Source organism: Anguilla anguilla, chromosome 2 (genome assembly GCF_013347855.1).
Source record: "Anguilla anguilla isolate fAngAng1 chromosome 2, fAngAng1.pri, whole genome shotgun sequence".
In the NCBI taxonomy this organism is placed as follows: domain Eukaryota; kingdom Metazoa; phylum Chordata; class Actinopteri; order Anguilliformes; family Anguillidae; genus Anguilla; species Anguilla anguilla.
In genome coordinates this window covers 32594892-32706093 of record NC_049202.1, presented here as the reverse complement: position 1 = coordinate 32706093, position 111202 = coordinate 32594892, and the positions used below count along the sequence as shown (strand labels likewise).

At 40.9% G+C, this 111202-nt stretch overlaps 3 protein-coding genes across 10 annotated transcripts; 1 reads left to right on the top strand and 2 right to left on the bottom strand.

Annotated features, from left to right (window-relative positions):
* Positions 1-27365: 27365 nt before the first annotated feature.
* ccr10 (chemokine (C-C motif) receptor 10) lies at positions 27366-33321 on the bottom strand. The gene is made up of 2 exons (XM_035406511.1): positions 33258-33321; positions 27366-28839 (listed from the first exon to the last, which is right to left on the bottom strand). Exon 2 carries the CDS (start codon positions 28828-28830, stop codon positions 27664-27666), a length of 1167 nt encoding a protein of 388 aa, XP_035262402.1. The 5' UTR covers positions 28831-28839; positions 33258-33321; the 3' UTR covers positions 27366-27663.
* Positions 33322-39575: 6254 nt separating this feature from the next.
* On the top strand, positions 39576-66924 carry cntnap1 (contactin associated protein 1). The gene is made up of 24 exons (XM_035407166.1): positions 39576-39998; positions 48336-48437; positions 48756-48949; positions 49266-49419; positions 49736-49939; positions 50559-50743; positions 51165-51317; positions 51545-51806; positions 52025-52174; positions 52390-52561; positions 52972-53078; positions 53286-53408; positions 54231-54434; positions 54772-54928; positions 55096-55223; positions 55832-56005; positions 56381-56599; positions 57018-57257; positions 58435-58668; positions 58969-59096; positions 59513-59606; positions 60294-60524; positions 60790-60837; positions 62162-66924. Exons 1-24 carry the CDS (start codon positions 39935-39937, stop codon positions 62377-62379), a joined length of 3945 nt encoding a protein of 1314 aa, XP_035263057.1. The 5' UTR covers positions 39576-39934; the 3' UTR covers positions 62380-66924.
* Positions 66925-67101: 177 nt separating this feature from the next.
* On the bottom strand, positions 67102-93631 carry ezh1 (enhancer of zeste 1 polycomb repressive complex 2 subunit). 8 transcript variants are annotated; one of them, XM_035407168.1, is made up of 22 exons: positions 93509-93631; positions 92429-92520; positions 91694-91796; positions 90770-90907; positions 88542-88667; positions 86941-87063; positions 86233-86350; positions 84950-85147; positions 83441-83543; positions 83000-83163; positions 82471-82562; positions 80379-80541; positions 78468-78649; positions 76836-76927; positions 76570-76598; positions 76287-76412; positions 74145-74323; positions 73067-73162; positions 70877-70958; positions 70403-70483; positions 70215-70299; positions 67102-69745 (listed from the first exon to the last, which is right to left on the bottom strand). In XM_035407168.1, exons 3-22 carry the CDS (start codon positions 91793-91795, stop codon positions 69685-69687), a joined length of 2340 nt encoding a protein of 779 aa, XP_035263059.1. In that variant the 5' UTR covers position 91796; positions 92429-92520; positions 93509-93631; the 3' UTR covers positions 67102-69684. The 8 variants fall into 8 exon arrangements, with proteins under 8 accessions (XP_035263059.1, XP_035263061.1, XP_035263058.1 ...); XM_035407170.1 differs by lacking the exon at positions 91694-91796; XM_035407167.1 differs by lacking the exon at positions 93509-93631 and having other exon boundaries at positions 92429-92686.
* Between the last annotated feature and the right edge of the window lie 17571 nt (positions 93632-111202).

The window sequence follows — 111202 nt, the reverse complement described above, 5'->3', positions numbered from 1 at the left end:
CGCCTGTGTGTGAGGAGTGAGTGTATGGGGAAGGCTTGGTTGTTGTGTTTATGTGTATGTTTGTGGGTATATATTTGTATGTGGGAGAGGTAGACTGTGAGTATGCGTGTGAGTATGAGAGGGTTTGTGTAGAACAGGCTTTTGCCTTCTGTAATAAATTAAACTCCCCAATGGGAAGCAGATGGAGTCCTCTTCATCCCAGGACTACAGTATACAGCTAGAACATAGACTGTTGTTTTATCCACTGTTTTGCATTGTTGATAAGGTTGAGAAATATACAACATGGGAGAAAAAGTATCATTACTTGCTTATATTTTTCTTTTCATTTTTATTCCTAAACAAAAAAAAAGAACTGTGGGAATAAAAATGTTTATCTAAGATCCGTTTCTCATATGATGTTAAATATTTATGGCTAAACTTTTTGTTTCAAACTTCTGTGTGACATTCATCAGATATAAAACACCACACATCAACTCACCTTCATGTGATTTAGTATTATAAAATAAAGAAATTGATGCTGTTAGGTTATGAATGTGTGGACCGTGCATCTACTGTATGGACTACTGCTCTCCCTAATCACTCAAAATGTCCAGGCTTAGCCAGGCTTCCCACTGCAAGGAGATGCTCCAGTCGTGTTCTCTCACCCTCCCCCTCCTGGGCTTTTGTGCCCTCCCCTCCCCCTCTTCCACTTTAGTGAGTACTGTGTAAAGGTGCATTGAGAGGACCTAGGAGACTGGAACTAAGCCTGGCACGTGACACTTCCTGAATCTCAGGCCAGACGGATGCAGGCTCTCCTTTCTCATTTGTGCCTGTCCTACTTTCACATTTATCCAAGCCTCCATTCCCCCTGCTCCACTTCTGCTCCTCAATCTGATGAAGGTCTTGGTGGCCAAAATGTCATGTTTTAAGCAATAAAAAGATTTTTCTATACTTCCTAAAACCGAGCTATGTGCCTTTTCTGCCCCTCCACTTCTGCTTTGGTCATCTTTCAACTGTCATGAGTTCAATCACGTAATTTAGGTCTTAAAATATTAAAATGCAACACAGAGGTCATTCCTGTACACAGTTCCATTGGGTTCCTGTACCCAGTTCCATTACATTTTTGGGATCGAGGACCACTGAACATACTAGTTACACAGGACAGGCACTGAGCTGGAAAAGGTCTCATCTTTTACAGGACATTTGGACAAACTAAACCTGCTGAAAGAAAGTTGAGGGATTGGGGGAGAATGTGTGCGTGCATGTGTGCATGTGCACTGAGGGGAGTGATTCTGTTCACTGTGACTGTTATTTCTCTGCTTTGGAAATGAATAATTACTGTTAACCCAGCCTCTGTGCCTGGAACTCCACTTCCACTGGCCAGATCCTCCAAATATTTCAAAACAAAAAACCCTGGAGGCCCAACTCACAGGAGCTTGCAGGAACAGATGTTTTATTTTTAGAACACATGCACGCATGCAGTCACACACATACATACACACAATCACAAAGAGTATATGTTCATGGTGGTCGACGTTTGGCAGAAAGAGGTGAAAAAGATATCTACTCCACAGAATGTGGTTGCTAATGTCATAATAGATGTAACTTATCTGCAAACATGTGAGATGTGAGGTATAGTGGATGCTATGTCTTTACAATGGCTGCCCTATCACTGTGACAGAAACCTCTATGACTGGTCACACAAGACCCTCTGAAAAGTGTTCAGCAGCATAAAAGTTAGCAGAGATAGGAGCAGGTCCCTGGAGGAGTGTGCAGCATTGCAAAGGTAACCTTGCCGAATGAGGTCATCAGTTTGAGGAAAAAGACATTTACAAAGGGAGAGATTCCATTCTTCTCCTGGGTACTGCACCTGGGAGAAATTGCTTATTGTGAAATAGATCTGTCAGAAATTTTCTCAATAGCACTCATTCCATTTCAGTATACATTTTTTGTGTGGATAAAAAGCACTCTCAGTGCTGTAGGGTGAGATTTGCAGGCCACTGAACTGAACCTAGCACCAGGGTATGTACTTATACCACCCATGCTCCATTTATATTTGTTATGATGCAAGCCTCTTGAATAAGTGTAATTCTGAGTCACTCTCTGCTCCTGCCCAGTCAGACCTGGCGTCAATCATCTGGCTTCAGAGACCTTTACACTTGCAGTTTTATTTTAGTTTGGGGGAAGGTAACCTGATAGAGTGACACAACGTTCCTGTACAGAGGCTCCCTCCCCGCTGTTTATTTCTTAACAGTCTTTTTTATTTAACCAAGGGGCCACATCTGTTCACTCAGTATCCATGGCAGAATGATGGCTGGCTGGTGTCAAGGATAGTGCAAATAGAGGAGGGAACTTCCTCTGTAAACTCCTGACCCCTCCTCCATTACTGTATTTATAACCCCATCCACCCCCACATTTTGCCCTGTAACTACCCTCTGCTTGTGTACTGTGGAGGGGGTTGAAAGGAAAAACTCTTACAATGTGATTGTGTGTGTGTGTGTGTGTGTGTGTGTGTGTGTGTGTGTGTGTGTGCACGCGTGCATGCATGGGTGCGTGTATGTGTGTGCAAAAAGCTAATTTTAACAACAACTGTTTTTATAACCATGCAGTGTACATATCACTAATGGTAAATTGTCCATTGAAATAATGCGAGATAAGAGCAGAATTACTCAAAAAAGTATTAAACTGAATACTTTTTTGGGTGTTCCGTAATGCATCTACGTCAATGGTGCTATAACAAGCGAGGGTTTGAACCTATCTTCATCTGAGCATGTTTTAGTTTTTATTACCCAATAATAATTGGCTTCCCCATGGAATTCTATGGTTAAAACTGACTAGGTGTTTAGTAAATTTCACATTCCCACTTTCAGACATGCCCTAATGTAAACATTAACTTTTAGTCCCCTTTAAGAAAAGACACAAGTGTGAACCCATGAATATGTGCCAAGGGTTGTTCAGTTATCAGGTATAGAGTGAAGGGCCAAGTAGGGTGGCACTACATGAAAGAGTGCCCTGGAATGACACTGTGAAAGTTCCTCCTACACTCCCTGTCTCTATGGCCGAAGGTTCTGTCTTAAGAAAGCATGTGTGGCCTTCAACCAGAGATCACAGGGAGTGCCTGTTCCCCTTTCTGGGTTGGCAGGAGGCGTGCATGAAACCAAATCTGCCTTTGGCTGCCCCTGCTGTCCCTGCAGAGGCACCTCATAGTCTGTTGAAGCAGAGACAGTCTTTCTATAGCCTGCATAAGGAGTAGTGTTCCCGCCTTTACCCCGGTCACGGCTCCTCAAATCCACATCTTGCCAAACGTCATGCTGCTCTCAGTCTGATTTTAGTTCTCTGTTTATAAAAATGCCCCCTGTCACTGGGGGGTTTTCCGTCAAGGGCAGTCCTGCTGAGTTTCTGCAGGTTTCTCTCTCAGATGACACTACTTCAGTCACCAACACAGTTCCAAGATTATGGAAGGAAGGGTAAGAGCAGAGTGCATCGTATTGTACACCAATCATTTACCAGGCTATTGTGCTGTAAAAACAATGGCTGCCCTTGCTTATCATCCAAGCCTGACACACCTGGTGACAACTGTGCTCCAAACTGAGATACTGTATTCATGAATGCAGAGCAATAAAGATCAGTGGGAGATTCAACTGATCAATCACCCAGTTTGTGTAAAGCTTGTTAAATGAGAAGGCTGATAAGCAAGGCTGAGGAACAATCAAATATCCAGCATATTTATCAAGATATAAAAATGTACGTACTCCGAGAAAATACTGTATTTGATTGCCATCTGAACCTTTAACCAATTTGTGTTCGCATTCAATATTGAATATTAAGCCAGGTATGGAGTCTACAATACTACCAAGTCTTGAGCAATGAAAAAATGCACATAGGGGTTTTATTTATTATAATTCCTGAGGGCAGCATTTGACATGACTGGTTCAATCAGGCACCCAATCAGTAAAAGGAGGTGGTGCGGTCATAAGGAAGTGCTGGTCCCCCGTCAATACGTAAATACACTACATTTCCGACAGTATGTGGACATCAGAACATCACACCCATATGTACTTGTTGAACATCTCATTCCAAAACTGTGGGCATTGATATAAAGTTGGACCACCCCTTTGCTGCTGTAACAGCTTCCACTCTTCTGGGAAGGCTTTTCCTTCCATTCAGCCACAAGAGCATTGGTGAGGTTGGGCAATGATGTTGGGTGTAAGGCCTGGCTTGTAGTCGGAATTACAATTCATCCAAAAAGTATTTAATGGGGTATAGGTCAGGGCTCTGTGCAGGTCAGTCCTGTGCTTCCCCACCAGACTCAGAAAATCATTTCTTTATGGAACTTGCTTTGTGCACAGGGGCATCGTCATGCTGAAACAGGAAAGGGCCTTTCCCAATCTGTTGCCGCAATGTTGAAAGCAGACAATTCTCAAGAATGTCATTATATGCTGTAGCATTAAGATTCCCTTTACCGGGACAAAGGGGCCTACTGCACTCCACGAGACAGCACTGATTCTACCTAATGAACTTGTGTATTGCTCGTACAGTGTAAGGTAGTTAACGGGTTTAGCTAATCATCAGAATCTGGTCTTTTTATGCTTTTGACATTTAAAAAAAAATCAGATTACTGAAATATTGGCTGTATTGAAATATTAGCAATATTTATAAATATTAATTTTTAGACATTTGTTTGATATGCCCCATTGAAAAGAGACTCACTGACATGACTGTAACATAAATTACATTTACATGACATTTATTTAGCAGTGTATAAGTGCATACCGAAGGTCATTGGAACAACTACAAAACACAGGTCTGATAAGGTACGACACTCACTTTGTAACAGCAGGGTTTCCCCCAGAAAAGTTGTTGGGTATCTTTTGACGGGGGCTGGAGGCCTGGTGCGGGCAGGCGGCCAAGTTTTTTGATGGGGGCCCGGCGCGGGCCAGCGACAGACTGATGGCAGCATTAAGGGAGGGCCCTATAGTTTCTGTGATAACAGAATCACGGATGGAATCGCAGAATTGAGAATTTAAAAAAGCTATAACACAGATTTCATAGGGCCCTACATTAAGTCAATGCTAAAAGCTGACTGGAGATTTGAAAATATGACTACGTAATGTGAATGTTGTTATAAATAAGTCATTTATTCAACACACATTTTAAAAAATCAACAACTATTTACAGCATAGCAGAGTCTTACAAAGAATCTGACAACAATGTACAGTCTTGGAATGCTGTGTTTTCAATAACAAGAAAATAAATTAAATAAATAATATCAAAGTTTCTGCACTCTACAAAAAACTTGTATTCAAGTCCTGATTGGCTACTGAATCTTACAACAAGCCTTGGAATGCTGGGCACATTTAAAAATTTAGAAAACTGTCTAAGGTTTTTTGGCTCTTACCTTTCCTCCTTGACATTATCCCTAAATGTCACAAAGGAAGTATCTGGGTTACTGACTGTTTGGCTAGCTAGCTAAGTTAGCCAAATGACCACGTTGTCATAAAAATTTTTCCCGACCGTGAAAACTGTCTGACTTGTGTACATTTTGGACAGATGTGGCTACCAAGTAAATCTATCGTTGTTTCCGTCGCAGCACTTTCGACACAAGCAATATTGGAAGCGCTATACTAAAATTTCTTCTTACCGTGAAGAGTGCCTGACCCGAAACCGTAGTAATGTGTTGACACTAAATTTTACGACAACGCTAGCTAACCTTTTTAAAGTCACGTTAAACAAGTAGAAATTAACGCCATCAGCGGTGATTAACGAATCTACCAAGTAGGCTATTTTAATAATGGATTTGCCGGCGTGGATTTCTAATTATTTGTATTTTCTTGTAGACCATAGGGAGCAATAGAAGAGCCAACGTCCTAATTGTCAAACTGTCTGTAGCCTACCCACCGCTTACAGCAAAGTGCTAGTTATTTTTGGCTCGACCGCAATAGCGGGGCAGTCCTCAAAGCCACTAGGTTTTGACCTGGTCTTGTTTTTAAAGTGAAAGAAAACCACTGGGTGCCCTAGTGACGGGTGCTGAGCTGAAAAATGAGCATGCAGAACATCCCTTAAACTGATTAACGTTATTATTGGTGTAAACTTGTTTTTAATTATTGTACTTGATTAGAAATGACATATTACTAAATATGATAGAGACAGTTCTCCTCAATTAGTTTAGACGAGAAAAACATTCTATTTTCGTCGCAAAATTGTGGCTGACCCTCAACCGTAGCGTTTTTTCCCCAAAGATGGTATTTCTAGATATGGCCTAATTCTGCCGATGTGTTAACACATTTCTGCGTTTGCCGGTCAGGCACTCTTCACCGTAAGAAGAAATATTTAGGATTTTCCTTTTTTTTGTGTCGAAAGTGCTGCGACGGAAACAGCGATAGATTTACTCCGGAGCCACATCCGTCCAAAATGTAAACAAGTCCGGCAGTTTTCACGGTCGGGAAAAAAATATGACAACGTTGTCGTGCACATCAATGTCATCAAGCTAACGTTATTAATAAACGTGAAGTCGTTATTTCGATGGCGATTAATAAGTCATGTAATGTAACAATGTATCGAACGTTACATGCATGCTACTAGTGTAACGTTACCTACACACTGCTTAAATTAATATAAAAAAATGTATGTCTACTTACCAACGAGATTAAGTGATAACGCGGAAGTTTGTAACGAGGTTAGTTAGCCTACTAAATAAGAAATGGTGGCTTGCTAGGTAACGTTACCTTGTGATAGTTGGAAGCGTCAAGTGTTGAATGTCACTCTACGCACAATGAGAGTAAAGAACACTGATCTCAGACCTGCTGTTTTCCTATAGTGCGTTCACGCTTTAACCAACAGATGTCGCTGGTGATCTTTCCAACCGAGCCGCCCCACTGTAACTGTAGTTTAAAAAATAGCTTTAAAATACTTTTTTTTTGTGACACTAGAAATATGAATGAGATTACAAAGTGCATCATTAAGAAATATGATTACTATGTAGATACTATAAGAAATTAACGTTAGCCGGCTAGCTATGTATTTATGCAGCTGTGTTCTCAATTTGTCATAGCCCACACTGTAGTTAATTTAACAATAAACATACATTATTTTTCATTGACTGTGGTCTTAAACATATTGCCTTTTAGGAACGCAGTTGTGTCCCTTCTACTTCACAATATGACACCTGAGCCCGTACTAAAGTCAGGAACTGGATGGACGGCGTTCATGAACATGGATGACACACTTTTCTATCACCACACCCGCCTCACTCATGCTCAATTCGAATAACTGACCTACAGGCTAATGCAGCAGGGGTTCTCAGAGGGGAGGGTACCTGCTATTAAGAAGGTTCTGTTGTTTTTGTGGTACCTGGCCAATCAGAATTCATTCCAAGAGATATCAGTTAATTTGATCTCTCTTAAGGGGCAGCCCACAATACTGTAGTTGAAGTGGTAGGGTACCTGTGCTACATGGCGTCAGAATACATCTCTTGGACAGCCGATTGTGAGAAGAGGGCGAGTGCTTTCATGTTCCATCGAGTGTGTGCCCTTGACAACATAATTGGTGCTATTGATGGGTGCCACATCCAAATAAGAAGACCAGTGATTCACGGGGGGGGACTACATTAACTGCAAGGGGTTCTATTCAATCCTCCTACAGGGCATAGTCTCAGCAATTAAGATCTCCATCAAAATGCAAGAGTGAGCCGTAGGAGAGTAATTGTGGAACAAACTTTTGGGAGGGTGAAGTGTAAATGGCGGCGGCTAAGGGATCTCCAAAACACCCGTCTGGATATGGTTGTGCAACTGATTTTAGCGGCCTGTGTGTTGCACAACTTGACATTGGGTCCTGCAGATATCTGTGAGGAGCACCCACAGGGGTGCCCTAGACAGGATGACACCAATGACCACAGCTACTCAGAGTGAAATGCAAAACAGGACTGAAGAACAGGATATCGAGGGACTTAATTGTTACATGTTTATTAAATTTTACATTACATCTTCTCAAGCAAGCGTGTTATCATTCTCTCAAATTAATCTTGAGCAGGCTACATTTGTTTTAACAGATCATTGTGTCTTCTCTCACTAGAGGCCACAGACTCACGCAAGTATGTGAGTATGCTTTCCCCATTTACTCTTCTCCTTTTTTTAGGATTTGGCAAGCTAGCGGGTTGCATTGAAGTAGGCCTAGAGCTAGAGCTCGATTGCATTACCGTGGCAGAGTCATGTAGCTCAAGGGCCTCAGGTCTGTGGACCACTACCCCATTTGCATCCCCAGTAACAGGGAAGACTATATCATGGTGACCCCCCAACAATGGCTCCATTTAATTAAAGAATTTAAACCATGTGGTGCCTCTGCCAGTGGATTTATTATTGTCCTTGACCCTCTTGTATGCATCTTCAAGGGTGCCCCATTTCCATGCAACTTTATCTGGCTCAAACGCTATGTGAAATTCATCGCCCAGTTTTGCCATCATTTCCCACAAATTTTTTTTTTTTTTTTTTTGCCTTTCCCTGCCTTGATCCTAGCATTCAACTTGCTCAATGATTAGGTAGCCCGCTGCCTTCCTGCAGTATCTCCTGCCTCATCAAGTCAATGAGGGACAGGATCTGCTCTCTGGTAAAGCTGGAAGCTGGTATCGGTGTTGTTGGTGATGGTGATGCTAGCTCTCTCTCAACTTCACTGTCTGTCTCTCCCTCTACTCCGCCTGTTGTCTCTTCACCTCCTCCTGGCTGCATTTGCACAATTCTGGCCTCTCCTTTGTCTACTTTTTTCATGTCAAAAGACAAAACAGGCTGGACAAAGATTGGAATTAGGCTATCTTGGTATGACAACAGCTATAATAATGAAAATATTATGTCAAACCAACAATTACAATAACAATAATAATTAGGCCTCATGAAATAACAATAATAAAATAGAATGTTTCATAGAGAAAGTCACAACAGGACGGACCTTGTGGCATGCCCACCGAAAGGGTGTAACATCAGGTGAGGACACTTGAACTCTGATGGTGAGTGCCTCATCGAGGTAATGTGTTGTGGGATGCTGCGCTGTAGTAAAGAGTGAAGCACCAAAAGGCTGTGTCCTCTCCTCATCCACGAACAGCCTCCTGTCGTTATCTGCAAACTGAAATAAAGACAGTTTGATCAGTTACCTGATTGGGTTCTGTTTGTATGTCAGTAGCAGTAAAGTAACGTTAGCTAAGAAAGGTAGGAGCAACTAACAAAGAACTCCCTTACATTAGTTAAATGCTACCCACTACCCTTTCTAATCTTTACCGAAGAACTAATCTGCTAGCGTCAGCTGATTTCTGTCAGTTACGGTAAGATAATATTAGTTAATGCTAGCTACCCACATATCGTTCTAATCTCTAGTGAAGAGCTAACTGTCAATACCGTAAATGACAGAAATCAGCTGGCGTCAGCTGATTTCTGTCAGCTAAGGTATTGACAGTTAGGTAAGTAGCTAGCCAGAAGGCTAACATTACGTTAGCTACATGAAAACTAGCTACATGACGAAGACAAATTTATGAAAGTAAACTGCTAATTATTGTTTAACATCACAATCACCTGCACCAATGAGTACGACCTAAATTAACAATGAAGTGACTTATTTGTGCGCGGAGCAAGTACATTTCTTACCTTTCACCACAAACACTGCCATGTCGAGTGACGTCAAACCTACTTCTCGGAGCTCTCAAAAACCTCCCTCTTTCCTAGTGGGATGTTCCTAGTTCGACAGGCGTTCAGGTGTATTCTCCCACTCGGAGGTTGGAACTTTCCCACTTCCCTGTTGCTCATGAACACACCATAAGCAGCCTAGATACAGCGAAGCAAAAAGACAAGCCAACAGGGCTCGTTCAAAAACTAGAGTCAACCTTGGAAGTACTTTTCTTCAGTGGTGTCAGCTGAAGTTTGCCAAGGGGATAAAAAGTTACGTGGAGTTGGCCTGTTTTCTGTTGAACCTGTAAGTAGCTTTAAAGTCCCTGTGCAGTCTCCCTTTTCTTACATTTAAATTGTTCCTTTAGTTACTAAATTATATGTATTTTTTTCTACTTAGACTTTGAAAAGATAAAAAACCTGCTTTGATGTAAAACCTGAATTTCTTAATATAGCAGAATCAAGACTGGCTGGGCGTGTCAGTTCTGTCCTAATTATTTATGCATCCACTTTTGATTGACAGCCCGGCCCCTCACTCCCACTGACCTGGATCAGCGGTCACTCCACGTAACGTTAGTTGTTAGCTAACGTTAGCTAGTTATCATACGACCATAATAATGGATAACGAGTACAGCAATAACAGCATTAGGAATATTGAGCCGTATATGTATGAGCCCATCGCTTACAGCCTACAATATAGGACCCTAACGTTATAGGATAACCTACGTTAGCACATAACATTATCGATTGGTTTTTTTTGTGGCGGTAACGTTATAACAGTCTGGAGAATAAAGTAACGTTACACTCGCCAGCTAACGTTAGCTATATTTACACAAGATAAGTACAACTCATTGCTACATTAGCAAAATTATCAATAGCCAGACAGCAAGTAAATAGCCAGACCGCAAGTAAACTGGGGAGATGAGGTTAACAGTAACGTTACAGTTTGTAGGCTTGATTCGACTAATAGCAGAACGTCATCTAGACCAAACAGATGCTTACTGGAACCGGTCCGTTCAACCGGCTTTGAACTTGGGAGCGCACACTAGCCTATATGTCTATGGCACACACTACATACATATTCACACTGGGTGAGTGTTTTGGCCACCGCACATTGGTCAATGCAAATTAGAAACATTCGCAACGTCACAAATTTGGTCTCAAAACCACCAATACCAAATACTCCGCCAGGCGGCAATGTCGCGCATTGTATGGTTTTTAGGAAAAAAAATCTAATTCATTACATACATGTATGAAATACTTTTAAAATCAATGTGTAGGTAACCTTATAGTCTTTGGTTATAATATAAGTATTTTAAAATCATGATTTTGACTGCACAGGGTCTTTAAGCTAGTTACGTCACACCACTAGATGCCCATGGTTGGGTAGCTTTTGTATCAAATTATTTTCTTCCATCAAGGTATCTTCCTCCCCTTGGTAACTGCTGTTACTGTTATAGTTGCAACTTAGCTAGCATAAAAATTCACCTGCATTTATTTTAATCAGGGGAACTGAATTTTTCACAGCATGCATGCTATCTAGCAAACGTACAGCCAACTACACTAGCCAAGCTAAAAAGTTGTTAACTTTGAAAAGGCTATGGATAACTTAATGAAAACATTCACTTTATAAGTATTTTAGCTAGCTATGATGGACCTATGACCTGCAAATATTATTTATTCCACATGCGATTCTGTGTTTACATCCAAATTCTAACTAAATGTACAAGGGGGTATTTCAGGAAGCAGGATTACTGAGTTAGCTGGATAACTGCATGGAGTAAAACCAAGAACAACTCTTATCCCATTTAGGCCCGCGGGCAACTAAAGTCGTTAAAGTCTCTACCACTCTTTTTCCATCAGTGAATACTTCTCACAAGTGTTTTCTGTGCCCAACAGTATATGTCAAAGGTCGCCTGCGGCTATAGGACTAGCTGCCAAGGGCACATGTCGACCACCCATTGGAACTAGTACTAAGGTTTTTACTCCAATTTGCTGCAAGAGAATCCATTCGAAACCATAATATAAGCATGGATTCAACTATTTTAGCTTCCAAAAAACAGGTCAATGATCTACTCTCCAATTTATTTTGTAACACAACATCTTCACCTGAAGCTGACCGCACATATACATGACACGATTGTTACTTTTTGTCCACCTTAAATGGGTTGAACAATGAATAGGCATGTTAAAAAGACATTAAAATATAATTCAGTCATTGCATTCATTTAATTTCCATATTATAATGATAGCATGGTCATTATAATGGAACTTGTCTTTACTTGAGATAAGTGCCCTTGTGTAGCCTATATTTAAGGTTAATAAGAGAAAGGGTGGTCCCTCTCAGCATTTCTAGCAATCCTTAGGCTACATATTCACAGTTGTAATGCAAGTAAAACAAAATGTAGGCCAATATGTATGAAGTTGTATTTTTTTCATGTAGACAATTTGAGTATTTTTATGGGACTTATGTTTTAATAGGTGATGGCGTTCAGTCCTCTGGAATAAATATGAAATAGTCTATGTTAGTATTTGAGGTGGTTGATACATATCCCCCCTAGCCTGGTCTTTAGGTGCTCGTACTTTAGCTAGCACAAACCACAGGGATTCACAAATTGTTGATAACATTAGCTGAATGTTAAATTGTATGTTTTATACTGTTTCCTTAGATGCAGTTCACTAAGTACATTATGACTTTCCCATGTAGCTACCCTGTCATGTTACCTCAGGACTCGGCTTGGGCAACACTGATAAAAAAACAATTTTATGAGAAGCTTGTAAATTAGTCTGAAACATTGTAATTGCTTTTCAAAGAGTGATGTTATGCATTAAGAGCAAGATTAAAAATTGATATATTATTTGTAAATATATATGTTAAACATAAATATAAATGTTAAATGTATGTATCAAATATAAATGTCAATGTTAAATGTAGAAACCAAATGTTTGGAAAATATTATAAATATAATAGGCCCCTTAAGGTCAGTTTTTGTATGGAGGAGTACCTTCAAGAACTTTTCTGGAACCGTACGTCCAAATGACACCAGAGTCAGTACATGTTGTCAATGGATGTATCTTAACTTTGTGTGTGAAAAAGCAAGCAATTGGCTGAAAAATGAAAGTAATATTAATGCATTAATTAAATATAACATAGTCTAAAAGTTTAACAGCCACCCCTGTCACTCCATGTGGATCAACTGGGATAACACATTGATTGTTTCAATACCATTATGACAAAGAGTTGTCCACCATTTTGGCTGATTGTTACCATGTTTCAGCATTGTAGTGGAACCCAGCTCATTGCTGCATATGTTGCTATATATTTTTTGCTCCCATCCTATTAAACAAGTCAGCAAACCTTCTCTGTATGATGTCAAGCAATGCCAGTTTTAGACCAAGCTATGGCAAATCAGTGTGTATAGACAACTTACTACTGAATTGCATAACATCATTTTAAACAGAAGTTTTTTTTTTAATCAGAAAGATAAAAGTTTAATCCTGTTTACAGATTCAGGATGTTTTTCATAAAGAAGATGAAGGATGATAAGGGAAGACAAAAGAACAAAGGGTAGAATCAGCAAAAAATCTGAAGCAGTTATCTGCGTCTGAAAACAGCAAGGAAGAAACTCACTGGGATGGGAGATTACATGGAAGAAGCAAAAGGAAAAAAATGTGATCAAGACAAAACATTGAAAACCAAACAAACAGGGCGAGAAGATCGACCGAGCACCCCTATAATGTCTGTGGAAGGTATGTGCACTTTAAAGGGAAAGGCAAGAGATAAGTTCCTCTGGAATGTCTTTCCTGCAGTTCAGGACTGCTCTGTCCCCATGGTTATATTTAGAGCTAAAACAACATAAATCTCTAACCAGAATGAGTATGTATCTGGTTGCTTATTTATGAGATGTTCTGAAGGTGTGTGGGCCAACAATTGCTGGCTGTCCAAGTGTGTTTTTAATGAACTCCATGGGGGATGAGTTCTTGGAAAAAAACTGGCGATGACCTGACAGATATCCTTTGTCATTTGTCATCAGCTGAAGATCCTGGCAAGATGAGAGACCACTTGTGCCGTTTTTGAACAAGAGTAAAATGGTTAAACAGTGATGACTAAACAAATGATCTTATCTGTATGAGGATGCATTTAAAATCTATGAGCTGAATGAGGCTGTTCTTCCTCTGTAGACTAATAAAATAAAATGTCTTCTTTGAAACCATAGTCTCCTCCATGTAAAAGGATGAATTCAGGAAAATGGATAACTCAGTATGGGTGGAGATAAGAGGAGGTGCGGGGTTGAAAGCGGTGTCTGTTTATAATCCACATCCGGAGAGCAAATTCCTGTAAGTAATGTTGTGTTTGCAAAAGTTTCCAAACTGTTTATTTTATTTTTACTCTCCTTCAGAACAGAAGACATTGTTTGGTGTTAAGATGATTTGTACTCGCTGTCACTTTGCACTCGTGTGTAATTTCACTGCGTAGGAGCAGCCCATCCATGGCACAGTTTGAGCTGTTCTTGGTGCATATTGTTTCCCAGTTATGTTTGATGGAAAGATAGATATCTGTGTGGAACCTTCCTTCACTGACAGCTGACTAAGGGCAGAGGAGTGACAGGAAGCAAAGCAAAAGTGGATGGATGGGCTAGGATAGGAACTGATGGGCTATAGTGGGATAGAGATGGGATGGGCTGCAGGCTACAGTTTGTCCATCACTGAAAGGAAATGACACACCCCCTCACCCTGACCCACAGCACTCTGTTGATTTATCGTGGTTCAAGAATTTTGTTCTGGTGGTGCACTGCAAGAGTATGTATAACCACTGTGGTCTAAATTTAAGATCAAACCCACAACAAAATGTCATAACTTCCTGTAAGAGACAAACGTGAACACATAAATACATACGCGCATGATTTATTTTCCACCCTGAGTGGAGAGAATGTGTATTTCATTAATAATGAGTGATGGTTGGGGGATGAGGTCGACGGATGTTTTCAGTGCACTGAAAAACGTCATCAGAGAAACTTTATGAGCTTTTATTAGGCCACAGAAAGGGAGTTCTGGGTATCTTCAGCTGGGCTTGCTGCCGTTTCCTCTGTTTAGATAAAACCCATAAAATGGCCTTTCTTGGCAATAGCTGTGTAATTGCCAGGGAAGAGAAACAAATCATGCATACTTGCTGTAGACATGGAAAGTCTGTGGCTCCAGGAGAGAGGGAGAGATTCCTGAAGAACATCCATACTTTTGAATTATCAGTTATTGTCACATTTATTTTTTGAAGCACTGTAGGACTTTCAAGAGTTCCATTTTTTGAAATACAGAGAGACAGCCCTGGTGCACAGATATTCTCTTTCCTCTTCCAGGGCGAAGCACCTTGCTATGACTGTTAAGTGTGGTAACATTTGTATCTACAACCGTAAATTATTATCTTGCTTTTTATTGGTCTGTACTCTGAAATGCCTTCCATACTAATAGGAAACTTGTGTTGGTTAAAAGTAGCCTACTGTAAAATTGACCCAAACTTTTGTAGTTTGTGTGGTGATTCTGGGTCTGTCTGTGGAAGCCAACTGTAATGTCACAGTCTAAACTTTAATGTGTAATAATGGAGCTCAAATCTTGACTCCTTGCATCAAAGCTATGCTTGATCACTGCAAATGGCCTGTAAATTTGTCATTTTTCAGTAGTATCACCAAATTCAGAAAGCCAGCTATTCGAAGTGGCAGCACATGTTCAAATACTCAAGAATTTAAAGTCAGTAAGATATGACTTTTGTCATCTGTGACCTCAAAGAGTTCGCTGGGATAACATTTATTTGTGTGGTGAACACAATTGTCTGTTGAAGTTAAAGATGATGATGGGAAAATCATTCGAGCTGTTGGAATTTTGCTGTCAGGAGTGTTGAAGGAGCGGCTGTATTGATTAATTACAACTTGCCTACATTTCTGGGTGGATCCATACCATTGAATGGGTGGTGTGACATCCCTGCAAAAGGTAGAGCAGTTTCAGTCAGGGGTTGGCCCAGTCATCCTCCATGACAGGCACTTAAAATATTTACATAAGTCTGTGATGGACATTTACATGTCTGATTTTACTGTATGATGTATTTACTTTTTTTGAATAAAAGACCTCAGACATCAATGTTTATTTCAGTTTATTTCTGTGTATGGACACATTATTGACCCCTGGTTTCAGTTTCAGGCTATGTGTGGCCTTTGGGTATTTTCTGTTATTGAAAAAGAACATAATGAAGGGAATATACTTATTTTTCTAGTTCATGGTGTGAAAGGCAGAAGCTTTAAAAAGAAACCACTGGATCATAAGAACCCAGTTTTATCAATGATTTCTGATTGGATTTTGCCAATTGGGTTGAATTTAAACTGAACTGGATTTTGTACAGATCAAAAATGTGAAACAACCAGGCCAAATGAGGAGTCTGTTATGAACAGGGAGACCATGTGACATTCCTGCTTTTTCACAAACAGTTGATTTTTCTCACCCCAAAATCAGGAATGATAAGCCATGGAGATCAGCCGCAACTGACACGATCAGAAGTTACCTAGATTAATGTGACAGCACAGGATATAATGCACGTTCAGTGTATAGCACACATGGCCTCTTTGACAAAACTTGCTCAAGAACCCTCATCCTCTTTGGTTGCTGACAGATGGCAGGCCTTGAATTGTCAGGGCTGTTCTGATGGCACCTCAGGCGATGAGGACGACGATGAAGAAAGACAGAGAGCAAACAAAGTGTCAGACAGACTAAACAAGGCCGGTTTGTGTGGCGTGTGGGGGAACAAGGCAGCGCTGGCAGGTGGGAGAGAAGTGCAAACATCAGAGACAAAAGCGGCAGGCTCTGGATTTATGAGGCTGCCGCATAGCTGCTCCAACCCCCGCCTGATGCAGCTGTTAGAAGTTCTGCATTTTTAAGCTGTCATCAAGCCTCTGGGTTTATTCGTTCTCCCACACGTGTGCTGTATGTGTATGTACCTGTACTGTATGTGTGTCAAGGGGCAGGGTGGGTGAATATCTGTTATACTTTCAGCAAGGCTGTTGGTGGGCTTAAAGGAAAATAGCAGATCTTTAAATAAAGCAGATTGACCACAAGGTGGGAGATGATGACTGAACAAGGTGATGGAGAGACTGTGAAAGCTAAGGCAGAGGTTTCTGTATCACACAATACTCTGCAAATACACAATACATACTCTATTGAGAATAGAGGTAGTTCAGAACTCAAAAATGCTCCAAACTTTGAAAGTGCCTTCAAAATACACTCATTTCAAGACTTGAATCATTTATCAATTGCAATTTCTAATTTCTTTAAAACTGAATTTTTAAAAATATATATATATAAGAACCTTTTTAGAAATGAATCACTAATACGTACACCAGTGGTATTTTGAAATGACAAACCAGTGATATCTCTTTTTCTGTGACCTGTTATCTTTGGGTTCTTTTGGTTTATTTTGTTCTTGTCCTTCTTCATATCAACAGTCAATCAACCAATCAATCATCTTTATTGTCCCGTTATGGGAAATTCTGTTTGCAGCCAGGTACAAATACAACACCAATGACTCACACTCACAATAAACAAAAACAATACAGCAAATAAGACAATTAAATCAGTACAACAGGACAGGAGCAATTTACCTAAAAGATATAAAACAAGTCTCATAGACACAATAATAAAATCCTAGTTGGTGGCATTCACCTGAACAATAGCCATGGAAACAAAGGAGTCTCTTTGTCTTTATTACAGGCACCCTGAAACGGTGGCCAGGGGGCGGGAGCACAAACTCCTCCCGTAGTGGGTGGTCAGGACAGTCAATGATGGAATTGGTCTTCCTGTGGATCTGTCTGTGATACAGGTCTGAGCTGGGCCTGGCCAACATTTGTAATTGCATATGACTTCATACAGGTGGGACAAGCTTTTGTGTTATGTGACCTGTTTTTTAGTAGAACAGTAGCCGCGAACAATCACAGAAGCTGAAGAAAGAGCTTCAGAATTCTCAGGGGCCCTGAGTGTTTCACTTGGCAGAATGCACCAGAAAAAAAAATGTAATCAGCAAACTACTGATTCAATTCACCGGTCAATAAAAATGATTCCAACATTAAGAGTTCTTCTAATCATTTGACAAGATATGTTTGTTTGTTCTGCTAGTGCCCTTCTCTAAAGCTGGGTGTACACTTCATGCAAAGTTGAACTCTGAAATCGAACGTGTGTATACTCATTGCGGCGTCGATCTGTTTGTTAAGTGGGGAGTGCAGATTATTCTGCTGTTGTGATCTTGCAATAACCATGGGAAACATGGTAGTGGCAACGTTTTTTATATCATTTTATTTTTTATTTTTCAGTGTCATTTATAGGTACATAGTGTGCTTGGTTTGGCTTAATGTGTAAAAACATCCCATTGTTTTCAATGCCATATATGTTTGTATTTTGTATATGTTTGTGTATATTTTCCATTTCGTTAGCTATAATGAAATAAATAAGAAAATGTTTGCTGCACCAAGCATAGACAACAATGCACAGAAAACAATGGCTGCGTTAAAGCAGCAGATGAACATCGATTATTTATGTAGCTTTTGTTTATTTAGCGTATGCAAAAAAGAAAAGGGCAAAGAGACGTTCTGCATCCAAAATCACGTACTAGCATACTGTTCAATTTGCAAAAATAGTATGCAAACGTTTTTGGTCCAAAAACATAGTATTTATCAAATAATATATGAAAAATACCTGGTTGTAGTACTGCATCCGGTGAAATATCGTAGCATGTGAACATTGGACACTACACTGGCATGAATATCCCACAGTATTACGACAGTTAACCTCCCAAGTAACCAGACATCAACTAATAACGGCGAAGGCCTGTTCACCCCAAAGTGGTCATGTATAAATTTTAAATCTTTTACTATTTTCCTTACATGATTCCTCACTTCAACTAGTATTGTAACATACTACACAGCGGAATTGCAGTTATGTAACATACTTGCACCATTTTTTTGCCAAGTGGTGGGTGCCACTCGTCTTTGCAAAGATGCATCTTTGGTCTGTGGGCATCATCACGTTCTGAAAGGAAGTGGAGCATTACTATGATGATGTAGTATGTCCAAAAAGCCATTGTACTTTTTACTCACATACTAAATATGCTGAATAATAGTGTACATACACTCACCGGACACTTCATTAGCTACACCTGTTCAACTGCAAACTGCATCCGTTAATGCAAATATCTAATCAGCCAATCATGTGGCAGCAACTCAATGCATTTAGGCATGTAGACATGGTTAAGATGATCTGCTGAAGTTCAAACCATGCATCAGAATTGGGAAGAAAGGTGATTTACGTGACTTTGAACGTGGAATGGTTGTTGGTGCCAGACGGGCTGGTTTGAGTATTTCAGAAACTGCTGATCTACTGGGATTTTCATGCACAACCATCTCTAGGGTTTACAGAGAATGGTCCGAAAAAGAGAAAATATCCAGTGAGCGGCAGTTCTCTGGGCGAAAATGCCTTGTTGATGGCAGAGGTCAGAGGAGAATGGCCAGACTGGTTTGAGCTGATAGAAAGGCAACAGTAACTCAAATAACCACTCGTTACAACCGAGGTATGCAGAAGAGCATCTCTGAACGCACACCACATCAAACCTTGCAGCAGATTGGCTACAGCAGCAGAAGACCACACCGGGTGCCACTCCTGTCACCTAATGAAGTGGCTGGTGAGTGTATATAGTATGTAGTACGTAGTGTGCGATTTTGGACACAGCCAAGATGGTATGTTTGTGCAAGGAGATGAGCTGAGGAACCAGTGGTAACACCCATTTGATATTTTAGTCCAGGTGCAAGAAATCTCTGCATTGACGTTGGTGTGCGACCATCTTGGTTAGTTCACTGAGGAGGGATATGCACACTGCAGTGGTGTTTCTCCACAAACACATCATTTCATGTAATTTAGTTCGTGAAAACTAGCTGATGTTTGTTTCTGCAGCATTGCATATCCTGTTTAAGACTGGAGCGACTAGGGAGGCAATTTTGTTGTAGCAGCTGCTGATTAAATGCCACTTGAACAAATACTGGGTGCGAGAGTCAAGCTGCCCGAGTATACCCATCTCCTTTAGAGGCCATGTGTGCTCATTCAGCTGGGTCAACAACCCAGTTGGAGACTGCAGGTGTATTAAACATCCCTGTCAATGTGGGGTCTTTACAGTTTCAAGGGTTGACCAGAAATGTGCCTTAATCACACATCGTGTACTGACAAGTTTTACACAACAAAAATGACTATTTATATGGGGTGCCAAATAAAACTGTAAACTTAAATAAAACACATCATGTTTTTCCTGTGTTTTCTCAGATTTAGCCTAAATATGGCATTTCCCCAAAGATTTATGCTAAATATGAGACTTTTTTCTCAGATTTGACAGACACGGTAAAGAAACCTTTTAGTTCATATTTTCAGATTTAATTGACAAATCACAAAATATGCAGGCTAAATTTATAAAGGATATTTATATATATAGATAAATAAATTTGATTTAAATAAATAAATATTTAATTAAAAATAAATATTGAATTTATATCTTATGTTTTTGGTTTAAGATTTAAATTAAATATTTATATTTCACTAAATATTTGGTTCTGAAACAGATATATGAGATATAAGTTAGATATTTAATTTAAAAAAAAAGATTTAACATACAACTTTGGGGAAATGCCATAAAAATGCCAGATTTATTCAGGCTAAACCTGAGTAAAAAAAAACACAGGAAAAATGTGACATGTTTTACTTTACATTTGGTACCTCATACATTTCCAGCCCGACACAATTAGGCTCTGGCAGGTTATACCACTCTTGTCAAACAAGACCCTGATGAGGATGGTGTATGTTCAAGTGTGACATGCATTAGTCATGGTTTTATGAAGAGGGAATGGAGGGTGGAGGCACTATGTGGGCTGCCTGCACTGAGAATCAGGTGCCTGATACCAACAGAACTTCACAAGAAAGCAATAAATACCTGCATTCGTCACTTCTATCTAGGATCTTTTTATGTGCTTATGGGAAGGTACAGCCGATTTGTCTCATTTCCCCATCAACTGATTGCGCGGGACTGTTTGATGAGTCAGATAAAGAGCAGAACTTCTGTGGCTTTGTTTCTCAGTTCCTCTTTAACACTACCGGCATCAGACAAGGCTTCACGGGTACCTGGCAGTGCAATGTCATTTTTAAGGGCATAAATGCATGTGATTACATTTTTCACTAAAGGTTTTAGCTAATTTCTCTTGTTTCAAGTGTTACATGTTAATAGTAGTTCTTTTTCTTTTGCCGTTTGGATGTGTTATAGTAGCTTTTACAAAATGCTCATTTGTCCACCAAGCGGCTTTACTCCTAGCTACAAAAATACAAACAATCTGCAGGTTCCTATTCAGACACTCCTAAAACTAGAAAAACACTGTTCTATCATACACCTGCATAACCCCTTCCATGCTTCAGAAAGCTCTATGGGCACATATTGTTTTTCCCCGCTTGCATCCAAACATGGAACTCTTCTCGTTTTGATGCATAGGAGGTGTCAAATTATTGTTATTTTTTGCTTTGTCATTTAGCCATTGTTTCACTTTTCCCTCACTTTTACACACTGTCACTCAGTACTTTTATTTTGACAGGAAGTAACTTTCAAACTGAAGTGTGCACAATTATGTTAATTTCCTGAATTTAATTTCTGTTGGGAGAGTTAGTCTCTTCTGGTTCCTTGACCTCTCTCACTTGCCCCTATGGAAAATAGACAGAAGGTGGCTGGGGGGAAAAAGCCATCTGATCCTGGTCCATACAAAAAAAGATGACAACTGAAAACACCTTCACTAGGGAAAGACTGCCTCATATTTTTGTTTGCCACTGTGCCATCGACCTTGCCAAGAGTGAATATGCCCCCTTTGGTGTATTGATATGTATATACAAAACATAAAATGGACAACTTACTGGTGTGCACTCAGATGAAATTAATGTCCTCAAGAAATCTGTAGCTTAAGCAATTGAGGGACAAAGTTAAAAGGGACAAAGAAAGATCTCAAGTAACGACGAATAAAAATTCATGGTTTCGTTTGTATTCCATAGTTAGTTATCTTTTAGTGCACAAGAAAATTGTTTCAGTGACAATACAGACTTGAACTGACATGACCAACCTGCTAGGATATTGCATCATTATTTTCAGGGGACATACAGAATGCTTTGTGCCAGGTGGCAGTCCAAATTCAAGCATGACCTTTAAGCCAAACCCAGCATGTGAGAGGAGATGACAACAATGGGATCCTGATGTCTTTTTGCCCAATAATGATGGTGAAGCCCACATGTCTGTACACGTGCACAGCAATGGTAGGAGACTGTTAGGTGTTTGCTGTTCTTATTAGGTGTTCCTGTTCAGATGCATCCACTACCTGTGTGGCTCCAAATGGTCTAGCAGTCTTACTGTGGACTCAGCCTTCTAATTACATGAAATGAAATGGGGTGAGAAGGAAATTAAAGATGAATAGTAGAGCAGGAGAAGGTCTTCTGTTATGAAAATACACAATTTAAGGAGAAAGCATGATGAGGCCTGTGTGTGTGAGTGTGTGTGTATGGGGGGATACATCATATGTACAACAATACAGAGTGCACTGAGAATAGTTCCTGTGTTCTTTTAATCAGTCTTTTTAACATGGAGTAGAGGAAGTTTAAGGGGAAGTCAACTAATTCCTGTAATCGGTTGTAGCAGCCATCAGTGGTTGGCCCTTAGAGTTCGATTAGGTTAAGGCAATGCGTGTACTCCGCCATAGTATTTAACCTGTAATTTTTAGCCTCTATAATGGAAGGTATTCTCCAGGCAATCATGTGTGCAAATGTATATGATTTTAGAGAAAATGGAAGGAAGGTGAATTCTTATAATTACTTTAGGTCTAATGAATAACTTCGTGAAAATGACTAAAGAGGACAATAAATAAATTTCTGTCGAAACCAAAAAAAATATATATGTTGCGAACTGAGACAGAAGATTCATCAGGCCTGCTGTGCAGTGAAAAATGGGCTTTAGCACGCCTCTAAAAAAGTGAGTGCTGTTGATACACACCTGGAAGCTGTCCAAATGGTTGAGAAGACCGAAGGCCAAATGGAATGAGGCTACCAGTAATCTTTATTGTTGATTGCAGATTCAAGGAAGAAATTGAACAAATAATGGTGGACATAACTGCAAATGTTTCAGCCACCAAGTGCCATCATCAACACAACAACAAAAATATGTTTGATATGAAGTGTTATGCACACATTGTTTTCTCCTGTAGTGATGTAGAGCATCTTTTTTCTTCGATGTAATTTCACACCACTTGATTAACTGGATGAGAGCACTGCATGCCTGTTGATTGACTAGTAAGACCTATATGAGATTTAACTGATGAGAGACATTCATCCATCATCTACATAAATGGTACCATATCTTAGATGTACGATGTTACACTGATCATTGCTGACTTTACTATAGGTTTTAACTTTAGTTACACCCTGTGTTTTATATCCTGTAGTTTTCATTTGCCACACATCACATTTTTTTATACTGTGACACTTCTGGAAATTTCTAATGGCAACACTTTCATTTAACAGTATACTGCCAATGAATAGTTTAGGGCCTAGTGTGAAACTGCTATTGCATGGGTTATGTAACTACCTTGGTTATGAATAATGAACCATACCCTCTCCCTCATCCTGAACCTGACTCCAACTTCAGCTCTACTGTACTTCTCACACTTTGACCTCACCAGTTCAAAAACTCCATACCAAACCCTAAACAAAACACTAACAACAAGTTAACAATAACATCTTTCAGTGTGTTATGTCATTCATGACTTAAGGAACAATACAAAATTGGATTATGTCTATAGTATTTGTATCATGTAAATGATCATGTAAACTGAATGTAGATTTTGAATGCAGCCTTCTTTCAGAATATGAACTGCTGGTATTTTACATTGTAGCACATGTTTACACCACACATATAAAGGACCGACAGATGGAGGCAGTACAAAGCTACTAAATGGAACCTGAAAGGAAAGAGGAAAAAAGTTTTAGATCACTACAACAATATAATTTATGGTTCAGATGCATTCCTCAGTGCAAATACATCATTAGAGAAATGGGATGATCAAAAAACATACAGAGCTTAATGACAAACACAAATACTTAAGGGGGTTACAGCCATAAATTATTTAATTCAATATTTCTTTCATATTGCCCTGAGCCCTCTGAGGTCACCAAACCACAATAGTTTCAGCAAAAAAAAAAAAAAAAAAGAATAGACCTCTACTATAAAGTTTACTCTCTTTAATCTGCATCATCCATCTTTACTATTTATGTTTTAAATTGACCGTCAGTTATCAGGAATAGAGATTGTACACAGTGGATTTGAAGCAGGAAAGTGAGTTTCCCTTCCATTAGTTACTGCAGCAGCTACATTCTAAACATATGCTATGTCTCCACCTGCTGTAGAATTCTGGAACTATGCAAAGCAAAATGGAAATATGCAATGAACATCTTTGGTGTTTAATAATCTGAGTAACTTGAATTATAAGAAATAAATAGTATAACTGCACATATGCCAAATAATTGTGTTTTATTGGAGTTCCACTGAAACAAAAACTTTCCCAAATGCTTCATGCACTTTAAATAAAGGGTGAATAAAGAATGAATGCAATGAATTCAGTCAGGAAATCTATTTAATACAGCATTTTCCTTAGACTGATTGTCTTTGTCCTTGTAACATGTACCCATACATATTTTGTTGGAATATGCTCTACCTGAATGAACTGGACCTCTCAGAATGTTTGCTGATTAACTTCTATGAGCCTCCATGTTTACAATGTTCGTATTTTATTGCACCATGGGTCAATCATACCAGCTGGTTGGAAAAGTATCAAATAAGCCTAAAATGGGTAATCAGCCAAAATTGATTCACGTCCCAGAGGCCCCCAACTCTCTCTCTCACTAACCTTCTTGCACACCACTCCCCTTCCTCACTCCCCCATCACTGCTTTTTGCAGGGCTATCATGCTGATTTCATAATCATAGATCGAAGTTATGTCATTTCAGAGAATTGCATAAGCAAAAAGAACCAGAAACCATGACGACACACAGACAGAATACAAGTCTGTGGCCAAATCACTGATCACTCTGCGGGGAAGAGGGAAAATAATGTTAACGTACTTGTTACTACAGGCTAATCACAATGAAAATACAAATATGGTCAGTTTAGCTTAGGAATGAGTCCAGCTATTTCAATTCAAACTGGATGTGAGGTAAAAAGTAATTTCCAGGTTTCATTCAAAAAATCAAAATTGGCAATAATTCAGCCAATTTGATGTGCGCTGTAGTACATTTTAATTAAAAAATATTACTAAGGGAGTGGTTTATGAAAAAGGCCAATGTAAATGGAAGTATTATATATCAGCCTCTGTAAATAAGGTACACGAGAGTGAGACTAAGCGATACAAGCTATAAGAATGTTGTCATGGTTCCTTATTCCGTTTGCTGTGTGGCGTCGTGGGTTGTGATAATCGATGCCGTTTCATGCTAATCGGCTACTCAGTATCCCTCTTGAGGAAACTGAGTGCTGTTTCAAGTAACTGAGTGTGGTAATCTTCAGGACCGCCTGAGGGCGCTCTGTGATTGCTTTTGATTACAACCAATTGTTTGCACCTGATTGAGAGAGCTTATATACGCTCAGGTGAGATCTGTTCTTTGCTTTAGTGTCTACTGATGTACACGAAAGCTGGTGCAGGCAAAAGCTCTGTTAGAGAAACGGTGGTAAGAAAAAGGTATAGGATTTTTGAATGTAGCTTTGGTTTTGACTAGTAGTAAGACACCTGTCCTACTAGTCATCTAGCTCTAATTCTTTATTTTCCTTAAACGCCTTTTTGCCTTCCTCATTTACGAGGCACCCCTTTTCTTTTGCTTTTCTTCAGACTGCGCTGCAGTCTTCCTGAAGTTCACTCACTCCTTACGCCTTAGTTCGTTCTCCTGCCCAGACATTTACTTTGTGCTGGGATATTCTCCCTTAGGAGTTGAGTTTTCTTTTCGTTACCCCTTCCTCAAGTCTCTTACTGAGATCTAGTGGTTTCCACTTCGGTGGTAACTTAAAGAAACCCCCTTTTTGAATTCATTGTAGCTGCGTATGGTCTTTAACACTTCCCAACCCTCACAAATGTATGACATCATTGTGCTTTGTGACCGTATTTTGATGTGTGCAGGAACCCAGAGCTTTTGAGCACTGATGAGTCATGATGATAAAGCCATGTCTAATAAGCGTGCCATGTCTCCCGAATGAATAAATGAGGTTACTGATAACCTAAAGTGTCAGTTACCTAGTATTGGGCACATAGTCAGATTTATAGCCTAGTTTGGCGGGCAGTCCATCATGTTGATTGTGAAAGTGACACAGGAAGTTACTAAGAATAGGAACTGAAATACTGACATTACTGGAAATGAATAGTTTTCTGAAGACTATGTTCCTGTCTATTGCCTATTTTGCATGGTAGACCTGTACAGCTCACATTGCGCCAGTGTTGATGAATATACCATTGCATCATAAGCATGCTTGATTTAACTGGATTGTAGTCACTACTTTTGTCTCCATTCAATTCAATGAAATTTTGTAGAAATGCAATTATTTTTGGAAAAAAAAAAAAGACCTACTACATTCGTGTTCAATAATATGTAGGTATTTGAGTCATTACTTGTGCTTGGCTGTACTCCATTGGCTGTACTGAAGGCCAGGACTCATCAGAGAAGCTTGTAGATGGGCTCATCTTGTTTCAAAGAGTCTATACAAACTTCCTATGTACACTGTACTTCCGTTGTGTATGCAATGCCTAAATGGACAACAATGATAAATTCTCCAGAGAAACAATGTCTATCAATGTCTCTGAATTAGCACATTTTTTGGACTGAACATGACTATTTTTGCTGGATTCTTGCTGTGATGAAGACTTTACCATGATTCCTATCGTTTGTGTATTTCCTAAATGTATAGAAGGTGAGGGACCCCAAGCTTATTTTGCCATCATACTTGTTACAAAATAAGGAAACGTGGTGGCTAAGTAATTTGCATCATAAAATAGCTTCTGAAGATGGAACCATGAGTTAAATTTTCAAACAGTATCTTGTGTGACAAGACTGTTTTAAATGCAAATAAACCCACTCTGGCCCTAATGCAACTTAAGAGATGCATGCTAAAATAGCCTCTAAAATGGCTTGCAGTGGTTTGCAAGCAAGCAGCACCCTGAGGTTTGAGGACTGAAATGACTTGTTTAGATAAAACAAGTCATTTGATGTGTGCAGCCATCTAGTGGTTTATTCATATATTACAGCTGATGATCACTTCTGTGGCAGCGGTGGGCTTTTTGCATGACGGGCGCTCAGTGGAACAGGCAGGTCAGCTTTCACCTCTATACATCCTTGCTGTTACAGCAATGGGCCTTCAAGACAATGGACATAAACTTTGTGCTTTTCTAGCATAGAGCACCAGAGAGACAAAGCCATAACTCCATGACACATACACACATGCAGTTTTTCCTTAGCGTCTGTTCTCCCTGAAGGCAGGGTCGCCCCAGTCATGTTCCTTCAAATGATGGCTGCCAGTAAGATATTCGGTTGAAAGAATCATAACAGAAACATACACTTTATTTATTCATACTAAGAAAGAAATAAACCTCTTTTAAAAAAAATTAAAATGCTGATTTATTTCCTAAAAAAAATATGTACACATTTTGACAGAACCTCTGGGAGAATAACAAGGCCACAGCATCGGATTCTTACTTGTTCTTACATAATAAACAGAATAAATATGATACATAATGCTCTTTTCTGCTTTGGCAAACATCTGTTTGAGATGATGGACAGAGTTGAATTCAATTTTTTTTTGTATAGCGCTTTTTAGAGAACTGCCACAAAGGTGCTTTACAGAGTGATGGGGCTGCAGAATGGGGCAGCTTTGCTTAGCATGCCAGGAGGTTTAGTGGGAATCAGGGGCTCAGGACTATGGAGCGGGCGGCAGCAGAGGCTCGGGATAGTTAAATGCTGTCGAGGAGCTGAAGTAGCGGGGGCCTTTGGCGGCGGGCGACATGGAGGTAGGAGAGCAGGTGATGGAGGTGGGCGGTGGCGACCCAGGGCAGCCGGAGGAACTGCTGTCGGCGGTGGAGCCCAGTCGGGAGGCCCACAAGCAGCCCATGTGCCGGAGCAGCTTCTTGACGTCATTGCGGAACCGCACGCCCACCAGGGCGTACAGCAGCGGGTTGAGGCAGCAGCGGGTGTAGGCCAGGCTGCGCGTGGTGTACTCGGCCAGCAGGAGGTGCCCCCACTGGGCGCAGGTCTCGGGCGGGCCGGCCGCCTTCACCGAGAGCAGCGCGGTGTACGGGAGCTGGAAGAACAGGAACACCAGCACCAGCGCCGCCATCAGCCTCAGGGTGCGCTGCCGCTTCCAGCCCCGCCCCCGCATCAGGGTGCGGCCGATCGTGCCGTAGCAGAAGAGCATCACCAGGAAGGGCAGGCAGAAGCCCGCGATCTGAGCCCCCCGGGTGGCCGCCTTGACCCGCCAGCTCTCCTGTATCCACACGTTCATCTCGCACTGCGCCCCGCCCCCGTCGGGCCTGACGTCCACGCCGGCGAAGACGATCTCGGGCAGGCTGAGGAGCGCGGAGACGGCCCACACGCCCAGCGCAGCCAGCTTGCTGCAGAGCAGCATCCGCCTGCGCAGCCGGTGCGCCGCCTGCGCCCACACGATGACCACGTAGCGGTCGACGCTGATGCAGGCCAGCAGGAGCAGCCCGCTGTAGGTGTTGGCGGCGTGGAGGCCGCGGGTGGCCTTGCAGAGCTGCGTGCCGAACTCCCAGCTGCCCAGCAGCGTGTCGGCGGCCTGGAAGGGCATGGTGAGCACCAGCAGGAGGTCCGAGTTGGCCAGGTGGAGCAGGAAGACGTCGGTCATGCATCGCAGGCGGAAACGGCGGTACAGGGCGTAGGTGGCGATCACTAGGAAGTTACCCAGCAACCCTAGGAGGAAGACCACTATGAAGATGCACATCTGGAACACCTTGATTTGGAGCTCCTGGGCACTGCTGCTTTCACACATCTCTGGCATCTCGGGCATTTCAGAGCTGTCACTCTGAAAGTAGCCATAATCTTCAGTCACCGATAAAAGCTTGTCCATCCTCAGATGCTGGGGAGATCAGATTTATTTAGTTTTATTTATGCCGTCATTTTCTTTCATGTTCAAAATAGTATTTTTGGAAGGTTTTTAAATTGTACCATTTCTTTTCATTGAAATGAAAAGCAATTTTATTCATTAAAAATTTTGTAAGAAATGTTTCTGTTTTTCTTTACTTAGATACTGTTTCATTAAAACAGGACAAATCAATAATACAAGTGCTGGTGTTATACAAAGAACAACTGTTCCTGTGTTGGATTTTTCTAGTAGAACCTTTATGCATCTCTGACAATTTAATCCAAACTGGACAAATGAATAATTATAATAATTATATTAATTATGAGAACAACTACAGTTTCCTGTGCTGAATCTGTCAGGACAAACCTTTATGCACCTCTGATACTTTAATTAGAACAGTTCATGGTGCGTGCATGGTGTACCACACCTCAGCTAAAATGTTTTGAGTGTACTACAGCAGCTGGTCTTCACAGCCAGAAAAATGCCTTCGGTAAGAATTGGCTTACTTTCCACTACGGCATTTCACTGCTACTGTCCCTTAATCATTTTAACTGTCTAATGCAGGGGATCTCAATCTCGGCCCCCGGGACCCATGCATAGGCTGTTTTTTGTTACAGCAAAATTTCTTGCTCAGTTAAGGTTGTTGAACAAGTGTTTAAGTTCTTTAATGCATTTTTCCTTAAGCTTGTTAACACAAGGCAGGTTTGCCTTATTATCATTTACTTTGTCTTTGAATTCTTCATTATCTACCAAATGCTGTGAAGAAGTATTTGTGCCCTTCTTGATTTCCTCTATTATTGTGCATTTGTCACACTGAATGGTTTCGGATCTTTAGTCAAAATATAATATTATATTGGACAAAGGGAAACAGTCAATCACAATAACAAAGACTGGGCAAAAATGGGATTCATGGGAGAGTAGCAAGGTGGAAACCATTGCCAACCAAGAAAAACATCAATGCTTATCTCAAATTTACAAAAAAGACACATGATGATCCCAAAGCTTTTTGGAATAATGTTCAATGAACAGATGAGTCACAAGTGGAACTTTTTGGATGAAGATTTTGTCACATTATGTCTAGGGTAAAGAAAATACAGCGTTTCACAATAAGATTGTCATACCAACAGTCAAACATGGTGGTGGTAGTGTGGAGATGCTTTGCTGTCTCGGAACCTGTATGACTTTGCGATTATTGAAGGAACCATGAATTCTGCTCTGTATCAGAAATGTGTTAAGGAGAATGTCTGAATGTCCATGAGCTGAAGATGAAGCGTAATTGGATTATGCAGCAAGACAATAATCCAAAACACAGAAGCAAATCTACATCTGAATGTCAGAAAAGAAACTAAATGAAAGTCCTGACTTGAACCCAATAGAGATGCTGTGGTAGGACCTGAAACAACGAGCTCATGCTCCTACAAATTTGTCTGAATTAAAGCAGTGCTGCAAAGAGTGGGCTAAAATTCCTCCAAAGAGATGTGAAAGACTGATATCTAATTACAGGAAGCGTTCGGTTGCAGTTATTGCTGATAAAGGTGGTGAAACTAGTTATTTAGTTTAAGGGGGCAATTACTTTTTCACATAGGTGATACCGGTGTTAGATAATCTTTTCATTAAATAAATGAAATAAAATTTTTAATTTTAATTTTTGTGTTTACTCAGGTTCCCTTTAATATTTCATTTAGCGTAAAGATCTGAGACCATTCAGTGTGACAAACATGCAATAATAGAGGAAAATAAGGAGTAAAATATATTTCTTTGCCTGTCTTTATGAAATCGTTTGCAGTATATCATAACGCAACTATGGGACTATTCTTCATGGCAAGCATAGATATTTCTGACAAAATGTAGATTCAAAGGGTAAATAAACCCTCAAAACATGAACAGCATAACTAAGAAAAATGTACATCTTGTTAAAATTCTGGGATTGCAATTGTGCTCGGAATGAAAATGAGCACACACGGATTGAAAACAGCATACCACTGTTCTTATGGAACCTACTTTTTTCATGTTAGGGAGTCAGTGTTACTTTTTTGTAGAATCAGAAAAGAGGACACCTTTGACAGAGGTAACTATAGGGCATTTTCTATGGTAGCATAATACAGTCAGATTGGAAGGGTTTTGTGTAAGCTCAGTATCATACACTTTGGCCCATTGGCATTAGTGTAGTTCAAAAATTGGAACAAAAGAATGTTAAAAACTATTTTAAAATATTTTTCAAAAAATCACAAATGGAAGTGAAACCCACTTAATAGCAAAGTAAAACTGTTTTGTAAATTTCCTGACTGTCCCCTTTTAAAAATATTAGTTGTGTGATGCCTGTGAGTAAGCTTCTGATGAAGCCTAATCATAACCAAACTACAGTTGCGTGCCAGCGTCTGCCGTTCGTTAAACATCGGGAAGTTGTGGGCAGACTAAGCTCTATAAATCAATCATTGGCGTGCGCCGAGCAGTTTTTAGCTGAGCCCTTCCATAGCCTTGTTACATTTGATCTGAGGCAAAATAGCAGAAGATAACACGTTTTGTTGTCTGAAAGCAGTAGGTATTGGAGTAATGTCCTTTCTTAATTTGTATTAGCATTGAAGTTATGATTACAAAACTGTGGATGTCCAAAAAGGTAAGACTCTTACATCATAATTGATATTCATCTTATTAATAACAGGAAAAACAGTAATCAAAAATAGTCTAACTTGTTAAACATGTTGCAGTATTTACATTTTAATAGAAACAACATTGACTGGGAGAAACTATTTGAAATGATATAATAATTACTTGTGTATTCAAAGGTATTTTTTATACACTCTTGGATACTGTTTCTTACTGTTCTCCACACTATGCTGCATATTATTGAACATAGAAACATCAATATTGATTAATACTGTCACAAACGTGTAACAACATTTGAAGGCATGTTCCATTGTAGGCATTTTAAGTATACGCAGGCATCTTAAATTTTGCGTCCCCATTGACACCACAGTTCAAAATTTATAACTTGTAAAACTGCATAAATAATATTAAAATGGCATCAAAACACATTGTAAACAGAATTATTATACTTATATTATTACATTTCAGTGGATTTAAGTAACAGGATTACAGTATGTGAGCATCTGATGTTAGTAAGAACCACCGCACACTCAGCAACTATATTGTTAAAGATAGAACAGGAGTTGGTAACCAAAGACATTTCTTCTAACCACACATTATACACAAACAAACCCTAGGTTCACTGTGGCAATTTTAATATTGCTGGTGTGTTATGGCTTGTGTACAGGTTATAATCTAAATGTCATGTTTCCTAACAGACCTGGAAACTGTTAGAGTCAACACATATTAGGAGTGTATTCAGCAATTGCAGATAGAACACCAAAGCAAAAGCATAATCAGCTATGTAAAAGTATGAAAAACTATGGTCAAAACGTGCATTTACCATGATGTCCATGCGTTGGCTTGAGATTGGTTTGCGAGGCAAAACAGACTCTGTATCAGTTAACTTTAAGGGGTGAACAAGCAGTTCGCTGAGAACATTACAGAGAAATTATGCGGTGGTTGGTGTTTCCTTTATTTTTTGGGTTATCGGTGTGTGTGTACACGATATTAAAATAGTTTTAAAATTGCTATATGCATGGTGCTTACTGTAACAATAATAAGTCACTTTAATGAACATAGTGCAAAGGATATCATAATATTAATGACTACAATATATTTTATTTGTGTATTCACATTAATATACACTTTGACTGGAAATAATTGTGTGTTTTTGATGCATTACTGTGAGTCTATTCGTCTCACTGTAAGCCGCTAACACACAGAAAGACTGAAGTTCAAAATTTACGTAAAACATTAATTAAAGGAAGACCAAAGCATCATAATGAAACAATAAAACTATTTTGAGTTGTCTGAGTATTGGCCAGATTAACAAAAGCAAAATACTTTTCCTGTTTAGTGTACGTCTAGCACCTTTGCATTTAATATTGATATACATTTTTAAAAATAGCACATGCATTTTAAAAAGAGAAGATACTTGTTGTATAAAGTTGTACCACTTAAATGCAGAAATATACATTCATGAAGCGAGCCATTTTACATTTTTTCTCAATGCGTGTCGGACTTTGCACGTTTGCAAATAAGTATGTCCTTTCTGGTTTCCAGCAAGAGCTAAATACATATCCGTGTTAATTCCATACAAAATAAATATTGCATTTTCTTCCAGACAATCTTATTATTTTCTAAGGAATGATAATATTTCTTTGAACATTTTGAAAATATTAGACCAACATATGTTGCCAAATTATATTGTATAGGTGCTCTTTGTAAAATATGCATTTTAATGATCTCTTTTTTAATATATAGAAAAGCTTATAATCAAGAGGCAAGAAAGGAACAACCAAGATTAAATAAAGTCCACTAACCTGCTTTGCAAGTTGCCCGATGATTTGGTGTTGAAGTGAAGAGCTGGACTGTACTGTGGGTGTGTTTTTGTGTTCTTGCTGCCATTCTTGCCAAACAAACATAAAAAAAAAGCCCATCTGACCCAGCAGTAACCTATCAGTCAACATCAGTGATCTGACTGCTGAATCTCTGCTTTCTGCTTGGCAATTCAGAGATCAAAGAGAGTGCAGAATACAATTTGATCTGCTTAACATCTTTACAGTAAAATGAGCAGAAGCTCACAGAATAGGTAATGATAGGTAATGATTTGATGCGTAATGAAATATTTTATATTGACCATGTCATTACTGTAGCCTCTGAATGTTCCCATGTCACTTCTGATGACCTCATACACGTATATTCTATATCATCCTTGTGATGCACACATAATATTTAGCCAAATTAAGTAAATGATACTTATATTTTCATTTTAAAAATCCATTGAAATACATTAAAAACATATGTATAATACAATAATCCAAGGTATATTTAATAAATACAGGAATATTTCTTATCATAAACACCCACCTCACACCTTATCCCATTCATAACAGCACCTATAAACTAATAGCAGTGCCAGATCCTTCTGGTATGGCGGAAAAACCTGAGCAATATTCAATCAGTAGATTAATCAGGCCTAAGCAAGACCTTATTTTGCACATAAACCAGAATAGGGAGTGTGAATCTAAGGCCAGAGTACAGAATTTCCAATAATAATAATGGAATATCATGTGATTGTGCATGTGCCTTCGATAAGTTTTTTTTTTTTTGACAAGGTTTAACTATGAGACCATCTTGAATATTACAACACAATAAACACAAGGCAATCTTCATAATGTGACTACACATTGTAACCTTAAACAATTCATAATTTAAGATTACTGACATGATCCCTTCAATTGTTGGGCTATAAAGAGAATCGTGAATTGCCAAGGTTAAATGCTGTTTTTGTGTTGCAAAATTTACTCTTCTTATTTGAATGCACTGTATTAATGTAAGACAGTTTACTCTATGACAGCAACAGACTTCAGGAGTTCAACCAAAGGAGAGTATGATGGGAGGAAAGAGAACAACCATATTGGTCAATATCTTGGCATGATGGGTTTGGGCAGGGGTTTACTGAATATATTTCTGGGTGTTGTCTGAGAACAGAGCTCAGGCTATAACTAAGTCACAACTGTTTCCTGATATGTACTAATGATGTGATCTCATGCCCATGCTTTTGCCTATGCCATATTTGTCTAGATAATGTGATTACTGTTACACTTTTCCTATCTCCTATCTGCAAGGTGCACATCCATGAGATGTTTAAACTTTTTTTCTTATTTTCTCCATTTAAGAAGCTGATGAGCAAAACTGAAACGTGTTGAAAACACTGTGATTAATAGAGAGAAGCCACAGGCCCCAAAACCACAGGGTAATTGGATTACTCTGAAGAAAAGCAAGGCAAACCAGTTCTTTCTCAGCACTGTGTCTCTTTTCACAGTGTTTTTGTTTATGACTGTGGTCACCCAGCCAAACCAAATTTGAACACAGAACACAGTATCATCTACCTTTCACTCTAAAACAGTCAGGTTTGTTTCAGAAGCCATGTCTCATTGCGACAACAACATAATATTCACATTTCTATTATTTAATCACTTCATTACCATTTCTGCAGTATTCTTGGGGCTAAAGAGGGCTGATAGCCCTTACACTTTAGCAGGGCATAAGTATGTGAAAATTAAACACATACAAAAATTAAGCTAATATATAAATCTCCACAATCATTTCACCCCAGGAGCATGTCATGCAAAACAAATGATTAACCAGATAATCAGCCTACTGTATTTTTGCGCTGATTGTGTATCGTTGACTTTGGTTAATGGCACTGATGGAAAAAAAAAGAGTTTGTGAATAGCTAGTACTGATGCATTCTGCAACTACACATGTAAGCCTTTGGAGTTTTTTTCTCTAAAATTACTGAATTACTCTAAATATTACTGAAACAAAGTAACAGAAGTTCAAACACTGTGGAAATGCAAGTTTTTTTCTCAACTAAAAGATTTTTTTTTTTGAGTGGATACAAACGCTTTTTTCTGAGCTATGTCTGGGCAGGTTACCAAAAAGCCATTTGGAGACTGCAAAAGGACACTTGGTAACCTAATGATATTACAAGCTATTCGAGGAGCAAAATTCTATATACTTTATACTACATGCTCAAGGAAGAAGTAGTGGCTTGCTTTCCCCCTGCCTGGCAGACCCCCCCCCCCCCTTCCTCTCCCTCTCCTTATCCCACATAATTTAATTATCTAAAATGCTTCTCAGTTAACACTGCAATACCTTACCACTGGCACACAGTGTACTAGGCAGAAGTTATACTGTACTGTCCATGTTGAGTCATTGCGAGTCTGGGGACTGCTGGGTCAGAGAAGCTACTAGGTGGGCTCATTTTGTTCCAGAGGATCTATATTAACTGGAGATAACAACATTCGTTGCTGCACAATATTTTTGGCGTGTATGCAATGGCGAAATGGACAACAATGATAATTCCTCCAGATAATTTTTAAGTAAATAATGGACATTCTATGTAGGTTTCTCCAAGTTAGCACTTATCTGGTACTAAAAATAACCATGGATTCTTACCGTGACATACTGACTTTATTGTGATGTGTCATCTGTGGATTTCCAAAACACAAAGAAAGTGAGGACCACCAAGCTTGTTTTGCCACCCCTCCTGTTACAAAAGAAGGAACTGTTGTCTCTAAAACATTGGCATCATAAAATAGTTTATAGATATTGAACCGTGAGTTTTAACAATTTAAAACGGTGTATCATGTGACCGGATTGATTGAAAATGTAACAATAAAAAAACAGAATGAATGCAAATTAACCCACTCTGGCCTGAAAATGGACTTAAGGGGTAAATGCCTTGTCATCTAATAAGCACAGTTGAATTTTAATCCAAGACTCTGACAGTAAAAATTACACTACTGTAAATATTCCAGTACAGTAGGTGTTGGCATGCTCCATTTACGTTCATTTAAAATCTTCAACAAACAAAAATATAAAAAACGAATTTTAATCCAAGACTCTGACAGCAAATATTACACTACTGTACATATTCCAGGACAGTAGGTATTGGCATGCTCCATTTATGTTCATTTCAAATCTTCAACAAACAAAAAATATAAAAAATGTTGCTTTAATTTGCAGATCACAATTTTTCCCAAAATGATTTTTCCCAAATATTATCACTCACAATTAGCCAAAGTGCACGCACGCACTCACACACACACACACACACACACACACAGGTTAAAGGTTAAATTGGGATTTGGGAGGTGGGTGGACCCTGAGATCCGGTGGGAGGTGGGTGAAAAAAGTAAACCAATGAATGGCTCAGCTCAGAATAGTTGTATCTTTAATGTATTGTGCACATAATTGTAAATAAGGAAAACAATGTTTTAAAAAAAATGTATACTATTGATGCAAGCTTTTACATAATATATTTCAGGTTTATTAAGTGTCATTAATGCTGAGAATTTTTTTTACCCACAAAAATAATCGGTCATCCTCCTCTTGTCCTCACTTTGTTCCTCCTTTATCCATCTTTCTTAAACTGGTGAGGCACAAAACTTTCCTTTAAACTAATCATTGATCTCAAACTGTTTTAATTAATTTTCAGTGATTAACAAGCATGCAAACATCTGACTAATCAAGGGACACAGCTTCTTCGTATTGTGTTAGGGAGATTAAATGGTAAATGCGATTTAGAAAAATCCGTTTTAATCACTAAGCAGTGGTGGAATCTTCCCCTGATTTTCCTTGAGTATCAATACAATTAATCCACAAAATAGGCTACTCAATACTATCATATAAAGCCAGCTCTCCCCAAATAGGCAGTTTTAGCGAGGAGCCTAGGCCTTATAGCCTACATTTATTTTCATTTTCAGTACGAAATTGTGCACATTTTTAATCGACATTATTCGCGGATGCACTTCTTTCTCCGCACTCGTATTCATGGCAAATATCTGCAATGTGTAGATTGTAAACAAAATTGAAGTGCAGGTTTTGTTTTTGCTGGTTATTCTGAAAGCTAACACGGTAGATAGCAGACTGGTGTATCCTATTTGTTAAGTGTAGACTACTTGGTGATTAAAAAGGATTTTTAACGGATAAATTGAATTTATGATTTAATCCCCCTAACATGGTATGAATACGCTGTGTGTTAGGCTACTTGCCATTTAATTAATCCGATCGTTGGCACGCTTGATTATAAAGGAAAATTACTAATGAAAACAGGTTGAGACCAATGAATAGTTTAAAGGAAAGTTTTGCGCCCCACCGATTTTCAGCTCACCAGTCGCCACTGAATAAAACGTTATGCATGTGGGAAATAGCCTATTCAATCCTAGCTTAGCTGCTGACCAGCAACCTGCTGATTTTGCTCAATCAATCAAAGTTGCCGTTAATAATAGCTGGCGTTCGTGGGGGCTGTTTATTCATGTCTCTTTAAAATGTTCCATAGATTAAATTACATGTTAATGAAATTACTTACCGCGTCCGCTTCCAAACAATCAAGGCTCTTGATTTGATATTTCAGGCTCTTTTAGGTACTTCTTCACAAACCGTAACCTGGCCATCCTATTTTTGTGAATAACTAGTGGTTTTCATTTGTGGTGCAAGATAGCCAAAGTTTTTGTGCTTTTTAAAATAAAAAAAGTTTTGCTTCAGAGTCAACAGAGGAAGAAGGTCACTGCAGCGGTAGGTCACTATAGGCATGACGAAGGAGCATAGTTACATTTAAAGGTATACTACGCAGGATTTCTTAGCCTGTGTTGACAATCAAGGAAGTCTCCTCCTCCGTCTTCAAACCCACCCACTCACACCAAGTAAGTTACCCCACCTAATGTAGCTAGCTTGATAGCTAAAGGTAACATTAGTACTGTGAAATGAGCAAACATGAGCAACAGTAAGAATGCAGATTTGATTATAGCTTAATTCATTCTATTATTTTGTAATAAAAAGTAATTTTTATTATTGGAACTTTAAATGATTAAATTTCAGATCCTCGCGAAAGTCCTTATTGTCGCCAGCTTCACACTGCCGATAATGTTACTTAGGCTACAGGTCCAACATAATACAAGCCAACTCAGAGTCGCTTTTAATCCCCTTTGCTGAACGTCAGCTGACACCACCGAGGAAAAGCAATTCCAAGTATAACTCCAGTTCATGAACAAGCTCTGTCGGCTTGTCTTTTTTCTTTGCTGTATCTGTATCACTTGTTAGCTCTGCAGCCATACTCAGCACTCTTCACACAGAAAACAGCGCAACACCCAGAAACGTTCCAAACACATTTTAGAATAACAAATACAGGTAGTGGCTATAGTGCGTATAGAAAGAGATTGCCTTTGCATTATAGATATGGTTATAGCATGGTTATATCATAATATCTTCAAGGTAAAAATCCAGTATAGTATGCCTTTACATTTTTAAAAGTATTTATATATTTAAAACACTTTCTGTGACACAGTTTGTCTCGCAAAAATATTGGAAATGTCATTGCAAATAGCTTTAATTAATCAACGTAATATACTTTTCCAAAATATATGATATATGAAATTATTGAAAGTGGATTTATTTTTATTAAAATATTTGACATCATGGCTAAGACAAAATTAAAAATATATATAAATGTTAATGTTAAATGTTACTAACATCAAACTGAAATCAATTAAAATATTTTTTTTTAAATTAAGCAACTTTTTTTTTACCAGGGATAATCTTTATTGATGGTGTGTATCAGATCAAAAAATTGAATTGGTTTAGAAACACAGATTCCGAAAATTATGTCTCGGGACATATTTTGTAACAAACTAACTGAGATTTATTTAATAATTATTTATAAAATATTGGAAGAACCTACTGTACATTGGACATTGCTATTTTGATTTCTTTGTATTTATAGCCTGTGCAATTTGTAGTTATTTATTTTTATTACAAAAATGTCTTTGTAGAACTAATGAGAAAGACCCTAACACTAAGTTTCAATACTCCCTATATTTTCTAATGCTGTTTCAAGTAGAATTTGAAATTTTCTAAGCTTAAATTTGGTCCCACTTTACAGCTGAATTAATATTGTTAGAGTTGACACTGGACATGAGGCAGAAAAGGTGCAGTGTGTCCAAAGCAAAAGGGAGGCTACAAGCCAGGCACAAAATCTGCGCGCTAGCACGCGCTCAGCAGAACAGCAGAGCTCGGGCTGCCGGGCTTGAACTCCCCCCTCCTTTTCTCCCTGCTGGGACATTGCCAAATCCATACACCTCCATTGTGAGAGGGTTTAATTAATATTCAAGGAATTCTATAGCATATACACGAATTTTCCGAGATAGGGTCCTTAAATAAGAGAGCGGCATACCTCGAGTGCTAGCTATAGGATTTACTAACGGCGATTATGCGCGCTCCCCGCGTAGAGCCAGTGCAGCATTAGCAAATGCTCGCCCCCGCCCCGAAGGTGACAAGCTGTATTCCCGGGAACGAGTTGGAGCTGCGCGAGTTAAAGTTGGGCTCAGGGGGGGCAAAGCATGCTGTTCTGGCAAGCGAGAAGGAGAAAATATCATCCAAAATAATTGTTTACATCTTAAACGTACGAAGAAATACCATTCTTCACTAAAGGATGAATTATAAAACACTGAGCGCAAGCCTCTTAATTTTTATAGGTTTGCAGCATTGCTCATCACGTAAGTTATGTCATATTTTACTGTACTTATACATTCTATGCATTTGCTGTAATTATTGTTATAACCGATGATATAGACCTATGTAGTTCTATGGCGTGGAATAATAACAGGACAGATATGGTGGGGATGTTTATGAAATAGAAACACGCATTGCGGGCTGAGTGTAAATTATTTTTCTAATTTAACAACATAAATGACCTTCGAAGATGACACAGCCATGCTGTGTACTGTTAGTGCAGAAACGTAGGGCAGGCATCAAAAGTCGTATGAGCATCGTCCCATTGCTGATGCCCACGAAGTAGTCTGCCCGACAACTCTTCTGCATTGCAGTGCTTTGAGTTCATCCATGAGGTGTCTCGCTTAGCCTGTTATGTGGACACGCGAGCAAACGTAAAAAAGTACGCAGAATTAGCAATTCGTGTTCTGCTGTTAAGTGTGTTCTGATTTTATCATATGAGAGGACTGATGATTATGCGTTTCCAAAACCGGCAGTTTTCGCAGAACTGTCGCGTGCGGGACCACCCCACTGCAGTAATTTTCTTCCGAAAATGTTCTCTTCCCTTGTCTGGAGGTTTGCCTCTAATTAAGATTTTAAATACGGTTAAAATCAAGCTATTTGTCTATCTATATGAAAGCATATAATTTTTATATAACCAGTGTATATTCAGACATGTAGCATAATTTGCGACTGTGATGCGGTGGAGAGAAAATTAGCAGAAGCATTTCTAATCTGTTCACGCCTGGTAGTGCGCAGCACACCTCAGGGGCTACAATAATGAGCTTATTGTCGTCATTATTTTCACGATGACTTCATCGTATTTTATCGATGTTGCTTTTTGTAATGCGGCCAGAATTTCAAACCCGAATGATGTCATTGGGACTTCAGTCAGATATGGTTGTGGTTATATATATATATATATATATATATATATATATTGTTGTGAGAACCATAATGTTTGGGACAAAGACATATATTTTTCATTGATTTGGTTATGTACTCCATGATTTTAGATTTGTAATCCAACTATTCATTTTTATACATTTTGGTTTCATCGTGTAGGAATTACAGCACATTTTATAAATAGTACCCCATTTTAGGGGACATCATAACGTCTCGGAATAATAGCATCATAGGTGTTTCTGATTAGTCAGGCGTGTTCAATTACTTCCTTAGTGCATGTATAAGAGAGCTGCCAGCATTTTATCATGTGTCTAGGCTTTTGGTTACCTTTGGAGTCTGTTATTGGCATTTGTCAATGTGACGACTGGAGTTGTGCCGAGGAAAGTGAAGGAGGAGGAATAAGACACAGTCAGAGACATAGGCCAAACCTTAGGCTAGCCAAAATCAACAGTTTGAAACATTAAGATTAAGAGAGTGCTGGTGAGCTCAGAAATCACAAAGAGAATGGTAAGCCAAAAAAGACCTCTATGGTGAATACAATGAATTTAGAGGCATTTGGTCAAACGTCAGCAGATACGATGCTTCAGTACACTTCAGAATGTACGCAGTATGGCCTTGGGCATTCTGATTTCTCTGGCATGGAAACCACTGGCCATCTACAGCATTACCCTCTGCTTAACTTTGATCGTATTAATAGACCCGGCAGGCATCTGGCCCTGGGTGGCTCCCTACCACTTTTCATATCAAACGTTAATACTTTTGTGATTCACATTTCAATGTTATATTTTCACATGGTTGTCTAATGAATTCACTGTATGAATGGGATTGTTCCAGTTTTCCAATTTCACATTCTTCAAAATCACAAAGCCTGTTTATTTCTTCTGTATCAGTGGACAGTGCTGTGCTCTGGTATAGGATCCCCTCGTCTTTCAGAAGAGGACAATGAAGAGAATTCATCCACCAAATGTCATAACCTTGGTTCGTCTGGGCCATATAGATTTGGGAAAATAATTAGAAAGAAATGTGGTGCCCTTTTAGATGAACTCTTGAAGCAGAGGAGGCCAAAATGTGGAAACATTTTTCATGAACAACTTTAAATAGCAATGGTCAATACAGCCCTTTTGAAAATCCATTTGTAATGTATCCTGACTGAACTACATCAATGTTCTATGGACTCACTCCTCAAAAAGATTCCACAAAAGATTGGAGCAGAAAAATTCCAGTAGTTCCTTTCCAGAATGTTCTACTTTATGGGCTGTTGTGCTCACAGTGCAATTTTTTCTGCAGCACTATGGCCATGATCAAGCCTTTGCCCTTGTCAGCTTGCTGCAGTATCAAGCACAGATTTAAATATGAAATAGGAATATATTTGGATGCCATTACAGGCTTCAGAAAATTTAGGATTTGATTATATTAAATTGCAGCTTGCACAACCAGACCAGCACTACTGGCTACATCTGAGCTGCTTTGCAAAAGGAGTGAATTATCTGGAGCGAGCCTTGGTAAATATATTAGTAGCTGTGCTGCAGTGGCAGCATTTGTGAATGAGCTGTAATGTGTGTGTGTGGGTGTGTGCATGTGCATGTGTGTGTGTGTGTCTGTGTATGTGGCAGTGAGAGCAGAGAGAAAGCTTCTGAAATAAACAAGTCAGACAAGAGCATGGATGATAGGGATCGCCTCGTTTAACTTGCCATTGGCACCATGTTTGAATTTACATACAATTTTTGGCTGGACCGCAACAGTGGGGCCAGCCCTACAAATGTGAATGTCTGCGACTGAGTGTCTGAGTGATGAAGTTACACCATTGGTTGGCCAAGTTATGAAGTTACACCATTGGTCGGCATGATCACGTGTGTTAGGTCCAGTCATATACTAGGTTTTAACCTGGTCTTGTTTTACTGGGTGCACTTTGGATCCAGTGCTATGTTCAGAGTAGGTGTGACTGTGTTATTAACCCTGCAAAATATCACTCAAAAATGCTTAACATTTCATAGGCTGATTATTGGTTGAAAATACAACCCTGACAGGGTGGAATAGTGGAAAACATGGTGGAGTGAATTATAACCAGGTGAAATTACCACCAATAATAATCAAATAATGACAAATATATCATTACCTTAATCAAATTAAAACATAAAAAACATCTTTGATTGTGTTCATCTGAATATATTTGTATGTGTCTATTTCTTTTTTAATTTTCTACCGAGTTCCTCCCTGTTAGTTGTATGTTCCACATTGTTAGGTTGACAGAATGGAACGCCTGGACCTAGCCATAGCCATAGCCATGTACACAAGCAAGACTGTGGTAATATGATGTAGCATATATTAAGATGTTTTTAAGTGCTAGAAAAATGATTTGAAATGATACGATTTAATTCATTTTCTTTAAACAAGCCTAGTGGAGCAATACGATTGAGACAAACAGGTTATCATCAATTAACTTTGCAAAATGTGTTGAATTGAATGTTGAAACTTGAAATGTTGAAACTGGCAGTTGTATACTGTGTGTGTCCCCTCTTGTTTTCTGTAGATGGCATTCTGTAAACATAGCAGCAAAAAAGCATGTTGTTTGTTATAGAAACTCTGAGGTGGCATGACTGTTACAGCTGTTACATTTATATAGATGGGGACATTGTATATTATTTCATCACTTTTTTGTTGCACTAGAATACACTCTGAGAACCATATTAACTTTTTAAGATCGGATAACTTTTTTAAATGAAGTTTATATCCAAAAATGACTTCCGAAACAGATTTTTACTTAGCTCACTCAAACAGTTTTTTGGAAATATTTCCTGCAAAGGTTATCACATTGCTCTGTTACTTTGGGAGGTGATAGAGGACTTAAATGCACATGTACAAACTTGAAATGGCTACGGTAGCTGCATTGTACATTCAGTCATTGACCGTCTTACATTTGTCAAGCATTACTTTTATGGTGATTCTCCCCTACATGAAGCCGGAACTATGGCAGTCACCCACTGTTTGTGCAAAATACTGTGGTCAAATACTGTGGTCAAAAACCTAGAAAAAAGCTTGCTGCAACATAAAAGTTCATACATTGCATCATGCATCAAGACAACAATAAAATGAAATAAAATAATTTAAAGCTTAAATGTCCAGAAACGCAGTGGTTTCTATCTGAGCAAGACAGAGATGTGAAAGAGATGGGGAGATATATAATCGGTGAGCTATGTATCTATGATTTGTGAATCTGTGGTCTTGAGCCACAAGCTGAAAGAGCTCCACATCAGCAATTTTTAAATAAATGTAAAAATTTAAATGGCTAAAACTTTACATACACATTTTCACTATTTACAGGAAGAATTTTGCTAAATGAGGTGAATTACTTGATTAATCTACAAACTTTAAGGGCAAGAATGCCTCGTATTAAGCCAGTCATATTATAAATAGACAATTTGAAAAGTTAACTGATAGAGTTGTAAGTAATGGGTGCGAGATGGGGTCACCAAGACAAACAAACATGGCTTGTTTCTCAAAGCTGAACAAAAAAAAAAACCACAAAATGTTTCACCATCTTTAGGCAATACCCATGGGAAGACAGAATGCATACACTATAAAAAAAAAAAACTCTTCAGATGCTGGGGTGAGAAGTGTGATGTTGTTTTTGTCTTGTCTTATATTGTGGTTACAGTGGAGGGCATGTGTCAAGGCAGAGTGCATATCCTCTACTTCTAGTGTGTCAGTCACAGTGCAAGTCACACACAGGGTAGAGAGATGTAGCCTGCATTAGCTGCAGAAAGTTGCAGAAAGAGCTGCACCTGTTATCCTTACCAAGCAAAATGAGAGCCTTGTCATCGCCGTATAGGTCTATATGCCTACATTATCACTGCAGCCATTTTCTCAAGGATTTTAAACAAGAGTTTAATGTTGATTTGCTCTTTTAGACATCCATTTATATTAAAATTATGGATGCATAAATACAGATTAGTTGAAGGATGTTGTGTTTTGCCATTTAGAAGGTGGGACCATTTTCAATGTTCATATAAATGAGATAACTTCCTGTATGTTAGCCTGTACAGTAAAAACCACCTCAAAACAAGGTGAATTTTTTTGGGCTTTTTTGAAAATATATGTACCTTTAACTTAATGGGTCTGTATTGAGAGCAATATATCAGAGTCAAATGCATTGAGGATATAGAAAGACATGACATGATTGTTATTATTACAGCAATCCATTCATAATTTTAAACTCTGTGTTGAACTCTACCAGCAACGAAACACCTCCCAAAAACCTCAATGGCCCTTCTGTTTTCTGGGGTCTCGATATGTGGCAAAGTGTTCTTTCATAATGTGGGGAAAACGCCCATCTGAGAAGAAAAAGCGCCCATGAAAAATAAGACCAGGCAGTGTTTCCCTTTTTTGAACAGGCATTTTAATGTGAATGTCTGGTTTTTAGATTGCACACATTAGATACTTATCCACTGCACATTCTCAAATAAGGAAGTATCAGGTTTATAATAACACCCACAAGAGGAACAGGCAGGGTTCTTTTCAGGATGGGCCTTCACTGTCCACTGTGGACTTTAGCAGATCTAAATTTACCTCGTGTGCCTCCAAAAGTCTGAAGTTAATCTGCGTTTTCAGACTGTTCAAAGATGGTCATCTTCTGAGCTGCCTACATTAGGGCCCTCGAGAAGCACTCAGTTGTCAAGACATCAGGTTGTTTCAGCAATGCCCCGGTTAGCTTTGTCAGCTCAAACATTTAGTTGTTTGTCGGTCTGGCTGGATTGTGACACCACTTTTGAGTCTTTATGTAAATGCTGGTCAGAACTTCTTTCTTTAGGGTGGTGTACTATCAAGCAACACTGGGCTCCAAATCCTGATAATTTTGCTGGGCTCCAAATCCTGCTATGTTTCTTGTTGTCTTTTCAAAGGCTCTCAAGTAGGCCTCAATGTTACCGAGTTCCCCAAGTTTGTGAACGTAGAGGCCTATGTTGATTGATGGCCTAGTGTTGCCTGTCTGTGCATCTCTGATAAGTGTTTTTAGCTGCAATTCTACATGTAGCAGAGTAGTGTTCCTCCTCTGTACTCAAAGAAGTTTAGTGCATGATCTGTTGGTTGTGGCTAGCTGCACCACAGCCTCTTCCGTCCTTAGAGGTTAGGAGATGTGATATTACTACTCAACTGCCCTTTGCTCTCTGGGTTCAGAATGAGTATTTGCCCACAAAGCAGGTTGGCAGTTTGACACCCCATGGCAATAACATGTGGAGATATAAACAGGACCAGTCTTCACATTTTCCAGGGTCTTGTTTCCCTCAGTGCAGCTGAAAGACTGTTCAGACTACTTTTAGCTGTTGGGTACTGTCTCTTGCCTCTAGCTAGGCTTCTTTTAGCTTGCCATTAATGAGGGTTGATTGACCACAATTGTCTGAGAGGAGTGAGGCTGGTTAATGGAGGCCTGTCATGGCTGCAGCCACACCCTTGGCGGGTAACTGTTTTGTCCATGTCCTGGTCTATTTTGTCTAATCTACAGCCACAGATGCAGGCACACTTGCAGTACCCTAACAATTAAATTTAGACAATTTGTTGTACAGAAGGCAACATTGTTACACCATAAGGTATCCCTTATTAGCTTTGTTTTGTGACTGTGATAATTTCAGATCTCTCTGTTGCACGCAGGTGATGGAATGATGCAGATCACACCGTTACTCAAGCTTACTCCACAGGTGGCTTTATAGTTAGACCCTCAAATTATTTGGTTTCCCGGCTGCTGGATGGCCCCAGCACACAGCCTTGGAGAGAATCCATACTGTGCCAGTGTCGTCTGTGGCCGGTAGCAGTCAAAGCCATGTATGAAAGGTCTTCCTCCGACTCAGCTCTATGCAAGGTTAACTGCAGTCTACAGTGTGTAAAGAAGCAGCTGGCAGGAGAACTGTGGATTCTCCCGAATTTGCAATGCAGTTTGTGGCATGAATGTGGCCATGGTGACAGGCGATTGGACGTGATTCAATTGACTCCTAATTGGTGAAAGCGTGAACACCTGACCATTAAAACTAGCCATTTGGTAGATAATGAAGAATTCAAAGACAAGGGAAATGATACATTATGAAAGAACTGAATGTGTTCAACAGCCTTAACTGAACTGTGATTGGCTGTATAAAACCCAGCATACACAGATGCTCCCAGAACCACTGAGAAGTTTGAGAACCACTGCCCTAAATAAATTGCTATCCCAATTTAGTAGATACATTTATTTTTAAGCAAATCCAAGGCTCTCTTAGCAGTGGTCTCTTACCGCATGTGTCTTCTATAGTGCTGTGCAATTGTTTTAAGGTGGTAATCCTCTCCATTCTCCCTGTAATACCGTATTTGTGACGATTTCCAAAGAAACACAGCCATTTTAATTTGAATCCTTTATTGGAATTGTCCATCCATTCATTATCTATACCCACTTATCCTGGGCAGAGTCACGGGAGGTGCTGGAGCCTATCCCAGCATGAATTGGGCAAGAGGCAGGAATACACCCTGGACAGGCTGCCAATTCAACACAGGACACACACGCCATTCACTGCACCACCGTGCCGCCCTTATTGGAATAGTTATCTTCATTAGTCATGTCCTATTAAAATAATAATAATAATAATAATTCTGTCATTTAGTAGCTATAAAAATAATAGTTAATAGCCAGTAATCAAACATGAAATGTTTACAGTTACTTGCAGATTCAGATAATGGATGCATGTCTCCAAATTTACTGCGATGACCAAATATATAGGAGTGGGCGGTGTCAGTTTTGTGCCATAAGAATCAACTTTCAAAAAGTAAAAAAACAAACAAAGAAAAAATATAAATGAAGTTGTTTTACTTAGGCAAAAGTAACAAGTAGTTCAAACTGTTGCTAATAAAGTTTTATAGATTGCTTTTTCTTATCATTTGTTAAGTCTCTTCCCCCTTAGATCTCAGTTCGTGTTTTTCTTGTTTGAAGTTTTGGTACTGTTTTGAGGGGTGTCAGAGGAGCATAGATGAGGGAGTAGCAAAATGAGTCACTGTCACACTTGCCCTTTAATGATTTCCCCTGCTTTATCAGCCTGATATTAGCTATATTATTAACATTTAGCAAAGGATTATTTTGCCAGGACAGGGCCAAAAAAAGTTACCTACCTAGCTTGCTACCATCTATATTAGTTATGTCCATTACAAAAAAAAATAATGCCTGTAGTATACCAGTCAAAATCACAATTACCACTGGGCTCCCGGGTGCTTATTATAATCGTGTCGTGTTCATATTTGAGATGAATGCGCTTTTGTCATGAAATTGCTCATAAATTAAGTTTTTTGTTTCCCTGTTGAAACGTTTGATGATATTGATAAGGCTATAGTAGAATTAATTATTTTAATTATCAAGCATCATAGCTTGCTCCAAAAACCAACAAAAAATGTTTACATGGCTTTCTCTGTCTCTTCTGCTCCAGGACCATGTCTTGATCCTTTGACCCCTTACCTCTATGCATCTTCATTCTTGGCTTCCTCCAGATATAACATCTTGCACTCTGCCAACTTTGCTAGATTGTACGGTAAGTCCGACACATATTGACACATATACCCTACTATAATTTGATAAAACACTGGCATGGAAACGTTATATATTATATCTTCCATCATTATGTCTATATTATATCTTCTATTATGTGCAAATATATTTACTGTATATATATTTGCACACAATAGAGGAACAAACTACCTTTGCTAGACAATCTGTTTATTGTAGTGATACAATAGAGAAAAGACAGATAGATACATGGATTGATTGACTTAATTATGTGTGCAGCGCTTACAATGTGTGTTCATGAGAAGAGAGCTGAATATTATCGTATGTGCTGTACTCGGCACAGGGAGTAGTGGGTGGTCCCCAGCTCCTTCTGACAAGCAACCCTGGCTCCAGATTGACCTGCACAGGAAGTACCGTATTGTTGCCATCGCCACCCAGGGCACCTTCAACTCCTACGACTGGATCACTAAGTACACATTGCTCTATGGGGACCGACCTGACTCCTGGACCCCTTACATCCAAAGAGGGGGGAACTCGGTATGGGGGAGTGGGGGTTGAGGATCATATGCATACGTTTGGTATATGTCTTCCTAGATTTATTAAACTGGTACAATAATGGAGTCAACATACATTTTGACAAACTTTCGCACATTTTGGGAATTTTTTTTTGTCTCATGTATCAAACATTGGATTGAAAAATTGATATCTTAAGATTGATGCAGCATGTCAGTGACAATTAACTCAAATTATTAAGCCGCAATTATTATTAACACAAACTGCACTCTTAATGATATGTTTCATAATTATTCAGTTTAGTTTTGTGCTTATGAATGTGTTGTTCTCTGTTACTTAGACACTGTCAGGGAACTGGAATTACTACCAAGTGAAGAGGCACAATTTCCACTATGCCTTCACTGCCAAACACCTGCGTATCCTGCCCTTGGGCTGGAACACCCAGTGGGGCGGTAAAATTGGGGTCCGACTGGAGATCTTCGGCTGCCCCTATGGTGAGGGTTGAACTCCACCACTTACATACAGTGAAGAGCAAAAATGTTCATAATCGTGCAACAAAAGAAATCAAATGTGGGATGATCTTAATATTACACAGAATTCACTTAAATTCATATTTATCTAGTTTCTGTCTGTCAAATAAATTTTTGAACATTGAGTGCTTGTACCTCTACCACAGGTGTGGTTGTACCATACTATACCAGTTCCATGTTCACACAATGCTTTAGGAGCTGCTGTTTTGACAAAGAGTAAAATAAGTGGCTATTTTTAAATGTGCCTTCTGACATCCCGCCAATTTTGTGCATGTGAAAGACTCCTACGTCATGTCGTACTATGGAGACGACATGTTGGCCTACACGTTTCCAAGGAGGAAGTCTCGTACACTGAAGGACCACATCGCTCTGAACTTCAAGACACTTGAACGGGACGGGTTGCTGCTGCACAGTGAGGGTGTGCAGGGGGATGTCCTTACCTTGGAGCTGAAGAATGGCTGCCTGTATTTGCACATCAGCCTGGGTGAGTGATGTCACAAGGTCTCTATGTCTTGGGGTCCCACTGCTTCGCTGGTGAACAAGGTAAAACAAAGCACCTCTATTTTATCAGTGGTGGCCAGACTAGCCGTGCCTCTTCCATCATGTTTTACGCAATTGGTTTAATGATTGGTGAAAATGATTGCATGCATGCTTAATTAATTTATCAAAAGAAATAATAGTGTAGTGTCCTTCCTGGTTTCAGAAAATGGATAAAACCCCCACCACCACACAGTGTTCAGTGTTGTATCCTTTCAAATCTTTAGACAAAATGTAATAAATACAAAACACATTTTAAAAATTATTTTATTTATTTAATGAAAAAAGTTATCAAACACCCATATGACCAATTTGAAAAAGTCATTGCCGCCTTAAACCTAAAAACTGGTTGCACCACCTTTAGCAGCAATAAATGTGTTTTGTGTTTATTCAGGTTCCCTTACTCTAATATTACATTTTGACATTTGGCCACCTGACTATTTAAATGGAGACACATGACTCCAGGAGGTTTTTCCCACAAAAAAATAAAAAATAAATAAATAAAAAAATAAAATCCAGATGGTTTATTTTGAACTATATGTCTGAATCATTCCTGTGTTACACAGGGAGTAGCCCTGTCCACCAGGTAGACGGCCTGACCACAGTGACTGTGGGTAACCTCCTGGATGACCAACACTGGCACTATGTCACTATCAAGCGTGATGGACGGCAGGTCAACCTGACAGTGGACAGTCATACAGAGAGTGTCATCTGCAATGGGGAGTTCACCTACTTGGACCTAGATAATCAGGTGGGTGTGGTCAACCGTTAAAGGATGGGTGTGATCACATGTTCTTTGTAACCACAAACTAAATATACGACAATAGTGGTTATGTGGCATGCGGCATAGGGGCTGGCAGAATTAGTTTCAACGAATCTAATTTCCCTGAGAACTGAAACTGTGATACTTTCAGCAACAGAATGCACATTCACCTTCGACCCACCCACTGAGCGTCTGCAATCCTTCAGTTATATAGGGTTAAATTTAGCCATGTCATGCCCAAGTAAAAAAATCAGGCCCATGGGACTATTTAACTTAATGGTATCACTTTTTTATGAAGCATAGATTTATTTTCATTTTAGAATCCTGTAATTACTGTGGATTGAGTGATATAGTGTTGCAAGCTCATACTTAAAGAAAAGCATTGAGTGCAATTTACTCTTATTCAAAGGTATATGTGGGAGGAGTGATTGAACCTAACATGCCCCACCTTCCTGATAAGAGCAACTTCCGCGGCTGCCTGGAGAACGTCTTCTACAATGGGGTCAACATCATCAAAATGGCCCAGTGGGAGGAACCGCAGATCCGTATTCCTCGTCGGCAGGTGTAGCATTTCATTTGAAATGTGCCAGCTCAGCAGTATCCATGGAACAACATTTCTATAAAATGTTATACATTGGTTATGTTTGCATACTGTAAAGACTCCATGGATTGAGGCTTCAGTGGTAGTCCTTATTTGGACTGTACATATTATACATCTCTCTAAGCTTGAGATTGATGGATTGTTTTGTGTCTTAAACCCCTTGTTACTCCCTCACCCTGGTCTCCCAGAGAAGCATACGCTACGCCTGCACAGACCTTATACTGAAGCCCTTCACCTTTGCTGGGCCAAACAACTATCTGCAGTTGCCAGGGCTCAACCGTAAACCGCGCATGGCAGTGAAATTCAAATTCCGCTCCTGGGACTACACGGGCCTGCTGATGTTCACCAGGTTTGCTGATGGTTTGGGCACCCTGGAGCTTGGACTGAGTGAAGGCCAAGTTAACGTCACCCTCATCCAGCCTGGCAAGAAGAAGCTGCAGTTTGGTGCTGGTGAGCTCCAGGAAGTAGTCATCGCTTAATTGTTCTACCTTTTACTCAGCGTTTATCCTATGGAGGTGTGGATAAAAGTAATCCAATTAAATCAGCTGTTATGCATTGGACTGTGGAGTTTGTTGTTGCAGGTATATTTTAACTGAGTAACTAATGAAATGAATGTAATATTCCGGAAGGACCCCTGAGTCACATCATTGGTTGCTTGCTTGCCTCAGGTTACCGCTTGAATGATGGCTTCTGGCACACGGTAGAAGTGCTGGCCAGGGACAACTTTGTGACGGTGGTCATCGATGAAGATGAGGGCTCTCCTCTCAAAATCACCAACCCTTTCATGGTGCGCACTGGTGACCAATATGTCTTTGGAGGTGAGCAATAAAGTTGACTGGGAACATCATGAAGTCACAATCCACCATCACAGCCTTAGGCAGAATGGATAATCTTAGATCTTTCCCATTTGGCCAGGTCCCCCTTGCAAAAGGTATTTATTTATCTCCTGGGTAAATAAAGGATAAATATATATCTGTCCTTGTAGTGTGTTTTTTTTTGCCAATGAAGGACCTTTTTTACTTCTTGGTTCCAGGGTGTCCTAAGACTAACAACACAGCCAGGTGTGAGACAAAACTGAATGCCTTCCATGGCTGCATGCAACAGATCTTCATAGACAACGAGCCAGTGGACATTGACAACATATTGCAGTGGCGCTGGGGAAGCTACTCAGAACTACTGCTGGGCACATGTGGCATCACTGACAGGTAGATGCCGAAGTCCTGGTTGTGGAACACTTATATTTGTAGTGACCAAAATTATATGCCTGATGCTATATATTTTGATATTGCTGCATGTTTCTAGATGGACTGAAAGTTTATGGCCTGAAATTCTCAGGGAGCTATAACAAACACATATAGATCATAGGCCTAGATCATGGGTGTTCCATTTTATCCAAATAAAGGCCTGTGAGGGTTCAAGTTTTTTGCTTTAGCACAGCACTACAACACCCGATTCAAGTGATTAACCAACCTTGGTTTTCACCGAACCTTTGAACACCCTTGGCCTAGATCTATTTGTTTATGTGAGTCCCACATCCTTCCTCTCTCTTTCTTTCTCACACACATACACAAACATAGATTCAATAGAAGAACCTTGTAACTTCTTTGGTCCTCAGGTGCACCCCAAACCCATGTGAACATGAAGGTAGATGCATTCAGTCCTGGGATGACTTTCTGTGCTTGTGTGAAAATACTGGCTACAAGGGAGAGGTGTGTCATATGTGTGAGTATCACTTTGCAAGAACGTATGTGTGGGTTGGGGATAGTGTGGGCTGGGTGCTGCATGGAATATGGTAATACAGTGCTAACCACATTACCCCGGGTAATTTCTTTGATTCCTTTGATCTTCATACCTCCATTTTGAAATATTGTCATTAAACATGTTTTAATGAGGTGTGAAAAGTCCTCTGAATGCACTTCTTTCTGATAGCGGTTTACAAGGAATCTTGTGAGGCCTACCGACTCAGCGGCAAGTACATTTCTGGCAACTACACCATCGACCCTGACTTGAGCGGCCCAGTGAAACCATTTTATGTTTACTGTAAAATGAAAGGTAGGTGCAAAATTCCTTCTAACTGTTATTCAGTAATTTCAGTGCTAAGATTCATAAACAGATCGAAACAAACAGAGTCTTGGTGAAATTCATGTCATATAGGCTCTGCCTGTGACTCCAAGGTGAATGTTCCTTATCAATTCTCTTAATTAGTTAACTTTCCAAAGGTCGAGCCAGCTGCTATTCACTCTGCTCTATTTAATTCCATATCAGACTTCTGGCACCTAACTCCTACAGCTTTTAAGCTAGACATACCACATTCCACTACTCTCTCTCTCTCTCACTCTGTCTATCTCTTTCTCTTTCTCTCTCTCTCACACACAGCAAGGATCAGCAATCAATGTTAAGACAACGATGGATAAGCATTTTAGGATGACAAAGCATTTTAAGATGGCAATTAGGCAGATGTATGCTATGAATTATCTAGCCCGCAACTTGTGGAACAATACAGAATCAATATCATTTGGAATTGATCCAGAATGATGCCTTGATAATGGTGTGTAGCAACCTCATAGTTTTCAGAGTTTTCTTAAGTCACTGCTAGACTTGGAGGGTATGTTATCCACGTGCATTCTGAGCAAAACTGCAGGCTCTGTTAAATGAAAATGAGATTTATTTTCTTCTCAAAAATTACAAACCAAAACCAGCCGTACTATCGGTTCCATATCTGCGTGCGAAGTGGTGTAAAAGCCATGTTGCCCCCCCGCCTATCAAGCTCCCCCCTAGTACTTCCTCTACTCCATCTTCATTCTACTCCACAACATAAATTCATGAATGTCTCCTACATGGTGTGATGTACAGCCTCGCTATGTTTGTTTCCAGCCTATAAAGCCTGGACAGTGGTTAGGCACAATCGTATCGAGAACACCAAGGTGACAGGCTCTACGATAGATCGGCCCTACCTGGGTGATGTGGAATACTACAATGCTTCCTGGGCTGAGGTCATAGCCCTGGCGAACACATCTGAATACTGTGAGCAGTGGATTGTGTATTCCTGTTACAAGTCCCGCCTCCTCAACACCCCCAGTGAGTAGATTTGATGTCAGCTGCATTAGTAATAAAAGCACATTAGTTGTATGCCCATGGGGATGCCATTATGTCTGCAATGTTATCTGTGCCATTATCAGGATACGATTGTTTCTCTGCAGAGTCCTCTCCTGAGAAAGTTAAGTCCATGTGTGTTCAGTCTTTTGTCTTCAGTTTAATGTTTGGTCTTGCATAAGCCAGAGATGTCTAACTCTAAGTTTGATAAGTTAAATGAGGACACATTTGGCTGCTTTTGTAGGTTAAGGTTAATACTCAGTGATGTGGAGGACCTGCAGCGGCACAGACTGCAGACTCATTTCTGTGTCCTCTTCCCCAGACGGACGACCGTTCAGTTACTGGATTGGTCGCAATAATGAGAGTCACATGTACTGGGGAGGGGCCTTCATGCAGAGCCAGAAGTGTGGCTGTGCCATAAACCGGACCTGCACTGACTCCAGGTTTTACTGCAACTGTGATGCAGACTACAGACTATGGTGAGAGGGGACCTCGATAATCCACTGTGAAACAAAAGATTCATAAACTGGAGGATGATTTGTTTGAAGTGTGTAAAATCTTAGTTTTCAGTATTGAAGACTTAAAAGATCATTGGAATTCTCAGATATGTGCTTCAGTCTGATTCTCACATTTACTGGGTTAACAGGGCTTCAGATGCTGGCTGGCTGAACTACAAGGATCACTTGCCTGTTCTGCAGGTCGCTGTAGGGGACACTAACCGGACTGGGTCAGAAGCTCATTTTAGCATCGGACCTCTTCGCTGCCATGGTGACCGTAAGTATTGCTGCTCTCTAAAGCAGAATTTCACTACACTTGATTGCTGCCCTTAATAATTTTTGGTCTTTCACGCTGTTTTTCTAGAATGCGACTGTGAATGTAAAGGTGTGCTAACATACATCTATGCTGTGACATAATGTAATTAGCTAAAGCTAATTTTAATTTCAATCTGAAACATTCAGTTGGATGAGTGCATTAGATTACAAGACACATAGTACTAGTGAAATCTAGATATAACTTCAACACTGAAAGTTTAATTTTAATGCTATATTTATAGCAGCTACAATTATAGTACTTTGCATTTATCTGCTTGTTTCAACCTCCCTGATTTGTTGTAATTTTAACTATTGATGCCATTGTGTCATGTATTTGTTAACATTCCTGTGTCATGGCCAAGTCTTACCAGCTATTATGCGACTCTACTCCAATCTGATTATTTTAGTTAGTTTTTTTGTAATGTTCTTGGAATTTGGACAAAATAATCAGATCTAAAGTTGTAATAAAATTAAGAATGAATGTCACCAGTAACACAAAGCAATGTTAGGTATCCCTGCTGTGATTCGCCAGACTTGGTCACATGGCCTTAGTGTTGCATCTTCTTCTAGGAAACACCTGGAATGCCATAACTTTCACCAAGTCGACCTACATAAAGTTCCCTCCCTTCAAGCCTGGCTCAAGTGCTGATATCAGCTTCCACTTTAGAACCACTGCCACCCATGGCGTCTTCCTGGAGAATTCAGACTTCCGCCATCGTAACTTCATCAGGGTTGAACTCAACTGTAAGCATTTAACAATAGTTTAATAACTACTCTGTCGTCTTGCACTCGCAAAGTAACTCACTGCTTGGTCCAAACATACTGAACATTTTGTTCCACAATGGATACTATTTACAAAAAACATGGCTTATTTTTTGTCTTGGGATTTCATTTATGGCTAATACACTTTAACTACAACATCAGTAAAATAATATTTTTTTACAGCTACATTTAATGCAATTCTTTGATCAATCTGTCACTCTTTATCAGCTACTTTAGGAGAGACTGAGATGTACGTGCACAGTTTGGGCTCTTTGACCACTTAACCTCAGGAAACCTCTGTTCATTGTCTCTCTATTTGGACCTTAACTCCTGTTTACTGGGTGCCTTGTCTCTCAGCCACAACCAACCTCCTCTTTGTCTTCATGGTCGGCGATGGCATCATCAATGTGACGTTACGCTCACCATGGCCCTTGAATGATGATGAGTGGCACTTCGTCCAGGCTGAAATCAATGTGAAGGGAGCTCGGCTTAAGGTTGACTACCAGCCCTGGGCCATTCGCCGCTTTCCTGGGCAGACCTCTGTCACCATGAAGTTCACCGAGCCCCTCCTCGTCGGTGCGTTCCTACAGCTGAGGCATCCGTTGCTGTCTTTAATGGAGAAACTGTAATGTTGTGACCTGCAGTGTAGTTAACTGTGTGTAATTTATATCTATGTGAAACAGCAAGTTCAGGAGTGACTTCTCTTGGTTGGTTTATCTTCTTTATTTTGAAAGGCCAGTGTAGCTTACCTTTGAAGGGATAGTTCGCTCTAGAATTAATATTATTCATTTATTTTCTAACCTCAAGAAATGTATTTTGACTTGACAGGAACAGCTATACAATTCTTTACCTAGATATCTATCAAAATGTTGAAAAAGGTACATTCTAAAAACATTTTGATAGATTAACATAACTCCAACTAAAATACCAACAAACATCAAGTTGAAGTAATAAAGAAAACTGGGCATTAAATGTCTGCACTCTCTATGACCAGGTGCTGCCTGGTTCAAACTGAGGGCGTTCCTGGGCTGCCTCAGGGGACTGCGCATGAATGGGGTACCCGTGGATCTAGCGGGGAAAGTGAATGAGACGGAGGGGATACGGCTAAACTGCACGGGCCTGTGTCTGAACACCACGTTGCCGTGCCGAAATGGCGGCCGCTGCTTGGAGGGCTATGCCACCTACCGCTGTGACTGCAACAATTCGGCCTTCGATGGCTATTACTGCCACAAAGGTAACAGATATGTACCAGCAACTGCTTAACTACTTAACTAGCGTATTGCCAGCCACAGCCACCTTTCTCTCTCTAGTTAGCCAACCATATCGATCTACTCCATAACTTTCACCACAGACCAAATTAGATTAATAGCCAAACAGTATTTACCTACTGTTATCAGAGAGAGAAGGACTACTCCTCTTCTCACTAGTACCAAGAGTTTGCATGATTTAACTGTAGTACTCCCTGCAGTGCCAACCTTGAACATGTTTGGCCACCCCTCATGAGTAGGGATGGGCTAGGCAAGTAGTCGCTAAAATGTTGTGGTGAGGGTAGTTAAAGCAGTTTATCGACAGGTGGGAAAGAGACTATGAGTTCCTTCTACTTGGGGACACAGACAAAAAGAATATCATACATACTTAGCTAGCTCCCACAACTCAGCTTTATTCTATATAGCTAACCGCAATACTGGCTGCACTGACATAGCTAAAGCAAGCTATCTAAACCATTTGAATACAATTAACAATTTAAAAGTTAAATATGGTTACAGTTAAAACCTTTGCGAACATCCTGTTGATATTCGTATCACAATTAATTGGCTAGTTAGCAAATTTATGTTGATAACAACCTAGCTAATGTTACCTTGTTAGCGATGTCAGTGTAGTCATATAATTGTGGGAATTTGAGAAATCAGAATGTAAAGCAATGCAACATCCAAAAACTTGTATTTAAGTGACATATTCAATTAAACACTCTTAGCAGGCATGCAGTTGTGAAAGGAATATTAGAGGTCACACACAAATCCAAACCTGTGTCACATTAGTTATGCCCACAATCTGATCAAGCAGTAGTTTGATGTGATGGAATATGTGAGAATTGACCTGTATTTAAAGGTTTGTTCTGTCAGTTGTGGAGCTCCTTGAAGTTGTGGATGTGAAGTCCTAAAGTATAAGCCCTCCTGGTGCCACAGGATACTACTAGGCAAACCTAAATATGATTTTTTTTTTTTTAATGTGGGCTAAATCCCTTAAAATGTGTGAATTCCAGTGCATTGTTTTTGCACTTTTACTATTATACAGTACAATATTACTTTTCCGTAAATTAGCAATGAAATGTGCAGATGCTTATCTTGTTCAGGTATTGATTCTTTGGTACAGAATGCAGCTGTTACCTTTATCTGTGTTGTCTTCATCAGATATTGGAGCCTATTTTGAGGCCGGGTCATGGCTACGGTACAACATCAGGACGGAGGCCATCTCTGACGAAGCTCAGTGGGCCCATTGGATGTACCCCCATAACTTCAGCCTGGGGTACAACCAGACCAGCGACGAGATCGAGTTCAGCTTCAGCACCACCCAGACACCTGCCATACTGCTGTATATAAGCTCTTTTGTTAGGGACTACATCGCCGTCATCCTCAAAAACGATGGTACGCTGAGAATAGGTGTCCACACACAGTGGCATAGAATGGTCCCGTGACTATCCAGGTCTGCTACATTTGGCACATTATTTATGATGAGATGAGTGAAGTTCAAAAGCTGACAATGTTTTAAGGGATTTTCTATATGATATTGCTTATTTTCTACATTTTTTTCCCATTTCTGTATTTCCTGTATTTATTCCCTCAGACTACTTTTGTTTCACTGTACAGTACACACCATGTTTGCAAACTTCTATAATCTTATTGATATTCATATGATATAATTATTTTATGTTCATCCCCTTCTAGGAAGCGTGGACTTGAGGTACAGGCTAGGTCTGATCCCTCGTACATATCAGGTTTCTTCCAGGAACTTAGCAGATGGGTTCCCCCACTACATCAACATCACAAGACACAACCATACCATACGAATACAGGTATGGCCTGTCCTTCCTCTGACCACATTAGTGTACACATACACACACACAAACACAAGTGTACAGTTTGTAGACAGATATTGTGTAAACACAGATGCAAAAAAAAACATTCACATGCACGTACACACTCACACACACACACACAGAATAGACCTGTTCACTTTATCCTGCTCTCACCTAGGATGGCTTTACATTTTAATCAAATTCCACAATCTATATTGATTTGGATTTGCGACGGTCTTCACAGAGTCTTGGATTTTCATCCACTTTTGAATCTAAAGGCCTTTAATCCTTGGGAGCTGTCATGTTCTTTTGTATGAAATACCTTTAGATGACTGTTTACTTCTCTGTATAGTGAAGGGTGCACTCCAAGTAGCTTCACTTCGACATGCTGCAGAGCTTGTTGTGCATTACAGGTGGACTACGCAGAGCCCACTCGAGAGAGTATGACGCTACTAGAGGATATACGATTCAACTCTCCCAAGTCCATGTTCCTGGGGAGGGTGATGGGTAAGAGCTGGCCATTATACTGCACTGATTTTTGTGCATAATCACGCACAAAATTTTGATTTATCATTTCATATAATCATGAATATCTAGTTATTCAATCAAAGGTGGTGTTGATTGCCTGTGACCATTTAGTATCATACTGTAGGTGAGTCAGTCAGGATATATTTAATTGCTGATGCTGATAATTTTGGTTCCTTTCTCAACACTGCTTTGATTGCAGAACAAGTGACAAGTAACATGAATTTTATTGTAGAGATGTTTTGTTTTTGTTTCCATTATGCAGTGAGATGCATAATATAGTGCAATCTTCAGCCATTATTAATTATGTAGGATCAAGGCCAGGACTGACCAGATGGTAGAATGTCTGTTTGTAGGATGGTGGATTTCATTGCAATTTTAATGCAGTAAAATAGTGCAGGGCTCTGTAAATAATTATTCAAGTCTATTTTCTGTGCTGTGCCAACATGTTTGGAAATAGACTGATAGCTATGGGGATGCGGTTATTAACAGTAGATAGCCAATTCTGAGCTAAACAAACCACGTGATAAAAAAACATACCTATTGGAACCATTTGAACACAGTGTAATGATGACAGTGAGCCTGTCTGTGAAGATGAACATTTGTGCGTGACGCTGGCATATTTACATGTAACCCCCCCCCCCCCCCCTTTCTCTCTCTCATTTATAGAGGTGGGGGATATTGACTATGAGATCCAGAGGCACAATGCCCCAGGACTGATAGGCTGCATATCAGGGGTGCGGTACAACATCTATGCCCCACTTAAAACCTACTTCCGGCCCAATGAGACCGACCCCCCCGTCACCGTGCAGGGTTATGTGGTAGAGTCCAATTGTGGGGCTTTCCCCCCCGTTCAGGGGCTAGTGCCCTGGGAGGCTGATCCCTGGTACACTGGTCCAGGTAAGACTCTGAACAGGTTATGTATAGTGTACAACTGTGTTACTGTAGTTACCGAAATTACAGTCTTAACACTGGTATTGTCCAGTAGTAATTTCAGTCCTCATACAAATTCTGTATGAGCTTGGAGATTGCTACTGGAAATTAAGACTGATTAAATGCGGTTTGTGCAGGTTGTGCCTCGCTCACATAAGGAATGTGGAATAAATACTAATTTTAGAGTGAAGAACACTCTTGGTCACTGGGACTCTGGTTTTTCTCATTCCAGTGTTCTACTACATCCATGATGACCTGCCTACTGCACCATGGCTGGCACGTAAGTCCTGATGCATCAGTAGTGACACAAACTGTTCATGCATGTGCATCTGTGCCCAGGTGTGTGCATGACATTGACCTTGCCAGTTCAATGTAAAAAAAAGAAACATAAATTATTAACAAAGGGCACCAGAGCATGTTGCAATGCGGTTTAATCCTAGAGGTACTGGGACCTCATGACCTCAGGTCTTACAGGAATTTCAAATTGTAGGCTTCTAGCTCGGCAGTAATCTCTAGATAACATAATTATTACACTGAATATTTCACCTGAATATAAACCACTTCATTTTATTTAGTAATGGGAATGATTTCCTCTAAAACAAAAAAGAAGTAATGGCCCCTTAAATGTTTGATTAAAAACAAAATCCGGGCTTACAGTGCAGGCAACATAAGCGCCCTTCAAAATGATGAAGCAAAAGGCAAGATGATGGGATCAATTTGACCATTCCTGGCCATTTAACAAGTGTGTGTTTATAGCTTTATTTCCTTATGCAATATTGATATTCAAATTACATGACAATGTTCAATAAAGAAAGGGGAGACAAGGATAATGGCAAATGTATTGATTTTCTTAAAGTGGCATTGACTTTAATAACTTGTTTTCACAAGGTATAGATAAAAATATAAACATTTATGGGACTTCGGGGGCTCCTAGGTTTCTATAACATTGGTGTCCTTTAAATTTAATTTGTCACTCAAAACACAGTACTGTGCAGAAGTCTTAGGCACCCTAGATTTTTAAATATAATATATAGTATATATTTGGTCTTAGATGTTTATTTTTTGTTTTCTGCATTAGTGTGTCAGTAGAAAAGAGCAAATTTTAGATTTCCAAACATGAAATTTTACAGATACATTTTTGTATTTTGTTAAATAAAGTAAAATTTTAAGTAATAGACTACTTTTCAGATAAAAATGATCAAGGGTCTCTGGGATTACCTGGAGAGCCAGAAGCAAGCAAAACAGCCAAAATCTGCAGAAGAACTGTGGCAAGTTCTCCAAATTGCTTGGAACAACCTACCAGCCGATTTTCTTATAAAATTGCAGGACAATGTACCTAAGAGAATTGATGTAGTTTTAAAGGCGAAGGGTGGTCACACCAAACATCGATTTTATTTAGTTTTTAACTATTTACTGCTCTTTATGTTATTTTTTCGATATTTATAACCTTTCATTTCATTATTATTGAAAGCATCTTATCTGTACAGCATTTTTTTTACAGGTGCCTAAGACTTTTGCACAGTACTGTATAAGTCTCTATTCTTAGCTATTAATGGTCTGTAAAGGTCTTTATGCGAAATACTGACTACGTTTTTCCTCCACAGTCATCATCTTCCTCATTTTTGGTTTGATATTCCTGGTGGTGTATGTCCTTTACGTGAACTTCTACCGGTACAAAGGTAGCTACATCACCAATGAGCCCAAAAGTTTGGAGTCACCAAGCAGTGCTAAACCCCTGACTGAGTCTGAGCCCGAGCCTGAGCCCCGACGCAGGACCAAGAAGAATCTTCCAGAAATACAGGAGGAGCTCACGAGTGAATAACGCAGCTCGTTTGGGGTGGTATTTGGTAGTTATGGTTCAACCGTTATGTTATCCATTTAATCTGTCAAGTCTGTCGGTTTGGTTTGGTTCCCATTTTGATTTGGTTGATTGGATCACCCACAATGATGATACAGGTCCGTGACGTGCATTATACAGTTGGCCTGACATGGTGTATTTGTGAGTTACAGCTCGGCAGGGCTAATTCAATCCCATGCCTTTGCATTATGTTGCAGGGTTGACTAATTAAAAGTGCCTGAAAGGATAGGAGCAACTAGTCATGCCTTCCAGTTCTCTCAAACACCAATGGATTTTCATGGGTCCTAAACATTGAACATTGCTAGACCAGATCCACAGAACATAACATCAGAGGCTGAAATCTCAATAAAAATGGATTGTAGATTTTCAGGGTAATAACAAAGCTACACAGTTAAGTCTTGTCAAAACCTCTTAATGGTAAAACTTTCCTGAGATCTTTAAATGGAGTTCAGGGGGGTATTTAGATCACTAAGCATTATTTTATTATAGGTAACTATTTTACATTTACTACCCTTATGGTGCTCTTTCACGTGACCTAGCCTCCTCTTATTAGAAGGGTGCCGTTGCCCTGTTTGAATGGAAACTGATAGGTCTCTGACTGTCAGGCTCATAGAAGGAATCACATCCAATGGAATGTAAAACTTTCATGAAAATCCCTTAGACTGCTCATTTTATTCAGCATGCCCAAGCATTTGGGAATGAGCACCAAAGACGACAAAGGTAAAATACAATGGACAGAACAACAAAAACAACTTAAAAAAATAATGGTTTACGAAATACAATTTCTTTGGCGCAGAGCTGTAACAAAACACAACTGTAAAAGAGCTTGGGTGTTTTTAGCAATTGCGGTTAAGCAATTTGAATCCCACCTCTAAGAGTGACACTTTAATTAGCATCAAAAAGGCCAACTGAAGGCTTTTAAAGGTCTGCTAATGAGCCGTTTCTACATACTCCTGGTTTGCTATTGTATGGACACCTTTACTTTAACACTGTAATAAGTATTTATGGTGCTATATGGCCCACAGGCTATTTTTCGCATAATTGAGGTTTGTTCTACAAGAAGTTACTCTCCTGAATGAAATAGAAAGATCCATTTCCCCATTTGCAGAATTTATTTGAGTGTGACAACTATGTTCACACTTACTGCCGCGATGAAAATCTTGAGAGGCAACTGGTACTTTTTGAGGGAGGCATTTCAAGAAGGCTTACCTGCATGAGCTCACAATGCTGAGATGCCACCACGGAGGTCAGTCCGTCACACTGTAACTGGGAGGGGATTCGTTCATTTGATTTCATTAGCTCTATTGTGCCCACTGTTCCGTGTGTTTCTGGATTTGTTCATTGATGTGCCGCCGATTTCTCGGTGCTATGACACAGTTGCCCAGGTGACAGCCACACGTGCTTTTCAGGGCCTAAGGATTCAGTTTTTTGACACAAAACTGCCATGACCCTGAGAGCTGCAGACCACTGCACCGCGTGAAGTTTGTGTTTTTGTGGTAGTCGCTCGAGTGTGTTCATCGTAAGACAAATTTTGTTTGGAGGACCACAGTGATGTAAATTTTGGCCCTTTACTTCCTGCTTCACTAGTGTAATTGCATTTACTGTAGGACACTGCTACTGCTGCTGCTTTTTTAGCTGCTTGACAGGTGGATCATAACCAATGCTTAGGCTAAGGCATAGCCACACTGCACTCATTTTAAAGGGCATGTTCCTTGAAGAAAAGAATATACAAGACATCAGTAATCTTTTGCTCTGCATATCAGCATGTCAAATGCACCTTGCAAGAAAAAACAGCCGCTTACCACATAAAATCACACAAGATGTCTTTGTATTCATTTTGTCTGCAGAAAGTCACAGTACCTAGGATCTATATATCATATATAAATATATATAAACATATAAATTGTATATTTACTGTTTTCTTTTCCTATCATACTGGTTTTATAAAATAGATAAACTGTTAACTAATGTCTGAGAGCTCTGAATGTCAATTCCTGTAATGTGTTTTGTGATGTGGGCAGCGTTCACACAAAGCGAATTACACTGTTGTTCTTGTTTTTGTGCTTTTTGTCAAAACTGAAAAAAAACAACACATCTGTCATTCAAAGGTTCTTCTCACTGTGTTTGAATACGTAGAAAACCAAATGCCTCCTTATCGCTACTTAAATTCAAAGGATCAGTTCCAAGGTGGAAACCAGCACAAATACAGAAATGATGATGATGGATTGCCACCTGTCATTTGCTGGTGCAACAGCCCTGAAAATGAAAAATGTTTTGCACTCTGACAATCCCCAGTATTTTTTTCTGAAATATCATGTCTGGTGTATTGCAAGATGGAGAATAGCACATCTGATATTTAAATATCTTATGTTCATATTACATATTATATTATTACACAATATAAAAAAGACAATGTTAGAATAATTTTTCCATACCAAAAGAAAAAATAATAATAATTGATCTACTGGGCAGGAAATGATATGACAAATGAAGCTCAGAAGATGCTGGTCAGAAACAAATGACGGAGGCCTTCTAGTTTTTAGTCAGCTGTCTTAATCCATATCATATATATTATGCAGGTTTGTGAGAGCTAGGGTTATTTAACAGAATGTCAGAGACAAAACATGGACATCTGAGTGACACATAACTTTTTACCTGGCTGCAGATTTCTCCTTTCCTGTGGTGCTGCATGTCTTGCTGTGTGTATCGGAGCTTCCTTCCTGTCGCCACTATGGCATGACCCATCACTCTGCTAGTGACCATTGGAGAAATGTATGTGTGGTCCATATGTTTGTATGTGAGAGAGAGTCTGTGTCAGAGAAAGAAAGTCCCTCATCTGTAACCTCTGCTGGAAATCCTACTGACATTGACAAAGTGTTAGCATCTACTAAATGTCACTGAAACAAATTACAACTAAATCTTGCACTTTAGCATTTCTCACCGTTTGTGAACAGATGATGGGGTGGTCCAGGTTGTGTTGCTCTGCAGTGCTACTGAACTTGATATCCACAGGCTACAGTTGCTCAGAGTTTACTGGAGTCTATGGGCCTCATTCATGAAACATGCATACGATCAATCTTGATTGTTAAATGTGCTTACAAACATTTCCATGAATAGTTCGGCATTAATATTTTTTCTTATCTGAATTTGTTCTTTGGTAAGACCAAAATCTATGTGTTTGGAAGCGCGTAATGGCATATGCAGAAGATGTTTCTACTTAGAATGCTTTATTGTTCATGCAAAATAATTTATATTATATTAACATAGTAATATATCAATATAAAATACGTCATTCATTTTAACTGCATTAACTAGCCTGAATAACCACAAATTTTTCACTAGCTTTCAATTTCTATTTCAGTTTAACTTTATTTAGTTTTAAAAGCAGTTTTGGTCATTTTAGTTTAGTTAAGTTTTTATTTTGATTTCAGTTTACGACATTTTTTTCCCCTCACACATCTTAGTTCTATTTTACAATAATAACTTTGTTGAGAATGTGAGTAATTCATTTTGTTTACTGATAAAAGTGATTTATGATGATTGATAATGATCTATAAAGACCCACAATCACATAGCTGAACCAAACAAAATGGCGTATTTGCTGCTTTTGGATTACTTGGCTAATCGCGCCTTGGGTAGAGAGCGTCTTTAGGGACCGCGCATGTATGAGGTGCAGATATGTTTGCAGAGAGAAATGAATGTTTGCGCATGACCCTGAGGGTGGCATGTCTGTATGGGATTGCTAGGGGTTTTCCTTATGCAAATCAACACGAACAGGCACGCACATTCAATTTACAAACACCTGGCATTCATCCTCTGATACACCTGGGATACGCACAAAATCGAAGGTCTGCGCATTCCCACATTGTCTTTTTGTAGGAACATTTATTACGAGCAAAAGCAAGAAGAATTTTAAAAGGTTTTTTGAATGAGGCCCAATGTCCCTAACCTCTGAAGAACAAAGGAAGTGATGTGAATCGGTTCAAATAGTACAACTGGAGTATTGACTCAGGAAAGAAATCCCTTCACTGTACAGGTTGGAGACAACCACCTTTCAATTATTAATGTAATGCTACCCTAATAAAGACATAAAAACCATAACAATTAAAACAGCAGGTTGAAGTGGCCATTTGCTGTAATTCAAATTTGAATAATAACAGGGAATGGTCTAAACGGGTCTTTTGCATTGACACAGGAGGATTTACCATTGTTCTCACAATGCTGAAATATCGAAACATTCTCATGACTTTATCAGAACACGACGTGTGATGGCTGGCACCGGACAACACATCACTCAGTGAAAGTCATGTTAGGCCACCCTAAAGAGTGGAGTTAATGGAGTAAAGTAATGCATCGGATCCGTGTTGCTGCAGTCAGGTTGCAGCTTTTCTTTTCTTTTTGGTTTTGTTTTCTAAGATGCACTGTATATTCTCACAACTAGAGTAAATCTAGACAAGACAAGTGACTGAGAATGAACCTGACGCCTGAATAAAGAAGCTTAAAGAAAAAAGGGTGGTGCATGTCTTCATTTAAATATGTAAAAAATATTAAAGTATTGTTCAGTAATGTTCATGAATGAACTGACTAGCTTTACATGTGTTGTGTGTTGTGTTGTGTCTTTCTTCTCATCATTTGTGGTACATGCTGACTGTAAATGACATTGCTGAAATATTCAAGGAGACACGATTAAATGCCATCATTTTTAATGAGTACAAGAGTTACAAATAAGTTACAGCGAATCACGTTACATTACAGCTGTCTTGTATCGTTCCAATGTTGGCAAATAAGCGCGTGTTGGGGCAGACTAAAATCTCTCCTCACTCCACACAAAATGAAATCACGAAAGATCAGCTGACTTTGGAAATGTATTTGTCTTAACTTGGCACGGATGTCCCCCACCCCCAAACAAAAAACAAACAAGGACATCGAAGGAACGAAAGTGTGACCTCATTCTTTTTTTAGAACTATAAGCGCAAAATAAGTGTCAACCCCTGCTTTGGATTACATAGTTCATCTACCTTTCTTAAACCATCCGTCTCCTCTTAGTACAAAGTTCAAGGTTAGATTTCACTACAAAAGCCCTTTTTTAAAAAGTTGCATGTACTGACCAAGGTGAAATAGTGGATTGAATGACATACGTTTAACTGTTTGCACTACAGTACAATGTAACATTTTAAATATTTAAGTTACCAATTATGATTAAACATTTAAAATGTAAATCATTCTTTCTTTTGGTTCCATGGGCATCTAAGTTGAAGCACAGAGTTCAACTTTATGCAGTGTATGTCCATCTATTTCTGGGAATGGTCAAATATCCATTTAATGACACTGAGATTAATCTGAGTGTACTTCCTATAACGTAAGGGTGGTGCTAAGGTAATAAAATAAATTGTATAAAAATAAGATAAAATTGTAAAATTTGATAATATAATACAGGCTTGTCAGTCTTGTTTAATCAACTAATTCTAACCACCAGACAGAATGACATGCTTGTAAACAATTTTGAATTCAAGACCTTTGACAGTTCATAATTAAAATATGGTAATATACCTTAACATACTGAATACAATTTAGTAAAGTTTACTTTTTTGTACTCTCCTATTTACTTGCTTTTCAAAGTAGGTATCAGGTATTCTTCTCATAATTCTTTTTTAAATAGAACACGCTTTACTTGAGTATAATATATGTAGAGTAAAATGAGGTTGTGGTAAACAAGTAAACATTATTCATGTCTTGTTTCAACAGCCCCATTATAAAGACATGTACTGAAATTTACAATTTGCGCAAAACAAGCAGATTAGATTAATCTGAACACAGTTTGGTAGGTGTCTCTTTTCCTATTCAAAATTTATTTATAGACTTTTCTGAGAAATATGTATGGTAATTGTGTACTTAACTGTGTGCGCATAAAGAATTTCCCATATATGCCAGTCAATTTTAAAGTGTGTTGATAATTGGCACATACATTGTAAGTTTCATCAGGGAAGACAGCCAGTCTTTCACTGGCACTGGGGTATAGCCACATAGGAAAGAAACAGGAGAAGCTCTTATTTCTAAATGAATAAATAATAGATAACAATTTTTTTTCTTTTAAACATGAATTAATTGGCACCGAATCCAATGCTGAGTAAATGTTTTGAATCCACCAATATTCTTTTATTTACTTGCATCAAATGAATCCTCATTCTGACCCTCATCTTCGTAAAGACCTCTCGCCTCTTCTATCTACAGCGGGGTAATGGCTGGGCCACTGTATTGCACAGCCAATATGGCAGTTTGGTACAGTTTGTAGACCTCCTCATGAGAATTTCCCAACCTCCCCTGAAACCCCTGAAACCTCCAACAGGGACAATACATCTCCCGGATGTTTTGCACAACCTATCACTGTGTGAGTTCACACTACATAATGCAGTAGAGAAGGCTCATCAGCCACTACGTTAAGACCCTTCAACACCCATTCTTATTGCGCGTACGTTTTTTTTGAGTGACACATTGGTCCGGATCAGTCATGTTTTCTAGCTTGTTTTTTTTTTCCCCCCCAGGGAAAGCTCACATTCATTTGGTCGGTTTCGTACTGTTGCATTTTGCAGGACACTGATACCAATTTTTCGCAAAACGAGGGCCCACAAAGTCAAGACAAAGCAGCTCATAAAAGACAAATTGCAGCGTCAAAGGTCCCTTTTGTTCTGCATTACATAGCCAGAAGCAGAGATAACATAGACAATGTAGAGCTCCAGTCCTGGGACCACCAAGCAGAGTAAATCTATAGTCAGGATACACTTTAGAAAAATTGTGCACTTTCTGGAATATAAAGAGCAGCACACAAAAGCTATGACACTCACTGATAAATGTGTTGTATGGACTGGATATTTCAACAACTTTTGCATTTCTCTATCACTTTAGCTTTTTGACATTTATTCAGAATATACATATCTAAGCACTGAAGCAAAAACAAAGTGTTGCTTGGATTTCTCCCCCTCCATTTTTTGACCATAAAAAGCAGTGTGTTGCATTAACATATTAACTCCACTACGGACTATTATTTTTTGAACTGGTCATGTAAGCTTCACGGTGTAGACTACTTTCGGGAGCGATGGACCGAAAACAACGCACAGAATGGACTGCAAATACAGGGACCGGATGTGGGGATGTGGGATGTCACAGGGGGCTGCCCTGGGTGGGCCTGCACCCTATTACCCAGATCCTACGCAGGGCATTGTGGGAACGTGCAGTAGCATTACCAGCAGGTGGGGGGTGTGGCGGGTCAGGTTACATGATCTCGATGTCCCGCTCAATCCCCACGTACTTCAGGGCATCAGCTTGGCTGTACCTGAAGCACAGAAAGGGCGAGCAGCACAGCATTACAAATCCATCATGAACATCCATCGTATAACAGTCCCAAAAAACTACATCCCTAATGACTATGCAATGTATTAAATTGTATGAAGGTAATTATGTTATTTTCTTCAGCATGACACAGAAATATTTAGCTTGCTATAGAATCATAGTCCCCACATACAGCGGCATGAGCTAACAGCATTTTTTCTGTGAGCATTCCTCTTGGGAATGTAGCCAATAAGATGGTTCCCCCATCCTTTCTACCTATCTCTGAGACTCTGGAATTCTAATATCAATTTGAAATGATGGCTTCACACCCAACGTCCAGGTTATCCAAGAGAGCCTGAAACACGAACAAATCTGGAATTTTTCAATCAAAATATGCAGCACAGTTCTTTCAAAAGTGGCACATCATTGAAAGGCTGGACCACAACTCCGGAGAAGATCTGCCAATCCCTCACCTGTAGTCAAAGAACAGCTCCTCTCCCTGCTGGATGGCCCTTTTGGCAAAGATCCCTATCCTGTGGTCTCCATTCACCATCACCACTGTGACAACAGCTCAGGTCAGCCATATTAATTCTAGCACACTCAATATTGCTTTTCCTTGTACAAACAAAGTACACATTTGTGTCAGTGCATCAGCTCTTACCTTTAGCATAACAGTTGGGATTCACAGAGTGGTTTGCAAATCTGATTTTGTTTCCTTTTCTGGTGGCGTCCACAACAAAGTCTGTTGGAAAAGAAAAGTGAGTAGAATGCTCATTGCATAGCATGGACGATAACTGTCGACAAACCACAGGGTTATTCAAATTCAGCATACTCGTTACAATGGGAGTTCTTGGCCCTTTATTACTATGCAACATAACCAGGGTCAACACATTTACAACAACATTTATGTCACACAGATGCTGCCAGCATGTGATCTGTTGTGTACTGATATTGAATTCTGCATTGTAGTCCAAACTATTCTCAGAAACATAGACTATATTTGAGTCATGCCACAGACAAGACATACAAGACAGAGATATTAAAGCAATAGCACAAAGTCAGTAGCCCTGGTTATAAACAATGTCTGAACATGCATTTAATGTGGCTAATGAGACCAGAAATGTGAAATGAGTACCATTGTTCAGGTTGAACAGGAAGCTGGACATGTACTTGTCGTAGATCCTACCGCGCCGGTCAGCTTCATCTTGGGAAATGAGCTGAAGAGACACACGTGTAGTTCAGTCACTCTGTTCTGGTTTCTTTCAGACAGAGTTCTCTGAAGAATATAAACACTCACAAAAGCAGCAGTGCTTGTATTGCTTGGTCCTGGTCTTGGGATGACAACACATTTGACTTCTTCCCCACTTTAATTTATCTAGCGAGATTACTAGGCCATTAGAAACACCTCCTCCTGGGTTGTGCAGGAGCAGGGTTGATAAGCCTGGCTGGAGTCAGTTCAGCATGAGCAGGGCCTCGGAGTTCATCTCAGCGATCACATGACCATCTAAGCTGTCAAGGCATATTTCGGCAGTTACCCTCCAGGTATCCCCATAGGCGTTCCAAGTCCAGTAATCCTTTGCCAATAAGCAGAGACTAATTATACAATTAGGGCCTAATTATGAGCGTTATGGCTAAGTGTGGAGGAAGTGAAACATGGAGGCACTAACATTATGACCACTGAGAGAGTAAAAACAATGTCCTACAAGTACCAACAGATTTCATTTATTTTAAACTCATTTTTATACCACAGAACAAAGGCTGCAATAGACCAGAACTTAGAGACACATTAGGGAGAGGGCGATAAGGTTTGCATAAAGGAAAGGCATCAGGATTCAGAAACAAAGAGGGAAAACTAATGTGTTTCAGCCCAGAAACCCAAAAAATGGGAAAGAAGTCGAGGTGCTCGAACCAGGACCGTGATTACTAGAGAATTTCCTTATCCAGGCAACTTCTCTGAAAGGTGAGGCTAGCTGAGTGAAAGACTGCACTCAACACGTACAGGCATGTGTATAACTTAATAGATGTGAACAGGGACACGTAATCCAGGCTGAAGTTTTTCACGCGTCGTTGCACTGACTCTATTAAATGAAGTTATACACATGCCAATACGTGTTGAGTGTTCCAGGGTTTTAGCTCAGGGTTTTTAATTTCACCCTTTGGAGAATTTGCCTGGGTAAAGAAATTCTTTTAAGCATTATTTCATTTATGACTTAACGGAGGCAGTGACCAATTATTGAAATTTTATTCATATTAAAAAAGTTGATTATCAAAAATGACATCCATGTGGTACACGGAGGTGCCATAATAACATCTACTCAACCATGTAGGCAGGATTTACCCCGATGACTGATTTTCGTAAAAATAAAATCGAACTGCCAACAGCATGTCTGTTCACTGCAAAGTCTGTCTTAAGTGTTTTGGTCTTGTAATGAGACTCAAAATCTTTTTTCTTCTCTCAAATAGAAAATATTAGCTTGTTTTATGTTCCTGTTCGCTTGACATGTCAAATTTTATTACCCCATTGGCAAATCTTGCAATGAGTTAAACTCTCACCTCATTGGCAACATTTTGGGCTTATTTAATAAAAAAGTAACAGTAATTATTATTATTATTATTATTATTATTATTGTTGTTATTATTATTATTATTATTATTATTATTATTAAGTGAAAATATAAGAGAAATACTTGTTGAGATTGACTTTTTTTTGGTTTTTGCAGTGTTGAATCAACAGATTCAAAAGATCTTTTTATTTTGCACATTTTATCTTCCACAACCTGGTCTATCAATTCAGGAAAGCGCAGGCAAGCATGCTTTCTTTCATACAGCAGCTCACAAATCGGGCACACACACTCGCACACGCACGCACACACACACACATACGCACACATGCGCACACACACACATACAGTCACACGAGTCAGAGGAGGGCACTTTTTTTGTGCAATTCAAAGGGTGGACTTACGGATGCCTGATCAACCAGTGGGGGTTGTTGCTGTGTGATAAGTTGCTGCCATCCTGGCCTACTGAAACTCTCCCACCCCTGGGCAGTGCCCGAGCCAATTCTATGTTGCCCTGAGAGACTGCTGGGCTCAGTCGAGAAACATACCCGTGGGGCTGTATTGTCTTATGCTTTACATTCATTCTCATGCATTGATTGGAGTCTGTTTGTTGCAATTTGGTCATTGACTTGTGAAATGAATGGAAGGAAATGGCTTTTTCCAGCACTTTACAGGTTCTCAGGTTTTCTAGAGCACCAAGCAAAAGTGCCTCGCCACCAAAAAAAGAAGCAAAAAAAACTATGAAAGTGCCTGACTGGACTTGCCTCTCCACAGTACTCAGAGATGAACTCGTTCTTCTGCACGGACTCTTTGATGAAAGTTCCCCAACCAGCCACATCCGAAGGTGCCAGGAGGAGGTGCTACGGACAGGTCAGACAAATTAGCCAGGGCACAAAGTCTGATTCAGTGCCACACAGGAGGACATACAACACAGTAGTGACAGGAGGACTTCAGTCCAATTCACACTTTTAAATACAAAATCTTACAGTACCTTGAGATAACACCATATATTTTTAATAGCTTAACTTAAGAAGGGCACCAGTATCTGCAATTGTCTGAGACATGCTTAAATAGAGTGTTTACGGACCTCAACGACTCATTAACACTGCAGAGTATATGGGATACAGTAAAGCAATATGGCCAGCAGCCTGAATATAATATTCGGAAATGGCAACATGTGCTGTAATAATTTAACATAACGTTCTTTAAAATTAGAAATAGTGCATGACACACTTTCAAATCATTGTGCTTAAAAAAAGCAGTCCACAGAATTAGGGACTACTCAAGATGGACTACATCACGACAGTTCTAATGCATTACATATATGTACTGTTGTCAGTGGAAGTATGCAAGAGAATTGTGCATTGCACTGCATTCAGCACTCAGTCCAACTCACAGAGACTGAAGTACAGAAGCCCACTGATCCTTTTTATGCTTTTGTAAAATTTGGTTTTGATGAATAGCAATCCCCAACCCAACAAAAAAAGCCACATTTCAGCCACTCCCCTGTATACTGAATAATTATGTAAATGTCATATTTCAGTTTTTTATTTTTAATAAATTTGGAAAATTTTCTAAAAACCTGTTTTCACTTTGACATTATGGCGTATTGTGTGTAGATTGATGAGAATAAAAAAAAAAGAATTTAATACATTTTATAATAAGGCTGTAATGTAACAAAATGTGGAAAAAGTGAATGGGTCTGAATACTTTCCGAATGCACTGTAACTTAGCAAAAAAACCCACAGATCCCAGATCCCGCGCACGTGGACTCCACTGGAGAAGGTGTGTTTTTGTGGACCCCGGCCCGGGTGACTGTCCCATCCCCCCCCCATTCCTTACCTTCTTCAGGCCCCTCTGGATGCTGCAGTTCTTGCAGGACAGGCTCTTGCTGTCCCAGTGGTCGGTGGCGCCGCAGGTCATGCACAGGTCCGGGTCGCACTCGCGCACCGCCAGGTAGCAGGGGCACTGCTTGGTGTTGCACTGGGTCTTGCAGCGGCAGCCCGGGAAGCGGTTCTGGCCTGGGGTCGGAAACCAAGAGACACGGCGGCACTCGGGGGGGGGGAGGAAGAGACACGTAAAAAACGACGGCGAAGCGACACCAGAGCGGTTTCAGGCGTGAACCTTTTTTTTTTTTTTCGAGCGGAGGCCTGCCGCTTCTTGCCAGCTTTCTGTCGCTATCGTCTTCCTCCTTCACACCAGCTGACAAGTCCAATGTTTTAACATTCTGCTTGGAGAAGCTACTTATCCAGCTGTGTTTTTACAGCCAAATTGCTTGTAGAATGGTAGAACAACAGTGTCCCACCTGAGACTTAAAGCCTACAGTGGTCTGTTGCTTAAGTGCATTGGTTTTCAAACTCAATCCTGTGGTGGAACTTCTATTCTTCATAGCATGCACAGCTGTTTCTGACATAATGCGGCTAAAGAGGGAAAATAATCCCTCAAAATATGAAAAGTGTAATTAAGAAAAATTTACAGATCATTAAAATTGTGGTTGAAATGAAAACCAGCAGGGGTCCCACACGACTGAGTTTGAAAACCACTGAGTATACTACAAATTACTGCCATCTACTGGAGAACCAGAAATATTATCACACAGCCTGTAACTGAAAGCATCTTGCTGTGTAGCCTCTAGTTCTGTTTGTCTTCAGTGGGCAGTAGTCACTGACACATCCTCACTTGCCTCCTGAAGAGTGTTCCTGATCTGCTGGACAAGTGTTTGGGGGTTGTTCTTCATTATGGTGAGAATTATTCAGTCATCAACTGTAGAGGTCTTCCTTGGCCTACCAGGCCTTTTGTGAGTACTGCGCTCACCAGTGCTCTTTCTTCTTGATGATGTTACAAAAAAGTTGATTTTGGTAAGCCTAAGGTTTGGCTTACGTCTTTGACAGTTTTTTCTTATTTCTTAGCCTCATAATGGCTTCCTGGACTTTAATTGGCACAACTCCGGTGCTCATGCTGACAGACACCAACAACAAACTCTAGACTAGATGCTGAAAGCTCTCTTATACCTGCACTAAGGAAGCAATTGAACACACCTGACAAATCAGAAACACCTGCGTTGTCCTATATAAAATGTGTGAATGTGCATCTTAACCACCGCATGTGAACTGTTTGATTGCTAATCTAAAATTGTGAAGTACCGAGCCAAATCAAGAAAAAAATATCTTTGTCCCAAACATTATGGAGCTCGCTGTATGTTTGTGTGTGTGTATATATATATATGCATATATATATATATAAATATATATATACTGTGTGTGAATATATATATATATATATACTGTGTGTGTGTATATATATAAATATATATATATATATGTATAATTTTAAATATCCATGTTTATGTATCATTAAGACAAAGGTCCACACTCTTATATTCACACATACACACACACACGTGAAGCTGAAACGTTTAAATCTCCTTCAAAATCAATCCCTACAAAGCGCATTGTTTCACAATCAAATGAATGGTTTCCACATTACACACTCTGACTTTTTCCATCTTTAAAAAAAAAGCACAAGTTCTGGAAACGCTTCCCTGGTACACCAAATCGAATCTCACTAATATCCGAATTTCGGTCCAGGTTACACGCATTCCCAATTACAGTTATTCTGGTATCGAATGGGCAGACGGGGGCTGGCCCATTCACTGCCAACCACAGATGCCCTCTGCAGTGAATGCCCTCTCTCCCTCTCCTTATTACCTGAATATCAAACAATGGCATCATTCCACCGTCCACATTTTGCACACAAGAGCACTGTATTTGACAGTTGCCCTACACATGTTGTTTGATACCCTCTAAATGTTTTATATATTAGGCCCAAAAGTGAGTAACAAATGAATCAGACCCTTTCTGAGGAACCACAGAAGGTCAAGAGAACGCAGGCCACCTGGGGCACTTCTGTGTGGTATTGGCTTGACTCAGAGGAAGGTGAAGGGGCTTGGATGTATGGGATCACTATAAACTGCAAGCGACTTACACTCCGAGTCACACTGGCAGAACTTCTCACAGAAGTTTTGGGTCATCACACAGGGGCAAGCGCTGTCACATGGGTGGTCGGGGTGATCACACGGCTGGTAGTTGTACACCTGATTGGATGAATTATCTTAAGGGGGAAGTAGAAAAAACAACATGAGACACCAAAACTAAACAAATCTATGTGTAAAATACATAGCCATTTTACATTACATTACATTTACATTTGAAGGAAATGCAAATTTTGAGTAAGGTTCAAGTGAATTCTATGTCCACTAGGAACTTACCTTTCTTAAGTTGAATCTTTGCCCACAACCTGGAAAAAGGCCCACAAAACAACGCAACATTGTTTAAAAATTGTATCATTCTTCATGCTTCACTGATATTCACTGGTATCAATTCCCTTTTTGAATCAATACCCTCTTTGAACATTTCAATATGGAATAAAACATGTACAGTGACTTTTTTATACTCCACAAACAAGATAAAACATGACATGTCCTTGAGTTGTTGAGAATGAGATCACTGAATTCTGTGGAGGCTGGCAGCTTGCCTGTGCTTTCTCTTCTTCTTCTGTGGTGAGATGGCCCCATCCTCCAGAGGGACACGGTGGATGAGCATCTCCTTCACCGCGAAATCGTACACCTGGGGAAAGAGCAGTGAGTCTCACTCACAGTGAGAGAAAACAAGCATACGCACTCCAAAAAAAGCTGGCGAAAAACACAAACATTTTCAACCATGTTCAATCATAACGTTTAACACATCAACCCATAAGTCTTCATCAAAACAAGCAGACCCATACTCCCGCTCACCTACAATCTGTAACTATTTGTAACTAAGTACATACGCACTATGACCAGCAAGAAAAATGACAGTGCCTGCATTTCACCAATTTTACCAGAGCAAAAAGCACCACCTTAGTACTGTAGATACCAAATGTCACAATTCTACAGCAGGGAAGAGGGCTATGGCTCTGCTAGGCCTTGATAAGCCTAGCCCTATGCCTTTGCTTAAGGAAAGGCTGCTTATGGAGCTGGACAAACAGAAGGTTGTGAGTTATCTGCTGGTACTGTACAGTACTACCTGACCTGAACTACTTAAATAAGAATCCCACTGTCTAAGCGGATACAGTTGGATGTTCTCTGGGTTGGAGTATAACAGGAAAGAATTTCAAATGGGAACAGGAATATTTGAGAACAGCACACTGGTCCTGACACGGTATGCTCATTACCGATGCTTTACGAATCTAAATTGAGATCATTAATAAAGGTCTGCATAAGCTTCAGTGGACAGGACCTGATTCGTACGAGTAACACGTCCTCTTCAGAAGCTCCTGGAAGCAGGCAGGAGGCTGAAGTCGTAGGCCTCACCACGGGGTGTCACTCTAACACAGCCAGAGCTAACAGTAAGCAGCGTGCGGCACGCTAACACGCAAAGAGCTTCCCCTACCCTGTCCCTCCTTCCCTCTGAACCTGTCTGCCAAGAATGGATCTGGCGCATTCTCTTAAAAAATTTTTTTTTTTTTAAAAGACGGACATAGCATCGAAGCTCGTTTCAGCGTTTCCAGTCACAAAAAAACCACAATCTTACAGGGGGGGAGAAAAAGCGTACACGTAAGCAGGGTATTGGATGACGCAGCGCAAGAACACCGAAGCGTCCCCTGGAGAAACGCCGGATTGTTTTTTTGCCCTTTTTAAACTGCCGCTGTGTCATTCATCTTTAGTTTTCTCTCCAGTTCGTCGGCGGTTCGCAGCAGCGGCGTAGAGGCCCCTGCAGATGACGCAGCCGGCCCGCATTTCCTGCGCGTATCGCCGCGCGTGACCGCTGTGTTTTTTTTAACCAGCGAACCGTGCGGCCGAGCGTTCGACAGGGCTTTTAACTGGGGGTGACTCAGAGCTGCAACCATTTAAATCCCGTACATCAAATCCAGCTAACAGAGTTGGGATTTTCGATGTTTAACCGAGCAACCCCAGAAATGAACATTTATAGTCTAAGTCATTTCACGGCACTGCTGCTTTTCATTAATGACTCAGCATTAACTCATTTTCATACGGGCGCACCGGCACACGAAAAGGTGTTGAGACGTGCGCGTGTCCATCTACTTTCAGGCAGCCTACTGCCTCCAGGTGGATGCATAAGCCCATATGCATGGCAGCCCAGCCCAGCCCAGCCCAGCTGCGTCTACCTGCTTGCAGGTCTTGGTGCCGATGAGGCGGGCGATGGAGCAGAAGTTGTTGTAGTAGGTGCCGTGCAGCACCCGGAAGAGGGACTCCTCGGCGCCGCTCCACTGGACCTGCGGCTCCGCCTCCTCCCCGCCGTCGCCTCCCTGCCTCATCTTCGTGGGCGTCTGGCAGCGCGAGTTCCCCTCTGTGACACACAGAGCGCCACAGTTACCGTGACATCCCCCCCCACTCCCCCTCCTCGCCACCCTCAACCCCCCGCCACCGCGACCCTCCCCCCCCCCCCCCTGTACCCCCCACACCACCCCGCCCCACCCTTCCTCGCATCGATCGTGAGCGCGCTGACGCGGACCCTTTCGCGTATTAGCACAGTCCGCTCCGCCGCTCCTGGCCACGGAACAGAAATTGAATCAAGTTGTTTATACGCTGGGATCACTTAGCGGGGGGAAGCGAGGAGGGGGTCGGGGGTGGGGTGGGGGGGAGGGGGCGCTCACTCAACCGCAGGCCCCTGAGGACCGATACCGACATCAACACACGGAGCGCCGAGTCATCCAAATGTCGTCCGAGTGAGATGGCGTCGGGGGAAGCGCTCGAACCCGGCACTCGCCCAGGAGCGTTTTCGGGGATCGCCGGCGCAGAAGGGAACAGAGTGAGGCTGTGCGCACGGGGGGGGGCCGGAGAGCTTGCCCCCCCCCCCCCCCCCCAGGAGCAGGATGCGGCATTGTGGGGGGTTGGGGGGGGGGGGGGGGATGGTGAATCAGGTCTATGTTCCTGACCCCCCCCTGCCAAAAGGCAGAGAGCCCGGCGCTCGCTGGCGATGGCTCAGAGACTGCGGCAGCGCGCTGTCGCTCACGGTCCTACGGGGAGCCCGATAATGGCGATTGCGCAACAGCGACGGCCGCATCTGTTTTTCGACGTGACCGTCTCCTCGGCCGCGGAGCGGAAAGCTCTTCGTCTTCATCTATCTTTTTGGAAAAGGAAAACGAGCTGTCAGCAAAATTCGATACGCTGGCGTTCTTCCCACCCCTCGTCAAGCATATCTGTCATTCGCGAGCGGGACTGAGGGGGACCAATGAAAGGAGGCTTTGTTTCCTGTTTTTGGTTCAGCAGACCGATTCTGTTGTTTTGTTTGGAATAAAGCACTTTGGCAAATGTTTTTCTACCTGAGTCATCCCTGACCAAATCCCCTCAGTGTTCATTTATTTTCAACTTATGTGTAGCTGCACGTCATTTGTCTTAATCTTATTTCCTTTGAGATGATGGGGGAATTAAATGCCTTCTTGGAACTTACTGGAAGATGAGGGCCACTTAATAAGTCAAGTTTTGGCCAACTGCAAGTCCGAATGTAGGGCGACGCACTGAAGTGGACACTTAAAAATAAATGCTGCCCTAACAAAAACCGAAAGACAGTTTCAGAGACACTCGACGAGCAAAGGGAAGCCCTCTGTCTGCACGACACAACAGTATCTTCAGCTGCATTTTGTGCCATTAGCCCAGGGGTGCACAACAAGGGCCAATCCACTTCAGGATTTTGTGCGAACATTTGCCAACATTTATTAAATTAGCCCAATCATATCTTGATCTGACACGTGTATGAGCACCAGCTACAGCCGCAGACCGCAAGTGTATCCTAGAGATTGTACTGTGCTGAAGCAGTGTAGTTTATAGGGCTGTAAGAAATGGTAATCGGTTGGAACAAAAATCAGCACGCAGATCGGCCCTCCAGGACCGGAGTTGTGCACCCCTGCATTAGCCCCAACAGACACTTAGCCTGGCTTGAGTAAGCCTTATAAATGTGTGATGGCACGGTTTATCACAAGCCGGGGGCGTAGGTGCACACAGAGGGCACGTAGCCCGGTCGGAGGAGGCCATGCGGCACAGTGGCTAGAGTGGGCCGGGCGCAGGTTCGCGATCACCTGAGGAGCTGGTGGTCTCGTGGTCACTGTCGCCCTCCTTGCTCTCCCCGGTTGAGGCAGATGACCCCGGGCAGCTGGCGCTGGGCGGGCGGGGCTGCCTTCGTCGCCGCCGCGACCGCTGGGCCCTCTGCATGTTGTGATCCGCAAACTCCTTCGCCCCTTTCTTCAGCCGGGCATGAGGGAGAGAGAGAGAGAGAAAGAGAGAGGGAGGGAGTGAGGGAGGGAGGGAGAGAGAGAGACAGAGAGGAAGGGAGGGAGAGAGAGAGAGAGAGAGGGAGGGAGGGAGGGAGAAGGGAGAAGAGAGAGAGAGAAAGGGAGAGAGGGAGGGAGCAGGGAGAAGAGAGAGAGAGAGAGAGAGAGAGCAGGTAAGCAGGGGAGAAAGTGATGAACTGTTTAAACATGTTATCTAAAATCTACTTCTCTGCTGATGGTGAACTTCAGACAAGATGTGCAGGGCTTTGTACGGCCCCAGTTTGGAAATGTTCAAACTCTGTGATGCCTCTTGGAAAAGGGCTAATGAGCCTGTAATGACAGTAGATGGGAAGGTTTTGTCATATAGGTATCAGAGACCTAGAGGACACATAGTATTGGCGTGATGAAATGTGGAACATGCCAGAAATGATTAAGCTATTTCAGTTGTGTGTGACACAGATGCCGGCCACAGGTCCATGTTGGTCCATTCGAGAGCATGTGACCATCTGTCCCCTTGCTGTGTTGACAAATTGGTCAGAAAACCTGTAGGAGTAGATCCAGGGCTCCAGACTAACTTTTTACATTGGTTGCACTGGTGCGCCTAACTTTTTCATTTAGGTGCACCCAAAAATTTTTACCGCGCCTTTTGCCGCCGCAATAATGCATTTTAAACGGTACCTTTTTTGTCAGTTCCCATACACATTTGTAATTTCACAAACACATTATGTAAATGATTGTAAACAGGAATAAAGGTGCAGATAAATGATTTTTCTTTATTTAAATCACAGCACAAACAAGAAATCGCAATAACCTCAAGTGTTTAAAAAATAAACTTAAAAAGTGCTGATGTTTAAAGTGCTTGACAAACTCAAATAAATCAATCAAACTCAAGTAACTCAAACAAAAGTGTGCGCTGCTCCCGGAGGTTGAACTGAATTTGAGGGTACTACACTGTCATAAGAGTGAAGTTATTAAATAGTTTTCCCAATAAAAATTCCCAAAAATTATGCAAAAGCACATTTTTCCAAACTAAGTGTTGTAGTATAACCACTAGGGGACCATTGATGTGTGAAGTGATTTTAGGGACACTACACTGTATAAGAGTGAAGTTATTGAATATTTTTGTAGTGTCTCTTTTCGGTGTTGGTCCCTGCACGCTCGTCTCACAGCCGGCTGTACATAGAGACCAGTGTTATTTGTCCAGCTCGGAGGACGGCTACATTTGGCTAAAATTAGGGTGTAGCTCGTTGCCTACCTTACTACGATACTAAAGAGGTGTCGTTTGTGTTTTAACAACGTTTCGCTTATGAGTTATTGATCCGGGAAGTTTGAATATGTGAATGTTTCCAACTTTACCCAACTTCCTCCCTCCGACATTGCCTTGGTTTACTGTTGCCTCAAGCCAGTCTCAAGTCGAAATGACACAATTACGTCGTGATCTAGAGAAAATCATTATTTGTTTTCTCGAGATAACAAGATAATTAAGTCCTGATCTCAAGAAAACCATTATTTGTTTTCTCGAGATAACGAGATAATTAATTTGTGATCTCGAGAAAACAGGGCCGCTCTCGGCTTCCGTACTAATACACACATGCCTTATTTTTTTCCCCCACCCGCATTCAGCGAAGAAGAATATCAGGGTCAGAGCCAATCAGAGGCAGAGTAGGGGCGTGTTTTCGCAGAATGCGGGTGGAAAAAAAAATAACGCTACACACACGCACACACAGATACAGACCTGCTAAATGTCAGGCGCACCGGTGCGACCGATGACAAAGTTTAGTCGCACTTGACAGAATGGTCGCACTCTGGAGCCTTGAGATCAGAGGGTTGAAAGGGCAACGGCAGCAGTGAGGTGTGAAATGGGAGGGGCACTGAGGAGGACGTAGCCAGGACACCTCACCTGCAGCAGGAAGCAGTCCAGCCCACAGGGTTCAGTCTCCTTTCGAATCTCCTTGTTCTTCCTCTTGTACACATTGGGAGTGGCGTGGAAGGCTGGAAACAAACAAAGCATCAACCGAAGTCAAACAAAGGTGGTAATGAAAGGGCATCGCCACATTTTAACAACTGGCACTGGTGGTGATGACAATGACCACCACAGACCGGACTTGACTGTTTGTTCCATCTTAAAATGTGTTAAAAAGTATAAAAACAGAAAGAGAGTGAAAGACTGAGACAGAGCAAATTCAATTTTTAAAAATTGTATTCATAGTCATTTATGAGTCTCCTGCCATGTTGTCTCGCATGCTAATGTGTGCCTTCATACATTCCAGGGACAGTGCTGAACCGCACAGAATCGAACAGCCTGCGCTAAACCACCTTGGGCGCAGTACTGAAGGGGGCTCTTAAAAGAGCGCACGACAGTAAGACCAGCGAAGTGGAGAGATAGGGACAGATTGGTAGAGAGGAACAGAGAGGGAGGGCGAGATTACGGTGGAGGAAGCAGTCGTATTTGAAGCAGCGCCTGCAGAACAGGGTGTGGAAGGAGTGCAGAGACTGCTCTCGCTGAACAGACTTGGCGAAGGGGCCGTCGATATTGGGCGTGCACTGAGGAGGAAGCTTGACCGGGCTGGGAGGCTCCAGAAGGTCCTTGTACCTGCAGGTGGAAGGGAGGCTAAGGTGAGGCAATAAGATAGAAGATTCTGCAATCCGTGAACCATTAGCAGTAATCGCTATCGTTCTTTTGTCTGGCAATTCACAATCTATACATTAGTCTGCAGTATACAGTATGCTATACATGGCCATCACGTTCACACTCATATACAAACAGAAACGTACACTCATTCATGAATGCATACACATGCAAAATAATAAATATACACACACAAAAGAATCCACACAACAGAATTACGCCATTTTAAAATGTTCCTTACTTCTCCTTCAGCTGCTCTGTTGTGCCTTTGTATGGAAACATAGAGGCGATGGCTTTGAATATCTTGTCATGGGGGATCTTCTTATTGGTCACTAAATCTTTTGCTGCAGTGCGCAATGGAAAATAACACAAAATAATGAGCACTCTCATCTCTCAATTGTGTACTTTCTGGAAAAGTAACCTGGAATTTTTTTAATGTATCTCCAACAAAAACTATTTTGAAACATACATTTTATATACAAATATGGGAGGGGACAAACACCCTTGGGGTTAAGTCAGAACCATCCCTAGTGAGCCTAAATCAATTGTGTGTTCATAGCCTATATCAACAGCCTTTTGTTAAAACTCTGCCTCTAGTGTCAAACGACACTGTTCAACCCTCATCTCAACTTGCCAAGTTGATACCCCAGAGTGCTAATCGTTTGATCTTTCCCTTTTGTCTTTGCATCCCCTGAGCCTACAGGCATGTACCTGCACAGGCCCTGAGTGAGCCGCTCTGTAATCTGCTAGGAGAGGCCCTAGGGCCTTGTCCTGTGCTGTGCCTATGTAGGCCCTGAGTGAGCCGCTCTGTAGTCTGCCTGAAGAGGCCCTAAGGGCCTTGTCCTGTGCTGTGCCTATGTAGGCCCTGAGTGAGCTGCCCTGCCTTTACACACTATCATCAATCCAGGTGAACCACGGTGCTGCAAAATGCAAATGTAAGGTCAGACCTCCGTCCTCTAAACTGAATTAAATGACAAATAACCTTGTGTGTAACGGCACTAGGCATGTTTCTTCTGGGTAAGGGGAGATCTTGACACTGACAGGCAGACTATTATACAGACATCCCCGGAACGCTCTACTCGCAGAGGTCATTAGCGCTGAAATACGATGACGCATATCAGTGTTGTGAACAAACTGGTTCCTGAGAGGAAGGGTACCAATGCGCAGTGGGACAAGGGGGTGACAAAAGCAAACAAAATGAGCTGCAATGTGCCTGCCTCCTTCTAACTAAAGACAGGGATAGCAATAGATTATACCATTGGGTACTGTACACTTGAGCATGCTGCATAGCTTGTGGTTATGGAAACAATATATACAAACTCCTGGTCGGTATCTAGGTTTGTGCTGCAGGAACAAGCTTCAAGAAAAACAGAGCAGACCTAATCTGCTTTACACTGTCCTATCTGAGGAACTGTAATTTCAGCTGCTATTGTCTTTGGCAGGATTTGTTGGGCTACTGGACAGACATTTGTTTTAGCTCTGTCTGGTGCAAATAGATCTATAGTCTGTCTGACAAAACCGTTTTCATCCCACAATGGCAGAAGCCTAACTATGCCTTAACATTCAATGCGATTTTTAATTTCATTCTGCACAAACACAATTTGGTGAATTTACTTTGGTAATTACTAGACTAACCAAACTGTGTCTGTGAGGAATTAAGTAAACGCTTACATTCAATCATACATCAACGGAGAAGTGTTGATTGAATTCAGTTTTGTGTGGAGTCTCTGCAACTTGCGTAACTGCCTACCTTCTGCTATGCTTTGCCTCGTCTTCCTGAAAAGGACTGGCTGCCCAACGTTGGCATCTTCCACCCCCTCTGCCACACTCTTCCTCTCCACATCCTCTTCCACGTTCTCCCCACCCTCGTCTTCCTCCTCGTGATCCGAGTATTGGCTCAGCGCCTCCACCAACTCTTTGAAGATCTCGTCGTTGATGAAGCCGCCCTCTGGAGAAAACCGCAGGCCGAAAGAGGTCACAGAGAACACATGAGCTCCCCAGTGAGTCACATCACCCGCAGAGGGGCGCTTCCTCCCTCCACCTATGCCATTAGTCCAGGATGACATCATCGGACCAGCACATTCATCTGAGCTTGCCAATGCCTGGGGACCTCATGCTGAGAATACTCAGTGACATCTTTACTCACTTTTACATTTGCTTTGAAGACGATCTCTTAGTTGACGGGTGACCGAATGGTGACTAAAAAACACTTTTGGATTAGCACATCACTTGACCAATCATGCATGACAGTGGTGGTATACAATCCATGCGTAACTCTCATGTATTACTGTACATGATAACATCCTCCCCTTGAGGGTCACTCTTGGTGATTCCACCCAGTCGTGATTTCTAATAAAGCTGACAATGCTGCTTTGGTGAGTTAATGACTTGAAGTCTGCTTGATTTGATTGTACAGTTTAACACATTGCAAAATCTGCAATTGTTGTACTCCATACCTCTTCCGATTCCTAGAGGCTTCTCAATATAGCATTTGTTACATGTGAACTCAGCGTTTTCTTGCCCCTGACATATCTCATCAAATTATATATTATGTCCCATGGCTATAAGCGCAAGTCTCCAAAGTGTGAAACTCTTAAGTCAAAGTACGTAGGAAATATGTCACTCATTCTGAAACAAGAGAGAGCAAAATACATTGATATTGCCGCCATTTTAAAGAAATTCAGGCAATCTTTACTTCACTATGGCATTTTTATGGATGGACACTACTTTCATGAGCGTTCAACACCCATGCTATGAATTAAAAACAAAAGGAAGGGAAGGCTATACCACCATCACTGAGCTTTGATTTCCACATTTGTAACCATGTGAGAGATGATTAGCATGTTACAGTATTACAGCCAAAGAATTCTCTTGGCTGTAATGATTACAACTGTGCGGAGGAAGCGAGTTGGAGGCATAGCACTTCCAAGTGGGATGTATAAAATGTTTAAGCCAGAATTTGTCTGTCCCTTGAAGACAGCTGTCAGGAAGCCTACGCTGGTGCCAGTGGGGAGGGGCGGCCTGGGTGTTCACCTCGGTCCCCGTGCACGCCGTCGTAGTTGTCGATGAGCTCCTCCAGGAAGGCTTCGTCCTGCTCCAGCACCTCATCCCCCATGTAAGGAATGTTGTGCAGGAACGTTTCGTCCTCCACCTGCAGAAAAGGAGATTCGATCAAGGGTGAATTTGTGACACAGCACAGAGCGCAACAAAAGGAAATGGAGCAGTAAAACACAGAGGAAATGTAACTGACACCCCTTACACCTACAGTATTTGGACATTTTTAAAATCGGCCATGCGTTCATTACCATTGTCAACTTGCTCCAAATGCACTCTGAAAGAAGCAATAGTAAAGTCAAAGCAGCATAAGACAAAGTACAATATTATGTGACCTTTACATGAGGTGATATTTTCATATTATGTGACCTTATGGGGTCTCCAAAATGCTATAAAACCATTGAGAATTCAGAATGGTTTGATAAATCAGGGGTGCCAACCCACGGTCCTGGATGCCAATAGTCGCTAAACAGTGTTTTTTTAATTCTCAGAAGGGGGAACGGTGGCAAAAACTGAGACAGAACAGTCTGTGCTTTAAATATTATGGTCATTATGAAGTAACCTGGACAATCTACACTATAAATTAACTCCATCAAGGAAAATCCACTAATTGTTTTGTGAATTTCCTGAACAAGCGTGACTTTAAGGACGCGTGTTAGCAATGGTTGTGGCTGAGTTGCTACTGACCATGAAGTTGTGCTGTAGTGGGGACCAGGAGTACATGAATGGGACTCCCGCAACTGTATTCAGAGTCCTCATCGCAACACTCTGCTTCTTGAATGCAGGGAAACCAGATTCCACCACACACTGCTGTAAAAGGACAGAAGAAAAAGAACAAAATGAATACACTGGCCTGAACCATCCAAAGGTTTTCATGGGTCCACTCAAACCAGAACCCAAGACCTGACCTACTGTGGGCCCCAACTTGATGTTCAGGGATTTTTGAGACAGTTTTATTCAACTCTCTGTGTCATGCATATTATATAACTGAGTTTTACATCTCTTTCAAATGCATATTAAATAACAGAGTGTTTCTGGACCTGTGAATCAGAAAATAAATCAGACTTTCATCATTTGCCACTTCTGATAGTTTTCTTAAATCCTACATTTTCTTAGGCTTTAGCTGTCGAAGACAACAGTTCACCCACTTAACAGAAATATAGCTAAAATAATGGTGAAATAAGCATGTCTGGTGTTTTGTGTTAATCTGTTAGCTACTGACATTGTCTGAAAGTCACATTCTCTATTTTGAAATGATATTTGAGCACTTTTTTTGACTGAAGGATTAGCTAAATTGCTAAAGATTAGCTAAATTTGATTGCAATAAGCAAATTTTTCTATTTTGTTAATTGCCGGACCAGGTGCTCGGTGGGGGGGGGGGGGGGGGGGGGGGGGCAGATTGCATATAGAATGGACCGTGTAGGATGGAGCGTCACTGATCAAAACAGTTCATTTCAATATTGGGGCAGTTCAGTTGGGAACAGGGGGAGCAGAGAAGCGATCACAAGCAAGGGTAAAGAACGAGGAATTGCACTGCACTTCACTTGGTTTTACTTTGGGTATGGTTTTTCAGTATGATTACACATCATGCCCATTCCAGTTTGGATAGAGTATTTACTTGCACCTGCGAAGACCTTGAATCCCAAAACAGAATAAGAGCCCAGAACAATGGCTGCCATGGGTTCCAATTTGGCTCCAGGTACAAAGAAATCCATTCACCACAGAGCACAGGTAGCCATGACATTTCCGTCATTCGCTTTGGCATTTTTAAGAGAGGCCTTTTCTACAGGCATATTACTGGAAAGCAGACTTCCAAATTTTTTTTGTCTTTTTTGGCAGCTACATTACCAGTTCTTGAGCTTCCGGGAAGCAAGAGAGTTCTGGGATACAAGAATTCTGGCAAGACTCTTGTTCACGCTTTAATTGAAGGGCCTATGTATACTGTTGAGAGACAGTCAACAAATACTTTTCTTCCTATTAGTTCTGTATGACTCTTTTCTTAAATAGGTACTGTAGGCCTGCAATTGTAGATAGTAAGAAGGTAACAATACCTACCAGTTATGTCATTTATGCTGAAAACATGCCCATGAAACGCCTGACTGAAATTTAAAATGTAAGTCATACTTTGCAAGAAATAAAAATTTATGAAAATTTTCACACAGCATTATATACTGTCAAAGAGGTTGTCGTATAGATTAGCTGCAAACAAATTCAACTTAACAAAATGTACAGTATATTCCAAACTTCAGGGAACACTAGGGGTAAAGACGCTAAATATCTTGGTCCACCTTGTTGTTAGGCACAGCTCCCACGGCAGAGGCAAGCGGAATGGGCTGTATTCTCAGCTTGGACCACTCTTCATTCAGCAGGCTGGTCCTTTCCTTGATCTTCCTGCGACTGGCCATGAAAAAGGACTGGGGAAAGAGATACGAAATGTTAGCTTGTTACTTCATTTATTCACATAGATAAAATAAACTCTAATGTTTTCATAATTACAATATATTCTGAGCGCACACCGCTATCCAGAGTGCCGTATTTACATTTTTACAACAACTTACATGACCGAATATTCACTGAAGCAGTTAAGGTCATCAAAATAAAGGGCAAAACAGCAGGATGTACTGTAAACCATCTAGTGAAAAGCTCAGGTCTGTCGGCACCAAGTCCCAGTGTCTCCCACACATAGACTACAGCAATGTTATCTGGATGTCATTCAGACTCTTAAGCCATCACTGAATGTTCTCTCAGAATCACCGAGACGCTATAACAACATGTTTAAGTTGTAAAGCTTGCATTCAGTAGAATGCAAGCTTTTGAAACTAAAACCTGTTTTTGGCATTTTTTTTATTTCACATTTCACTTCATTTATTTTTGAAGCAAGAAATGGACAGTATTTTGAAAATAGCAAGAATGTACTATAATGTGTACTGCTATGTGTAGTTGCTTGGGCTGCAGTGCTTGTAATCACGGCTAGCTAGCTTTCTGACAGTCGCTTGCTAGCTTATGAAAAGGTGTCTCTATAGCAGTGTTTTCATTCCAACCAATTAATGCTGCCTTAATTGAGTCCAATTACTCATTCAGCCATATGCGTTTAACTACATTGAAGCACAGAATATAAGAAAATTTTTATTTAGACAATGCGGGTCACCATAGACGTCGGGTCACCATTGTGCACAAACCTGCATCCCTAATTCAGCAAATAATTTAACTAATTATATAATCAAGATCTGAGGCTGGAATGAAAACCTGCATACACACGGCCCTCCATGGCACGAGTTTGACACCACTGCTCTATAGGAACCTCCCTCAAGACATGGAACAATTTTTTTTTAAATTCTGGACATCAATCCTTCAAATGCTTTTGGAAAGTAAAAAAAATGTTTGGACCATTCATTTCTTGAGAGAACCTGCATAGCTCTAGTTCTAGTGCAACCACAAATCCATGAAGTTGCTCATTAGTATCTGCATGCCAGTGCTGCCCTTCCCTGTCCCAGATAACAGAAAGCAGACTTGACTGTTAAAAAGAGGCACAGGTAGCGCAAAAACCTGAACACTAACAATAGACATATGACCCGGCTATTACTACACGAATACGCCACACGTATCCGATCTGCCTCTTTTGTACATGTTCCATATTTTTCTATTTCTTCTAAATGTAATGTTTGCATTGGTGCTACTGCTACCATCCCATTACCTCAGCTGACCTAGAACAGTGCAGCCAGATAAATGGAGAGGGGGGGGCGGGGGGGGGGGGGGGGGCTGTGTGAGTTGTATCTTGTCCTATTACGTGTCCTTGTTCTGGTGTGGAGAAGTAGTTTTTAGGGCACTGAGCCACGTGCTTGGCCTGGTTTTCTCAAGCAAAGAATTAAACAGAAATAACTTTCAGGAGACATGAAAGTTATAGAGGAGAATTCTGGCCGAAGTGTTAAATGCATTCTGTTTTATGATATGTATGAAATACTTACATGCACAATTGAGCATTCTGCGGCATGTCCTAGAACCTAACCCTCCTCTTCCAGTCAATGGTGCAAGCAGACCTTACTACCAGGCAGAGATTTTCAATTGAGCGAACACAGACCATAAAATGCCCTGTCATAAATCGGATGTTTTCTCTCAAGTAACAATTTTTGTCACTATAAGGCATCATGAGTCATTCAGAAAACATTCTTATGAGCATTCTGTCAATATGCGGTTTGTGTAAAGGGATGATTTCCTGATCTAGTAATTAAGTGAAAAGCAAGACAATGTCAACAACAAAGCCATAAATGATCCTCTGACTGGAAGACTTTCTAGATTTTCTACATCTTGGGTCTCTTCAAGAGTACTATCGTTTGAGATTTCTCTCACGAAAAGTTCAGGCTTGCAGGTGACATCACTCAACATATCATAAAATGCATCGATGTGTAATATTTGGCAGGGGTTCCCCTATAAATCTGATACTATGCATGGTTTTCTAATTACAAACTAAACATGGATGAAGAAAGCATAATAACTGATAGTGAAAGGGCACACATACCTTGACTTCCTCAGCCTTACGGAAGCGCTTCAGTTGCCGAAGTCTCATGTACTCAGACTTGACTCTCTTCCTCCACTCCACCAGAGTGTTTGAGGGCTTGTTTGGCGGAAGGCCGCGAGTGTCCTCCATATTGCTGCTCTAAGACAATGCAGAATTACACACACATAAATAGGGCAGATGTGCAGACGATTAGCCTGAGATCCCTCCACATCCACATAGGAAAATTGCAAAGAGTCCAGAACACTGGTTAGCACACCAACACCACCACAGTGGCCTCTTCACATAGCCACTATGTTCATGCCCCCCCCCCCCCCCCCCCCCCCCCAGAGCTCAGTATTTTTTTTTTACAGACAAAATATACTGGGACTAACTTCAAACTATACACAAAATTATTTATTGTATGTACCTCTGTTGACGAGAAGAAAATGTCATAAAGGAGAATTAAAGACCCATTATTCTTTGAGTGTGTTGAGATGTACTGTGAATGTCTGTGAACATGACAGCATTAGTAAACACTCTGTTTACAATGCTTAAATGCACATGCACTCATCAAATATGAGTTGCAACTTGTAAGCACCTTCCATTATTGATTATTCATTATTTTACCATTATTAATAGCCCACAAGCAAGTGTGTGATGTATAGATAGCCTACTTATAACACAGGAGGACTTGCAAACATGAAAAAAGTGAAAGTACTGACCATGACCTGTCTCACTCTGCTCTGCACATTTCCTTTCAGGTCACAAATGGGACCAAAAATCCCCCAAACAAGTGCACTGCTCATATTAACCAAACTATTTTCTCCAGAAAACCCACACACACACATATATATATATATATATATATATATATATATATATATATATATATCCACGTGTCCTTAACGAATAAAAAACGCATGACTCAAACTTTGTCATTCTTACATCTTTTTTTCTCTGCGTGTGTGAATGACCGCCGCCTGCTGCTTGCATGCTGTACTGAGCGTGTCCGCATTTTGGTGGGGCTTTAAAAGCAATACAGTGCATCCTGGATAGAGAAACAGTGTTGAGATATTTGATCATGCGGCACTGGGCAGAGAAACTGTCCAATGAGGGAAACAAAAACATGAAAAAAACACTGCGCTGTTGTGAGACGGTAAACATGGATCACGCCGTCACCATGGTCGGAAAAACACATGCTTCGAGCGTACAACATTGAACAGTGGAAGTGGGCGTGCCTCTTCGAACAGCAATATGAAAACGGTGCAGGGAAGTGCGTAGTACACTTTTACAGATTTCATAACCCTTTTAAGAAAGATCTAGAAGGCTCTTCTAAGCATACAAGGCAGCGAAAATACAAATTTACACGACGATGCCCGATGTGTAACCCCCTTCGTTAAAAATCGTACTCATAACATCGCCAAGCCTTTTATGCAACGAAAGATTTCCAGAAGACCTCGCTACTCCAGTAAGACTACAAGCAGTCAGTCACATCCCTTTTCACCAATACTATATAGCTAATAATGTACTTGCGAAAGTAGCACTACTCAGATTAACACAAGACATTATTATCATATTAAAATATAACGATACAACCAATAGGCTTCGATATTTTTAAACATGTGCAAGCAACACCATAAAATGAATAAAAAAACAATTTGTACGAAATTCGTATCCTACCTGCTATTGGTAGCAGTACGCTGTGCTAACGTGCAGAAAGGAACTCGAATCCCCTGGTTATTTATGTCCTGCACACGACGACGCTCTCTGAGCTGCGGACCAAATGCAGAATTCAATAGTCATGTGTTTCGATTCGCAAGATGAGAAGATGAGAAGATTCCTATGTTGTGCGCGAGCATGCTGAGATTGTTGTTGTCCTATCTACAGTTAGGAGCTGCGCACTCCGTCGGAGCAGCGGATGACGTCTTTATTATTAGACACCGTTGCTGTTTGACTGGGCAAGAGGGATTCTGTGTGAAACTAATGAACGTGTAAAGATATCGTTGCTTAACATTGCTATTACTAATAATAAGAACACATTATTATTATCATTATTGACGAAAATATAGTTCCATAATTAGTAGGCCTAGTCTAATTGAATAAGCAATATTAAGTTTATTAGCCTATATTATAGTTACATTTGGTTTTAACAATAGCAGTTATACGCATTCAATGCACTCTTCAGAAGTTGCATGAGTCATACTTGACAGAGGGGTTACCGGGAAATAGTTTTATTTACACCGACTGCCTTTTACTGGAAAAGGACAGGACGAGGGTTCGGGTATTACATGTGAGGGGGGTCCGGGGCAAACGTTTGGGAAATAAAGGGGGGTGGGATTTTTTGTAGGGAACAGAATTAACTCTTTCAGACATAGTTCTTGACTGACTTACAACGGTGCAGACTCATGACGCAACAGTTTTTTCCCCAACTCTTATAAGCACTGAATTTTTCATCTTCCGTCTTGCTTACCTCACTATATATATATATATATATATATATATATATATATATATATATATATATACATACAAACATATATATTTATTTTATTTTATTTTATATTTATATAATATATATAGCGATTATATAACAATTATAACAAATTTGATGACAGCGACAATTATTAGGCTGTTATTATTATTATTATTATTATTATTATTATTATTGGTGACAGTAAGAATGGTTAGCGCTGTGGTACTATCTGCAGTTGTAGTAGGAAATGCACACGGGTAGCGCTCGTATTTAAAGTGTAGTCTTACTCAGCCGAGATGAAATCGTTTTCAATGCAACGAAACAGGCAGCGAGAGAGCTTGTTGTTTTCCTTCTGTGGCGAGCAGTAGAGCAGGCGAGGTCGCTCGAGCCTCGCTATTGGTCCACATCACGTGACTTTCCAGACAAGAAAATAACAACGTGCGCATGACCAGCCTGGTATGAGGTTCCCATTGCGGTGATCTTAGGGTTGCCATCTGCAGGAAACCCCCGGTTTTGTGGCTTAGACGGACTTCATATACCCAACACTATTACAATAAAATTGAGCTCTCGAGCAAGGAAGAAACTCTGTTCTACGTTCTCTGCACTATTTATGTATTAAACTACTTTACAGAAAAACGGAGATATTTTAATGTAAATGAATTAATTTTAATGAATCTGTAATTTGCTTCAAGTGAGTGCTCAAACACCAGTAAGAAAAGGGGGAAAAAAACTATGAATACATCATCCGTTTTTGCATCCAGAATTACTACATTACTTCAATAAATATCAGATTTGAAATATTCTAATTTATCACTGATGAGGAGGTGGCACATTGTGGGGATGATGTGGTATGACTTGACTTTAGATATGCGCTTTGTATGTTGGACTTCAGGGATTTAGCATTAATCCAGCTGTATTGTTTTGGATTAATTTGAGATATGCTCCCTTGAGATTGTGAATTGTGTAGGGATGTGGTGGGCTGAGTGTGTGCGTGAGTCTGAATCAAAAGCATCACATAGTTCCTGCATTCATGCTGTGAGCCTCCCATTCTACCTCTTCCCAAAGGCTATTCTATATCTATTGGATTGAGATCTGGCGACTGTGCAGGCTATTGGAGTAAACTGTCATTGTCTTGTTCATGGAACCAGCTATGTGCTCTGTGACATGGCACATTATCCTGCTGAAAGTATCAACTTGAAAAAGGGTAGACTGTGACCATAATAGGATGTACATGGTCAGCAACAATGCTTAGGATATGATGTGGCATTCAAATGATGCTCATTTGGTATTAAGGGTCCTAATGTGTACCAAGAAAACATTCCCCACACATTACACCAAACCCAACACCAGCCTTCACTATTGACACAAGGCAGGACGGATCTATGTATTTATTGTTTTTATGCTAAATGCTGACCCTACCATTTGCATGTCACAGCAGAAATTGAGATTCATCAGACCAGGTGACGTTTTTCCAGTCTTCAGTCATTAAGTTTTGATGAGTATGCACCTGCTGTAGCCTCATCTTCCTGTTCTTAACTGACAGGAGTGGGACTGCTGCTGTAGCCCATCTGCTTCAAGGTTTGATGGATTGTGCATTCTGAGACATTACATTTTTACATTACATTACATTTATTTGGCAGATGCTTTTATCCAAAGTGACGAACAAAAAGTGCATTTCATGGTCATAGACAACTACTAAACACAGGTTCAATAAGATACAATACTTATTTTGTACAGCTATTTCTAGCCAAGAACACAGTTTAGTTCACACAGTGAACACTATTCTGACCTAACCTCTGCAAAGCCAACTAGGCAGAAGAATAAGCTGCAGTACTTCTGCACACCACTGTTGGTACACATCTATTTTTTGAGCAGTTGTAGTCTTTCAGTTAGCTTGAACAAGTCTGGCCATTCTCCTGTGACCTTTCTCGTTAACAAGGTTCTTTTCCCCCCACAGAACGTCCGCTCAGTGGATTTTTTTTTTTGGTTTATCACACCATTCTCTGTGAACACTTGAGGCTGTAGTATGTGAAAATCCCAGAAGGGCAGCTGTTTTGGTGAAGTTAGAACTACCGCACCTGGTGCTAACAATCATACCACAGTCAAAGTTGCTTAGACATGCCTTGCCCATTCTGATGTTTGGTCCAACAATAACTAAGCCTCTTTACCATCCCTGCATGCTTCATGTACTGAGTTGCAGCCACAGGATTCACTGTTTGGATGAGCAGGCTATTTTAAAAGGTACCACATGAGAGACAGACTTGTTAGTAAAATGAAGAGAGTAGGAATTAGAGGACGTATTTCAGAGTGGATTTGAAACAGGCAACAGGGTAGAACACAAAGAGAAGTTGAAGGAGAGATATTATCTGAGCAGGGAACTGTTGGAAGTGGAGTCCCACAAGGATCGGTGCTGGGACCACTGCTCTTCCTCATGTATATCAATGTCCTTGACAGGGACATAGAAAGCACATTAGTCAAATTTGCAGATGATACAAAACTGTGAGGCCCAGATAATAGTTTGCAATCTACTAAAGTAATCCAGGAAGATTTAAATAAAATCCAGAAGTTGGCGGAAACCTGGCAAATGAAATTCAATATGAGTATTGTACCTTATCGAACCTGTGTTTTGTAGTTGTTCCTATGACCATGATATGCACTTTTGTACGTTGCTTTGGATAAAAGCATCTGCTAAATAAATATAATGTAATGTAACGTAGTAGCCTTGCCTGTAGCTTTATTAGCTATGAAGGTAGCTAACAAGGCTCTATAGCTAGCTGCTAACTTGCTGGATGATAAAGCCATGTTCAATTTGGTTCAATGCTCTAATGTTCACACTTTGAATGCACTGAGAAGATTTGGTTGTGCTTATGTATGTAAAATTGCCAGTATTCCAGTTATAATATTTTACAGTAGCTAGTGATAGCTACGTACATAGCAGTTGTGATTTAGATAAGTTAAAAAGTCAGCAGGCTAGTTAAGCACACTTATCTAGCTACCTACATAGCAAGCTAGGGAAATGGTGAAGAAAATGGAACATTATTGAACATTATACAGCATACTCATGCAGTCCAATTCAACACATGTAATGTAATTGGCAAATACTGTCAAAATATTAGAAACACCTTAGTAGGGGGAACGCATTTAATGTTGGACCCTCTAAGGTGATATCAGGGCTGTCGTGAGTCCTTTCTATGTTCATCTGTCAGGTTAGCAATTATGTACAGGACAACAGATGGAGTTTGCGTCGCCAGCCAACATTGTTACATTTGCTTTTCATTGTTTTACAGGCACCTTCACCATCCCCAAAAGAGATATACATAATCTAAAGGCACCTTTAAGAGCCTATTATCTGTCTTTATGTTAATGTGCCTGTCTGTCTGTCCGTTCTTTTTTGTGAATTCTGAGGTAGATTCCCGTTTTATTAGACATTATGTATTATGTATAGAATGCTGAACAATTTGTTTGGTTTTTGACCAATTACATCCTTTCTGAAGTGCATGCTGCGTATAAAAATTGGCACTAAATGGATTAAACCACAGTTCAGATGATACATTACCATAAACTGTAAAAAATAATAGATACATCAATTCTAATCCCAAAAGTGCTCTGTAAATCTGTGTAATTAGGGTATTTAGTATAAGGACAGGGTATCAGATAGCATTTAATGGGAATATGACATTGTGGCAGTAGCCTTCTTCACCACATTGTTGAGCCTTTTGACAGCCCTTGCTTTGATGCCACCTCCCCAACACACAACCACAGTTGAAGTTCTCTGAAATGTGCTTCATTTGTCAGGCATGAGTGGTATCATAATTGCATCAGATGTTAAGGGTAACTGACAGCAGTTGTAACACGAGTAGGACATTGTTAATTGACAGGTATTTTTCTATAGAATATTTCAAAATATGGCTATTTGTCAAATTATTTGTGAAATATTTGATTCCTTATAAGCATAGCCACTGTACGGTTTATTTAACCTCACCTAGCACTCATTTCTGACCGTATTTTCACCTGAAGATGTGACAACCTTCTTTTTGGAGAGCCCAGCCCTATTATGAGCTGCTTGTTCATATATGTTGCCTTTTTAATATAATACAATAAGGAGTATTCTTTGTGTTTGTCCTGTTTACCAAGATATTGTGAAGGTATTCAACCAGCCATATTGTCATTTGACCACCAAAATCTCATTTTAGAAGTCTATGAACTGAGCAGCAAAGGAGCCACTGGGTGCCTCGACTGAACTGACCTGGTGAACAGATTTGCGCTGCATTTCAAAGGTGATACTGCTTAAGACCCACAAAATGAACTTGCCTGCAAAGTGAAAAGTTTTGAAGCACCGTTCCAGACGTTCTTGCTTGTTAAATTCACAGCTAGCTGCTCACTAATTAGCAGCTCAAACAATATATCTACCTTTTGAATGAGTTGTGCTTTGTTAGGGTTCGAATTAAACACTCACAGGATGGCAGGTCTCCAGGAACAGGATTGGTTTCCACTAGGGTTGGGTTGGTTTCCGGTTTTGCCAGTCCGGTCCAGTCCACAAGCTTAAACCGGTTTGATTTATGCGAACCGACTGAACCGGAATTTGTCATTATGAGACGTTCTGGCTAATTAAAAAGTAGCCTACATCAGAAACCTGTGCCATTGTCATATTGCTTATTTCATTAGTAATAAGCAATATGACAACGTGATTAACATAATATTATAGTTAGCTGGCTGGCTATAAGTGCATACCGCGTATGAGTGCTATGTGCGACGGCAATCGGGACCACAACTTTTATTTTGCCTTTTTGTATAGTCATTTCTGTGAATAAAATCACATTTATTATTATTATTTTCTGTTAAAACAACTACTTGCAAGTTAGATGACATGTGTGGCCATTTACTAATACGATCGCATTTCAGGCTGGAAAATAACCCAGAGAAATTGCTGAGAGTTGTCTTAAAATCTTTATCGCTGAAGAATGTAGCAAGGCTGGCAGCGTCTGCATAGCAACGGATGCTGCAACAAAACTTTAAGTACGGCACAATGGTTTTAGAATGTCATTACCTCACCCAAAACATTTTTGCAGCCGACAGTTCCACTCGGGAGCGGCTGAGTCACCTTGTTGTAGAATTCGGTATTACCGGTCCGGTCCGGTATTAGGCTCAATATCAAACCGGTTTGAAAATTTTTACATCGGCCCAACCACTGGCCTACATTCTACTGCCAAGTCATTGCATCTCACATAGGCTAATTCAGAAACATTTCTGTAGATTACTGAAACAGATCTGTCACTTCATAATGTCTAAGTTATTGTTTCCCAATGTTTAGTATTCACGGTGGAAAATTATTTCCCACTGTAACATCTGAAATAAAATTTGTGGGTAACATCCTTTGGAAGCAGCTGGTTGAATAAATTAATTCATGCATATTGACTGAAATAATGGTAGCTGCCATGCTTATTTATGATTAGACATATGTTTTTGTAAGCAACGTTAGTGTACATCATGCATTTTCTAGGCTATCTAGCACTTGGGTAGGACACTATTTGTGATAATAACCTACTGAACCACACACAAATTTGGCTAAATATCTTGTATAATTTGGGAAATGAATTTCTCCACCATCTTCGCTTTCTAAAGTTAATGTCTGTGGGATGGTCTTTCAATCTCTGTGGGCAATGAGCACGATGATGTCAACCAGAAATCTGAATCTGAGATTTCTGCGATATCATACATGAATGTATCCTTCCCTGGGAGAAAACAAGGAGCCGAGTTTGATGCTGCTTTGTATTGGGACACTCCCAGGTTGTAGCACAATGCAACTTTAAAGGAACCATCAGAAATCAAAATGGCTGACCTTAGCCAAAATTAGCCAATTTCCATTATCTATGCAACTAATGACCACTTTTACAAAGAATGTATCATGAACCTTTCGACCAACTTGCACCTTGTGTCAACAAGATCTGAAAATGGACATGGTTGGGACTGAAAACTTGTTTTTTCAGGTGAATTGATTTGGAACACCCCAATTTTCATTTTGTGACAGCTCAGTGTGCTGCTGTATGGTTCCAGGTCATCCTGGGGTATGAGGGTAGTATAATGGGTAAGGAGCTAGTCTTGCAACCTGAAGGTCTGACGTTTAATTCTCAGATACGTAAGACACAGCTGTTGTACACTTGAGCCAGGTACTTAACCGGCATTGCTTCAGTATATATCTGGCTGTATAAATGGATGCAATGTAAATGCCATGTAAAAAAAAGTGCTCTGGATAAGAGTGTCTGCTAAATGCCTGTAATGTAATGTAATCGTATGCATTGCATATAGTCTAATACATATCTAATGTATATATATATATATATATATATATATATATTGTATATATATATATATATATATACTGTACCTAGCTAGGATAATTTGATTATGTTAGTGTATCTGGCAGGATTGTTTTTGTATGATTAGGTGTGATTCCAGTGCTAGTTTGTACTTGGTAGGATTCTTGCTTGCTGAACAAGCTTACTCTACAGGGTTGGAGTCCTGATCGATGTGGTCACTTCTGGCACTACGATCCTTACTTCACTCTAGTGTTTCTTTTGCGCCTCTACATCATGAAACCTATGCACTTGTTGTATGTCGCTCTGGATAAGAGCGTCTGCTAAATGCCTATAATGTAATGTAATGTAATGTAATATATATATATATCATATCATGTGTGACTGTATAACCTGGGAGCACATACATATGACAGTTATTTAATTCACATATTGTATGGAATTCATGCGGATAACTCTTTACCATTGTAATCTGTGACAAAGTCTAATTCTACCAGCAAATACAGTAGCAGGCTTAGAATAGAGTCATTTTTAAGGCAAGGGCACTTTCATAAGTTAAACTTTAATGGGGCACCATAGACAAAACGTAGCGGGAAATAGCAGTGAGTGGAATTTAATTTGTATCATGACATAGTAACAGAAGAAAACAGTCAAAATCACAAGAGAAGTCAATTTATGATTGGGAAACAGTTTATTCTGAAACTGGTGGTCATAGTATTGTAACACTCACACACTTTCATTTACAAAAATAATATGATAATATTAACTAATATTGCACAACACCAGTACAGCTGCACAGAGTGTCAGAAGTGGTTAGCAAACCCAGCGGAACCCAAAATGATCAAATGAAATGGAGGATGAGATCAAGCTTGGGGTGAACTTGATGTATCACCCTACTGGTTCTCATGGCAAGATGCAGTGTCATTCATCATTTTTATGATTAAATTTCATGACTACAATGGTTGACGTGGGTAAGTTTTAGTGGACTGTGATTAAGCTTATGAAGGTGTTAGCACAGTAGTCAATGGCTTTGGAGTCAATGCAGTTGCACACAGAGGATCTGAGATCAGCCAGTGCATTGAGGGAGTGGTAGGTGAGGGAGTGGTAGGTTGGCCATTTTGGGTACAACTGGGTTTGCTCACCACTTCTGACACTCTGTGCAGCTGTACTGTGTTTTCTGATTGCTTCCTGCCTTCACAGGAACCAAAAGGTAATCCTCACATCTGCAAAAAAACATTCAGGGCCCAAGTGGCACAACCTGCTGTCATAGTCTTGGATCAACAATTTGGTAGATAGGTGGTGAGGATCCAAAACCACTGGGTATTCAGTTGTCGGGTTGAGCTCTTCAGCTTGACACAGGCGTCCTCTGACATGGATGAGCTCACCAGAATAAATGGAGACACTTGGTTCCCTGCCTTTAGTACTTGTCTGCCCCCCCTGGCCTTTCTCTACTGTGGGTTCCACAAGCTCCTTCCAGATACAGTAGTCCCTAAAGTCTATAATAACAGGGGCAGGTGTGACTATGATATCCCCACAGAAATGGCTCTTCCAAAGTTCACTGGCCATTCGGTAGGGGGTTGCAGAAGGAAGGCTGGCCCTTGGTTCCACTGATTTGGTGTGAAGAGCTCAACTTAGGTCTTGCCTTGGGTGAGGTCATCAGCAGGATCTCTGGTGGAGTCCACATAATACCAGGCATGGCAATCTGTGAGGTCTTGAATCTCTACTACTCTTGTCCCTAAAAAAAAAAACGTGAAGCAACAGGACTCTGCAGCCAAGAGAGCACTGTTGTTTAGGTCCACATAACCACATGACTAACTGGTGGGGTGAACTCATTAATGAGCAGCTTGGCAAACTGAGCTCCAGTCAGGGCAGCATACAGCTCAAGCCTGAGGATAGTGTGTAGTCGCTTTGGGGTGACTTGTGACCAGGCCCTAAGGAAAGCAAGCCGGATATAACCTTCACTATCTATTGTGCACAGGTAAACAACTGACTAATTTAAACTTCACATAAAAAATTTGAATTTCTCTGGTGGCACTGGATTAGTCCACAGAAAGGTAACCTTGGACAGAGAGATGAGCTCTTTCTGCCAATCATTCCAAGCTGGGAGCAGCTCCTCAGGCAGCTGGGGGTCATCCTAATCTAGCCTTTGAATCAGGACTTCGGCACAGATGGTGTAGGGTAGGATGAAAGGTTTGTACTGTCCTGCTAACACCTGATACATTGTACACATTGTAGGGGCTCCCTACTCCACTTTGCTAGACAGTGCCACCACAATCCTAGTGTGGATTCTGGAAGATTTTGAGACAGCCAAAGTTCTATGCTTTCTGAGCGCGCTTCCACAGGTAGGTGCTTGATGACACTGGTCTTATTGCTAGCCCATTAGTGGATCTCAAAACCAGCAGAAGAGAGGACTTTCCAGAGCCGATCTACTAGCTGCTTCGGTTCTTGGTGCGATGGGAAGCTCTGCAAGCCATTGTCTATTAAACATAGAAGCTGTGCTGTTTTGAAGTTAGAAATGTGTGCTGAATGGGCTGCCAGAAAACCAGAGATTTTCACTGCTAAAGATTGACAAGGGATTCCCACACTTTTGCGACATATTTCCTTAGCAACCATGTGTTTAAATAGATACCAGTTAGACCAAATTACACATAATGCATTGTGGTGGTATATTCTACCTATCTGATGTTGAATGCTTGGAATACGTAAGGAATACACCACGACGGGCTGTCCCGTTATTGAAAAATAATGTACAAAGGGGGTGGTGATGCGGCCAATGCGAAGCCGAGGTCATTTAACCACCACCGAAGTACATTATTTTCCAATAACGGGACAGCCCGGAGGGGTTTACTCCACAATGGGTTACCAACAATGACTATAAATGGTTACTTTAATATTTATTGATTTTTATAGACTTAATCACCTGAAATTGAAATATTCTTCCACGGCCGTTTGGGCATATTGTTTTACCGTTGTCAAGCAAAATTCTCTTTGGTAGTTGTATTTGGACCGTTGTTATGCAAAAACTCTGGTTGGTAGTTCTATTTGCACCGTTATTAGATAGCTAACTACTGAATTGTATTCAAAACAGCGGTTACTACAAACGGAATCGTTCACAAAGATACAGATGAAAATGCGTCCCGTAGCCATGAGTTAAATACGGAACACCTATTCTACTGTCCAAATAAGGGACGATTCTGTATTTTGTGAGATGGCTGGCATCCCTAAATGAAGCCAGTAACTAGAACCATGATTCAACGTTGCCATCTATTGCGAAATTGGACATTGAGAAGGGGAGGGGACGTAACAACAATTCAAAATCAAAAGAATAATGTTGCTTGCTGTTTTAACTGCGTCACCTCTATCCACAAAGTAATCCGTTACCATGTCAATCCATTCCCTCTTGTAGCTGTCACTATCTAAATTCAGCTCGATAATTTTGCAGAGAGTTTTAGCCACATTACCAGCGTTGTCTCACACAATCTCCCGAGACACTTGTAATCACTCTTAAAAAAGTAAACTAGATTGTAAACAACACAAGGTATTTTCTGACTACTTATGCAGGAATGTCATGCGGAATGGTAATTAATATGGATGTCCCGCTCATTGTCCTGCCCCCTCGCAACAAGCAGACAGAGAGAGAGATAGAGATAAAGTGAGTTTAATTATTTAACTTTTTCTCATGTTTACCGATCAAATACGAGTTTGATATTAAGTTATAAGAAAGTATACATGTTTAACGGAATTTTGGTGAACAAAAGTGTTTTCAATTAAGACACGATTTTCTGGAGAATCACCTCATGCAACTTATGCCTGCAGTGGCTCCTGTCACAAATGTTCTTATGTACGCCTCAGGCTCACTGTGGTCCAGCACATGCCATTGAAGGGCAAAAATGGCACAGCAGCGACTGCACATGGTGCTAAAGGGAAGCGCCTGGCACTCATAGACATCAGGTGGACGATTCCTCTCCAAGTTACGCCACACAAACTAAATAAGATGTCTATCTTTGGGCACAAGGAAAACCTGGTGGAACGTCCCTTTTATGTCCCCACTCAGCATCTGGGCTCAGCATCTTGAGGAGACTAACTAGGTCTTGGATTTGAAGTGCAAACTAATCAAAGCCTGCTGTGTCCCCTGTGTGGATGTCAGGAGAATCCATGACAGCATCAATCTTCTGTAGGGCCAGCTGGCATGGTTGCCGAAACTTCTTGATTAGTTGTGCAACAGTATCTGAATAGAGAGTGACAGAATTGAGGTATGAATTGGTTAATACAGTAAGTGTGCCTCCTCTAACTTCAGATGATCCATGAGCACCTGATACTTAAAGTGCTCTGTCAAATCCTGTGGCAGAAGATTTCTACAGGCTAACTTCAGGTGGGCAAACCCACTTGGGTCCCTGTTGACAAAGTTTGGAATTGTTGGCATGGGCCCCCGTTAAGACATCTCCTGCCTTGCTGTGTTTGGACGTAGGCTAACATAAATTGACTGTGGCATCCAGGGCTGGTACTGACACTGATCAGAAGGGTGAGTCACAGGTGGCATAGGAGTTTTTAACTATTAGTGATCCTGCTGCTGTTGAAGGTGTGAGATATAATGGTCATGGAGAGCTGACTTGCTGGCTGGATACAAGAAGGGCTTGGTACCATCTCTCCCTGTAGCATTGAGTGGCTTCAGAAAGGAACTCTGATGGAGGTGGCTGGCTGAAGTGGAGGATGAGAAAGCTTGTGGTGAACATGACGTATCAGCCTGCTGGTTCTCATGGCAAGATCCAGTGTCTGATTTACCTGTCTGATCATCAGTCTGATGGGAAGGACTCTATTGAGGTGTTGGTGTTAGCATGGTCCATGGGCTCAAACAAGGCATTGATTCCACTCGCTGCCTAATCATGGATTTTGAGGCGGGCACTAGTGTCATCGTCTCTAAGGGTTATTGAGTATGAATCTGAGATGGCAACTTCTGGCTATTTCTTTTGTTTACAAAAAGTTTTTGCATCTCCTCTTAGGCATCCAACAACCATGCAATTTTTTCTGTATAGCTCATTGAATTTCTTACATTCGCTGGTTCTCTCGTTCCAGATCTCCAACAGTTAACTTGTATCTTGTTGTCAGGTCACCTGCTATAGCAGGTCAAAAGGGGGCTCCAACTCATCAAAGGCATTCCACTGATCTAGCGTTACATCCCAGAGCATTCATAGTGAACTTGGATGAGGGGGAGAGTAAAAGGGTGCCTTCTGGGTAGCACACTCTGCTCTGCCTAAACTGTCCTGTCTGAGGGAAGGGAAAAACCTTGGAATGATTAAGGGTGTAACCTGAGGATCTCCCATGCATGGTTGCTCATCCTCTTTTTGTATGTGTGTGCACTGCACTAGGGGGCTAGTCTCCTCTGTTATCCAGCACCGTAAACTTCAGAGTCCTTCAGGTATGTACTGAAAACTGAGGAAGGGCACCATCAAATCTGATCCGATGCTGTGCAATCTTAATTCTGTGGTAAACAGCCTAATCCAGCCAGAAGGATCTCAATTTGTAGGGATGTCTTAGTAGACTGTGGTTAAGCTGGTGCAGGTGGAGGGCCGTTCTCCTGGGGTGTCGATAAAAACACTCTAACAGAAATTAGCATCAGTTTGTCTCCTTTAATGGTTAGCACAGAACACAAGGCAATTGCGTGGAAGTTACATCTCTGTCAGTATGTATTAGGTTGACTTTGTGTATCTGTGGGTATGCGTGTGTGGTCTTCAAGAAAAAATAAAATATACAGAAATTAACATGGAGATAATCATGTCATAGAGTGACATGATTATCTCAAACAAATTTAAAGCAGTAATTTGGAACAATAACAAGTAAAACAACTAGAGGGCACATAATTTACACAGCAGTAGTCTTCATTACTATACACTGATCAGCCACAACATTAAAACCACCTGCCTAATATTGTGTAGGTCCCCCTCGTGCCGCCAAAACAGCTATGACCCGTCGAGCGTTTTTAAAATCATGTGGAAATAATTCACCCTCTAACAATATCTTAGCTTTTTATAGCCCCGTAGCAACTAATAATGTAATAAAGTACCAATAGTGTAATAACTCCCAATAATGTAATCCATTTCAAATATTTTTATGTAATAAAAACCAATAATGTAATAAGTAGTAGTAGGAGTAGTGTACTTTATTGATCCCCAGGGGGAATTTGCACTGTTGCAGCATCAAAGACAACAAAGTAACGCAATCAGATACAAATATACTGTTATGTTTCTGTTCGGCCAAAACATATTGGGGTGGGGATCCTGGTGAGCCGTACCAATTCCCGTTCTACCGCCCAGTCAAGCCTACTGCTCGATGCCACACTGGTTCATGACCAACAACCCCTCAGGCTACAGGCGTTGGTCGACTCTGGCGCTGACGAGAATTTCTTGGACGCTGAACTGGTCTCTCAAGCCGGCATCGTCACTCATCCCCTTCAAGTCCTGTTGAATGCTCAAGCTCTGAACGGCAACCTCATCGCCCGGGTCACCCACGTCACCGAGCGACTACACCTCATCCTTTCCAGAAATCATCACGAGATAATCCAACTTCACGTCATCACCTCGCCCAACAATCCCCTGGTTCTTGGTCGCCCTTGGCTTGGGCTACACAACCCCCACATAAACTGGTCCACTAACAAGATACAGAGTTGGAGCTCTTTCTGTCACAGCACCTGCCTGAAATCAGCTCTAACACCAGCAGGGGTCACTGTCCCTCCACCTGATGCACCTCCCGACCTGTCACTCGTTCCCTCCGAATACCACGACCTTGGAGAAGCATTCAGCAAACAACAAGCACTCACCTTACCCCCTCATCGGCTATAGGACTGCAGTGTCGAGTGTCCTGGAGGTCCTCTACCCACCAGTAGACCCTTTAACCTGTCTAGGCCTGAGAGGGAAGCTATGGAGACCTACATTCGGGACTCACTCACCGCTAGCATCATTCGCCCTTCATCTTCCCCACTAGGGGCGGGCTTCTTCTTCGTCTCCAAGAAGGACAAATCACTTCGCCCCTGCATCGACTACCGTGGACTCAATAACATCACTGTAAAAAACAAATACCCTCTGCCTCTGATTAATTCCGTGTTCAAGCTTCTCCAGGGAGCCACCGTCTTCGCCAAACTGGATCTTCGTAATGCATACCACCTGGTCTGTATCCGAGAGGGCGACGAGTGGAAGACTTCAACACCCCGCTCTGACATTTTGAGTATCTGGTGATGCCCTTTGGACTAACTAATGCGACTGCAGTCTTCCAAGCCCTCGTCAATGACGTCCTCCGAGACCTGCTGAATCACTCCGTGTTCGTTTACCTAGATGGCATCCTGATCTTCTCCCGCAACACGGAGGAACATGTGCAGCATGTTAGACAAGTGCTCCAGAGACTACTTGAGAATAAGCTGTTTGTCAAGGCAGAAAAGTGCGATTTTCATGTCGATTCCGTCTGCTTCCTGGGCTACATCATCGAAAAGGGGCAAATAAGGGCTGTAGCTGACTGGCCCGTTCCCACTTCCGTTAAGCAGCTACAGCGATTCCTGGGATTCGCCAACTTCTACCGGCGCTTCATCCGCGACTACAGCCGAGTTGCTGCGCCCCTCACCCAGCTCACTTCCCCAGCTAACCCTTTTACTTGGACCCCGGAGGCAGAAGCCGCTTTCACTGACCTAAAGAAGCGATTCACTTCAGCTCCTGTTCTCATCCATCCTACTCGCCATTTCATCATCGAAGTAGATGCGTCCGACACAGGTGTGGGAGCTGTCCTGTCCCAACGCTCCGCCGCGGACCAAAAGCTTCACCCCTGTGCATTCTTCTCCCGTCGGCTGTCCCCTGCGGACAGAAATTACGACATTGGCAACCGGGAGCTGCTCGCATAGAAGAATGGAGACACTGGCTTGAGGGCGCTGAACACTCCTTTGTAGTTTGGACCGACTACAAGAACCTAGCCTACATTCAATCCACCAAACGACTCAACTCCCGTCAAGCCCGTTGGGCGTTATTTTTTGGTCGGTTCAACTTCACCCTCACCTACCGGCCTGGTTCCCGTAATATCAAGCCAGACGCCCTCTCACGGCAATTCGTCTCCGATGCCACTCCCGCCAGCCCTGATAGCATCCTCTCCCCAACCTGTTTAGTGGCTGCAGTTACCTGGGAGATAGAATCCCTTGTGAAGGATGCCCAAAAGACTCAGCCTGACCCCCGGAGAAGACCCAACAGACTCTTTTCCGTACCCTCTGCTGTCCGCTCCCAGGTCCTGCAATGGGCTCACACATCCCGCTTTGCCTGCCACCCGGGGATTCATCGCACCCTAACCCCCTGAGACAGAATTTCTGGTGGCCCTCCATGAGCGCGGACACTCAGGAATTTGTGCTTGCGTGCTCCACCTGTGCGCGCAGCAAATCTTCTCACCAGCCAGCTACCGGTCTCCTTCGTCCCCTACCTGTCCCGAGTCGACCCTGGAGTCATATCGGTTTGGATTTTGTGACTGGACTCTCACCTTCCATGGGTAACCCTGTCATACTTACCATTGTGGATAGGTTTTCCAAAGCTGTTCACTTCGTGCCGTTAATAAAGTTACCCACCTCCTCAGAGACTGCCGATTTACTGGTTCACCATGTGGTACGACTGCACGGAATTCCTACTGATGTGGCGTCTGACCGTGGCCCCCAATTCCCTTCCCAAGTGTGGAAAGCCTTCTGCCAAGCTCTCGGGCATCAGTGAGTCTCTCCTCGGGATACCACCTGCAGACTAATGGACAGACTGAGAGGGCCAATCAAGATCTTGGGCTTGCGCTCCGCTGCGTCACCACTCGTAATCCAACTTCCTGGAGCAAACACCTGGACTGGGTTGAGTACGCACACAACTCCCTGACGAGCGCCGCCACGGGCATGTCTCCCTTCAAAAGCTCGCTCGGCTACCAGCCTCCCCTGTTCCCGGTTCAAGAGAAGGAGATTGCCGTACCCTCAGTCCAAGCTCACCTGCGCCGTTGCCATCGGGTGTGGAGGAATACTCGCGCCGCCCTGCTCCGCTCCATCGATCACAACCAGCGCATCGCTGATCGCCATCGCACCCCAGCACCCGAGTACCAGCCAGGACAAAGGGTTTGGTTATCATCAAAAGACATCCCATTACAACACGAATCCAAGAAACTCCAACCTCGCTTCATCGGACCATTTGAAATCGACAAAATCATCAACCCCACTGCCGTAAAATTAAAATTACCTACCTCCATGAAGATTCACTGCACCTTCCACGTTTGGCAAATCAAACCAGTGTCCGTCAGTCCGCTATGTCCGCCTGCCATCCCCCCCCCCCACCCCCGGATCATCGACGACCATCCAGCTTACACGGTTCGTCGGCTACTGGACATCCGCCGCCAAGGTCGGGGTTACCAGCACTTGGTAGACTGGGAGGGATACGGGCCTGGAGAACGTAGCTGGATTTCCTGCAAACTCATTTTGGACCCCTCTCTGATCAAGGACTTCTATAAAAAAATACCCTGGGAAACCTGGTCGGTCGTCTGGAGGCTCCCGTTGAGGGGGGGGGGTACTGTTATGTTTCTGTTGTCACTTCACTTTTTAGTTGACTGTCTGCTTTTCTCCTGCACAATCTTTGTTTCGGTTTTGTAGTATGGGCGTGGTTTTCTCTTTCTCTCTCTCTCCCCTCAGCTGATCACTCTCACCTGTTCTGGCCGCATTCTCGTGCACTGGCTAATCACTCATTTCATTCACCTGTTCCCTGTTTGCATGTTCACGCTCTGTTCAATTATCTCTCATTTCACTCACCTGGTTCTTTTGGTATATATTCTCTGTTTCCCTGTTCTTCCTTGCCAGATTGTGCCTCCTGTTTACAGTGCATTTCCAGCGTTTACCCTTTGTTTGACTCGTGTTTAGATCTTGCCTGTTTTCCCGACCACCGATTTTTGCCTGCCGACTTTGATTTTGCCTTCCGATTTTGTACTTTTGCCCCGGTGGTTTTTTCTGGTTTTGATCTTTGCACAAACTGACTACGAGACTGCCTGCTGTATTGTGTACTTCCGCATTAAATATCTCCTACGGGAGTTTCGCCACTCTGTTGTCTGAGAATGTATTTGGGTCCACCTCACCTTGACCTGTGACATATACACTAGATACAAATATATCCAGCAATCCAAATATACCAGAGGACATCTTCAAAGGTGGAGTTCATGCCTCAACGAGTTAGAGCTGTTTTGGCAGCACGAGAGGGATCTACACAATATTAAGTCGGTGGTTTTAATGTTGTGGCTGATCGGTGTAAGTCTGTAAAGAATTGAATACCAACTTGTTCTTCCTACAGCTATCACACAAGTAAAGACTTAGCTAATTCTAATAAGTAGCAGTTTCAATCAACAGAATAGTCATTACAAATGAGTATTAAGAACAATACTGTCAAACACTGGCGTAAAACAGCATCAAAAGTACTGATCTATGTTTAACATTGAATTAAATACTGGACGCGCTAGCCACAATTAGCTACAAAATGAATCTTACTTATTTTACACAGATAACATGAATTAAATTTCCATTTTAAAGTCACTCACTTGTCCTCATTAGATGCACTAAGCTCTTCTTGAATGAGGTAATAACTGAAGACAGGAACAGAGATTTCTAACTTTGCAGTAAACAAGATTATTCTGTTCTGACTATATATGCTGTAACTTATTTATCTTTTCTCTCAACTGACTCGGCTCATAATTCTTTGCTGCATTATGAAAAGTGAATGACGTCAGCTACAATTCTGACTCCACCTTGTGTGCAGTTGTCTAAGCATGTATTGGTCAGAAGGGACAAATAAACACCGGAATCACAGCTGCAGCTGACTTGTTCTGTATCACAAATAATTTTCCATTGGACTAAAGGTATTATGGGACACAGATTCTGACAGGGCTCTGACATCCTAAATCAATCTGCAAATCATAATTTTAAGAATGAAGAAGGCCAAGGCCAAGGGTGCAATATTTTAATGGGCAAAAAGCTGCTTGTTGAATCACAAACAATGAGGTAGCCACATCACCTCTGCAATGAATCATGCAATAAACCTCATAGATAAGATTTCTGTCCTGTTGGTACCCTCAAAACCTTGATGGACCTAGACAAAACATGAAATAAAAATGAAAAATCTGGGTGAAAGTATGGCTGTAAAACTATGTTATGTTCCCAGAGTTGAAAGTTTTGTTTTTTTTTTTTGCATTATTTGCCTGTGCCTTTGTTTAAAATATTGTTTCAGATAGCTGTACTTTTGCCTTTAGTGAACCATTCCAAAACAATCAAAACAAAACACATTTTGTATATGTCTTATGTGCTAATGATTCACCCAGGCTCATTATTTATCTTTTATATTGCATCATTTCATCAAAGGAAAACATTAATTTTCAAAACAAATTTGTGTGCAATACAGTTAGATCTAAGATGTGAAAACTGCATCAATAAAAAAGCTTACAGTATTTCATACTTTATGAGAAGGCTTCATTACAACTGAAAGTTTTGCTTTTTTATGTTGTAAAAATATAATACATAATTAATATATATATATAATATATAATAGAACTTGCAATGTGCTGGAGTACAAAACAACACAAATTGTTTTACTGTCCAAATACTTATAAATGCTGCTGTATAAGTCCTGAACTGTATGTACTGGG

Coding starts and splice junctions, on each gene's coding strand:
- ccr10 (XM_035406511.1), bottom strand. CDS start 28,830: ATGGACAAGCTTTTATCGGTGACTGAAGATTATGGCTACTTTCAGAGT.
- ezh1 (XM_035407168.1), bottom strand. CDS start 91,795: ATGCACTGTATTGCTTTTAAAGCCCCACCAAAATGCGGACACGCTCAG. Junction 76,599..76,835: donor AAGAAGAAGAGAAAGCACAG/GCAAGCTGCCAG, acceptor GCCTTTTTCCAG/GTTGTGGGCAAAGATTCAAC. Junction 70,959..73,066: donor TCTCTGAGTACTGTGGAGAG/GCAAGTCCAGTC, acceptor GTGTCTCTTCAG/CTCATTTCCCAAGATGAAGC.
- cntnap1 (XM_035407166.1), top strand. CDS start 39,935: ATGAATTATAAAACACTGAGCGCAAGCCTCTTAATTTTTATAGGTTTG. Junction 51,807..52,024: donor GAAGCTGCAGTTTGGTGCTG/GTGAGCTCCAGG, acceptor TGCTTGCCTCAG/GTTACCGCTTGAATGATGGC. Junction 59,607..60,293: donor GTTCCTGGGGAGGGTGATGG/GTAAGAGCTGGC, acceptor TCTCATTTATAG/AGGTGGGGGATATTGACTAT.